Genomic DNA, 112,848 nt, shown 5'->3' with positions numbered 1-112,848 from the left:
TTCAGAACATAATAAACACGTATGTTGATTGTCATAAGAGAATCCGTCGTACAAAATTTCAGGCAAATCGGATAATAATTGCGACCTCTAGAGGTTCAAGAAGTCAAGATCCCAGATCGGTTTATATGGCAGCTATATCTGGTTATGAACCGATTTGAACCTAATTTGACAAAATTGTTGAAAGTAAGAATAAAATACTTCATGCAAAATTTCAGCCAAATCGGATAGGAATGGCGCCCTCTAGAATCTCAAGAAGTAAAGTCCCCATATCTGTTTATATGACAGCTATATCAGGTAATGAACCGATTTAAACCATACTTGACACAGTTGTTGGATATCATAACAAAACACTACTTGCTAAAATTCATTCAAATCGGATAAGAATTGCGTCCTCTAGAGGCTAAAGAAGTCAAGACCCAAGATCTGTTTATATGGCAGCTATGTCAAAATATGGACCGATATGGCCCATTTACAATACCAACCGACCTACACTAATAAGAAGTATTCGTGCAAAATTTCAAGCGACTAGCTTTACTCCTTCGGAAGTTAGCGTGTTTTCGACAGACAGACGGACGGACGGACGAACAGACCGACGGACATATTTCGATTAGTTACAAACAGAATGACGAAATTAGTATACCCCCCATCCTATGGTGGAGGGTATAAAAATCAATTTGTGATTGTTTGTAGGTTTGTAGATTTGTGTGTGTTATGTTTGTGTGTTCCTTATAGACTCAGAAACGGCTCATCCGATTTTTCTGAAATTTTCACAAATGGTGCACAATGACCCTGTGGTGAAAATAGGGTACTACATTTTTTGATATCTAAAGGGGGGCGGACCCTCCCCCTTACCCTAATTTTCAGAAACGCCAGATCTCGGAAATGGGTGGTGCGATTTAAGCGAAATTTTGTATGCTCTCATATAGTACCCTCAAAATAAAAATTTGGTATCCAAATTTTGGATGGGGTACCTAGGGGGGCCGCCCCGTCCTAAAACCTACCAAACATATATTTAGACCAATCACGACAATATGGGACTCAAATGAAAGGTATTTAAGACAAGAAAACGTATCTGATATTCAATTGTCGGAACAAGTGTTAGGGGGACCACCCCAAGCCCCAAAACACCCCTAAATTGGACATATTTTCCGACCATGGCAATATGGGACTCAAATGAAAGTTGTTTGCGAGTAGAATACGAATCTAATATCCAAATGTGGGACCACGTTTCTGGGGGTCCACCCCTTTCCCAAAACACCCCCCAAACAGGATTTATTTACTGACCATGGGAATATGGGGTTTTAATAAAAGGTATTTGAATGTAGAATATGAATCTGATATCCAAATATGGAACCAAGTGTTTGGGGGGCCGCCTCTCACCAAAAACATCCCCCAAAGAGGAAAAATTTACGACCATAGTAATATGGGACTCAAATAAAAGGTCTTTGGGAGTAAAGCACGAATTTGATATCAGTATTCGGGAAAAATGTCTATAGGGCCACCCCACCCCCACAACACCACCCAAATAGTAAGTATTTTCGGACTGTTGCAATATGAGGCTCAAATAAGAGGGTTTTTAAAGTGGAACACGAATCCGATATATATTTTCAAGGCCAACCCACTGAGTGGCCGCCCATCCCAAAAAACACCCCCCAAGCCGGTCATGTTTGCCGACCATGGAAATATGGGGCTCAAAAGGTATGTGGGAGTGGACCACGTATCTGATATCAACTTTTGTGGCCAACTATCTAGCGGAAGTCCCACCACCATAACAACCCTCAAATAGGACGTATTTGCTCACCAAGACAATTTGGGTCTTAAAAAGAGTGGAACTAAATATTCATAGTTTTTAGGGCCAATACCCCAAACCGGACATATTTGCTGACTTTTGCAAGAAGAAGTTAAAGTGAGATTAGAAAACGAATTTGATAACCAATTTTGAGGGCAATGGCAATATGGGGTTCAAATAAATGATATATAGATATATGAGAATAGAGCACGTTGCTGATATATTTTCCGGGCTTAGTGTTTGGGGGACCACCCCAATCCCCAAAACACCCCTAAATCGGGCATATTTACCGACCATGTCAATGTGGAGCTTAAATGAAAAGAATTGGGGGGTAGAGCAGGAATTAATACCCACTTTCGGGACCAATTTTCTGGGGGGTCTACCCCTTCCCCCCACCCCTTTCCAAAGGGTAAAGTAATAGAAGGCGCAGCGGAGCGGGCCCGCGTCAGCTAGTTCGTTATAAGTTTATGCCAATCTGACGCACAACAAAAAATGTTATGTCAAATTAGATTTTTTTATTTGTAAATGAATTACAAATGAAAATCTTTTCTGTCTATCTGCCCTAATATATTAAAAATTTCCTTCTTTTTAAGTTGCATCTATACTCATTATATTTCTTGCTAATATCTTAGCAACACAACTATTTAAGTTTAAAAATTAAAAAAAAACGTAATCCACCCTAACAAATTTAAAAAAATCCTCAAAATGTAAGATGATAAGATTATGGATAGCTTTTAAAATGTAAGATGATAAGATTATGGATAGCTTTTATTTAATTACATATAAACGAAATTTCGTTGGAAAATAAAAACAATTATGAACCCTAAGATCTACCCCAATAAATATGCAGCATAATTTCGCCCAAACCTTTTACTCCAATTCACAGCGTTTTCATAAACCAGTTAATTGCCTAAATACTTGCTTAACATATATGAATTCAATTGTAAATTTTTCCAGGAAGATCTACCAATAATCACTTCCAAACACATTGTTTAAGCTTCAAAAAGGTTTTCAAAACAAATTAACTATTATAGGAAACTTGAAATAAAATAAAATAATTAAAAGTAATGACCAACCCTAATACTGGGTGATATCCTCCCCAATTTACATTAAAAACTCCCGCTTTTACAACGTTTATTACACTTTTCAAAAATTACAAACAGTATCCACCCTAATACCCAATATTCCCATGGATTTTCCCCTATTCATTGCGCTTTTATTTAACCACAATGAATTCAGCTGGACATAAGTCACTTGTTAAATCCTTTCGGTCTCTCTGTCACATATAAAAATCGTTGCCTTTTGTGTCGCCAGCATTAAAGGAAAAAGGATAAAAAGTTTTTTTTTTAACTCTAATTTTTTTTTTGCACCATATAATGCAGTATATTCAATTTCCTAAAATTCTACAGGGAGAAAAACCAGAGCAACATTAACTACGGAAATGGTAAAGGATACAGTCAATTGAATCATGAGATGCTTATAGTTGGTTGCTAGTACGTGAAGAATTTTTAAAAGGATTTATATTGGCACATTTTTCATATGCGACATAACGAATAAAGGAAATTTTGGGAATAAAATTTTATAAGGCTTAAGAAAATTTAAAATGAATTAGAATTAAAAGTTTACAAAAAAAAATAAAGTAAAATTTAAATGCAGACATGCTGAATTGAAGAATTTTAAAATAAAACTATATTCAGCCAGGCTGAATTGAAGATTTTCTAAAGAAAACCTTATTCAGCCAGGCTGAATTGAAGATTTTCTAAAGAAAACCTTATTCAGCCAGGCTGAATTGAAGATTTTCTAAAGAAAACCTTATTCAGCCAGGCTGAATTGAAGATTTTCTAAAGAAAACCTTATTCAGCAAGGCTGAATTGAAGATTTTCTAAAGAAAACCTTATTCAGCCAGGCTGAATTGAAGATTTTCTAAAGAAAACCTTATTCAGCCAGGCTGAATTGAAGATTTTCTAAAGAAAACCTTATTCAGCCAGGCTGAATTGAAGATTTTCTAAAGAAAACCTTATTCAGCCAGGCTGAATTGAAGATTTTCTAAAGAAAACCTTATTCAGCCAGGCTGAATTGAAGATTTTCTAAAGAAAACCTTATTCAGCCAGGCTGAATTGAAGATTTTCTAAAGAAAACCTTATTCAGCCAGGCTGAATTGAAGATTTTCTAAAGAAAACCTTATTCAGCAAGGCTGAATTGAAGATTTTCTAAAGAAAACCTTATTCAGCCAGGCTGAATTGAAGATTTTCTAAAGAAAACCTTATTCAGCCAGGCTGAATTGAAGATTTTCTAAAGAAAACCTTATTCGGTCAGGCTGAATTGAAGATTTTCTAAAGAAAACCTTATTCAGCCAGGCTTAATTGAAGATTTTCTAAAGAAAACCTTATTCAGCCAGGCTGAATTGAAGATTTTCTAAAGAAAACCTTATTCAGCCAGGCTGAATTGAAGATTTTCTAAAGAAAACCTTATTCAGCCAGGCTGAATTGAAGATTTTCTAAAGAAAACCTTATTCAGCCAGGCTGAATTGAAGATTTTCTAAAGAAAACCTTATTCAGCCAGGCTGAATTGAAGATTTTCTAAAGAAAACCTTATTCAGCCAGGCTGAATTGAAGATTTTCTAAAGAAAACCTTATTCAGCCAGGCTGAATTGAAGATTTTCTAAAGAAAACCTTATTCAGCCAGGCTGAATTGAAGATTTTCTAAAGAAAACCTTATTCAGCCAGGCTGAATTGAAGATTTTCTAAAGAAAACATTATTCAGCCAGGCAGAATTAAAGATTTTCTAAAGAAAACTCATTCAGCTAGGCTGAATTGAAGATTTCCAAAAAAAAATACAACGTGGCTTGATTTCAAATTGTATTTATTAAGCAACAATGCTCTTCTTTGATTCTTTTTAATTTTATGACTTTAGGCTAATAAAGGTAATTAACTGAAATTTTTTGTCAGATCCGAAGTCATTTATTTGTGTGCATTTAAAAGTTCATTTTATGAACTCCCAGCACTTCATTAGTATTGCCAAATGCTAGACAAAAATTCAGAGTAATGAAAAAGTATAAAATCCTTTTATAAAATGTGCAAAGTTCTCTTTTTTCATTTTCGATTTAACAATGGAATGGAATGGCAGATGGGAAATTGTCATCTGAAATTGAGCAACCCCTTTCTAGCAACAATGTAAAATTGTATCTCTAATTCCCTGTAAAAGTTGGTTCGTTACTAAAACCAATGAAGCCAATGGAAAATAAACGATTTTCAACACATTGTTTAAGCCATAAAGTCCATACTAAAAAATGTATGCAAATGTGGAAAACTGTAACTACAGGGTGGCTGATGAAAGCCGCTACCAAAAAAAAATGTAATAACTTTTTTTCTATTTAATAATAATAATTTAATAATTAATTTAATTAATTAATTAATTAATTTAATTAATAATAATTTAATAATTAATTTAATAATTTAATTTAACATGAATAAAAGAAAAATGTATTCCATACACCGAAAAAAAAATGTAGCAATATTCATCATTGTAGCAATATTCATCAGCCACCCTGTATGTGTTGTTAAAACCAAACAAGAGCAAGAACTTTTCATAAAATAACAATTAAAGCTCAGGATGCCCGTATGGGTTACAATGGCGTTTTTTCCTATTTCCAACGACAAAAAGATGAGATTCTATAAACTTACATAGAAATGGGAAAAACTTGTAAACAAAGGGATTTTCGAATTTAAAATAAAAGTTTTATTTGCACAATGACAGGACTTAATCCACAATCATATTTTATATTTGGATTTAGTTTTCATTTGCACGAAATCCTTGAGAGAGTTTTGAGTTGAACTGAATGTAAATGAGATTGCACAAAAATGTATCAAAAAACGATTTGATAAGAATGTTTAGATTAAAATTCAATTTCTATTTAGATTAATTAAGAAAATTGTTGAAATGAAGATGCGGACGCTAACCAGCTACGTGCCACTATGGGCATACACCTTAGCCAGTAATCGGAATTCGCAGATCCGTAAATTAACCTCCGAAGAAATCTTTGCCAGAAATTCTATACTGTAATAGTTTCCCATTCTGTAATCGTTCTCCATTCTATGCCCCTAAGTTGGTTTAAGTCTACTATCGTATCCAAGTGCCGGAGTCTGATAGTCGCAACATAAGACATGTTCCAACGCTGCGTCATCTTCCTCACAAAACCCATTCTGTTGCTTGCCATAGGTTAGGTTAGGTTGAAAAGAGTATGCAGATATTAATCCGCCCCATGCCACTATGGACATACACCTAAGCCAGTAATCGGCTTATTGTGCACTCTAAAAACTATAAAGTAATCTCTAAAAAGAAAATTTTAAGCTAGGAATTCCGTGCTACTTACAAAATCCTTAATTGCTTTCATTACCACTCCCCTAAGTTGGTTCATGTCTGATGTTGTGTCTCCGGGCAATGACAAAGGAAATGGTCCAACGTCTTATCACCTTCCCCGCATGCCCTACACATGCTATCGCTTGTCGCATCGATTTTACGAAAGTGAGCTCGTAGTCCTATATGTCCCGTCTTGATACCAATAGCTATACTGACAACCTTCTTGCTTCTTTTTAGTAATAACCTCGTCTTCTCATGATCTGGATCCCCCCATAGGATTTTCGCCGTCCTACCGACCGTTTCGCTGTTCCACAAATGTTTCATGCGCATTCGTCGCCCACTCCCTTAACTCGGCCTGCGTCGACCCGCGTCCTGCGTCCTGTATACCCCCAGGACCACTCTGTTCTCTAGCTTTGATCCATCCGTGTAAAATGATCTTCCAGATGGCAATACTAAGATTCCGTTAATCCAAGACTGTGCCGATGGCAGCAGTGCACTCGACTTCAAGGTTTATCTCAGGTATCCGATCAGAAACCTTTTCCCTTCCTTCCAAGTTTCCTATCGTCGCCTCGATCATACCGCGATGGTATGAGCTGCTTCCATTCTCAATTCATCTCCCATTGCTTTAAGTCTCCTAGCCGCAGTGGCTGCCTCACACTTAATTCGTATGTCAATGGGTCGGATATCTAGAATAGTCTCCAGTGCCCTAGTGGGCGTGATCCTCATCGCTTCGCCTATGCCAAGACAACATGCTCTCTGAACCTGTTGTATGGTCCTTATATTGCACTTTTTTTCCATAGCAGTCCACCAAACTACTGAGGCGTAAGTAAGTATTGGTTTAATCACGCTCCTGTAGAGCCAATGGACTGTCCTAGGATTCAGGCCCCATTTCGAGCCAACTGCCCGTCTATATAGTGCCCAACATCTGTGAGCCTTCTCAGTGCGCTCCTGAATGTAACACTTCCAATTCATTTTCCTGTCCAAGATCACACCTACGTATTTGACCTTGTCAGATATCGAAATCGTCTTATTGAGGAAACGTGGTGCGTTGAATTGGCCCACCTTCATCTTCCCCGTGAAAAGGCATATTTCAGTCTTCTCTGGGTTAACATTGAGACCTGTGGGTCTAGTCCAGTCATATGCCATATGCAAGACCCTTTCGGCCCTTATGTGACCTAGTCAGATATCGAAATCGTCTTATTGAGGAAACGTGGTGCGTTAAATTGGCCCACCTTCGTCTTCCTCTTCAGTCTTCTCTGGGTTAACATTGAGATCTCTGGCCCAGTCATATGCCATATGCAAGACCCTTTCGGCCCTTCTGCATAGCTCGTTCGGATCCTTAGCCCTTAGAAGTATTATAACATCGTTTGCATAGCAGACGGGTTCAAATCCCTCCTCAGTCAGCATCCGTATTAGGTCATTTATGGTGGTCACCCATAGGAGTGGCGATAAAATGCCCCCCTGTGGCGTGACCTATGCCACTTTCTCCCTTATATTTTTGCCATGCGACACACAATTTATCCACCTGTTCCTTAGCATATGGTTTATCCAGTCTCTAAGGACCGAGTTCACCCGGTATTGTTCTACGGATTGAATCAGCGTGTCGGTCCGCACATTGTTAAAGCCCCCTCGATGTCAATGCATACCGCCAGTATGTACGTTTTGGCATCGAAGGTTTCTTCTATTTTATGCACAACCTTGTGCAGGGCAGTTTCCATCGACCTTCGCTTGACATAAGCATGCTGTTTGTATTTGAGCCGTTCGCTGGATGTCATACTCTTTATCATGTTGTCCGCAATACGTTCCATGGCTTTGAGTAGAAAGGATGTAAGGCTTATGGGTCTGTAGGCCTTCGGTGTCGCATAACTTGCCTTGCCAGGCTTGGGTATAAACACCAGCCTTGCCTCCTGCCAGGCTTTCGAAGTATTTGAAAGTCCTATGCACGCTGTGAAAATTTTGGCCAGACGAGGCGCTAGATAGTCTGCCTCTTTCGGTAGTGATTCCGCAAATGTTCCAGCGTTGTTTGCCATAGCTGTTCATAATAAGTGCACCTGCAGTCCTATGTGACCCGTTACTACACCGAAGGCCATATATACCTCCATTCTACTTCCTCTCAGCAATAGCCTCATATTATCTATCCGGATCCTTCTTTAAACTGTCTTTGTTTTACCGACCGTTTATGAATCACTTTTTCTCCATCACCGTCCACCTTACTAGCGAAGCGTAGGTAAGTATTGGCTTAATCCCACTTCTGTAGATAAAGTGGACTATTTGCGGAGTCCGACCCCATTCAGATCCTATGACCCGCATATACAATAGCCAAAATCTGTGAGCCTAATCGGTATGCTTATGGGACCGGCACTTCCAGTTCCGTTTTCTATTCATGAGGACACGAGACTCTCCGAGTCGGCCTACGTAAAGGCGCGTAAACAAGTATTTTGTTGTCTTCAGACCCCTAGGTTTACACCAATCGTATGCTATCTCCAAGACCCTTTTGACATTTCTGCATAGATAAACGGTTACCTGCCTCCGAGGTTCAAATACCTGCTCATTCAGGATCAGTATTTGAACATTTATGGTGGTCATGAATAGAAGCGGCGGTAAAATGCAAACCATGGCGTGCAAATCACTTGACAATTCCAGCGTGGTCTAGTCCGAGTGAAGAGTACCAACTCCGTCTTCTTTGGGTTGGTACTCAACACATTTCTCGAAGCCCATCTCGATAGCCTTGTAGGACAGTGACATTTCCATTATATCGCTCATCATCAACTGAAATCTGCCTCGAATCTATAGGACGACGACCGCAAATCCGATTAGTTTCACGCCGTTGAGATCCATTAGGAGTTAGTTTTTATCACCAAGTTCCAGAGGATCGGCGAAAACACCACTCCTAAAGGCGTTCCCCTTGTCACCCGCCTCCTGACAAAACCTTTTCCCAAGTCCGCATCAATAATCCTGCCGCGAGGCATACTATCCGTCCGCCGGAATCCGTCCTCGGGTGAATCTCCGAGCAGTCCAGGATGACTATGGACCCCATGTCCGCGTTATGAAACGTACTCCCAATATCGAGAAAGGCCGCCATCGTGTGCTACTTGTTCCGGACAAATATCTCGTGCCACTTCATGTAGGGTCGTCTCCGCCAAACTCCGCTTGTGGTATTGTGCCTCACTGAAATTCTCCGATGTCAGTCCCTACCTTACTTTCAGGACAACCAGTGGTTTAATTAAAACCAATGACAGCCTCATTGGCATGTGATCTATAGCAGATCTGTATTTTATTTTTTCCATCTTCGGGATAAATACCACCCTGACCTCCTTCCATGCCCTTGGAATGTAGGACAAAGCCAGGCTCACCCTGATCCGTTTCAGTCATGGCAGTGTGACCCCAAGGGTCTCCTGCACCAGCGTCCGGATGATCCCATTTGGTCCGGCCGATTTAAACGGCTGGAATGTGCAAATCTCCCACGATATCTTCTCCTCGTCAACGATGTCTTCGATAAAAACATCCAAAGATTCAGTCTCTTTGGGTACTACGATGTGCTGATCGTCTTCCTGGCGGTCTGGAAATTGTGTCTCCATCAGTAGCTTTGCCGACTCCTTTGTTTCGTTGTGTGTTCCTCTTCCCTCCTTCTCCTTGGAGTGCTCCGATCCTTGGGGAGCACTTTGCTCAATCTAGATGCTTCACTAGTGTCCTCTAATTCTCCGCAGAATTTCCCTCAAGATCTCATTTTCCTCTTATTCTTGAACCTGCCGCTATTCATCCCAGCCATCTGCCGTGTTCTTCCTCTCCACCTTGTTAAAAAGCCTTCTGCTTTCCTTTCTTAGTATCTGTAGTTCCAGTGTCCACCATGATTGGTTCGTCTTGCGCGGCAGTATTCGTTCCGGACATACCTTCCGAAAGGCCTCATGTAGGCTCTCCGTAACAAGATTTACAGCGGACTCCAGTCCCCTTGCAGCCAATATAGGTCCTCCAGGGAACCCAAGCCTCCGCATATGTTCTCTGAAAATATCCCAGTTTGTCTTCCTCGGCATCCTTCCTCCTAATCCTTCCTCCTCTCTCGTGCTAAACCTAAAAACCTATCCTGTAGTGATCCGAAGACGAGCACTTGGGGGAGACTTTCTAGTCGAAGACTTCAACCGAGTCACTTTTCGTTACAAGCGTTATGTATATAACCTGTTCCCTGATCCGGTTGTAGAACGTTGCAGTGTTTTCCCTGTTGCAGTTCGTTAATAAAATTTAATGAAAAAGTAGCTCACCTCTTTCGTGAGCATGTTGGCAACGGCTCCATGTACAAGGTCGTGCCCCTTGGCCTCCCAGCATCCGACCAAGGTCCGGACCATATCTGACGGGAGGTTGTCATCTTCATACGGTGTGTAAACGGATGCATTGACCAGCAATGGTTTACCTGACCTCTACAGGGCTACTCGAATCCGTTAAATCTTCATTGCTGTAATGAGAAATCAGGGTTAGATTCAGTACCCTACTTGCTACTATACAGCTTCTTCTCTTACCTTTTGTCGGGGGACAGATGAGTTTAAGATTGCGGACGTAAGTTCTCGAATTTTGTTACCTCGTAACCATGGGTTATGAACCAGGGCCATATCAATACCATCTCCTTCCATAATTCTGAGCAGTACTTCAGTAGCTGCCTCTGAGTGGTGCAGATTAATCTGCACTAGCCGCAGGCAGCTCATGTTCCTTAACTCCTTGGGCCTTGTCGTCGTCAACGGTCGGCAGTACCAATCTTAGGTGGTTTAAGCCAAATTTAATCCTCCTAGAGAGAACTTCAAGAGTGACATGGATTCTAGACCGATTTTGACGTAGAGGTCCTTGCAAATTGCAAATTTTGCCATTGAACATTCCACTAAGGAACAGGGGCAAACTTCTTACATATCAAGGAGTGCAGTCCGATTCAAGTTTTAAGCTTAATGATAAGGGGCTCCTTTTTATAGCCGAGTCCGAACGGCGAGCCGCAGTGCGACACCTCTTTGGAGAGAAGTTTTATATGGCATAGTACCACACAAATGTCGCCAGCATTAGGAGGGGAAAACCACCGCTGGATTTTTTTTTATGGTCTCACCAGGATTCGAACCAAGGCATTCAGCGTCATTGGCGGACATTCTAACCTATGCGCTACGGTGGCCTCCACCGGTCCTTACAATTTCTATTCTCATTCACCAATCCTCCGATATAAGATATTTATTCTGCACCTTCGGCAGGGGGAAAATGGATTCTTCCCTGCTACACGTCCACGCTAGCAATGTGGACGCAGTTGCGCGGAATTTTTTCGACCAGGAAAAGCTCTGAATCTAAGTATACATTTCCGAGCCTATAAAGTATATATATTCTTGATCACCGTAAATATCTAAGACGACCTAACCATGTCCGTCCGTCTGTCTGTTGAAATCACGCTACAGTGTTTAAAAATAGCTGAAACTTTACACAGATTCTTTTTTTGTCCCTAAGCAGGTTAAGTTCAAAGATAGGCTATATCGGACTATATCTTGACCATATAAATGCCACATTTATAATCCGATTTTGCTGAAATTTGGGACAGTGAGTGGCGTTTGGCCACTCGACATCCTCCTTTCATTTGGGTCAAATCGGTCTAGATTTGGATATAGCTGCCATATAGACCGATCTCTCTATTTAAGGTCTTGGGCCCATAAAAGGCGCATTTATTGTCCAATTTCGCCGAATTTTGAGACAGCGAATTGTGTAAGGGCTTTCAACCTTCTTCTTTAATTTGTCTCAGATCGGTAAAAATTTGGATATAGCTGCCATATAGACCGAACTCTCGATTTAAGGTCTTGGGCCCATAAAAGGCGCATTTATTGTCCGATTTCGCCGAAATTTGGGACAGCGAATTGTGATTGACCACTCGACATCGTCCATTAATTTGATCCATATCGTTTCAGATTTGAATATAGCTGCCATATAGACCGATCTCAAGATTTAAAGTCTTGACCCCATAAAAGGCACATTTATAAACCGATTTCGCTAAAATTTGACTCTCTTACTTATGTTAGGCTTTTCGACATCCGTGTCTTATATGGTTCAGATCGGTCTATATTAGGGTATGGCTACCAAAAAAACCAATATTTTGTTTTTCAAAATTGACCAATGACTTGTACTTATTAGACCACTCAATATACGAGTCAAATGTGGTCCAAATCGGACCATATTTCGATAAAGTTGCTATGGGGGCATAAATTATGAATTTTTCACAGGTTTATGACGAAATGTTGTTTACATATATAACCGAGGCAGTGGGTATCCAAAGTTCGGCCCGGCCGAACTTAACGCCCCTTTACTTGTTTAACACGTCAACGAACGATAAATTACAAAACCCATTCTTTTCTCACGCATATGACCCAAAAAAAAAACACTTGTACCAAATTTCGTGGTTCTAGCTAAAGCCGTCATTGACCCGTCAGACGTTATAGGGTCGGAAATGGATATTTCGCTGCGTAACAAATGGAATGACAAACTGAGTATACCCCATCCTTTGGTAGGTATTTAAACATTTTTTCCCAAACAAATATCAGCACCGAGATAGCTGGGTTTGTAATGAGTTTCCCCCAAAAACGTTGGCATAACAATGAACCAAAATTCTGTTAGTGAGCCTGATTTGAAGCTGCCACTGCAATTGAACCTAACATATTGTTGAATTGAGGCTATTAGACGATGCCCTAAAGCTGAACAATATACGTTTTAAACAAAAACAAGTAAAAAGGCGTTAAGTTCGGCCGGGCCGAACTTTGGATACCCACCACCTCGGGTATATATGTAAACCACCTTTCATCAAAATTCGGTGAAAATTTCATACCTTATACTCATATACCTCATACCGATCTGAACTATATACGACACGGATGTCGAAAAGCCGAACATAAGTCACTGTGTCAAATTTCAGTGAAATCGGATTATAAATGCGCCTTTTATGGGGCCATGACTTTAAATCGAGATATCGGTCTACATGGCAGCTATATCCAATCTGGACCGATTTGGGCCGAGTTGCATAAACATGTCGAAGAGCCTAACACTAAGAACTGTCCCAAATTTCGGCCAAATCGGACAATAAATGCCTCTTTTATGGGCCCTAAACCTTAAATCCAGAGATCGGTCTATATGGCAGCTATATTCAAATCTGGACCGATCTGGGCAAAATTGAAGAAGGACGTCGAAGAGTCTAACCAAACTCACTGTCTCAAATTTCAACGACATCGGACAATAAATGTGTCTTTTATGGCCCCAAAACCTAAAACCTAGATATCGGTCTATATGGCAGCTATATCCAAATCTGGACCGATCAGTACGATATTGCAGAAGTATGTCAAGGGGCTTAACTTAACTCACTGTTCCAAATTTCGGGGACATCGGGCAATAAATGAGCATTTTATGGGCCCAAAACCATAAATCAAGAAATCGATCTATATGGCAGCTATATCCAAATTTGAACGGATCTGGACCAAATTGAAGAAGTATGTCAAAGGGCCTAACACATCTCACTGTCCCAAATTTCAGCAAAATCGGATAATGAATGTGACTATTATGGGCCTTACACCATAAATCGAAGGATCGATCTATATGGCAGCTATATCTAAATCTGGACCGATCTGAGCCAAATTAATGAAGGATGTCGATGGGCCTGACATAATTCACTGCCCCGAATTTCATCAAAATCGGATAATAAATGTGGCTTTTGTGGGCCTAAGACCCTAAACCGGAGGATCGGTCTATATGGCAGCTATATCCAAATTTGAACCGATCTGGACCAAATTAAAGAAACATTTCAAAGGGCCTAAGACAACTCACTGTCCCAAATTTCAGCGAAATCGGACCATAAATGTGGCTTTTATGGGCCTTAGACCCTAAATCGGAGGATCGGTCCATATGGCAGCTATATCCAAATCTGAACCGATCTGAGCCAAATTGACAAAGGATATCGAAGGGCCCAACACAACTCACTGTCCCAAATTTCAACAAAATCGGATAATAAATGTGGCTTTTATGGGCCTAAGACCCTAAATCGGCGGATCGGTCTATATGGGGGCTATATCAAGATGTAGTCCGATATAGCCCATCTTCGAACTTAACCTGCTTATGGACAAAAAAAGAATCTGTGCAAAATTTCAGCTCAATATCTCTATTTTTAAAGACTGTAGCGTGAAGGACGGAAATGGATATTTCGATGTGTTGCAAACGGAATGACAAAATGAATATACCCCCATCCTTCGGTGGTGGGTATAAAAAAGTAAACATTTTTTTCTTATCGATTGTGTGGTTCCCTTTTAGCCCCATATATGAAAAACTGTGAAAATTACAGCTCTTTCTTCTCAATTTCGAATTTTCTCCTTTCCTTCTTTTTTCTCAAAATGTGTGTTGGTGACACACTGATTTCTTTATTTTATCTTAAATTGAATATCGCCACTTGTAGTTTGCAATTTTCAAATGCATACTTCAATTACTGCAAATTACCTTTCCCTGCTATTACCTTATCCTATTATTCCGCCACTATGGTGGAGAGGGGAAAATAAAGGTGTTATAATAATGCGCTCACTTTCGATAACAATATTAAATAGATTTTTCTTTTCTTCGTTTCCATCATTCACTTGAGTTTTTATGGCCTCTCTTTCATTCGCCAATGTCCACGACGCGAAGTGTTCTTTTTTCCTTTAGTTTTCTGTAGTTTTTCTTTTTTTGTGTTCCTAAGTTCACCTTCTCGACTATGGCTCGCATGAATCATAAAAAAGCAATTGCAATGTCCTCAATTTCCGCTTTGGAAATCCTTTATGGGGTATTTGTTTCCTTGCATCAGCCATATCAACATCATCATCATCATCGTCATCCAAAGTAGTTTACCCAGTCCTTCACTCTTCCTATGGACTTCTGTTGTTGTGTCCACGCTTTGTTTGTGTTGGTCAATGGTTTTAGTTTGATTTAAGTGCGAGTTTAATGGCCCCCCGCCGAAAGGGTTAAAGGAGCATAGGTAGTGGTTTTCTTGGAATTGTGAAAGAATGAGTGCCATAATGTGTTGTAGTCGATTGTAATCAGCAGTCAAGTTAATAATTTGATTGCCTTTGGTGAGGAGATTTTAATCGAAATTCATTGTTGACTTTGATTGAAGGAAAAGTAGTAAGATTACAATATGTGGAGGACAAATTCCCTATAAAAAAGCTTGGAATGGATGGTCTTGTAATGAAATAATGCTGGACTTCCAGCAATCATTGCAAATTGCAGAAGACACTTATTTTGCTCTGGAATAGAGTTTCATGGGGAATTTTCTTTCTCTTAAGAAAGAAGAGCAACTTTTATAACCTACACCACTACTGTGGTACAGGGTATTATAACTTAGTGCATTTGTTTGAAACACCCAAAAGGAAGAGAGATAGATCCACTGATAAGCACACCGATCGACTCAGAATCACTTTCTGATTCGATTTAGCTTTGTCCGTCTGTCCATGTTAATTTGTGTACAAACTACAGGTCGCAATTTTTATCCCATCGTCTTCGAATTTGGTACAAGCATGTTTTTCGGCCTAGAGACAAAGCCTATTGAAATTGGAAAAATATCCCTCAGATTTAGATATAGCTGCCATATATATGGTCGTCCGATTTTCCGATAATATAGTCATTTGTTAACCGGTTCTTTCAAAATTTGGCAGGAAGAATTTTCTAATGGCTCTCAATATTACTGGTGAATTTCATAGAAATCGGTTCAGTTTTATATATAGCTCTCATATATATATATCTTATATATAACAAGTAAAAAGGCGTTAAGTTCGGGTATATATGTAAACCACCTTTCATCAAAATTCGGTGAAAATTTCATACCTTATGTCCCATATCAGTTATATCAAAATATGTTCCAATTTGGACCAAATACTAATAAGTACAGTAACTATATCTAAAAATTAAACGATGTAAACCATATACGACACGGATGTAGAAAAGCCTAACATAAGTTACTGTGTAAAATTTCAGTGAAATCGGATTATAAATGCGCTTTTTATGGGGCAAAGACTTTAAATCGAGAGATCGGTCTACATGGCAGCTATATTCAAATCTGGACCGATCTGGGCAAAATTGAAGAAGGACGTCGAAGAGTCTAACTAAACTCACTGTCTCAAATTTCAGCGACATCGGACAATAAATGCGTCTTTTATGGCCCCAAAACCTAAAACCTAGATATCGGTCTATATGGCAGCTATATCTAAATCTGGATCGATCTGTGCGATATTGCAGATGTATGTCAAGGGGCTTAACTTAACTCACTGCCCCAAATTTCGGCGACATCGGACAATAAATGAGGATTTTATGGGCCCAAAACCTTAAATCAAGAAATCGGTCTATATGGCAGCTGTATCCAAATCTGAACCGATCTGGGCCAAATTGAAGAAAAAAGTCGAGAGTCCTAACGCAACTCACTGTCCCAAATTTCAGCAAAATCGGATAATAAATATGGCTTTTATGGGCCTTAGACCCTTCGCTGACTATTGCAATATGAGGCTCAAATAAGAGGGTTTTTAGAGTGGAACACGAATCCGATATATATTTTCAAGGTCAACTCACTGAGTGGCCCCAAGCCGGTCATGTTTGTCGACTATGGAAATGTGGGACTGAAATTTTAAGGTATTTGAGAGCAGACCACGTATCTGATATCAACATTAGAGGCCAACTGTCTAGGGGACGTCCCACCACAATAACAACCGCCAAATAGGACGTATTTGCTCACCAAGACAATTTGGGTCTTAAAGAGAGTGGAACTATATATTCATAGTTTTTAGGGCCAATACCTCAAACCGGACATATTTGCTGACTTTTGCAATAAGGAGTTTAAATGAGATTAGAAAACGAATTTGATATCCAATTTTGAGGCCAATGGCAATATGGGGTTCAAATAAATGATATACAGATATATGAGAATATAGCACGTCGTTGATATAGTTTCCGGGCTTAGTGTTTAAGGGACCATCCCAATCCCCAAAACACCCCTAAATCGGGCAAATTTACCGACCATGTCAATGTGGAGCTTAAATGAAAGGTATTGGAGGGTAGAGCAAGAACTGATACCCATTTTCGGGGCCAATTTTCTGGGGGTCTACCCCTTTCCCAAAATACCCCACAAACAGCAATTTTTTAATGACCATCGCAATATGGTGCTCAAGTAAAAGTATTTGGGAGTAGAATACGAATTTGATATCCAAACTTAGGACCATGTGTTTTGGGCATCACCCCTTCCCCAAAACACCCCCCATAGGGTAAACATTTTTCGACCATGCCAATATGTGACTCAAATGAAAGATATTTGAGATTAGAAAACGAATTTGATAACCTATTTTGGATCCATTTGTTTGGGGGACGCCCCATCGTGTAAACCCCCCTAAACCAATGGCAATGTGGGGTTTAAATAAATGGTATTTGAAAGAAGAGCATGATGCTGATATTTTTTCAGGGCCATGTGCCTGGGGGACCATCTCACCCCCGAAAACACCCCTTAATCAGATATCATGAGAATATCGGGCTGAAATAAAGTATTTTTAAAATGGAATACACCCTACATCCAAACTTAAATTCGTAGGCCATTAAATATCATGTGGGATTCAGATAAAGGTTCAAAGAAACTTGAAATTTTGCATGGCGGTTACTCTCGGGTATTCCATTATTTTATATCCGAAGATAGGAGAAACTTTTGCCTTATCCCAATTTTCAAAAACTCCAGATCTCCAGGATGGCTGGGCCCATTGGAGCAAAGTTTTGTTTATTTACAGTAACCCAAAAGAACGAATATGGAAAAGTCACTATGGGACGCTCCCCACCCCTAACACCCGGCAAACTTACATTGGGTATCCGTTTTTCTTCTCAAATTAGGAGATCGGTTTATATAGCAGCTATATCAGGTTATACACTGATTTGGACCATACTAAGCACAGTAGTTGGGAAAACTAAGCACAGTAGTTACCAAAACGGCATATGCAAAATTTCAGCCAAATCGGATAAGAATTGCATACTCTAGAAGCTCAAGAATTCTAATCGGGAGATAGGTTTATATGGCGGCTATATCAGGTTATGGACAGATTAGATAGATCATACTTGGCGCAGTTGTTGAAAGTCATACGAAAACGACATATGGAAAATTTCAACAAAATTGGATAACAATTGCGCCCTCTAGAGGCTTAATAAGTATAATCGGGAGATTGGTTTATATGACAGCTGTATCAGGATATAGACTGATTTAAACCATACATGACACAGTTGTTGGAAGTCATACCAAACCATTCATTCTAAATTTCAGCCAAATCGGATAAGAACTGCGCCCTCTGGAAGCGCAAGACATCAAGACCAATGATCGGTTTATAAGGCAACTATAACGAAACATGAACCGATTTGGTCCATATAGAATCCCAACCGACTTACACTAACAAGAAGTAGTTGTGCAAAATTTCAAGCTCCTAGCTTTACTCCTTCGAAAGTAAGCGTGCTTTTGACAGATTGATGGCCGGTTAGACTAGAACGACTTATAATGTCATGATGACCAAGAATATATATACATTATGGGGCTTTGACGAATATTTCGAGGTGTTATAAACGGAGTAATGAAATTAGTATACCCCCATCCTATGCAGGAGGGTATAAAAATGGCTGTAGCATGGCTACAACAGACGGACAGATGGAAAGACACACAGCCATCATTAAAACGCCTTAGAATCGTTCAGACGGAAGGACATCATGTTATACCCCTATGGCGGTGAGTACAAACAAGTAAAAGCGTGCTAAGTTCGGCCGGGCCGAATCTTATATACACTCCACCATGGATCGCATTTGTCAAGTTCTTTTCCCGGCATCTCTTCTTAGGCAAAAAAGGATATAAGAAAAGAGTTACTCTGCTAATAAAACGATATCAAGATATGGTCCGGTTCGGACCACAATTAAATTATATGTTGGAGGCCTGTGTAAAATTTCAGCCAATTCGTTTAAGAATTGCGCCCATTGGGGCTCACGAAGTAAAATAGAGAGAACGATTTATATGGGATCTGTATCGGGCTATAGACCGATTCAGACCATAATAAACACGTTTGTTGATGGTCATGAGAGGATCCATCGTACAAAATTTCAGGCATATCGGATAATAATTGCGACCTCTAGGGGTCAAGAAGTCAAGATCCCAGATCGGTTTATATGGCAGCTATATCAGGTTATGAACCGATTTGAACCTTATTTGACCCAGTTGTTGAAAGTAAAAATAAAATACGTCATGCAAAATTTCAGCCAAATCGGATAGGAATTGCGGCCTCTAGAAGCTCAAGAAATCAAATCCCCAGATCTGTTTATATGACAGCTATATCAGTTTATGAACCGATTTGAACAATACTTGGCACAGTTGTTGGATATCATAACGAAATACTTCGTGCAAAAATTCATTCAAATCGGATAAGAATTGTGCCCTCTAGAGGGTCAAGAAGTCAAGACCCAAGATCGGTTTATATGGTAGCTATATCAGGTTATGGAGCGATTTGAACCATACTTGGCACAGTTGTTGGGTATCATAACAAAACACGTCGTGCGAAATTCCATTCCAATCGGATAAGAATTGCGCACTCTAGAGGCTCAAGAAGTCAAGACCCAAGATCGGTTTATATGGTAGCTATATCAGGTTATGGACCGATTTGAACCATACTTGGCACTGTTGTTGGATATAATAAGAAAACACGTCGTGCAAAATTTCATTCCAATCGGATAAGAATTACGCACTCTAGAGGCTCAAGAAGTCAAGACCCAAGATCGGTTTATATGGCAGCTATATCAGGTTATGCACCGATTTGAACCATACTTAGCACAGTTGTTGGATATCATAACAAAACACGTTGTGCAAAATTTCATTCCGATCGGATAAGAATTGCGCACGCTAGAGGCTCAAGAAGTCAAGACCCAAGATCGGTTTATATGGCAGCTATATCAGGTTATGGACCGATTTGAACCATACTTGGTACAGTTGTTGGATATCATAGCAAAACACGTCATGCAAAATTTCGTTCCAATCGGATAAGAATTGCGCACTCTACAGGCTCAAGAAGTCAAGACCCAAGATCGGTTTATATGGCAGCTATATCAAAACATGGACCGATATGGCCCATTTACAATACCAACCGACCTACACTAATAAGAAGTATTTGTGCAAAATTTCAAGCGGCTAGCTTTACTCCTTCGGAAGTTAGCGTGCTTTCGACAGACAGACGGACGGACGGACAGACGGACGGACATGGCTAGATCGACATAAAATGTCACGACGATCAAGAATATATATACTTTATGGGGTCTCAGACGAATATTTCGAGTAGTTACAAACAGAATGACGAAATTAGTATACCCCCCATCTTATGGTGGAGGGTATAAAAACAATTTGTTTTTACACCACTGACACCTACCGACAACATTAAACTACTCTACTTACGCAAAAGCCAATAACATTGGGTGTTTGTCCAAACTATAGTTGGTTTAATTGGTTGGCTACACTACAACAAGGAATAGATAAATTATAATTAGATGAAGAATTTTTAGTTTGCACCAAAACTGGTTGGTGGCGCTTGTGAATATAGATAAATGAGAGAAAATGCCGCAAGCAGAATTCTGCTGTCAATAGCATACTGTTTGCGTCGTTTGCATTTTCTAAATATCCATTATTTCTCTTGCTGTGAAGGAAACTGTGGCTTAATGCACTTATATAGGGTTTCGGCAGTCTTTGCTTCCAATATGGGTATCCTTTTATTTATTTCCTTTTCTTTTTGTGGTAAATCAATTTTTTTAATTTTTTCGGCAGAGCTGTTTGCTTTGTAGAAAACTAAAATAATTACCGACACCTATAAGCTTGACATTTCCTGTCAAATTTTGAGAAAAAATTATATTCCTCTGTTATTTCTATCCCCTTTGAAGCAAATAGCATAGTTATCGCAGACTTCAGCCTCAGGTTGAATCGAAGTGATAAAGTTTCAGGTATAGATGGCGCCTGTCTATATGTTTAACAGGGTCGGACTATTTGAAATTCTTAAATTTAAACAAAATTATCTATGTATGAAAAGAAAATGCCGATAAAATTTTCTAAGAAAATCAATTTAAAAACATTTTCAATAAATAATTCCAACGGAATTTATACAGAAATTGACTACCAATGCTGTTATGTATGTAAATAAATGTATACTCTTCACCATAGAAAAGGGGGTAGACTATACTAGTCACTCCGTTTCTAATTCCTCGAAAATTTTGATCTACTGGGTAATGACATACAAAATGTTCCAATGTCTCATCATCTTTCCCACATGCCCTATACATGCTATCACTTGCCGCACCGATTTTCCATAAGTGAGCTCGTAGTCCTATGTGTACCGTTATGATACTCAAAGCTATATTGACCTCCTTCTTACTTTATTTTAATAATATCCTCGTCTTCCCTCAATTCGGATCTCCCCAAGAGATCTCGTCTTCCTACCGAACGTATCTTCGTTCCTAAGTATTAAATGCGGGTTCGTCTTCCACGCCCTTAATTCGGACCGCGTCGACCTGAAAGGCTTCGAATAAACAAAGTTTATTGACGGCAATCCTCTGGCCTTCGGGGCCTAATGGTTTGCTCTTTCATTCCCATTTACTCCGCTATGGCCCGGCACCCAAACAATGCGGATCGGGCCATCCTCAGAGAAGGCGTTAATTTCTTTCTTACACTCCAAGATCGTTTGTGACCTTACCGTCCTGGTTGTTATTGCCCTTATGGCCCTTTTTACTGTCCGTAAAGATGTTCACACTCGACGTAATCGCGTTAGCACCACACCACCTTTCGAATTATATGATCGCCCGGAACTCTGCCAGCAGGTCGGTCAGTCAAAAACAGATCTCAGTCCCTGAATTCGCATAAAGACCCCAGCCCCATTCTGACCTCTAGCTTTGATCCATCTGTGTAGCATGACCTTCCAGATGGCAATACCAGAGTTACGTAAATCCAAGACTGTGCCGCTTGCAGCAGAGCCTCACACCCGACCCTATGTGTCGTCTCAGGTATCCGATCGGAAATCGTAGCCTCAACTATACCGCGATAGTGTAACTTGCTCCCATACACTGTTCATTCTCCCATCGCCTTAATTTTCATAGCCGCAATGGCTGCCTCACAGTTATTCTGTCGGATATCCAGAAATGTCTCCAGAGCTCTAGTGGGAGTGAGGCCGCGCAGAGGTTAGCTTGGCCGCCAGTGATGCTGAGCCCCTGGGTTCGAATCCTGACGATAACAACAGAAAATATTTTCAGTGGTGGTCATCTCCTCCTAATGCTGGCAATATTTGTGAGGCACTATGTCATGTAAAAACTTCTCCCCAAAGAGATGCCGCAATGTGGCACGCCGTTCGGCTAAAAAAAATAGAGAGCTCTTATTATTGGCCTAAAACTTGAATCGGACAGCACTCATTGATATGTGAGAAGTTTGCTCATGTTCCTTAATGCAATGTTTATGGGCAAAATTGCATTTGCATTTTGCCCTGGTGGGTGGTGTTTCTCGTCGCTCCGCCTAAGGCAAGCCAACATGATCTCAGAACCTTCAGTACGTCGCCCATTTTCTCCATCGAAGTCCACCAAACTACTGAGGTTTAAATAAGTATTGGTCTAATCACGGCCCTATTTCGAGCCTACGGCCCATCTACATAGTCCCCAAGTGAGCCTTCTCAGTAGCCTTCTCAGTACGCTCCCGAATGTGACAATTCCAATTCAGTTTCCTGTTCTAGATCACATCTTAGTATATGACCTTGTCAGATATCGAAACCGTTCTGAAAAGATAACGTAGTGCATCAAATTGACCCAACTCCGTCATCCTCGTGAACAGGCAGATTTTAGTCTTCCCTGGATTAACATTGAGACTCCTAGGTCTAGCCCAATGGCATGCCATCTCCAAGATCTTTTCTTTTGCACAGCTAATTCGGATCCTTACCGCTTTGAAGTACTATAACATCGTTCGCGCAGCAGACGGGCTCAAATGCATCCTCAGTCAGCATCCTTAATAGGTTATTCATGGTGACGACCCATAGGAGAGGCAATAAAATACCCTCCTGTGGCATGCTCCCCCCACGATGTCAATCTGTACGTCTTGGCATCGAAGATTTCTCCTATTTTAAGCACAACCTCGTGCAGGGCAGTCTCCACCGACCTTCCTTTGACATAGGCATGCTGTTTGTATTTGGGCAGTTTGGTGGATGTCCTACCCTCCATTATGATACGCACAATACGCTACGTGGTTTTGAGTACAAAGGTCGTTAGGCTTATAGGTCTGTAGGCCTTTGATGCCGCATAACTTGCCTTGTCGGGATTGGGTATAAATACCACTCTCGCCTCCTGCCAGGCTTTCGGAGTATATGCAAGTTGTAGGCAGGCTGTGAAAATACAGACCAGATGGGGCGCCAGATAGTCGTCCTCCTTTTTAGTAACGCCAGAAATATTCCATCGGGTCCGGGTGACTTAAATGGATTGAAGCTCCTCAAGGATTCCTTCACCATTAATTCCGTAATATAAACCTTCGATCAACGTCATTATTCCGAGGTTTCGGTGTCTCCCTGAGTTCCTTCGTATCCTGCGGAAAATGGGTTTTCATCAAAAGCCTCAACATATCCTCCGCTGTTTCTGCTCTCACTCCCATGTCGTCCACTAACGTTTCAGTTTGGACATGGGTTTTTGAGAGAAATTTGTTCATCTTGGCGGCGTAATTAACGCTATCGACCTGTTCGCAGAAAAACTTCCAGGTGGAACGTTTTGCCGCTCTGATAGTCTTATTGTATTCCTTAGGCCGTGTGTAATACACATCCTAATACCATTCCGCTTTTACGACGTCCTCTGTTATAAAGTCCGCGAACATCTTTCCCAATGTTGCGATTATCCACTGCCATCCAGGATTTCTCTTGAGCTGATATCCCGTGCCAAAGAGGACTACCATCTTCGAAAGTCCCGACCAGTGCAGTTGCAATCCTGTTGACATTGCCGTCAATGTCTCGTTTGCTTGAACAATTCAAAGTATATTGCCCAAGTCTTCCTCTGAGTAGTCGAATCTTATATCCAAATGCTGAACCAATTTTCTGGGGGTCCACCCATTCCCCACAACATCTCCCAATAGGACTTATGTACTGATCATGGCAATATGGGGCTTAGATAAAAGGTATTTGAGTGTAGAAACGAATCTTATATCAAAATATGGGGCCAAGTGTTTAGGGGGCCATAGCAATATGAGGCTCAAATGAAAGGTCTTTGGGAGTAAAGAAGGAATCTGATATCAATATTCGGGAAAAAGTGTCTAAGGGGCCACCTCACCCCCATAACACCACCCATATAGGACGTATTTGCTGACCAACCAAATATGGGGCTGTAATAAGAGGTATTTCAGAGTAGAACACGAATCTGATATATATTTTCAAAGCCAAGTCACTGAGTGGCCGCCCCATTTCCCAAAAAACCCACCAAACCGGCCATGTTAGCCGACTATGGAAAAATGGAGCTCAAATGAAGAGTATTGGGAGTAGACCATGAATCCGACATTAACATTCGGGACAATTGTGTAGGGGATGTCCCACCCCAATAACAACCCCCAAATGGGACGGATTTGCTCACCATGACAATTTGGGTCTTCAGGACAGTGGAGCTCGATGTTCATACTTTTTAGGGCCCATTTGAAAACGAATTTGATGTCCAATTTTGAGGCCAATGCCAATATGAGGTTCAAATATATGAGAATAGAGCACGTTGCTGATATATTTTCATGGCTTAGTGTTTAGGGGACCACCCCACTCCCCAAAACACCTCAAAATCGGGCATATTTACCGACCATGTCAATGTGGGGCTTAAATGAAAGGAATTAAGGGGGTAGAGCAAGAATTGATACACATTTTCGGGACCAATTTTCTGGGGGGTCTACCCCTTTCCCAAAATACCACACAAACAGCAATTTTTTGCTGAGCATCGCAATATGGTGCCTAAATAAAGGTATTTGGAAGTAGAATACGAATTTGATATCCAAATGTAGGACCATGTATTTTAGGCGAAGCAGACATTTTCTTAAAATTTTCATAGATTGTGTACGTTTGTCTGGAAGGAAAAATAGGCTATGTAATTTTTAGATATCGGGTGGAGGCGGACCGGAGGGTCCCTCCCCCTTGCCACAAAAACACCACCCATATCCGAAAGTGATCCGATTTGCACAATAAGGGTATCGAATGAAAGGTATTTGAGACCAGAAAACGAATATGGTATTAAAATTTGGGTCCAAATATCCAGCTTGCCCCTCCCTTCCCAAACCCAAAACTCCTCTAAACAGATATATTCGAAGTTCATGTCAAATGAAAAGTATAAGGCAGTAGATTACAAATATGCCACAAAAAATTAGGTCCAAGTAATGGGAGGTCGCCAACCCACAAATACCCCCAAATGGACATATTAGCCGACCGTGGCTTTATGGGACTCAAATGAAAGGTTTTAGGGAGTAGATTAAAAATATGATATTAAAATTTGCGTTCAAGTCAAGGTGGCTCTTTTCCTCCTAAAAATACGTTGAATTGATTAATTGACCCATTACGGCAATATGGGACTCAAATGAAAGGTATTTGAGAGTAGAAAACGAATTTGGTATCCAATTTTGGGGGTACACCTTAAATCACCCTTAAACTGAATATTATTTCCGACTATAGCAATATGGAGCTCAAATCAACGGTTTGGGAGCCGCCCCACCTAACTCCCTATTATATAAAAGCTATTTGGGGTAAATATTTATTGATTTTCGGGAAATTTATATTCATTTTCGGGACAAAGACCCTGGCGTCCACCCCACCTTCAAACACAACTTATTTACCGATCATGACATTATGGGACTCATGCGAAATGTTTCTGAAAATAGAGCGAACCTTATATTTACTTTGGTAGCCAAGTGACCAACCCCGAAATACCTCCTAAATCCGAAATATTTTCCAATGCAGTAATATGGGGCTCAAATGAAAGATATTTGGGATGTAGAGTAAAAATTTGCACAGGAAATGAGCGGGGGCAAACTTTTCATACATCAATGGGTGCTTTTCGATTCAAGTTGATTTTCTCAACGATAAGGGACCTTTTTTATAGCGGAGTCCGTACGGTGTGCCGCAGTGCGACATTTCTTTGGGGAGAATTTTTACATGACCATGCATGGTATTGTACCTCGCAAATGTCGCCAGCATTAAGAGGGGATAACCACCGCTTTAAATTATGTCCGAAGTTCCGCCAGGATTCGAACGCAGGCGTTCAGCGTCGTAGGTGGACATAGGCTACAGTAGCACGATATCCACATTCAGGGCGAAGTGTCCCCACCCTAAATAGATATTAGACAGTTAAAGAAGGCGCGGAGGGAAGCGGGCCCTGTCCAACCAGTAATTTATAAAAATGTATACCCCACAATACTAAGTAACAGCATATTTGCATAACTGATAGTAATACTGTCATGGAATCATCACTAGGCACCGCCTGACCTTTCGCTTACCTTACGTGTTAAAACTAGATAATGTTTAGGTTTTTGTTGTTTTTTTGTTTTTTCTTTATTTTTTTTTATTATTTTAATTTTACATGTTCTTTTATTAGAAATTACATTTATATGATTTTATTAAAAAAATAAAAGAAAAATTATCATATTTTTTTTATAATACAAAAATAAATTAAAAAACTAATATCAATAAGGGAGATTCTCTCCTTTTTGTTTGAAAATCAAAAAAGGGATAAAATATGAATTCATAAAAAATATTCGAAAAATACTATATCAAAGAAAGTAAAAAACAAACACCGTGGAGAAGAAAAATTTGCCTTCTCCACGATTCATTCGTTCAAAAGACAGAAAATAAATTCACTTGAGTAGTAGGTAAGGCATACAAAAAAAGTTTTAGAACGAAAAAAACAGGATACTCATAAAAATTTACAAATATTTGTAAGTGTATATAAACTTAATTTTCATATACTCAGTTTAGCAGTATTGTTTAAAATATTTAAATTTTGTTTTGTTGTATTTCATTTTAAAACTACAAAGCGACTTTGCCGTTTTTCATTTTTGATTCTTTTGTTCTCTTCAATTCAAATCTTTTCATAGGCCTCATATTAACTATTTTTTTAGCATTCGCAAGAGTTGATAAATGCTTTACATATAAAAAAGGGGAAATTATATTGAAAAACCTAGATTTCTTTTACGATTCAAAACTACTTTAGAACTTTTTGAACAAAAATCTGGGGGAGTTTTTATTTTATTGTTATATAAGACCAGGTATTTAAAATCACAAAACTGGCACGGCACATTCAAAATTCTTTTTGTTGCGGTTATCTGTTTTTCTGGTTTTTCATTAAGCAATTGCTGTTGTTGTTGTAGTTTTTTATCCTTTTTTGTTGTTGTAGTTTTTGTTGCGGTTAGTTAGTATGTGTTGCAATAGTTGTCGTTGGATTTTATTTTAATTTATTTTTTAAACTTTAACCTAACTTGATGTGTAGGGGTGGGGGCTTTGCACTTTTTACTTAGCCAAATTCAATTTGCCCATTAAACCAGCAGCCTGTTGGGCAGCCATATCGTGACCAGATTGAGCTGTGTCATGCAAAGTCTTTTCCAAATCTACTCTCTTTTGATCGACATATTGATTAGCTTCGGAAATCTTGTGGTCCACAGCCTGGTTGGCGGCCTTGATGCCTTCATCGACGGTATGTTCGGCTTGTTTCATTTTTTCATCGACCACTTGTTCGGCAGCCTTGACGGATTTGTTGATGGCATCGTTGGCAGCCTTTTTGGTTTGGTCAACGGCATTGGCAGCGGCCTAGAAAGAGGAAAACGGTTAATTATTAAAATGAAAATTAATAAAATTTAAACGTATAATTGAAACCATTCAGAATATCAAAATGATTTAGGTTACGTTGAAAAGAAGGTGCGAATATTAATTCTCTCCATGCCACTATGGATATACATACAAGCAATAATATACTAAAAAAGTAACCTCGAAAAAGCAAACCGAAGTTAGAAATTTCGTGCTTCTTTGGTTAGGTTAGGTAAGAGTGGCAGTCCTTTACAGACTCACTTAGACAATTTTAAGTCCATTGTGACACCACAGTGGTGACAGACCAAGGCTTCTGGCTGGAATTGAACCCATGACCCCTGCACTGGTAATCCAAGCACGCTACCAACTCGGTTACCGGGACATACGAAATCCTTAATTGTTTTCCATGCCACTCCCCTAAGTTGGTTCATGTCTGGTATAGTGTGCCCACCTAAGTGCTGGTATTTACTCAACACGAGAGCCGGGCAATGACATAGGAAATGCTCCAACGTCTCATCATCTTCCCCGCATGCCCTACACATGCTATCGCTTGCCGCACTATGTGTCCCGTTATAATATCGAAAGCTGTACCGACCACCTTTTTACTTCCTTTCAGTAATAGCCTCGTCTTCTCGCGATCTGGACCGCCCCATAGGAATTTCGCCGTCCTACCGACAGTTTTGCTGTTCCACAGGGTTACATGCGCATTCGTCGCCCACGCCCTTAACTCGGACTGCGTCGACCCGAAAGGCTTCTGGTTTACCAAGATTATTGATGGCAGATCTCTGGCCTTCACTACCAAACCATCTGCTTTCTCATTCCCAGTTACTAATGATGCGGATCGTGCCATCCTAAAGATAGCGGTAATTTCCTTTTTACATTCCAAGACTGTTCGTGATCTTATCGTCCTGGTTGTTATTGCCCTTATGGCCTGGTTATTGTTCGTAAAGATGTTGTGAGGCCACCGCCACCGGTGAGGCTGAACACCCGCATTCGAATCCTGGCGAGACCATAAAAAAAATTTTTTTCAGCGGTGGTTTTCCCCTCCTAACGCTGGCAATATTTGTGAGGTACTATGCCATGTAAAACTTTTCTCCAAAGAGGTGTTGCACTGCGGCACGCCGTTCGGACTCGGCTATAAAAGAAAGGCCCCTTATCATTGAGCTTAAACTTGAATCGGACTGCACTCATTGATATGTGAGAAGTTTGCCCCTGTTCCATAGTGGAATGTTCATGGGCAAAATTTGCAAAGATGTTCATATTCGACGTCCTCGCATTGACACCACACCACTTCATGCATTCCGTGATTGCCAGGATGTCCGCCTGCAAGACCGTATTATGGTCAGGCTATCAGTTATCAGTCCCTGTGTTCTCTATGTAGACCCCTAGGCTTCACTCTGTCTTCGAGCTTTGATCCATCCGTGTAACATGATCTTCCAGATGTCAATACAAGGGTTGTGTCAATCCATGACTGTACCGCTGGCTCCAGTGTATCGCACTCGACCTCAAGTGCCATCTCAGGTATCCGATCAGAAACCTCTTCCATTCCTTCCAGGATTCCTATAATCGCCTCGATTCTACCGCGTTGGTATGAGCTGCTTCAATCCTCAATCCATTCTCCCATCGCCTCAAGTTTCATAGCCGCAGTGGCTGCCTCACACTTAACTTGTATTTCTATAGGTCGCATATCTAGAATAGTTTCCAGTGCCCTAGTAGGCGTGGTCCTTATCGCTCCGCCCGTGATAAGACAACATGTTCTCTGAACCTGTTGTATTATTCCACGTTGCACTTTTTCTCCATCGCATTCCACCAAACTACTAAGGCGTAAGTAAGTATTTTTCTAATCCCGCTCCTGTAGGACTATCCTTGTATACAATCCTAATTTTGAGCCTACGGTCTCGGAGTACCCAGCATTTGTGAGCCTTCTCGGTACGCTCCCGAATATGACACTTCCAATTCCCTGGGACGGAATAGCTGGGTATACCACACAAGCTGTAATTTTGAGGTCCTATCTGTTTTATGTTTTTTGTTGTCGCGAGAAGCTTAGGTGCGAGCTACGGGGCGCGTAGAAAGGTTGCGGACAGTGAAATGCTCCATATGGAGTAGCTGCAACAGCAGTCGCGGACAATCAGCGGTATCGAGCGGAGAGTCTCAGTGAGAGGTCGGGTGGCACCGGATCTTGCACAAATTCTGAGTGCCTATGATGCTTGATATGATAAGGCGAGTTATTGTCGCCTTTAAATAACCAATGGCCACTCTGTTCCTGTGGCGATCGGTACTTTGGACGGGAACGAGCTTGCTCCCCTACAGGAGCTTGACGAGGATTGCCACCTCCACATGAAAATGTGGTTAGGTTAGGTTTAAGTTGCAGTCTGCCATCAGACTAATTTAGACATTTTGATACCACAGGAACAGAAGGAGGAAGATGCCATCAACCAGATCGCTTTAAAAAGCCCGTTGAATCACTCAGATCGCTTTAAAAAGCCCAACAACTTGCGAATGCTCACATCTGTTAAACCAGACAGATTCTCAAAGAAATGAGATCCTAAAGTGGAACCCCTTCAAACTGCTAGTGCGGGACACACACACAGAAGGTGTTCTAAAGTCTCTTCTTCTGATGTCCTCACAGCTTCTGCAAAAGTGGTTACAACAACAACAAAACTTCCAATTCAGTTTTCTGTCTAAGATCATACCTAAGCATTTGACGTTGTCAGATATCGAAATTGTTCTATTGAGGAAACGTAGTGCGTCAAATTGACCCACCTTTGTTTTCCTCATGAACAGGCAGATTTCAGTCTTCTGGTGGTGGTTATTTTGCGGCCCCACACTTGGTCGAATTTGGAAGCCATTTTTTACTCTACACTGATAGGAAAATCACGCTACTTTACCTATACCGCCTTGTATTATTTTGCTCGCGTCATTGGCAAAGATTTTAAATACTATTTGGTATCAATTCAATACCAAACAAAGGAGGCTATTAAGAATTGACGGCGTCACATTTGTATTCTTGTTATTGCGTCAGAAGTGCTGTTAAGCTTTGTACTTAAAATATTGACGCCATTATAAAAAATTTGTTTAACAAATAAATAAAATGTTTTAATACTAATTGAGTGCGTCAAAACCTGTTCAAATACTCGAAAGCGTTAAAATGGAAAAAAGTACAAATTCTAAGAACAATTCTACATCATATGGTGTATTCATATGAAAATCAATTCTGGAAAGCAATGAATATGGAATCAATTGCTGAATACAAAGAATTCAGGTTGGTCACGGTGCAACATTACTTTTTGTAAAATAATCAAAATAATATTAGATAAAAATTATTTTCAATGGTTTATTTGGGTTTGGAATAATCAATAGCGGTTTGGTACTAAAGGGTGATTTTTTTGAGGTTAGGATTTTCATGCATTAGTATTTGACAGATCACGTGGGATTTCAGACATGGTGTCAAAGAGAAAGATGCTCAGTATGCTTTGACATTTCATCATGAATAGACTTACTAACGAGCAACGCTTGCAAATCATTGAATTTTATTACCAAAATCAGTGTTCGGTTCGAAATGTGTTCATTCACCGTAACGTTGCGTCCAACAGCATCTTTGAAAAAATACGGTCCAATGATTCCACCAGCGTACAAACCACACCAAACAGTGCATTTTTCGGGATGCATGGGCAGTTCTTGAACGGCTTCTGGTTGCTCTTCACTCCAAATGCGGCAATATTGCTTATTTACGTAGCCATTCAACCAGAAATGAGCCTCATCGCTGAACAAAATTTGTCAAAATTTGAACACATTTCGAACCGAACACTGATTTTGGTAATAAAATTCAATGATTTGCAAGCGTTGCTCGTTAGTAAGTCTATTCATGATGAAATGTCAAAGCATACTGAGCATCTTTCTCTTTGACACCATGTCTGAAATCCCACGTGATCTGTCAAATACTAATGCATGAAAATCGTAACCTCAAAAAAATCACCCTTTAAAACCAATAATGGTCTGGTGCTAAAACCAATAACAAAATGGTAATAAAACCAATACCAGTTCGGTAATAAGGCTAGTTAATTTGCAAATTTTGCCCATGATGAACAGGAGCAAACTTCTCACATATCAATGAGTGCAGTCCAATTCAAGTTTAAGCTCAATGATAAGGGGCCTCCTCTTTGGAGAGAAGTTTTACATAGCATAGTACCTCACAAATGTATCCAACATTAGGAGGCTAGTTCCAAACGGTATTAATCATATTAAGTTTCATCCATACCATCCGGCATTGTTTTTGTACCATACGGTGTTGCTTTAGTATCAATATCATATGGTACTGAAATGAGCTCGTTTGCTATCAACTTTTATCTGGGTGTACATTGGAATACCGAATATAGACACTTGGTCTCCAATATTCGTACTTACAACCTGCAGTCTGTCAACATGTTTTCCGATCAGACAGCGGCTTTTCATGACGGACACAATGACTGAGACGTCTGTTCTAGCCAGCGGTTGATCTCTTTTAGTCTACATTGCGCTAAATAATTTTGGAGTGTTCACAACCCCCACTTTGTGACAATCTGTCATTCGTTACCTTCGGGCCTGTATCTAAAAATTTAGATTACATGTCGCTGGAGGCATACACACTGACTCCAGTTCCCCTAGAATGTGAAAAGAAGTTCCTAGTCTCGCAAGCTCGTCTACTCTAGAATTCCCTGGGATATCTCTGTAGCCTGGCGCCCACTCAGTACCTTTTAGTAACCTTAAGCCAAAAATTTAGTGCCCAAATTTGAGGTCAAGGGTATGGGGGACCGCCCGTTTCTTAAAACTCGCCAAAAGAATATAAAGACCATTTATGACAATACGGGACTATAATTAACGATATTTAAGGGTTGAGGTGGGATTTCCTACTCGCAGCTGCGTAAGTGCAGTAAATATTACAGCACTTATTCACATGAAAGAAGTTTCCCAGCTATCTTAAATAGAATATTAATGGGAGGAATGTAAAAAAAGACATTGACTTACTGTTTTTGAGGCTTCGGCTACATTGGCTGCGATTTGTTTGGTATTGGCCGCCACATTACTAACTTGTTGGGTGGTATTATTGATGACATTCTTGGTATTATCGACAGCAGCATTAGCCTTGCCCACACCATCGGCAACAACACTTTCAGCCTTCTTGGCTTCCTCGGCGGCTAAGTCGGCAGCTTCCTTGGCTAAAGGCAAAAAGAAAAATAGAAAAAATACGAGATTAATTAAAAAATACAACAGGGGGGTATTGGGTACGTATGAGTCAGATTAATTAGTAAAATTCCTCATTTACATGAAGATACTAATTGATATTGATTAAAGGAAATTACAAGAAATCAGTTAAAATGATTACCTCAACATATTAAAAAAAATTGTTAATATGTGCACTAAAAAAATAAACATTTCAACGTGTAGGAATTTTTTTTTTTTTTGTGTGGTTGCTTCAACAAATAAAACAATAACAAGTAAAAGCGTGCTAAGTTCGGCCGGGTCGAATCTTATATACCCTCCACCATGGATCGCATTTGTCGAGTTCTTTTCCCGGCATCTCTTCTTAGGCAAAAAAAAAGGATATAAGAAAAGATTTGCTCTGCTATTAGAGCGATATCAAGATATGGTCCGGTTTGGACCGCAATTAAATTATATGTTGGAGACCTGTGTAAAATGTCAGCCAATTCGAATAAGAATTGCGCTCTTTGTGAGCTCAAAAAGTAAAATATAGAGATCGATTTATATGGGAGCTGTATCGGGCTATGGACCGATTCAGACCATAATAAACATGTATGTTGATGGTCATGAAAGAATCCGTCGTACAAAATTTCAGGCAAATCGGATAATAATTGTGACCTCTAGAGGCTCAAGAAGTCAAGATCCCAGATCGGTTTATATGGCAGCTATATCAGGTTATGAACCGACTTGTAGTTTATTTGACATAGTTGTTGAAAGTAACAATAAAAAACGTCTTGCGATATTTCAGCCAAATCGGATGGGAATTGCGTCCTCTAGAAGCTCAAGAAGTCAAGTCCCCAGATCTGTTTATATGACAGCTATATCAGGTTATGTACCGATTTGAACCATATTTGGCACAGTTGTTGGATATCATAACAAAATACTACGTGGCAAAATTCATTCAAATCGGATAAGAATTGCACACTCTAGAGGCTCAAGAAGTCACGACCCCAGATCGGTTTATATGGCAGCTATATAAGGTAATGGACCGATTTGAACCATACTTGGCACAGTTGTTGAATATCGTAACAAAACACGTCGTGCAAAATTTCATTCAAATCCGATAAGATTTGCACACTCTAGAGGGTCAAGAAGTCACGACCCCAGATCGGTTTATATGGCAGCTATATAAGGTTATGGACCGATTTAAACCATACTTGGCACAGTTGTTGGATACCTTAACAGAACACGTCGTGTAAAATTTCATTCAAATCGGATAAGAATTGCGCACTCTAGAGGCTCAAGAAGTCAAGACCCAAGATCGGTTTATATGGCAGCTATATCAAAACATGGACCGATATGGCCCATTTACAATACCAACCGACCTACACTAATAAGAAGTATTTGTGCAAAATTTCAAGCGGCTAGCTTTACTCCTTCGGAAGTTAGCGTGCTTTCGACAGACAGACGGACGGACGGACGGACGGACAGACGGACGGACAGACGGACGGACAGACGGACGGACATGGCTAGATCGACATAAAATTTCACGACGATCAAGAATATATATACATTATGGGGTCTCAGACGAATATTTCGAGTAGTTACAATCAGAATCCACCCCATCTTATGGTGGAGGGTATAAAAATGCGCTATAATCGGCCGGCGCGATTCCTGACAACCAACCACCGTGGATTCTGCTAGAAATTTCCGACTTGCTGCTTCGACCCGAAAATACTTCAGTTTTGCTATGACTTCAAGATTTTCACCATTTTTGTAAAGAATTTTAATAACTTTAAAGCGTTATTGAAGCGTATATCGTTCCTTTTTTAATACCCTATACCATAGAATGGGGAAATACTAAAATCGTCATTCCATTTGTAACTCATCGAAATAAAGATCTGAGACCCAACAAAGTACATACATTCTTGATCGTCTTGGCACTCTACGTGTATTACGCCATGTCCGTCCTTCTGTCTTTTTATTGCTGTTGTTGTTGTAGCCACATTTTCATGTGGAGGTGACGATGCTCGTCAAGCTCGTGTAATTTAGCATGCTCGTTCCGGTCCAAAGGATCGATCGCCGCGGGAGCAGGGTGGCCATTGGTTATTTAAGGGCGCCAATAACCCGCCTTGTCACATCGAGCATCATGGGCACTCAGTATTTGTGCAAAAAGCCGGTACCGCCCGGCCTCTCACTGAGACTCTCCGCTCGATACCGCTAATTGTCCACGACTGCCGTTGCAGTTACTCCGTATGGAGCCATCCACTATCCGCAACCTGTGGACGCGCTTGCTAGCTCGCAGCTAAGCCATTCGGACCTCAATATTCCAGCCTGTCTGTTGCTCCCGATGCTCGCAGCTAAGCTATTCGTGAAAGCAATGAACACCACACAGAACGGACCTCAATGTTCCAGCCTGTATGTTGCTCCCACCTATCCCATGTACGCTAACTTTTGAAGAAGTAAAGCTAGGTACTTGAAATTTTGAACAAACACTTCCTATTATTGCAGGTCAGTTGGCATTGTCAATTGGCCAAGTTGGTCCCTGCTTTAATATCGTTCGCGATTTGACCTCTTGAGCCTCTAGAGGGCGCTGTTATTATCTGATTTTAGCTGAAACTTTGTACAACGACTTTTCCAATGATAAAATATGGTCTGAATCGGTTCATAACCTGATATGGCTCACATATTAACCGATCTGAACTGACCCTGAAAATTTGTACTATGACTTTTTCTATGACCTTCAACATACGTTCCAAGAACGGCCTGAATAGGTCGAACACCTGATATAGCTCCCATATACATCGATTTTTCGATTGCACTTCGTAAGTCCCTAGAAAACGCAATTATTATCCAAATCGGTCCGAATATTAGCCGAATCGGTCCAAAACCTGATATAGCTTCCATATAAGCCCATCTTCTGACTATACTTATTGAACTTCTAGAAGGCGTAATTCTTACCCAATTTGGCTGAAAATTTTACATCGACTTCTTCAATGTGCCAAATATGGTCTGAATCGGTCCATACCCTGATATAGCTCCCATAAAAACAAATCTCCCGATTTTTCTTCTTGAATCCCTATAGAGCTACGATGAAATTTTGCACAGTGACTTCTTGGAGGCCACCGTTGCTCAGAGGTTATCAAGTATTTGTAGGTTTATTTGTATTTTAACTACTCACCAGTATCAGCTGCCAACTTTTCAGCTTCGCTCTTGGTTTTTTGTATTGATTCACCAGCTTTCTTGGCTTGTTCTTCGGCGGCTTTTTGAACATCGGTTACCTTTTCATTGGCCAATTTCTCGACCTCATCCTTCTTCTTGGAGAAGAGATTGACAGTCTTGTCACCCAAGTTTTTAAGGGATGCTAGAAAATAGAAAAAAAAAACGAAATTTATGATAAGCAAATATTTCTTAAAGAAATGTCACCGAATATGTAACTAATACTAAAAAAAAATTTAAAAAAAAAATGTTTATCAACAATTCGTAAAAAAGCTAACTTTCTGTAAAGGAATTTCCTTTGAAATGGACTCTATGGCGTATAAGTAACTTTAATAAAAATTAATTTTCATTTTTACAACAAAAGCGAATTGATTTTAAATTTCTGTTGGGTAACTACATTCTCTCACGTCATTTAGAAAAAAATTTGTTTAACGTTTGTATGTGTGCATTTGATGGTTAATATCATAAGGTGAGGAGCAAAGTTGGTGTCCTTATTGCACATTTTTAGCATTCCAAAATACATGTTGGTTCTTCATTTTTTTCGTAATTTCATAATGGACTGTATTCCATGGCTTTTTATATTTTTTGCAAGAATAAAAATGAATTCGGTTTGAAATCATTTGATTGATTATTTTCGTTTAGGTTATTCAGTAAAAACTTTAAGCAGCCTCAGCATTATTGATGTTCACGTTATATGAACATCAGGTCGTATAAGTAATTTTAATAAAAATAAATTTTAATTTTTATTGCAAAAACTAATTAATATCGAAATTCAGATAGAGAGCTCATTTTATTCAAAATATTTGGAATTTAAGTATTTTTAACATTCATATGTGTGCAAGCGTCAAGTCCTTGCAAATGTTCGAAATATTTTTCTAGCCATTCAACAAATCTTTGCTGATATCCACTTTTTGATTTATAATAAATTGCATTTGCCCTATTTTTTAACTATTTCTGGTTATAATTAATAGAAACCTCTTGACTCATCGCTGGGGTCTGCATTTGAATATTCAAAAACTAGTTTGCATAAATAAATATTTTTATAGCACACATAGTATGGAGCACTGTTACAAATTGGAAAACAAAAAATCCATATAAAACACAAATTTTGCCAGTTCATTCAACCATGAAAATAAGCACCGTTTATTTTTTCTGCTTTCAAAGTCAAATGTATTCAAATTTCATTTTCCCACAGTCAATACACACAAAAATTACTGCACTTAAACGAGTGCACTTGCACCCAATGCCGCCAGTAAAACAACAAATGGAAACCATCTAACTATGAGTTCATCCATAGGATATTTTATGAGTCATAGGAACAAACTAGAAAAATATAATAGACGTATTTGAGGTTTTCTCGGCGTAAAACAATTTTTTGGAAATTTTCATTAATTGAAACTAAAACTCTTTAATCGTTGTAACACTTTTATTATTTTTTTTATTTTGCTTAAATATTTGATTGGATTTGAAGTCGTTTTGCTTCTTACATGAGAACATTTTGCTTTCACTTCTTCTTCTTTTTAACTTTCTTTTCTCTATATTAAAGGCTTCTTCGCCAAACACAACTGCTTTCGCTTACTGCTCGTAGGAAACTGACGAACTCAGTTGGTTTTAAGCTATTGCTGGCTACAACTTTTGTTCACCATTTCGGCGTTCTAATTAAAACACAATAAAATCTCGTACCCCAATCGCAATGGGAAACGAAATACCTTTTGAAAAAAAGGCTAATTTTCAATGCATGAAATTCTAGAAAAACAAATCTAGCACTGATGGAGAGGTTAAGCTCTGTGGCAGATTGATGACACCATGCTATAGAGAGAAACAGACAGTGGCACATATTGAAGCAGCACATTAGATAATTAGCTTTTCTTGTTTTGTACTAAACAAATATTGAGTAGGCAACTTAGACAACATTGGTAAACTCTTATTATGAACGCAATTTAATTTGAAGTTTAAAAAACTTCCTTTAGTTTTGGCAGCATTTTATTTTTGTCACTGACCATACCAAATTTTGTTTTCCTTTTTATTTGGCAGCAGAGAACAAGAAACATTAAAATGACATTTGTTATTAATTATGATTGCTGCAATTTATTTTGCTATTGAGCCAAACCAGTATAACGACTTTTTCTCTTGCGACACTAGTATGTCACTGATTAAAAATAAATTAACAAAAACTGTTTTTATTTGAGCTTAATTTCTCAGATGATTTCATTCATCCATTCATTAAAAACAATCAAGGGATTCTTTACGATTTGCAAAAAATACAATATGAAATTTATGGGATTGCATGACAATAATAAATGATTAACTTTAAACCATTTCCTAAGAAAATTCAAAGTGTGCAAAATAAAATTTTAAAACTAAAGGGTGATTTTTTTGAGGTTAGGATTTTCATGCATTAGTTTTTGACAGATCACGTGGGATTTCAGACATGGTGTCAAAGAGAAAGATGCTCAGTATGCTTTGACATTTCATCATGAATAGACTTACTAACGAGCAACGCTTGCAAATCATTGAATTTTATTACCAAAATCAGTGTTCGGTTCGAAATGTGTTCATTCACCGTAACGTTGCGTCCAACAGCATCTTTGAAAAAATACGGTCCAATGATTCCACCAGCGTACAAACCACACCAAACAGTGCATTTTTCGGGATGCATGGGCAGTTCTTGAACGGCTTCTGGTTGCTCTTCACTCCAAATGCGGCAATTTTGCTTATTTACGTAGCCATTCAACCAGAAATGAGCCTCATCGCTGAACAAAATTTGTCAAAATTTGAACACATTTCGAACCGAACACTGATTTTGGTAATAAAATTCAATGATTTGCAAGCGTTGCTCGTTAGTAAGTCTATTCATGATGAAATGTCAAAGCATACTGAGCATCTTTCTCTTTGACACCATGTCTGAAATCCCACGTGATCTGTCAAATACTAATGCATGAAAATCCTAACCTCAAAAAAATCACCCTTTAAAAAAGAGATTTTGGGAAGTTTGAAAAAAAAACGAATCAAATTGAGTGTGTAGTTAAAAAATAAAAAAATAATGAATAAATAAACAGTAACAAAATAAAAACAAGTAAAAAGGCATTAAGTTCGGCCGGGCCGAACTTTGGATACCCACCACCTCGGGTATATATGTAAACCCAATTTCGTCATTATCCGATGAAAATTGGATAACTTATGCACCCAAATTCGGCACGGACATTGAATGGTCTTATAAATGTAAGTCACTGGAATTTTGTATTTCAAATTTCAAAAAATTCGGGTAATAAATACAGTTTTTATGAGCTTTAGACCCTTAACCAGTATATCGGTCTATATGACAGCTATATCTAAATATAGTCTCATTTTACCATATTTGGATCGGATGGCGGGTGGCCTTAAACTTTTCACTGTTTTAAATTTTAGTGAAATTGGATAAAAAATAATGCTTTTATGGGCTTCAGACCCTTTGTCGGGGGATCGATCTATATGGCAGCTATATCTATGTTAGGAGGCCTTAAACTACTCACTGTTTCAAATTTCAGCGAAATCGGTTAAAAAAAAGCTTTGATGGGCTTGGGAGATCGGTCTCTTTGGCAGCTATATTTAAATTTTGTCCAATCTGAACCATAATTGGGTCCTATGTTAGGAGGCCTTAAACAACTCACTGTTTCAAATTTCAGCGAAATCGGTTAAAAAATAAAGCTGTTATGGGCTTCAGACCCTTTATCGGGAGATCGGTCTATAGGGCAGCTATATCTAAATATAGGCCGATCTGAACTATATTTGGGTCAGATGTTATTAGGCCTAAAACTACTCACCGTTTAAAATTTCATCAAAATCGGATAAAAAATAAAGCTTTTATGGGCTTCAGACCCTTTATCAGCAGATCGGTCTTTATGGCAGCTGTATCTAAATATAGTCCGATATGAACCGTACTTAGGTCAGATGTCGGGAGGCCTAAAACTACTCACTGTTTCAAATTTCAATGAAGTCGGAAAAAAATAAAGCTTTTATGGACTTCGGACCCTTTATCGGCAGATCAAATAAAGTCCGAACTGAACCAAAATTGGGTCAGATTTCGGGAGCCCTTAAACTACTCACTGTTTCAAATTTCAGCAAAATCAGATAAAAAATTAAGTTTCTATGGGCATTAGCCCCTTAATCGGAAAATCGGTCTATATAGCAGCTATATCCAAACATGGTCCGATTTAGCCCGTTCAAGAACTTAACCAGCGTGCATCTAAAAGGCGTATTTGTGCCAAATTTCAGCTCAATATCTCAATTTTTGAAGCCTGTAGAGTGATTACAACAGACGGACGGACAGACGGATAGACTGACAGACAGACAGACACAGGGACATCGTTAAATTGTCTTCGCATTTTACGACGATCCGAAACATATATACTTTGTAGGGTCGGAAATTGATATTTCGATGTGTTGCAAACGGAATGACTAAATGAATATACCCCCTATCCTACGGTGGTGGGTATAGCAAGTAAGTTCGGCCGGCCGAATCTTATACACCCTCCACCATGGATCGCAATTGACGAGTTCATTGTGCGGTATCTCTTTTTAGGCAAACAAAAAATATTGAATAAGAACTGTTATGCTATTGGAGCAATATCAAGTTATAGTCCGATTCGGATGCTTTTACTTGTTTTACATTAACTATTTAGCAATATATCAAACTGCAAAACTGAAATGTAGAAGCTACAAGCATAGCATTCTTTCTTAAAAAAGGTTTAATATATTTTTCCTGTGGTCAAGATATTGGTAAAAGCAAAATGTCAATCTCAACGATTTTATACGAAAATCGCAAATTTAGTGATATATTCTTTATCTATACAATTAAAATTAAAATTAAAATTAAAATAAAGTTCTCCGGGTAGTATGATTTATAAGAATTTAGTACCCAATAGTAACAAGGGTAGTATGGGTAATACGACTAAAATAAAAGAAAATACCCTTTTTTGAGTAAAATGAAATGACGCTAACATTTTAAAAACGTTATTAATAAAAATTTATCATCAAGAGTGCATAAATCTTTATTATGTGTGCATCGTGATTCACATGATATGCACTGATAAACCCACAAACGTCTGAACCTCGATTCTCTTGTCCGATCTGAATAAAATTTCATATTTATATACCCACCACCAAAGGATAGTGGGTGTATTATTTTGGGCATTACGTTTACAACACATTGAAATATCCATCTTTAACTCTATAAAGTGTATATATTCATGACTGTCGTCAAATTCTATGACGATCTAGCTATGTCCGTTCATCTGTCTGTTGAAATCACGCTACAATCTTTAAAAATAGAGATATTGAGCTGAAACATCGCAGAGATTTATTTTTAGTACTTATACAGTTCGAAGATGGGCTATATCGGCCTATATCAATACATAGCCTGATATAGACAATATCTTGATATAACCCCATATATTCCGATCTATCGATTTAAGGCCTTGAGCCCATAAAAGCCGCAGTTATTGTCCGATTTTATTGAAATTGAAAATGAGTTGTTTAAGGTTTCTTTACGTTCGGACCGATTTTCTGCTATCTGCTATATCTAACGATTTAAGGTCTTAGGCCGATAAAAGACGTATTTATTGCCTAAATTGGCTCAAATTTGGCACAGTGCATTGTGTTAATCCCTTCGATATCCGCGTCGAGTATGGTTTCGATTGGTCTATATTTGGATATAGCTGAAATATACTGATCTGCCGATTTAGGTTCTTGAGCCCATAAAAGCCGCAGTTTATACATGGGATATATCAAGATAAAATCCAATATAGGCTAACATCTAATTTAACCTGCCTATGGATAAGAAAAGTATATATGCTAAGTTTCAGCTAATTATCTTTATTTGTAAAAACTCATGCGTGTTTCAATAGATAGACGAACGTACGCTGCTAGATCGTCTTAACGTAGTCACTTTGAACGCCTTGGTAAAATCTCGGCGTGAACATAGGAAATAACTTTCAGCGGTAATTATCTCCCTACTAATGCTGACTACATTTGTGAGGTATTCAGCCATCTAAACCCATTCGAAGCTGTCTATTAACTTGAATGGGCAGCACCCACTGATATGGGAGAGTTCGTGGGTACATTTGCAAGTGAAGGCAAAACTTCACCCGTGAGGTATACTTACAACTAGTGATACATCTCTGTAGATAAAAAGATGCTATTGTCCAGCAAGCCATCCTTAAGAATCTTTATCGCAAATCTGTCCTACTAACCTCTACAAAATTAAATATGACATCAATAGGGAAAAGGTCTTTGCTTTCGCGGTTTTGAGTTTTTAGGAATGGAAATGCCCCAGAACTTGTCAGTCCGTTGGGCCCAACCTGAAATTCAACTTGTATTACAATATCGGGCCCTTGAAGTGCTTTTCTCACTAGGTCACACCCATTTGTAGGTCTACTTATACATGGGCCTAATTGCACCAAGGATACAACTGTACCCCATCGAGATTTTTCCTAAACCTTTCTCGATTCGCACTTGTATTTTATCAACTCAGCTTCATAAATATCATAGTCCTCAGCTGCCCTTATGGCTTTTATGTTATTTAATAATCTTCTACAACTCTTGCATGGACGAACGAGTTCCGGGCTTCACCATGGTGGTCGCTGTTTTGTCCTTTTTTGGAAAGACTGTCGATTCTTAGAAACTTCCTCTACCTTTATAGGTCTACTATGAATAGCCCATTTGGAGTATGAGTAATATTAATTTTTAATAACGTAAAATGAGTTAATAAACTAATTGATACAAAACATTTGCTCAAAGGTGAGATAAAAATTAAAATGTCATCTTTTAAAGTACATATGACATTATTTTGTGTGCAAATTTATTTTCATATTATTATAGAACAAATAGATAAGATAACACACCATCTAGATAAAATTTGCTTTTTTTGTTTACCATTTACATTGTTTCACTTTTGCTAATGATAATAAAGAGGATTTTTAATAATTACAAGAAATATTTGCGAACTGTTAAATTAACGCCAAGGATAAAAATTTATTCAAAAAAATGTTAAAGTGTTTTTCTTGTCCGAAACTATATTATTTCAAATCAATCACAGAGATGTTTCCCAATCACCCATACCATTAAGGTACAGCCGAAAGACTTCTCTCATATCAATGAGTGCTGCATATTTCTGCTCTATCATAGGCATTACTACTTTATCAGCCAGTACACCATGTGGTATGGTTTACACAAATTAAATATCAAATAAACCATGGGGTGTATGAGTAATTTAAATATTTGTTAACAAAAGAAAATATGCAAAAATGCGCATTTGGAGTATGAGTAATATTAATTTTTAATAACGTAAAATGAGTTAATAAACTAATTGATACAAAACATTTGCTCAAAGGTGAGATAAAAATTAAAATGTCATCTTTTAAAGTACATATGACATTATTTTGTGTGCAAATTTATTTTCATATTATTATAGAACAAATAGATAAGATAACACACCATCTAGATAAAATTTGCTTTTTTTGTTTACCATTTACATTGTTTCACTTTTGCTAATGATAATAAAGAGGATTTTTAATAATTACAAGAAATATTTGCGAACTGTTAAATTAACGCCAAGGATAAAAATTTATTCAAAAAAATGTTAAAGTGTTTTTCTTGTCCGAAACTATATTATTTCAAATCAATCACAGAGATGTTTCCCAATCACCCATACCATTAAGGTACAGCCGAAAGACTTCTCTCATATCAATGAGTGCTGCATATTTCTGCTCTATCATAGGCATTACTACTTTATCAGCCAGTACACCATGTGGTATGGTTTACACAAATTAAATATCAAATAAACCATGGGGTGTATGAGTAATTTAAATATTTGTTAACAAAAGAAAATATGCAAAAATGCGAGGCGGAGTCGGAGTATTAAGCCGCAGTCGGAGAGTGGTTCGGAGTCGGGACAAGCGTGCTTAACTCCGAACCAAAGTCCGATTCCAGCTCAATGGTCCGACTTCGACTCCAGCCTCAAAAACTTGACTCCGCAGCCCTGTTTTATATGGGAGCTTTATAAAATTATTTACCGATTGAGATCATACTAAGCATGCATTTTGGAAGTCGAAACAAAACTCTACGGCAAAATTGCAGCCTAATCGGATAATAATTGCGCGTCTTAGAGGCTCAAGAAGTTAAATCGGTTCATATGGCAGCAGTACCAGGTTATGGACCTATTTGAACCATATTTGGCAAGCCTCTTGGAAGTCATAACAAAATATCAGCCAAATAGGGTGGTAATTGCGGCTTCTAAAGGCTCAAGAAGTCAAATCTCAAGATTGGCTTATATAGACGCTATATCAGGTTGTAAACCGATTTGAACCATACTATGTCGAACAGTTGTAGGAATTGAAAACAAATAGAATTACGCCCTCTAGAGGCTCAAGTAGTCAAGATCCCAGATCGGTTTATATGGCAGCTATATAAGGTTATGAACCGATTTAACCTATACTTGGCACAGTTGTTGGAAGTCGTAACAATGCACGTCATACACCTCAAGAAGTCAAGTTTCGAGACCGGTTTATATGGCAGCTATATCAAATCATCGACCGATAACCAATTTACGTACATTCCCAACAGACAAACATTAATAGGAAGTATTTGTGCACAACTTTGAAGCGAAAGTTAGTGTGCTTTCTATAGACAAACAGATGGACAACATGGCAAAATCAACTAAGAATGTCAAGAAGATCCGAATATCTTTACTTTGTTGGGTCTCAGATTAATATTTGGAAGTGTTACAAACGGAATGACGAAACTAGTACACCCTCAACCTATGGTGGAGGGCATAACATTAATAACTTGTTCTTACTTAATAATTTTTTTCCAATTCAATGGCTTTTGGAGTGGAATTGAAATAGAAACATATCATACTGCTTTTTATTTAAGTTAAATTTAAGATATTATCATATAATATGTTATCGAATTGATAATATATACAGAAGGGCCACGCTTAAACCAAATTTAGTTCCCCTGTCTAATCATGCTTAAATGAGTTAGAGAATTGATATAAACTATTTATAGGGCACGGTTAATTGTCCTTGACCTAGACATTTCCATAATTTTACATTTGTTTATGTGTGCATATTGCGCTCAAACTAATAACTATTTTATTATTAAAAATTTTGTGTTTTTCTCATAAGTATAACGTCATGGATTAAAAATACCAAAGCAAATTATATTTAATTGCTTTAAATTTGTAACCTCTTACAACGAATGATATTTTTAGCATCACTTGTACATTTTTTAAACATTTTTATAAAGTAACAGATATGCCATTAAGATGAACGTACATTTTTGTGTAAGACCTTTTTTGTGGGAGAATCAACTAATTGAATACATCTGAGCACTATTAATTTTAAACTTTCAAGGTTGTTTTAGGGGTTATGCATCATGTTGTTAAACATTTTAATGGTAATTTTTCTAAATTAGAAAATAATTCGCCTGTCAGCAAAAAAAGTTCTGATTTAACCACGAGAAATGGAAAGAAAAACGCAAAACTATTTTAACAAATTTCGTTGTATTGAGGTATAAAGGTGTACACATATGGGAGTGACAAAAATTAATTATTATGAGAGAAACATGGAGGGAAAACGGACATTTTACAAAAAATAGAAAATAGGTAAAATTGTAAGGTAATCAGTTATAAAATGGCTATTTTTTTAAACAAAAAAAATATTTTTTTGCTCTTTTCCTTAGTTTAGCATCTTAATAAACTTTTTATTTGAATTGATATAAATAATTTTAAAGTTAATGAATATATTTTAATACATAGAATCTTCTTTAAAAAAATAGTTTATTTTTTAGATTTTTCTAAATAAGTCATTTTTATTAAGTACTGTATAATTATTTTTTATATCTTATTTTTCTTCAAATAATTTATTACAAAAAGGTTTTGGGAAGATATTTGATTTTTTCGGTTTTCAATTTTTTTTAGACTTGACAGTGGGTACTTTTCCCTCTGATGTTTCATAAATTTCTTTAAGGCCAACTTCTGCCATAAACAGCAAACTGGTAGTTTTCAATACGATTTCCATCAATCAAAATAGCAACAAGCCTTTTTTTCTTCTTTTTGTTATACTTTTTTCGCAAAAATTACTAACTACAACAACAGCGATAATGATAATAATAATAAACTTAAACGAGCCAAGAATTCTAAACCAAAAGAAGGAAAACCGGCTTTAAGTAAAACAAAAGTAAAAACAAGACAAATGAGCCAACCAACTTCTATGAAACCGAAGAAAACAAAGTGTTGAGGCATTCAACTCTGGCTTTAAGTCATTTCAAATAATGATCATCATTATCGTCATCATCATTCTGAAGACGTTGGCGGTCTGTTGTTGTCTGTAGGTAGTTGGAGTTGATGTTTTTTTCATCAGCTCTTTCTTCTGACTCCTCACAAAACAATGATCAACAACAATAAGAGGCGTGAAAGGTGTTACAAACTGAGAAAAATAAATCCAACTCACATATACCAACTTATGCCCACCGAGAAATTTGAGATGACAACCAGACTTCAAAGAATAAGAACAACAACAGAGGAACATAAAACTTGAATTCGAAAAACAAGTTTTTTTATAGCAAAAACACCAAAAACATAAACATGAGCAAACGTTGCCAACGAAATGGCTTCTTATCTGAGAATGTTTTTTCTATGGCGAAATAGGAACATTTTTGCAGAAATTGAAATGACTTGAGCTAGGAAAGGCAGGAATCTCGAAAAAAAAAGTTGTAATCATGATTTATGGTTAGAATATTCATGACTACTATGTTGCATGAGAGGTTTGCGAAAAGAACAGAAAGCGAGATTCTTTTTTCAAGAGCAATATGATGAATAAACAGATACCAAATTTTTTTCTGTTTAAGTCAAAATATGACTAAGTTCAAATATTGTTTAAAATATATGAAAGAAAAGTTAATTAACATCTGTTTTCAAAATGTTTGAGTCACCAGAATCTGGGGAAATACTTCCGACATTGCTACAGAAGGAAGCGAATCTCCAGGTGCCCCAACACCTAGCCGATATATTCATACCCTACACCACTACTGTGGTATAGGGTATTATAACTTAGTGCATTTGTTTGAGAGATAGACCTATTGATAAGTATAGCGATCGACTGAAAATCACTTTCTGATTCGATTTAGCCATGCCCGTCTATCTGTCTATTCATGTAAATTTGTGTACAAACCACAGGGCGCAATTTTCACCCAATCGTCCTTAAATTTGGTACAGGTATGTTTTTCGGCCTAGAGACGAAGCCTATAGAAATTGGAAAAAATCGGTTCAGATTTGGATATAGCTCCCACAGATATGTTCGTCCGATTTGCTGTAATAATACAATAAAATGGTCATTTGTTAACCGATTGTCCTGAAATTTGGTAGGAAAGATTTTCCCTTGACTCTTTGCATTACTGGTGAATTTCATAGCAATCGGTTCAGATTTAGATATAGCTGCCATATATGTATATCGCCCGATTTTCACTCCTAGAGCCACTGCAAACGCATTTATTGACCAATCTTCCCAAAGTTTAGTACAACGCTTTCCTCGACGACTACCACAATATATGAGAAGTTTGCTCGAAATCGGTTCAGATTGAGATATAGCTCCAATATATATGTTCGTCCAATTTTGAGAAATATTGCAATAAAGGGCTCATTTGTTTACCGATTCTCTCGAAATTTGACAGGAAGGATTTTTTCTTAACTCCCTACATTACTGGTGAGTTTCATGGAAATCGGTTCAGATTTAGATATAGCTTGAATACATATATCGCCCGATTTTCACTCCTAGAGCCGCTGCAAGTGTATTTATTGACCAATCTTGCCAAATTTTGCAAAACGCTTTCCTCGATGACTACCACAATATCTGAGTTTTCTCGAAATCATTTCAGATTTAGATATAGCTCCCAATATATATGTTCGTCAGATTTTGGGTAATTTTGCAATAATGTTGTCATTTGTTTACCGTAGTTATTACAAATTGAATATATTTGCTTCTAATTTTATATGGATTGTTCAATAGCCCATCTGAAAACATCCGCCGATGTCCATCAAAATTGGATATAGCTCCCACATTGTGCTTATAGGGTTGGTGTAGAGTATTATACAGTCGACACCTCCTGACTTTTGCCCTTCCTTACTGGTTTTATGGTGTCTAAGACTGGCATATACTTCAGAGACCTGGCAGAAGGCAGGGGTAGTGTTTTTCCCAACCAAGATCACGCAAGTTAAGCAGCACCAAAGGCATGTAGGTCTATAAGTATTATGTCCTTTCTAGAAAAACTCATGAAAAAATATTATAAAGAGCAGGATACCCGGCGAATTATTCAGATACTCATACACTACAAAGGGCGGCCGAAGGAGTCCTCCTTGAGCGACGTTCTGCATATGGTAGAAGATTCCGATGAAGCCTCACTCTGAATAGATATGTCTTCACGAAATTTGAAAAGTTTATAGCTGAGGTGTTAACGACATTAGATGCAAAGGCGGCCTATTGATGGACCTTCAAGATTTATAACCCAGGTCCTAAATTTTTTTTTTATACCTACCAGCATTGGATAGGGTAAACTAATCTAGTCATTCCGTTTCTAACACCTCCAAATAATGATCTGCGACCCCATAAAGCTTTAAATTCTTGAGGGTCTCGACATTCTGTGTCGATGTAGCCACGTCCGACTGTTCTTCGATCCGACCGTCTGTCGAAATCACAATAGCCGCTGAACGCAAAAAGTTATATATTCTTGAACGTCTCGACATTCTGTGTCGATGTAGCCATGTCCGTCTGTTCTTTCATATTTCTGTCTATCGAAATCACGATACCTGTGGAACGCGCAAAACTAGCCACTTGAAATTTGCACAGATACTTCTTAATGATGAAGCTCTTTGCAAATGGGCCATAGTGGTTCAGATTTGGATAAAGCTCCCCATATAAAAAGTGCTCCTTCAACTTGACTTCTTCAGACCATAAAAGCCGCAATTATTAACCGATTGAGTTAAAATTTTGCAAGTAGTGATTTGACATATTGAGCCTCTGTAAGCCGCAATTCATGTCTGATTTGGCTAAAGTTTCGCGTGTGGTGGTCTGTTATGATTTGCTACAACCGTGACAAGTACAATACAATAGCTCCCATATAAACCGATCTTCCAGATTCACGTCTTGATCCCGTGGAAGCCGAAATTTTTGTCCGATTTGGCTAAAATTTTGCAGTTAGTCTTCTGTCGCGACTTCCACTAATTGTACGGCCAAGTACGGCCCAAATCGGTCTTTATCCTGATATAGCTCCTAGAAGCTTTTATTTTTGCATGATTTGGCAGAAATCTTGAAATTAAGTTATGTCCTTCACCTAAATTTATTTAGTGTAAATTTATAGTGGGTTCCCAAGATTCTGAACTTTACAAGTTTTTACTTACTTGCATTTCTAGATTATCCACCCATAGTCATGCAGAATTGATAGAAGTTTCGATTCGGAGTCAGAGTGCAAGAAACTGATACCAGCTGAACGTCGACATTGAGAACCAAGAAATCGAGTTCTGCTTGGGCTGCCTGACCAAGGCGAAAGCGTTGAGAGGGTAACGCCACTAGAACACCCAGATCGCGAATGGTTTTGAATGGACATAGACAACACACCACTGGTGGACATTTCAGGTGCCTGATTAAGGCCCCGTCTACAGCGCCATCGTGTTCACTGAGCCTCCCGTCTGCCGGCTCACAGTTCTTGGCTAGGTTTTCTTTGGTATTTTAACTTAGAGATTTTTATTGAATCTAAATACCACAACAAACCAACAACTGGTGCCTGCTGTGCAACATCTCTCTTTGTGTAAATTCCTTCATCTAGTGACTTTCCAGCTATTTCTAACTGAGCTAGTGTTTTTCTAGCATCAACGAGCTTGGTTAAAAACCGGTTTTTTCCTTTTATTATGATGTTGTAGTTATTTTCGACGAGTATCTGGTTCCGAAACATAGGTGCTTGCGAAATTTGACAACTTTGGCGATTACATTGGCTTAAGTCATGTTGTCTGAAAGAATGAAGCCCCAGCGAAGAAGTCTATTGAAAACAGATCTGATGATAAACGCAGAAGGTGAAGATCATAACTCTGATGCAAAGACCTAATGAAGAAACAAATATATTGCAACTATACTTTAATAGGCCGTTTTACATGACATTTGTTCCTCTAGGCGAACAAAAAATATAGATTTCCAAGCGCCTCGATATTCTGCGCTCCTTCTACAATCTTTGACAACCAGTTTCGAAGTGCCTTTGTCAATTTAGTTATTCCTGAATTTTGGTCAACCCCTTTTGCATATTCTATTATGATCGCCTTAAAAAGATTTCTTCGCTGGAGCTTCTTTATTCATTCTGACAAGATGACCTAACCAAAGCAGCCGTTGTTGAACTATGCTTTCCGTCATACAGCTTGTGCGTGGTTCATGCTACTCCTATATTTTCCATTAACGCAGACTAATCCATATATTTAACTATGGATCTTTCTCTTAAACACTCCAAGTACTGCCTCATCTCTATTCGCAAATACTCATAATTTTTTTCTTCCTTACTTTCCAATTTTAATACGTAAAATTCTTTATTTATTTTTTTCTTTGTTGTCTTTAGTTATGTTTTTTTTTATTCAATTATTTTATTTTTACCAATAAAAAAACAAAAACTACTTTCTACAATACTACGCACTTTTTATCTACGTCTTTTGGCCGCAATCCAAGAATTCTGCTAAATTTTTAATTTCCATTGACAAATCTATTAGCACATGGACATACGTAGACAAGAATATTAATAAACTATTGCGATACTCTTTGGCTTTTATCCAAATGATGAAAACAAAGCAATGCTTTATTTATGATCACTACTGTAAAAGAATATTTATTCAAATTCTCCTTGCAGTACAACAGAGCTGGTTTCTACTACGTCGTAGTCGATTGCAATTGTTTTGGGGTTGGTTGTGGTATTTCTCCTACAACTCCTGGCATCGCAGAACAATTTGGAAAAAAATTGTCAGATGTGTATCTTGTGTACAATTCGTACACTGTTCGATGGCGATAGGTCTGGCGGTCGGTTGGTCGTTTGCTCTGTCGGCCTTTTGCTATACAACTTTTACGTTTTTACGCTTTACGTTTTTTGTAGTGTTCTTGGTAGTAGTTTAGTGTTCAACTTATTGACTGGCTGACTGACTGACTGGCTGGCTAGCTGACTTGGTCGTGTGGTGATGTCATGTTCGTTTATTCAAGGGCAACCTTTTTTTTTTGTTGGGCATATTCATTCTAGACATAACCGTGTACATGCCATCATGCTGGGGAGGGTATGGGATGCTTTAGCACACATAGACTACATACCTACAATTATCTGAAGCGTATCGCATTGAATAGAATTTTAAAAGATTATGGGATTGGGTGTTGATGTGTTGTGGTTTTTATTTTTTGTAGATCAAAATACCAATTTTGTTAAGTGATGCCTATGATAGTTCTAATCTTTTAGGAAAACATGTGAAAAAATCTCCATAAGAACAAAAAACATAATTTGCTAAGGCAAAAACAAAACAAAAATATATTTTCCGTAGATATAACATTTTGTTAAAATATTTTCTAGCAATGAAATTTTTCACAAAATTTTGAAGATTTTTTTCTATCAAGACGAGCTCAATAATCGGGGATTTTTTGCAAATGGAAAAGGAAAGCCAGAGATCGCAACACACACCAACCACTATGGGTCGCGTTTCGTCTTTCGTTAGAAGACTTTTCCTTTATATTTCTTTATATTCTTATATATTTTTACATACTCTATATTTGAAGCCTTCACACCTAAAAGTATACAATGAGATTTCCACCGAAAATCGAAACCTGTAACACTATGGTTGGTATTGTGGTATCTTCCGACTTTACTTTTCCATTGCTAAAAAAAAATTATCGATCATTAATCTCGTCCCGAAACTCTTTAAACGAACGGATATGGAAAACTCTCCTAGCTCATCTTTTTAGTAAAACATTCCCTCATTGGAAAATAATTGACATTCTCATGTGTGCGTCGTTCTTTCTGAAGTTCTATGAGGCGTATGAGTAATATAAATACTTTCTTATTATTTTAAAGTAATAAGCTAACTGATATTTCAAAAGTTTAAACGCAGTGTTTGTTTCGATATATTTTTCTTTCTAAATAAGTTCGTTGTGCTTCTGTGTGCAACGTCATTGAGTTACAAACTAAGAACAATTGAAAAATTAGCATGGAGCAACTGAAACTTGTATTGAAACGCGGACTGAATTGATCTTGCAACTTTATAAAATGCAGTATTTAACTTTACAGCAAACTTTTATAAATTGTTTATTTCTGTCATGTGTGCAGCTTGGTTCAAAACTCAATTTAGGAAAGATTTTTTTTGTTGAAACGAATTCATATTGTAATTTGATAAGTGTAGTTATTTTTATTGAATGTTGACGTATGATATACTATAAACTGTTTCATGTGTGCAGCTTAGTTAAGCAGTAAATAGAGAAATACGAGATATATGCTAGTTTTTTTTTTCCATGTGGAATAAATAAAAATACGAAATGCTTAACAAATTGATCTCTTTTCTTAAGTTAGTTAATCTATAAATATAGAAATACGAGACATCTGCTAGATATTTTGTGCATGTGGAATAACTTAAAATACGAAATGTTTAACGAATTGATATTTTTTTTTTCTTTTCAAACTGTGCAATACCATCAAATACTTAAAAACTTGCAAGAAAACAAACTTGGCCAAATGTTTTTATTTTTTTGATATAAATCATATTTTTTACGATTTACAATTTGTTATAGATATAATGATTTTGCAGAATTTTAAATTGTTATAAAATATCATACTCGGCAGTGTTTGTAATACTTTATATTAACTGATATGAATAACTCTTTCAACTCATCTTATTGGTAAAAAATTCCCTCGCTGGAACATCATAGTTATTTTCACTGTGCGTCTTTCATTGTTCAATTATATAAAGCGTATGAGCAATATATATAATTTATAATTAAATTTAAATGAATAAGCGAATTGATATCACAAAGTTTTATGCGCAATGTTTCTCTGTATTTCTTTTTCTTTTAAAATAGGTTTCTTGTTCCTCTGCGTGCAATGCCGTTCAGTTGCAAGCTAAGAAAAGTTGAAAATCTTGCATGGAACTACCGAAATTTGTATTAAAACGTGAAATTAATTGATCTTGCCATTTTATAAAAAGCAGTATTAACTTTAGAACGAACTTTCATAAATTGTTTACCTCGATCATGTGTGCAGCATTGTTTTTGGATATGAAAATATGAAAAGCTTTACGAGTTAATCTTTTTTTTTTTTGTAATTATTAAAATCTACAACTAAAAGATTGTTTATAAAGAATTCTTTAACAAATATTCTTTAATATTATTTACGTATTTTAACATTTAAAATTTTTTTTATATAATATAATTACGCTTTTACAGATTTTTTAATTTATTACAATGTTCTACATTGGATGGTGCCAGCAACTCATCAAATGAATTAATTATGGAAAACTACCCTACCTCATCTCATCTCATCTTAAAAAAAATTTCCTCATTGGAAAATAATTGACAATTTCATGTGTGCTCCTTTCTTTCTAACGGTTTATGGGGCGTATGAGTAACACAAATACTTTATAAATTACTTTAAAGGAAAAAGCGAATTGATATTACAAAAATTGAAACGTAGTGTTTCTTTCGATTTATTTTTCTTTCAAAATAAGTTTGCTGTTCTTCTTTGTGCAAAATCGTCCAGTTATAAACCAAGAACTGTTGGAAATCTTGCATGCAACTACTGAATTTTGTTTTGAAACGCAAAATAAATTGATTTTCAAATTTTATAAAATGCGGTTTTTTAACATTTAAGCAAACTTTCAAAAAATAGTAAACTCTGACATGTGTGCAGGATCTTTAAGAACTAAATTACGAAGTGTTTACTTAGTGGCAAGCTGGAGGTAATTGGGTTTTGTTGAATATTTGATATTGGTTTCATATGTTAAACGAATTGATATTGCAGTTTTATAAAGTTATGAGTTATTTCTGTTGAATGTTGACGTTTATAAAATGTACAACTTATCCATGTGTGCCGCCTCGTGTCATAGAAATACAGAAACAAGAGATAACTTATAGGCATTTGGTCTTTATGGAATAATTTACAATATTAAATCCTTAATGAATTTATCATTTTTATTCATAACTAGCTGAAGCGGGCCCACCCCGCTGCGCCTTCTTTCACTTTATATGGAACAAATTATCCATTGAATATCTATTTTCGACAATTCAAGAGTTTTTAGTGAAATACCATACTACGAAAATAATATATGTGTATCGCTTGACTAACAGAATAACAATATAAGTGTCTTTATCTGAATCCCATATGATCTTCATTGGTCTACGAGTTCGTTCGGAGGGTTTAACGTCATTTAATTTTGGACGTTAGATATACCCCATTCTTCAAAGGCTTTTTTTCAGCCCGATATTGTCATGATGTCCGATTTAGGGGGTGGTCCCGCATTTGGATATCAGATTCGTATTCTACACTCAAATACCTTTTATTTGGGCCCTATATTGCCATGTGGCCATATATTTCCATGGTGGGTGTTTTGTGGAGGGGGTGGACCTCCAGAAACATGGTTCCACATTTGGATATCAGATTCATATTCTATTGCATTTGCATTCAAAAATTCGCTTAAATCGCATCATCCATCTCCGAGATCTGGCGTTTCTGAAAATTAGGGTAAGGGGGAAGGCCCGCCTCCCTTCAGATATCAAAAAATGTAGTTCAGTATTTTTACCACGGGACTATTATGCACCATATGTGAGAAATTTCACGAAAATCGGTTCAGCCGTTTTTGAGCCTATACGGAACATGCATACAAACAAACAAACACGAATTGATTTTTATATATAAGAGAAGAGAAGATAAGGAGTAATATCAAAATCTAAATTTTTATTAGAAATAATAAGTTTTAATAGTTTACAGATTTGTTAATTAATTATTACATTTTTTTATAACAAAAACATTTTTACAGAATTTGCAAATTGCTACAAAATCCTAAGCTGGATGGCGCCCGTAACTCTTTAAATGAATTGATATGACAAACTTTTCCAGCTCATCTTATTTGTGCAAAGTTCCCTCAATGGAAAATGACTAATATTTTCATGTGTGCAGCTTTCTTTTTCATGGCCTGTGGGACGTATGAGTAATATTAATACGTTATTATTACTTTTAAAAGCACAAACGAATTGATGTAACAAAAGTTAAAACGCAGTATTTCTCTCGACTTCTTTTTCCTCCATAAAAAATCCTAAGAGCTTCTGTGTGCACCGTTGTTAAATTGTTATTAAAGAATTGTAGCAAATTTGACATGGAACATTAAAAATTTATTTTGAAATTCTAAACGAATTGATTTTGCAAAATTATAAAATGCAGTCTTTTAACTTAAGAGCAAACTTTTATAAATGGTTCACCTCTTGTGAGTGTGCAGAATAGTTCAAAACCAAATTGAAAAAGTTGTTTGATTGTTAGGGGAATAAGTTAAGCTTTGTCGTATATTTGTTTTTGTTTTGACAGGTTTAGTAAACTGATCTTGCATTTTTATAAAGTGGGAGTACTACTTTTGAGTGTTGAGATTCATTATCTATACAATCTGTTCATGTGTGCAGACAGGTTAATATATAAATCAAGATAAGGGAGGTGTCAAACAGGAATTTATTTTTAAGAAAAAAATTCAACTTTATAATGCTAAACTAATTGATAAATTCTATTTATTTGTTTTTATTTTGGATGAGCTTATCTGAAATATATATTATATCTATGTGTGCAGCTTAGTATTAAACTAACTACAGAAATTCTAACAAAGTATTTATCCCTTTAGTTTTTAAAACATTTTCTCAAGCCTAAATATATATGTAATTTATTTCCAAAAGTTACCGTCGCGTTTTATAAATAATTTTCTTTTCCTTGACTGATGTATTACTGCAATGCCCTTGATTTTACCTAACCACAGCTTTCCTCATAAATTCATTGGATTTACCATTGTGTCGGCGAATATTGCATGAGGGTCAATGCCGTAACCTTGAACTCCAACTTCGTGTAGGAATTTTTGGTATACTCAGTGTAGAGTTAGTCGATAACAACTACTCACAATTACTACTTCCACAGCACAAAAGCCCATTGGCAACAAGGAAAAGGAGTGGTTTTCACAACAGACATTACACAAATATTTCCAGGTATGCATTTTCTCCAAGCTACGAATTGTATTACAAATTTTCTTCTTGATGGAAAATTCTCATGATGACATCATGTTGTTTGTATAAAACAAAGAATTATATTAAAGAGAAAAAACACGTGAAGGATTGATAAAGACCTTAAAGATTTAAATAAAAGTCCCCTTTTTGGCATAATTCGATCAGAGATAGCTGAAATAAAATTAAGACGGAAACTTAATTTTGAAGCTTTAAATACATACGATTGCAAAGCACAACAACTGATTTGGGTTTGTGGTGGAGAGTTATTTTCAATTGTATGATTACCGAATGACCATGAGACACGCAATGTTGCGTTTTTAAGCTCCCCCCACTGCATTTCCCTAAATAAAGCCCTTGTCTGGGAATTGCTATAAACAAATTATAGATAGGCTATTTTTCACACTCACAAAGGTCATCCCATCAAAAACAGAATTTTTAATGGTTTTCTATGGCCAACATTTTTGTCACTCGAGTTACACATCCCCATAACACAATTGTTAAATAGCTCAAAAGATAATCGAAAATTACTGTGTGACCTTTTGCACCAAAACCCTAAATTCTTGGCAGGCAATTAAATTCTGACATGCCAGAAATTACTTTGACTTTTTTTGAGGTCATGTTGGTAACAATGATTCATAGGAAATAAAAAACATTTTTGGAAGAAAGAGAATGGCTTTAGAACTGACCAATTAAATGTGAAGTTTTAGTATAAGATTAAAATGGCATGACCTTGAAACCATAGGTGGCAAATTTAATTGGCGTTTTTTTGTGAGGAAATAAAAAATGAATTGGCGAAGGGTCAACAAAATTTTTTTTCCAATTCTAGAAAAGAAGAAATTCGGAATGACCAGCGATAACGATGGTATTCATTTAACCGACACTTTCGTTTCTTAAGAGTCTAGGAGGCTTTTAAGTTAAAAAACAGGCTTTGGACAGACGACAAAGGCCACCGATACAATCAGAAAATATAACCAATGAAAGGTAAGATAAAACGAAAGAGGTAAGTGCCTCTTTTTTCTAACTTATTACACCGATCTAGCCATAGCTGGATCAGTCAAAGATTTTCCATCGTAGAATGTCCTTGAGGTAGGCAAAAATTACAAATTTTCCCACAAAAATTCTTTTAAGGAATAGGGGCAAACTTTTAGCATATCAGTGAGAGCCTTCCGATTCCAGTTCAATGATAAGGGACTTACTTTTAATAGCCAAATCCAAACGGCGTAACAAAATGTGATACCTCGGGGTAAAAGTTCTTCATCGCTCCCACACCATTTCTTCATATAGCACCGTATATCACAAATGTTGGCAGCGTTGGGAGTAGACAACCACCGTAGACATTTTTCAGATGTTCTCGCCAGGATTCGAACCCAGGCGTGCAGCGACATAGGTGACCATATGACCTCTGCGCCACGGTGGACAGCGACGGCCGGCCATTCTGCCCGAAACTTCGAGGCGTTGAATAGTGGTTCTAAGATTCTGGCAAAGGAAAGACCATTACACAATAAATCCGAGGAAGCAGAGTGCTCCAAGCGGGATAGAACAAAGGAGACCAAAAATTTACTGTGTGCTTAAAGGTGGCCGTTGTAGATGAGTCGAAACGAGGCTGAGCGATGAACAACGAAAACAAGTAAAAAGGCGTTAAGTTCGTCCGAACTGAACTTTGGATACTATATATGTAAACCACCATTCGTCATAATCCGGTGAAAAATGCATAATTTATGCCCCCATAGCAGCTATATCGAAACATGGTCCGATGTGGACTAAATTCGGCACGAAAAGCCTAACATAAGTCACTGTGTCAAATTTCAGCGAAATCGAATTATAAATGCGCCTTTTATGCGCCCACGACCTTAAATCGAGAGATCGGTCTATATGGCAGCTATATCCAAATCTGGACCGATCTGAACCAAACTATAGAAGGATATCGAAGACCTTCACACAACTCACTATCCCGAATTTTGGCGAAATCAGACAATAAATGCACCTTTTATGGGCCAAAAACCATAAAACGAGAGATCGGTCTTTATAGCAGTTATTTCCTAATCGGCACCGATCTGGGCCAAATTGAAGAAGAATATCGAGGGGCCTAGCATATCTCACTTTTCCAAATTTTGGCAAAATCGGTCAATAAATGCGCCTTTTATGGGCCCATGACCTTAGTTTGAGAGATCGGTCTATATGCCAGCTACACCCAAATCTGAACCGAACGGGGCCAAATTGAAGAAAAATGTCGAGGGACCTAACACAACTCATTGTTCCAAATTTCAGCAAAATCGAATAATAAATGTGGCTTTTATGGGAATAAGACCTCAATATATCTATTTTTAAGGACTTTAGCGTGATTTCAACAGACAGATGGGCAGACGGTATCAAGTATGGACGTTCTAAATGGTGCAAAACTAAGGCTTATTAAGGGAGATGAACTCCCTCGGCAATCCAGAATAAGGGTTTTTATTACGGATTCAATTCAACCCAGGGACCGGCTGCAAGAAATCACAAGAGCGCAGAATAATAGAAAATTCCTCTCATCAGATTGGCTAGTGTAACGAATCGATGCTCCTTCAAAAGCCAGCAGGAGCGTGATTTAAGCAGCCAGTGAAGACACTATCAGTACAATGAAATCTAATGGCTACCGCATAAGCAGAGAATTTATATTTCCTTTTTTGATATGTAAGATAGAGGCAAGATCACTGTAAATATCGGATGATTGATGTGATTCAGATTAATCTTCACAGCTGTCTATCGGCCACTAAAAATCTTATCCTCCATTTGAATAGGAACGAAACAGACATGTCGTTTATTTAAGAACCATGGATCAATGGAATTAAAATCATGGGAAAGGGAGATTTCTTTGGAAATCACAAGAAAGCCTAGGCAGATAATAAGACATAAATCTTGTCTTCATCCTCCTCCAACCTAACTTAACCTAGTCAGTATGCCAGCAATATCCGATGGTATCCGATTTGAAACTTGTTCCAACCTAGACAGGTTGGTCTATGCACTCTTCCATCACTTTAACTCTCAAAGCAGTGGCTGAATCAAACTCAATATTCGTATGTTTGTTTACTGGTTGGACATCTAGAATTGCCTTCAGCGCCCTAGTAGACGTGCCCACCTAATAACCTGTTCAATTGACCCTATATTATACCTTCTCTCCCAAAATCTCTCTAAAAATCGAGGCGTTAGTGGTCCAATCGCGCTCCTGTAAAGTCAGTGAAATATCTACGGAGTTAGGCCACCAACATAGTGCTTAACATCTGTAAGCCTTTTCAGGGCGCACCTGAATGTGACACTTCCAGTTTAAATTCCTATACAAGATCACATCCAAGTATTTTACCTTCTCGGATCTCAAAATTGTTCTGTTGAAAAAACATAACTCCTCGAATCGGCTAACCTTTCGTTTTCCCTTAAATAGACAGACAGTCTTTAGTAAATGAACGCATAACAGCGCAGCAGTAAAACCGGTTTAATAAAAACAAGGCAGTAGAAGCCGAAGGTTTACCAACTGAACCAGAGAACGCACAAACGGAAAAGTTTCATGTATCACTTCGTAGGGTAATCTGGTGTCAACGCTCGAAACGCCCTGTGAAATTAACAACGCAGTGTGAATTGGGGCAAGCGACGAATGTTGGGGACAACTACTTTGAAAAAGTCAAAAATTTTATATCTCGGCACCATAAAGTAATTGAACGAACCCACGAGCTTGGAAATCTTTTCTGAATTCGGCGAATGGAATAAACGGTATGTGACAGCCAACTAAGTTTTCGTTTTGAAAGTCTGTTGATGGTTACAACAAACGAATGGACAGACGCATTACCAGAATATCCAGAATACATATTGCTAAAAAGGATATTGATATATTAACTACGTTGTTATTTTTGTAGCAATGTGTTGAAGGATTCTATCGGATTAATCCGGTACGTACAACCAGCTGCCATGGGATTGTTCCAAAAAGAAATAGGGAATACTTCTCTCATATTAATGAGTGCTATCCAATTCCAGTTTAAGCTCGATGATAAGGGATCTCCTTTAATACCTGAGTCCGAACGGCGTGTAGCATAGCGACAACATTTTGCAGAGAAGTTGTAAAAAATTAGAACACGTCACAAATGAAGCCAGCATTAGTAAAAGGATAACCACCGGTGAAAAATTGTGTGACGTTCACACCGGAATAGGAAATGGATATAGTATGCAACTACTTTGTAGGGTAAGAGATGGATATTTCAATGTGTTGCAAATGGAATGAAAAACGGAATATACCCCCATCCCGTGGTACTGAGCTTAATACCTTGATTTAAGGTGTTTTTTCAATGCACCCATGGAGCGTATGAGTATTTTGAATTTAAATTATCTATTTTAAAGCAATAAGCGAATTGATACTTTAACGATTTGAATATTTTCTAAAGCCTTGTTTCTTTGCCTCCCAAAATTTATTTGTTTGACTAATATGTGCACTTTAATTATACTATTGGAAGATTTTTTCAAAACATATTTCAATGCGCTCAGTGGGGCGTATGAGTATTTTAAATACATTGTTATCTGTTTTTAAGCAATAAGCTAATTGATACTATAACAGTTGAAATACTTTTTTAATCGTTGATTATTTGCCTTCCAGAATTAATTCGTTTGACTAATGTATGGTATTTTAACTATGAAGTATTGGAAGATTTTTTCAAAACATATTTTAATGCGTCCATGGAGCGTATGAGTATTTCTAATAGATTTTTATTTAGTTTTTAAGCCATAAGCGAATTGATAAAGGAACAGTTGTCAAATTTTCTTAAGCTACGTTTCTTTGCCTTTGTTTGACTGATGTGTGCACTTAACTATGTAATAATGGAAGCATTTATCATAACATCTTTCAATGCGTCCATGGAGCGTATAAATATTTGGAATACATTATTACCTATTTTTTAGCAATTATTGACACTGAAACAGTTAAAATATTTCCTTAGGCTTTGTCTTGCCTTTAAGAATTAATTTGTTTGACTGATGTGTGCTCTTTAACTATGCAGTATCGAAAGATTTTTTCGAAACATATTTCAATGCGTCCATGGGCGTATGAGTATTTTGAATGCATTATTATCTATTTTTAAGCAATAAGAGAATTGACACTATAACAATTCAAATGTGCGTTAAAGCTTTGTTTCTTTGCCTCCCAGAATTAATTTGTTTGACTCGTGTGTGGTACTTTAACTATGCAGTATTGGAAGATTTTTTTCAAAACATCAATGCGTCCATGGAGCGTATGAGCATTTAAAATATATTTTTGTCTATTTTTAAGCAATAAGCGAATTGATATAGGAACAGTTGTAACATTTTCTTAAGCTATGTTTCTTTGCCTTTGTTTGACTGATGTGTGCACTTAACTATGTAATAATGAAAGCATTTATCATAACATCTTTCAATGCGTCCATGGAGCGTATGAATATTTGGAATACATTATTACCTATTTTTTAGCAATTATTGACACTGAAACAGTTAAAATATTTCCTTAGGCTTTGTTTCTTTGCTTTTAAGAATTAATTTGTTTGACTGATGTGTGCACCATAAATATGCAGTATTGGAAGATTTTTTTAAAACATCTTTCAATGTGTCCATGCGGCGTATGAGTATTTTGAATGCATTATTTTCCATTTTTAAGCAATAAGCGAATTGATACTATAACATTTCAAATATGTTTATACGCTTTGTTTCTTTGCCTTCCAAAATTATTTTGTTTGACTGATGTGTGCAGTTTTGGAAGAAAACGTAAATAATAGGATAGCCACAAGACTTTTAAATATAAATAGCAACAGCTTTAATAACAAATGAATAATTCATAGACCATAACAAATCCCTCACAAAAAATTAAATTTATTTTGATTTGTATTTTCCTTCTTTCATTTGTTGTGGTTTGTCTGGCACATCAAAGTTTCATCAAAATTAATTAGATTTAATTAAACTTGAACCTTAAGATGCACTTTCTTTGCATTTTTATCACCATGCATACCAGAGCTAAGCTAAAAGTCAAATTAAACATGCTGTTCGATGTCTTCAATGAGCTTCAATGTATTAGTAATTGAATTAAAAGCATTTGACAAATACCCAAAGAGCATGCAATTGTATTTGCCCCACCTTAAGATGATGACAGCATGTTGTGAAAATTGCATTATACAGTTCTATTAAATTTATACGAATTAAATAAATGTAGACAAATGATATGGCAATGCAAACTCTTGAGATTGGCTTGACATGATGAGGAACAGTTTTAAAAATGAATTGAATAATTTTTTTTGGAATTTTGAAAATTTTTTTATTCATTGCTTTTATTTGGACCTGTAAAAACAATTCCTAGGTTATTGCAAACAAATTCCAAAAAAAAGCAGAAAAATTATAATTCTCGTTTACATTGGCATTCAAGCATAGAAAACTGCGCACATAATGCAACCAGAGCAGAGCATTTAAAAGGTAGAGAATAATTATTAGCGCTTCGTTGGAATTCCAAAATGGATAAAAAAGGGTCCATGCCATATTTATTATATTAACAAACAAACACAGCCCACAATGGCATTCCAAAAATTCAATTTGCTGCTGTTGGTACTATGTGATGCGTTGGTGTTCTGGTCAGTGTAAATATGTTAAACAAATGCGTTTTGTTTGAAAACAAAATGTACAACAAATCTATACTGCCACAATGTTTACTTTAAAATAGCTTGGCATTTTGGTTTCAGAAAACAAATCATAAACAAAATTTATTTTGAAAAAAAAAAACAATATAACAATATTTTGACTACATTGCCCCTGAAGTAATATGTAAACAATGAAAAAGAGGCTCTAAGCAGCCAAAGATTTTTGGAAATCATAAATCTGCAACATATGGCTGAATAATTGATTGTTGTCTTCTAAATTATGAAATTCTTCCGCAATCTCTTATGAAATTCCCCCTTAAATGTTTTCCTTTTTTGTTTCATCCTAGAAAAATATCATATAATTTCAGATGGCTTTGATACATTTGGCCTTTTTTCTATAGCAAGTGTTTCGTTTCATTTGCCTTCCAGATTTTAGCAGTGGGGGTGAATCTTAATAATGCTTACGTTGGGTTAGCCAAACTGCGCACTGCATATTATCCCGTTTTGTAGTGCCTGTTTTCTGTGAGAATATGTGCTTTTGGCATATTTAAGATAAATTTATATTCATAGCTTTGCTCGAATCTATAGTAAAGTAAGTGCCTTGTATCTCAAAATTGAAATCCATTATTATTAGCTAATTGTATATATAATTACGCATTTTTATTGAAATGCACGGAAGTTGAGTCAGGGAGAGAGAATGATACAAATATTCGAGAGTTGTGTCATTGAAAGAATATAAATAATGAGATATATTGACTGAAAAAGCAATCAAACACGTTTTGCCGTATTATTACGATATCTTTACACTTAGTCATTTCACTAAGTAAAGTCATTTATTGTTAAAAAGCAATAAAATAAGTTATTTACATTACACGATTTTGCTTCTGTTAATATTTTCAATTGATTTATGATGTTTTTTATTCTTTATACCAATATAGGTGAATCCATACCAATATTGATTTTCTTTATCTAGTCTGTGTGTTAAACTTCAAATCAATCTACTTTTAAGAAAATATTATGCTTTGCTGTGTGTGCAACAACTTATTGTTGTTCTATAGTGCGTATGAGTATTAGTATTGTATTTATTCAACATTTCTTTTAGAAGCAAAATACGAATTGATATTGACAAAATTTGAAAACAACATTATCAGTTAACCGGTATTACATCTGAGTGTATATGTCGGGTTAATGTGTGCATGACAATAAAAATTTTACGTAAAAAAACTATTTTTTAGAAGCCTAAACGAATCGATTTTGGTTATCTACATAGTTTGTTAAACTGGTTGCGAACAAGCCAAAGCTTTCAGAGATTGCAATACAGCCTCAGTAAAAAGTTTAAAAAACATTTGTTTTAAAAAAATTCTTTCGGCCTTTAAATTTAATATTTATCCGATATACGAAAATACTACTTGCTCTAAATTGGCAATTGGCACAATTTTACAGCGATCAAGAATATATATATTCTTTGTAGGGTCGAAAATAGATATTTCGATATGTTACAAACAGAATGACAAATTGAACATACACCCTATGCTATGGTGGTGGAAAAACGAAACAAATTCGTTTCTGTATTCGTAACCCACTACCACACATATGGTATTTGATTTTGTATTGTTCCTGTCAACATTTCTTACACAGCAAGTATTTAAGACAACTTTGTATTGTTTTTAAACCGTTTTATATGCCTTGCCAGTTGCCTATTAAAATGTCCATCCACCATATGACGGCAATTCAAATGTATCTTCTGTACGTGTATGTATATGAAATGCATAAAATAAATATTTTAGAATCTGTCATAAAATATTAAACACAAGCAAAATGAAAATTTACTAAAGAATTTTGTAAATATTTACAAATGGTCTCACAAGTAAACAAACAGTTGCTTTGTGAACAATGGCTAGGAGATACATATGTAGAAACAACTCAAAGGAATTTAAACAAAGGCGAATAACTATAAAAGACGCAACTTAAAACACACAAAGGATGGCTAGTACTCATCGCATGGTCTTAATAAATATGTGAAAACGAGTATCTGTAAGATTTTCTTTAGGAACTATGGAAAATCATTACATTTTGCTTTGCACAAAAGCAGGAACTAGTTTATATTAAGCTTTCCATGTCTATAAATGAGGGCATCATGGTATGTCATGTCTTCTCTTCAAGATTTCCTCCTCATCCTACTGACTTCCATCATCAAAAAAGGCTTATCTTGATATGCAAGCCGACAAACATGGACAAGACATACCTATGAAGAAGAAAATACTTTGAGGTTCACTGATGGGGCTGCCAGTGATATGAATCAGTGTCTGCAGCTTCAGCTTTTAATCAACATTTCCTTGCAGTATCTCTCTTTCTGGCTCTGTCTTACACTCCAAGTGGCTCTTAGACAAAATCTTAATTCACTTTTATTATTCAATTTAGCCTTTGTTTTGCGTATAGCAATTTTTATGCCATGCTCACTACCCCCTATTTCTTATTTAACCTCTCAAGCAAATGTTTGTGTTTTCTTGTAAAATTTCTTAACAGACGACTTGTCTGTATATCATTGTTATTTATTTTGTACTATGTAATTTTTTTGCACAATTTCTGGGACAAAAGTGCATTAAACTTTGGCGTTGTATAGTGGTTTGTTGTAATTTGTATAACACTTCGAAAAAATCACAGCAAGAATACCCATCCGACTATACAAAAGCAAACAATTTCGTTGCAGTTTCGTCTTTTTTTTTTTTTCTTTTGAATTTTTTCACATCTGGTTTGTAATTATTTTACGAGATCAAAATTTTTTTTTTTTGGTTCCTTTGGCCGTTGCACTACACAATACTCTGCAATCAGTGTTCAAGTGGGTAGATCGAGTCTATAGTCAGACAGGCTGACTACCCACACATCTGCTGCTTGGGAATCCACGCAGTCGCCTGTCTGTTTTACAAGCTGAAATCAAGCCATACAATCCTTGTTGGGTCGATCTGTAACAAGTTTTATCGCCATGTGAATTAATTGACAAAAAGAGTGCCAGTTGAAAAGGGGGAAATGGGATTAAGTGGAATTTTATTCAAATTTTTTGGAATCATTGCCCACGAGCGCAAGAATTTTGCCTTACAACAAATCTTGAAGATATTGTTGTAGATATAACAAAATAAAAAAAAAAAAATCTACGGATATTTTAATTATGCCCTACACCACGACTGTGGTATAGGATATTACTACTTACTGGCATTCGTTTGAAATAGCCAAAAGAAAGAAAGATATACCCCTTAGAAATTATACTGATGGACCCAGAATCGCATTCTGATTTTATTTAGCTATGCCCGCTTGTCCGTCTGTCTGTACGTCCGTCTGTTTGTTCATGTTGATTTGAGTACAGGTCGCAATTTTCATCTTCAAATTTAATGCAGGCATCTTTTTTGGTCTACACACGAAGCCAATAATCGGTTCAGATTTAGCCATTGCTCCAATAAATGTGTCCTCCGATTTTCACTTTTGGAGCTTTTTCAGCGTATTTCTTAAAAATTTTAGGAATATTTTGTGGCTGTGTGATTTTGATGGAAAACTAGCTGAACCCGGCCCGCTGTGGCCTCTATTACAACATATGGAACAAATATTTCCATTGAATGTTTATTAAATTCGACATTTTTAGAACTTTTAGCGGAACACCATGCTGCGAAACTGATAAAACTATCAATTTTCATTATTATGCCAGAAATTTATATAGCAGCCCTCGTATATGTATATCGTGTGTATGTAACAATATGTAACTTCTAAAAGACTTTAATTAGGACGACATTGTAGTTATGAAGTTAGATGTACCTAATTCTTAAAATCCTCTATTTGAGTCCGATATTTCTATGGGGAATTTGGGAGTAGAACGTCCCCGCAAACATTTTGACATAAATTTCGTTCGATCTGAAATTCATTTTCTACATCTAAAAACGTTTCATTTGAGTTACATATTGACATGGTCTGTAAATTCGTTCGGTTTGGATTTCGTGATGGACTGGCCATATCCTTTGCCACGAAAGTGAATTCGTACTTTACTCCCCAATAACTTTCATTTGAGCTTCATATGGCTATGGTCAGTATATATGTTTGGCTTAGGGAGGTTTATGGGATTAGGCGTCCCCTTACAGATTCGTGCTCTTCATTTGAGCCCCTTATTGCTACCCAGACACTTAGCCCTGAACAAATATCTACTCTCAAATGCCCTTATTTGAGTCCCATATTGGTTTAGGCGGAATTAATGGGATGAGGCGTCTCCCAAACAATGGGTCACTAAGCTGGATATAAAAAATTCGTATCCACTAAGGAACAGGGGCAAACTTCTCACATATCAATGAGTGCAGTCCGATTCAAGTTTAAGCTCAATGATAAGGGGCCTCCTTTTTATAGCCGAGTCCGAACGGCGTGCCGCAGTGCGACATCTCTTTGGAGGGAAGTTTTACATGGCATAGTACATCACAAATGTTGCCAACATTAGGAGGGGAAAACCACCGCTGAAAATTTTTTCTGATGGTCTCGCCAGGATTCGAACCCAGGCATTCAGCGTCATAGGTGGACATGCTAACCTCTGCACTACGGTGGCCTCCTATTCGTATCCTACTCTCAAATATATTTCACAAATTTGTCCACTTTGGGGGGTGTAAAAAAGGAGTGGGCGGCCCACCAAACACTTAGACCAGAAAAATTAACAGCATTGTGTTTTACTCTCAAATACCTTTTATTTATTGCTAAAGTAATCAGTAAATATGTCTGATTTGTGAAAGTTTAGGGGTTGAGCACTGAAAACACATTTATCAACATCGGGCTCCGAAATATCTTTTTCTTGAGCCCCATATTGCCCAGGTCAGCAAATGCGCCCTATTTGTGGGCGACCCCCTAGACACTTGGTCCCCAAAGTTGATATTAAATAGGTTCGTACTCTGCTCCCTAAGATGGTTGATTTGAGCCCCATATAGCCTTAATCGGTAAATATGTCCTTTTTGGCAGATGTATTTGGGGTTGAGCGGCTTCCCTAAACATTTGGTACCACATTGGGATATTAATTTCGTTTTCTTCTCTCAAATACCTTTCATTTGATACCTTTCATATTGTCATGATTGGGCTATGCATCCATTTGGCGGACTTTGGGTATACGGCGGCCCGCTTGGCGACCCCACCCCATATTTGAATAACAAGTTTTTGTTTTAGGTTACTATAAGAGAGCAAACAAAATTTTACTGAAATCTCTCACCCATCTCGGGTATTCTGAAAATTAGGGTAAGGGGGAGGGTCCGCTCCCCTCCTCCAGATATCAAAAACTTAAGTGCACTATTTTCATCACGGCAACATTCTGCACATCCTGTGAAAGTTTCACATCGATTCAGCAAACACAAATTGATTTTTATACCCATCACCAAAGGAAGTATTGTTGTGTGACTCTATAAAGTATATTAATTCTTCACCTTCTTGAAATTCTAAGTTAATCTAGCTATGTCCCTTTATCCCGGACAGACGGACGGATCTGTCGAAATCACGATAGCAGTCCAACGAATAAATATATCCCCTTGAAATTTTGTACAGTGAGTTGTGTTAGGTCCTTCGTCAGCCCTCTTCAATTTTTCCCGGATAGGTTAGATTTGGATATAACTGCCATATAGACCGATCTCTCGATTTAGGGTTTTTGGCCCATAAAACGCACATTTATTTTGCGATTTCGCTGAAATTTGGGACAGTGAGTTGTGTTAGGTCCTTCGTCAGCCCTCTTCAATTTGGCCCAGATATGTTCAGATTTGGATATAGCTGTCATATAAACCGATTTCTCAATTTAAAGTCTTGGCCCCATAAAAGGCACATTTATAATCTGATTTCGCTGAAATTGGACACAGTGACTTATGTTAGGCTTTTCGACATCCGTGTCGTTTATGATTCAAATAGGTCTATATTTGGATATGGCTACCAAAAAGGCCAAAAATTTTGTTCTCAAAATTGAACAATTTTTGTCAAAATCTCACGCACTTTTGAAAAAAAATTTTGTGTTGAAAACATAAACAACAATGTCGGCTTATTTGAAAAATTTCAATACTAAAAACCATAAACCTTAAGATCATATTTGCGTTTAAACACCTTTTGCTTGTGCATTTTCAAATTTATCGGCACCCTCGAAAAAACACTTTCGCTTTTATTTGCATTTTTTTCTTATTTTTTGTATATGCCTCGAAGATATTGGCTAGACTAGGGGAAAACTTGAATGGTCAAATGTTTATTTTTAAATATGTTGATGTGATTTATATATCTTTGTTTTTGTTGTTTAATTTTCTCGCCTTTCTTTTCAAGCGACACGATTTTTCATTTGCACCATGCCGCTCGCCATCGGCCACTCACCAAAAAACAAATTTTGTGTGTGTTATGGGCATTATGGGCTTGGTGATGGTGGTTTATTTAAAGTTCATTGCATGTTTGTCTCACTTAGTGATCTTTTGTTAAATATTTAAGGAGGGAAAATGTTAGCAGACTTTCTTTAAGCTTCGCAATTGGGAAAAAGGCGGAAATAGTAATTGATGCCATGAATTCATTTAGAGATTGAAAGTAATTAGCGTGGGTAATTGGGAATGCAGTTAACTGTGAAACTGCAATGAAACAGGCAAAGTTAGTGGCGCCCAATTTTAGTCATATCTTTGGATGTATTTACAATTTGCGTGGTTTTTATAAAGAAAATATTAATTATCAGGAAACAAATATTAGATTAACAAATTAACTAATTTCTTGAAAAACAAAATATCAAATATAAATTTAGAACGAAAAAGTTGTTGGGGCATAGTTGAACTTTTGTTGTTCATTCGTTGGAGTTTGTTTAGCTTGAGGTCATATGTGAAAAAAATTTAAAAAAAAAAAATATGTCATTGTTTTTATACCCTCCACCATAGGATGGGGATATACTAATTTCGTCATACTGTTTGTTACACCTCGATATATGCGCTGAGACCACATAAAGTATATATATTCTTAATCGTTAAGTCGATCTAGCCATGTCCGTCCGTCTGTCGAAAGCACGCTAACTTTCGAAGGAGTAAAGCTAGCCGCTTGAAATTTTGCACAAATACTTTTTATTAACGTAGGTCGGTTGGGATTGTAAATGGGCCAAATCGGTCCATGTTCTGATACAGCTGCCATATAAACCGATCTTGGGTTCTTGAGCCTCTAGATGGCGCAATTTTCGTCCGATTTGACTGAAATTTTGCATGTAGTGTTTGAAATAAATAGCCCTGAGGATAAGCATCTGCGATGTTTCGAGATATTGGAATATCAAAGGGTGAAGATGAAGATGAAAGTGTTGCGCTTTGTTTGTTAGTTTGTTTTAACCACCACCGTAGGATGGGCGTATATTCATTCTGTCATTCCGATTGCAACACATCGAAATATCCATTTCCGACCCTAAAATACATATATTTTTGATCAGCGCAAAAATCTAAGACGATCTAGCCATGTCCGTCCGTCTCTCTATTGAAATCACGCTGCAGTCTTTAAAAATAGAGATATTGAGCTGAAACTTTGCGCAGACTCTTTTTTTTTTTGTCCATAAGCAGATTAAGTTCGAAGATGGACAATATCGGACTATATCTTCATATAGCCCCCATATAGACCGATCCGCTGATTTAGGGACTTAGGCGCATAAAAGCCGCATTTATTATCCGATTTTGATGAAATTTGGGAGAGTGAGTTGTGTTAGGCCAGTCGACATCCTTCTTTACTTTAACCTAGATCGGTCCAGATTTGGATATAGCTGTCATATAGACCGATCTTTCGATTTAAGATCTTGGGTCCACAAAAGGCGCATTTATTTTCCGATTTTGCCATAATTTGGAACAGTGAGTTGTGTTAGGCCAGTCGACATTTTCCTTCAAATTGGCATAGATCGGTCCAGATTTGGATATAGCTGCCATATAGACCGATCTCTCGATTTAAGGTTTAGGGCCCATAAAAGGCGCATTTATTGTCCGATGTCGGCGAAATTTGGGACAGTGAGTTAAGTTAGGCCCCTCGACATATATCTGCAATTTGATCTAGATCGATTAAGATTTGCATATAGCTGCCATATAGACCGATCTCTCGGTATAAGGTTTTTGGCCCACAAAAGGCGCATTGATTGAGCCTTTCTTCTTTCGACATTCTTCTTCAATTTGGCTTAGATCAGTTTAAACTTGGATATAGCTGCCATATAGACCGATCTCTCGATTTAAGGTTTTGAGGCCATAAGAGGCGCATTAATTGTCCGATTTCGGCGAAATTTGGCACAGTGAGTTGTGTTAGGAGGCCACCGTAGCCCAGAGGTTAGCATATCCGCCTATGACGCTGAACGCTTGGGTTCGAATCCTGGCGAGACCAGCAGAAAAAATTTTCAATGGTGGTTTTCCATCCTAATGCAGGCAACTTTTGTGAGGTACTGTGCCATGTAAAACTTCTCTCGAAAGAGGTGTCGCACTGCGGCACGCCGTTCGAACTCGGCTATAAAAGGGAGGCCCCTTATCATTGAGTTTAGAACTTGAATCGGACTGCACTCATTAATATGTGAGAAGTTTGCCCCTGTTCCTTAGTGGAATGTTCATGGACAAAATTTGCATTTGCAATTTTGAGTTGTGTTAGGCTCTTCGACATTTTTCTGCAATTAGGCCCAAAACGGTCCAGATTTGGATATAGCTGCCATATACACCGATATTTCGATTTAAGGTCTTGGCCTCATAAAAGGCGCATTTATAATCCGATTTCACTTAAATTTGACACAGTGACTTATGTTAGGCTTTTCGACATCCGTGTCGTATATGATTCAGATCGGTTTATTTTTAGATATAGCTACTAAAAGGATCAATATTTTCTTATACACAATTGAACAATGACTTCTACTTATTAGTATTTGGTCCAAATCGGAAAATATTTCGATTTAGCTGCTATGGGACATAAGGTATGCATTTTCCACCGGATTTTGACGAAAGGTGGTTTGCATATATACCCTAGGTGGTGGGTATCCAAAGTTCGGTCCAGCCGAACTTAACTCTTTTTTCTTGTTTAATCTCAAATACCTTTCATTTAAATCCCTTATTGCAAAAGTCAGCAAATATGTCCGATTTGGGGTATGGACCTTAAAATCTATCAATAACGAGGTCCACTGTCTTGAGGACCCAAATTGTCTTGGTGAGCAAATTCGTCCTATTTGGGAGTTGGTGAGACATCCCCTAGGCAGTTGGTCCCGAATGTTGATATAAGATTTGTGGTCTACTCCCAAATACCTTTCTTTTGAGCTCCATTTTTCCATAGTCGGCAAACATGTCCGGCGTGGGGGGTGTTTTGGGAGATGGGGCTGCCACTCAGTGACTTGGCTTTGAACATACATAACAGATTCGTGTTCTACTCTAAAATACCTCTTATTTATGGTCAGCAAAAACTCCCTATTTGGGTGGTGTTATGGCGGTGGGGTGGCCCCATAGACTCCTTTTTCCGAAAATTGATATCAGATTCGTGTTTTACTCCCATTCGTGAGCCCCATATTGCAATGGTCAGCAAAAAATCCCTATTTGGGTGGTGTTATGGCGGTGGGGTGGCCCCATAGACACCTTTTTCCGAAGATTGATATCAGATTCGTGCTTTACTCCCATTCGTGAGCCCCATATTGCAATGGTCAGCAAAAACTCCCTATTTGGGTGGTGTTATGGCGGTGGCGTGGCCCCATAGACACCTTTTCCCAAAGATTGATATCAGATTCGTGCTTTACTCCCAAAGACCTTTCATTTAAGACCCATATTGCTATGGTCGTAAATTTGTTCTCTTTGGGGGATGAATTAGGAGAGGGGCGGTGCTCCTAATACTTGGTCCCACATTTGGATCTCAGATTCGTATTCTCTACTCAAATACCTATTATTTAAGCCCCATATTGCCATGGTCAGTAAATAAGTCCATTTTTGGGGGTGGTTTTGGGGAAGGGGTGGGCCCCCAAACACTTGGTCGGACAATTGGATATCAGATAGGTTTTCTTATCTTTAATACCTTTCTTTTAAGTCCCATATTGTTGTGATTGGTCTATATATACATATATATTTGGTAGGTTTGGGGGGTTGGGGGGTTGGGCGGCCAAGGTACCCCATCCGATTTCATTTCTTGAGCCCATAAAGCCGCAAATTTTGTCCGATTTGGCTGAAATTGAGCATGCAGTGGCTTTTGTTATGACTTTCAACATCTGTGCCAAGTACGGTCCAAATCGGTCTATAACCTGATATAGCTCCCATATAAACCGATCTCAAGATTAGACTTCTTGAGCCCCTGGAAGTCGCAATTTTTATCCGATTGAGCTGAAATTTTGCATGTAGTGTTCTGTTATGACTTCCAACAACTGTGCCAAATACGGTCCAAATCAGTCTATAACCTGATATAGCTCCCATGTAAACCGTTCTCTCGATCATCCTTGTTCGGTTCCTAGAAGCTTTAATTTTTGACAGAAGATTGGTATGTAGAATAATGTTTTGGCCTTCAACTAAATTTATTTTGTATAAGTTTTTAGCAGAATCCATGGTGTTGTGTTAACAAGATTCGACCAGGCCGAACTTAGCACGCTTTTACCTGTTATATATAAGATTTTGTCAAAATATTTCTATTGCTTCAAATCATTTTAAAATTTTTTATAAAAAAAATGAGAATACTAAGAATTAAAACAAAATAAAGATCAACTATTTTACAAATGAGGCTATTCATATAAAATTTTTGTTAAAAAGAAAAATGGGACTTTTTTTTAATTTTTGTTAGCAATATTGTCTATAACAAAAGTGTTCCCAAACTATTTGGAAATTTTTCCAAAGGAATAGAATTAAAAAAAAGATCAAATATTACACAAATGATGGAATTCACATAAAATTTTTGTAAAAAAATTCTAAAAATTCAAGATTTATTTTTTTAAAAATGTTTACATACAAAACTTTAATATAATATTCTATGGCATTCTATAAGCATTCCAAAATAAATAATTGTATACGGGAAAAGTTTAAAATTTAATCTTAATGATATCTTAAAATATATAAGTTTTCGTTAAGAATTAACAAATCTACAAGGCAATCCATTCAAAATTTCTAAAATAAAAAGTGCTCTATTTTTTCCAGAAAAATCTAATATTTTTAAATTCCAACTAGTAGCACGTGCTTTAGATATGCAGAAACTTGAAACTTAGATAGACAGTGACAGATACTTACATTTAGAATTGCCTGTTTACGTTACGTTACGGTATTTAGTCAAGGAAGGAGAAATTAAAGAATTAAGCAAAGAGTTGGTTAGTAGCAGTTTTAGTATAGACAGTTAGAGATAGAAAAAAGATAGATTGTTCTTAATATTAGAAATAGACAATTTTGAAGTCCAATAGAATTTTAATAAATTTTGAAACTTTTTTTTTCCATTGACTTTCATTAAAAATTCGTATCCAACTTTACGAATAAATTACAATGAAAACGGAAATTGTTTTACATTTGCATATAAATTGTATGGTGATGTGGAGCCACTCACACCCAAGCACACAGGTGACAGAGGTATGATGACAAGTGTGAATAGAATTTATGCATGACATATAAACTGAAAATGAGAAACTGACGTCATATATTTTTATGACAGACAACAAAACAAAAAAAACAGAAAACTTAAACCAACAAATGTTGAGTAGGTTTTTTTATGGTGGTATTTCTAGTTGTCTTTGTGAAGTGACAAATATAAGACGTTGAAGTTTTGTTTGTTTTCTCATATGATGATTCTAAATGGAAATGATATCTAAAATAAACCAGTGAGGAAAGGCAAAAGTCGAGCGGTGCCGACTATATAATGCCCTACACCACCTAGTGCATGTAGTACTTTTTATATGTAGAACTTATCTCTAAATCTAGTCAGACTTTAATTTGAATACCAATAGAAATAGCAATTTAGAACCTTGTAAGATTTTCCTACAATAGGACAAAAGATTTGGATTTCCACATCTTTAAAAGGCCATATCGGATAAAAGTTTATATGGGAGTTGTATCGGAACCTGTGCCAATTTTAATGACAAATACTGGGACATGAAATCGAACATCTCACGCCCTATATTGTAGAGATGTGACCAAAATTGTGACTTCTACGACCTTAAACAGCCATATCGGATGAAAGATATATATGGGAGCTATAGCTAAATCTAGACCGATTTTCGGACGGACGGACAGACGGGCATGGCTAAATCAAATCAGAAAGTGATTCTGAGTCGATCGGTATACTTATTAATGGGTCTAGCTCTTCTCCTACTTAGCGTTGCAAACAAATGCACAAATCTATAATACCCTGTACCACAGTGGTGGTGTATAAAAAAATCGGCCTTATTCACAAAACTTTATAAAGCCTTAAAAATAGGTTCATTTGACAGTTCTTTAAAGAAAGTCCGTCAAATAAAACTTTTTTAAATCTATATTAAGTTTTCTGAATAACAGTGTAGGTATATAAGGTAAGGAGCTTAGAAAACTTTCAATCAAACTCTTTCAGAATGCTTTCAAACAAAAGCCAAAAATCTTGAACTGAAGTTTTACTTAACTCTGTGATGTCAAAGAGAAATCTTGTAAAAATGTATATGGTAAGACTTGTGACACGGTTCTATGGTTAATCATCTTGATAACAATCATCTTCTTGGAGGGAAATCACATTTCTTTATATCTGAACCATTTAAATACAATACAATAGTATAACACTATTGTATTTAAATGGTTCAGATATAAAGAAATGTGATTTCCCTCCAAGAAGATATATAAAAATTCCCGGTTACATGGGAAATACATCTTATATTAAGACCATGCTATTCTATGACTCATATTGATCCATTTTAAGACTTATCAATGATAAACAGTATGTCTGTTTCAAAAAATGTCTCAGTCATTGTGTCCGCCATGACAGGTGACTGTCTAATCGGAAAACATGCTGACAGAAGCTGTGAGGACATCGAAAATGAAGAGATTATAGAACACCTTCTATGTGTGTGTCCCGCACTAGCAGCTAAAAGGAGTTCCACTTTAGGTTCTCATTTCTTTGAGAACCTGTCAGATTTAGCGGATGTTAACATTCTCAAGTTATTGGGCTTTTCAAAGCGATCTGGTTGGTTCAACGGTAGGAACTAGAAAACATCTTCCTTCTTCCGTTTCTGTGGTATCACATTGGACGAAAACGTCTAAGTGAGTCTGATGGCAGACTGTCACTTAAACCTAACCTAACCTAACTACACCTTTCAACCGATCTGCACAAAATTTGGCACGGACTGTTTTGTTACTAATCTTAACATATATGCAAGATTTCATCAAAATCGATTCTGCTTTTGATATAGTTCCAATATATATGTATAGCCCGATTTCCACTTAAATGGCCGTAGTAACTACAATTTTCAACCGATCTGGACAAAATTTTGGCGTGGATTGTTTTGTTACTGATTTTAACATATCTGCAATATCTAAGCTATATCTAAGCTCCTATATATATGTATCGCGCGATTTGCACTGTAGTAGCTACAATACGATCTGCACAAAATTTGACATGGATTGTTTTGTTACTGATCTCAACATATCTGCAAGATTTCATCAATATCGGTTTAGATTTGAATATAGTTCCCATATATTTTTATTGCCGGATTTCCACTTATGTGGCCGTAGTTTCAAACGATCTGTTCGAAAAAAGTCGTTTCAGATTAAGATATAGCTCTCATATACTTATATCTATTGCCCTACTTTATAACTCTATTGTAGGTGTAGGGTATTATAAAGTCGGCTCCGTCCGACTTTTGCCTTTCCTTACTGGTTTTAGAAAGAATTGTAAAGAATTAAGGGTCGGAAGCCCATGAAAGCTGCATTTATTACATGATTTCGCTGAAATTTGAAACAGAGAGTTATTATACCCTCCACCATAGGATGGGGTTAAACTAATTTCGTCATTCTGTTTGTAATTGCTCGAAATAGAGACCCCATAAGGTATAAATATTCTTGATCGTCATGACATTTTAGGCTAGATCGACTACCCATGTCCGTCCGTCCGTGCTAACTTTCGAAGAAATAAAGTTAGAAGCTTGAAATTTTGAACAAATACTTCTTATTTGTGTAGATCGGTTGGGATTATAAATGGGACATATCGGTGCATGTTTTGATATAGCTGCCATATAAACCAATCTTGGATCTTGACTTCTTGAGCCACTAGAGGGAGCAATTTTTATCCAAATTGGCTGAAATTTTGCATGAAGTGTTTTGTTATGATTTCCAACAACTGTGCTAAGTATGGTTGAAATCGATTCTTAACCTGATAATAGCTGTCATATAAACCCATCTGCTGTCTTGACTTCTTGAGCCTGTAGAGGACGTAATTCCTATCCGATTCGGCTGAAATTTTGCATGACGTGTTTCATTATGACTTTCAAAAACTGTGCTAAGTATAGTTCAAATCGGTCTATAACCTGAAATAGTTGCCATATAAACCGATCATGGGTCTCGACTTCTTAAGCCACTAGAGCCGATTTGGCTGAAATTCAGCATGACGTGTTTTGTTATGACTTTCAACAACTGTACCAAAAATGGCCTAAATCGGTTAATAACTTGATATAGTTGCCATATACACCGATCTGGGGTCTTGACTTCTTTAGCCTCTAGAAGGCGCAATTCCTATCCGATTTGGCCAAAATTCAGCATGACGTGTTTTGTTATGACTTCCAACAACTGTACCAAGAATGGCCTAAAGTGGTTAATAACTTCATATATTGGGTTGCCCGAAAAGTAATTGCGGATTTTTTAAAAGAAAGTGAATGCATTTTTAATAAAGCTTAGAATGAACTTTAATCAAATATACTTTTTTTACACTTTTTTTCTAAAGCAAGCTAAAAGTAACAGCTGATAACTGACAGAAGAAAGAATGCAATTACAGAGTCACAAGCTGTGAAAAAATTTGTCAACGCCGACTATATGAAAAATCGGCAATTACTTTTTGGGCAACCCAATAGTTGCCATATAAACCGATCTGGGGTCTTAACTTCTTGAGCCACTAGAGGGAGCAATTTTTATCCAAATTGGCTGAAATTTTGCATGAAGTGTTTTGTTATGATTTCCAACAACTGTGCTTAGTATGGTTGGAATCGGTTCACAACCTGTTATAGTTGCCATATAAACCGATCTGGGGTCTTAACTTCTTGAGCCACTGGAGGGCGCAATCCGATTTGACTGAAATTTTGCATAACGTGTTTTGTTATGACTTCCAACAACTGTGCCAAATATGGTTTAAATCGGTTCATAACCTGATATAGCTGCCATATAAACCGATCAGGGGTCTGGATATCTTGAGCCTATAGAGGGCGCAATTATTGTCCGATTTGGGTGAAATTTTGTACAACGCTTCTGCCATGAACTTCAACACACGTGTCAAATATGGCTTGAATCGGTTTATACCCTGATACAGCTCCCATATATACCGATCTCTCTATTTTACTTATTAAACCCCTAAAGGGCGCAATTCCTATTCGAATTGGCTAACATTATATACAATGATTACTATGGTCTCCAACATTCAATTCAATTATGGTCCGAATTGAACCATGACTTGATATAGCTCCAATACCATAGCAAATTCTTTCCTTTTATCTTTTGTTTGCCCAAAAACAGATACCGGAAAAAGAACTCGACAATTGCGATCCATGGTGGAGGGTGTATAAGATTCGGCCCGGCCGAACCTAGCAAGCCTCTACTTGTTTTTTTTTTTTCAATCAAACAACACGCAAGAGATATCCCCAATATACGCAGTGTATTGCGTTGGAGAGGATAGTACGAAGGAGGGAGCAGTGTTTATTGACATGTGCTTTGAATTTCTGCAGGTCGTAAGTAGCGGGAAAGACATCTGCTGGAAGTCGATTCCACATACGAACCTTACGAAAAAAGAAATCTCTCAGTAGTTCATGGTCCGATCACCTACCAAAGGATTACAAACCGGTACGCTCTTCTAGAAAATCTTGTATTTCTGGCGCCCCGGTAGCCGAGTTGGTAGCGTTCCTGGATTACCAGTGCAGGGGTCGTAGGTCCGATTCCCGCCAGAAGCCTTGGTCTGTCGCTACTGTGGTATCACAATGGACTAAAAATTGTCTAAGTAAGTCTGTAAAGGACTGCCACTCATACCTAACCTAACCAAACAACCTCAAGTCAGGAGTCAGAAAACTGATTTCCGAAGAACACACACTGTGGAAGAATCGATAGAACACACAACCCACATTTTGACGATGTTCAGGGGAAACAATAGAGTTGGATACCCCGACATTTAACTTTCTTCCTCAAAAATAGTTTTCTCTGAAGTTGTTCTTAAAATTATTTTATTTGTACCTTTCCATTTTTTCAATACTAAGTTCCAAGTAAATATTATGCCTAAATTTTAATTCATGCAACAATTACTAAAAATTTTTCTTCTCTAGGAAAATTTCTGTTGAAAAAAGTCCAAAATTTTAATTTTATTAAAATTTGAAATTTCTACTTAAAATTCCATTAAATCGTTACTGTAATAATTTCTTTCCTTACTTCACCTGTCATTGAGAGTTATTTTACACAAAAAAAAATCTAAGCACGTTTCATTCTTTGAACAGTTCTGAGTTCTTTGTGGTCAAATGGCTAAAATGGCAAAAGTATACAGTAAATTATTGAGTTGTTTTTTTTAGTTCGAAACCGAAAAGGCTACAATTCTTTCTTTGTTTAGCTAAATTTAGTCAATGAGCACTTTACGTGACGGCATTTCTAATAAACATAGATGCGAGAAGGTTGCTTGTTTGGTTGGTTGATAGGGGAATTTGGAGGAAGTGGATGGCTGAAGATATACATACATATATTAGCCGCAACATGTGTCTGTATGTTTTTCTGTTTTTCCCTAATATTTTCTTTTCATTTCTTATTTTGCAAACAAATTCCCCAAAAAATATGTATCATCATTGATATTAACGCGCGGTATGAGCTATAAGCAATCTTTCGAAATTAGTTTAATGAAATTTCGAGGGTTAGAGGAGAGGGGAACATGTTTTCACTGATTGTGGATAATAACTAAAGAAAAGCCATTTCTTGTTGTTCACATTGTATTGGAAAAGAATTTGAAATTATTTCCTTATAGTTTTTTGGTAGGGCAGGATAGGAAGGGGAAGCCAAGCAACTGTAATGGAATTCAATTTTAATTTTCTTTGTTACTATCCGATTTTAACTCTTTGTTTAGATAATCTGCTCACTCAGCGTGAAATTTTAAATGAAAATACTTCCTATATTATGTGTTTATAGGTGTTTGTTCTATTTAGATTAAAATAAATAAAGAATTTTATGTCCAAATTCAGAATTCAAAGTTAAAATAATCCCTGATACGTTTATACAATGTATCATGCAAAAAAAAAAAATTTAATATACAAACTACACTGGTGGTAGGAATTGGAGTCGCGAACTATTAGCAGCATCGAGCGGAGAGTCTAAGTGAGAAGCCGGCGGCACCTTTAAATAACAAATGGACATTATGTTTCAGCGGCGATCGGTCCTATGGACCGGAACGCGAGCATGTTCACACATAAGAACCTGATAAAGATCACTATCTCCACATGAAAATGTGGCTACAACAACAAATAGGACCCAAATACTTTGTGTGGTAATAAAAATATAAATATTTTGGAAAAAGTTAGTTTAGATTTAAGTGTCAGTCTGCCATCAGACTCACTTAGACGTTTTCGTCCATTGTGATACCACAGGAACAGAAGAAGGAAGATGCCTTCTAGTTCCTATCGTTGAACCATCCACATCGTTTTAAAAAGCTGAATAACTTGTTCACATCTGCTAAATCAGACAGGTTCTCGAAGAAATGAGAACCTAAAGTGGAACTCCTTCTAACTTCTAGTACGGGACACATACACAGAATGTGTTCTATAGTCTCTTCTTCCCACAGCTTCGGCAAAAGTCGTTGCTGGCAACCTTTAGTCTGTCAGCATGTTTTCCGATTAGACAGTGACCTGACGGACACAATGACTGAAACGTCTGTTCTAGCCAATGACAGCAAAGCAGTAGACCTCTTCAAGTTTAGATTAGGCCACATAGTTTTGGAATGCTCACAACCCCCTCTTTGTGACCATCTATCATTCGTTCTCCTCCGAGGCTGGTCCTGAAAACTTAGCTTACATGTCGCTAGAGGCATACCCACAGATGCCAGTGTCCCTGGAGTGTGTAAGGTAGTTCCTAGTCTCGCAAGCTCGTCTGCTTTAGAATTCCCAGGGATATCTCTGTGGCCCGGCACCCAGAACAGGTGAATTTTTAACTATTCAGCCATTTCTTTGAGAGATCTGCGACAGTCGAGGGCTGTTTTTGTGTTCAGAAATATATTCTTCAGGGATTTAATGGCTGACTGAGAAGATATTTATGCCAATCGTCGTTATGACATTATATCTTAGCCATTCTACCACTTCCTTAATTGGAAGGATTTCTGCTTGATACACACTGCAGTAGTCAGGTAACCTTTTCGATATGACCAGTTCTAGATCCTTACAGTACACCCCAAAGCCGATCGTTTAGTTTGGAACCTTCCGTATAGAAGTCTATGTTACTTCTGGTACCAGGGATATCGTAGTTCCAATCGGTTCTATCAGGAATAGTGGTACAGTAATTTTTATCAAAAAACGGCTCTGGTAGGGTGTAATCCACACTGCCTGGAACATCGCACATTGTATCAAGGATAACACAGTGTCCCTAGCCGCCACATGACCAATGAGAAAGTTCCCTTAACCTCACGGCAGTGGTCGCTGCAATTTGGGTAGCCACAATATCCAGAGGCATAAGATGTAGTATTAAATTCAGTGCATCAGATGGTGTCGTCCTTAGTGCGGCTGTGATGCACAAGCAAGTCATTCTTTGGATCCGGCTATGAATTGAGCAGTAGATGGATTTTCGCAGCGCCGTCCACCAGACCACAACACCATATAGCATTATAGGTCTGACAACTGCAATATACACCCAATGCATGACACGCGGAAAAAGTTAGGTGTTTTTCATTTTCATACATACCACCGAAGGATGGGGGTTTATTCATTTTGTCATTCCGTTTGCAACACATCGAAATATCCGTTTCAACCCTATAAAGTATATATATTCGTGATCGTCTTAAAAACCTAAGACGACCTAGTCTTATCCGTCTATCTGTCTGTTGAAATCACGCTACAGTCTTTAAAAAAAGAGATATTGAGCTGAAACTTTGCAGGCCCATTAAAGCAACATTTATTATCCGATCTCGCTGAAGTTTCGGACAGTGAGTTGTGTTAGGTCTTTCGATATCCATGTTCAATACAGCCCACATCGGTTCTGATTTGGATATAGCTGCTATATAGACCGATTTTCCAATCGTAGCCCTTGAAAGGGTCATTTACTACCCAATTTCAGTGAAATTTAGCACAGTGATATATGTTAGTCTTTTCGGCATACGTGCTCTATAAGGTTCCGATAGATCTATATTCTGATATAACTGCCGTATACATACATATACCGATTTAAGTACTTGGGCTCATTTTTAGTCGATTTTGCTGAAATTTGGTACAATGAGTTGTTTAATCCTCCACGTTTGTAACGAATATAGTCTAAATCGGTCTATGCCGAACTCCCGGTTAAAAGTCTGGGGCCATAAAAAGCAAATTTATTACACGATTTCGCAGAAATCACGAGTGAACCACGCGTGAACCCTTTTTTATCTGCACTATATTTAATTTATTTTTTTTTTAAACGAAAGAATTTAAAAAATTTAAACCGATAAAACAAACAAAAATGAAACCAGCAATTGTAGCCATAATGGTTTCAAGGGTTGCCGCTATAATTTTTGATTTTTCGCGTGAGTCATGACTTTTTCGGGCTTGAGTATGGTTTTTGTCTCGTGAGTGTGCGTGAACGTGAGTCGATATAAAAATGTCGTCCGTGAGTAATTTTTTTGTCTCGTGAGCGTGAGTGAAAAATCACTCACGTGCACATCTCTACCTTACACATTCTGAATAGGGTGTAGATCGAACTAAATTGTTTGGTTATAGCTACCATATAAATCAATCTCCCGTTTTAGACCACTTAGACAGCAAATTGGATTAGACCCCTCGACGTCCCTGGCGATTGTGGTCCAGATCGGACAATAATGCAATATAGCTGCTAAGGTTTTATAGTCAGTGTATTTTTCAGCGGACTTGACGTAAAAGGGTTAATATGTATACCCCAGGTGGTGGGTATCTAAAGTTCGGCCCGGCCGTTTTTACTTGTTTCATTAAACATTTTTCCTACCATCGCCCTCCACCATAGGATGGGGTGTACTCTCTTCGCCATTTCGTTTGTAACTTATAGAAATATTGATCGGAGAACCTTAAAAGCATATACATCCGTTAATGACATTCAAAGTCGATATAACTATGTCCGCCGTTATCCGTAAGTCCGTCCGTTTATCGAAAGCATGTTACTTTCGAGAGAGTAAAGTTAAGGGATTGAAATTTTGCACAAATTCACGATGTCCCGATTTTACCCTTTAAGTCTCTAGAGCAGTGCTGGGCATACGCACACACTTTTGCACCCTAATGTGCATGTGCATAAGAACATAAGCCCATGGGCTAGCAAACACTGTGCACATGTGCTCTAAAGTGCGCTGAAACTTTGCCTATTTTATTTTTTTTTTTTTTTTTGTACCTATACCAAGTATGTACTAGCTTAGTTCATAACATGATAAAGCTCCACTAAAATTCGATTCTTTATTTGATTCCTGAGCTCCTACAGGAAGGAATACGAATATCTAAAATTAGCTAGACCGGGCCCGCTCCGCTGCGCCTTTTTTTCACGGTCTAAAAAATTTTTTTTTTTCATATGTCGTCAAGAAGTCAAGATCCAAGATCGGTATATATGGCTGGTATATCTGATTATAGACCGATTTAAACCATATTTAGCACAGCTGTTGGAAGCCATAGCAAAACTCGAATGACGAGAATAAATTGCTATTCATTTCACCCAATGATGAGAATAGCGCCCTCTAGTGGCTCCAGAAGTCAAGATCGGTTTATATTGCAGCTATATCAAGTTATGAATCGATTCAAACCATACTTGGCACAGTTGTTGGAAGTGATACCAAATATGGACGCTACTCATATAAGAAAAAATTCTATCAGTGGTATTCACAAAACTTAATGCAGAACTGTTTTAATTCTCGTACATTAATTTTTGTGAATATGGGCATATATCTTTATGTATCCGTAGAAGAAACTATAAGTTGAAATTTTTGGATTTTCTTATACCGTTGTCTACTGTACAATTTAATCGAATTTTAAGTACATAAAAACCAAAATGTTTGTAGGTAGGTACTTAATACAAAAATAAAAACTCCAAACAAATTTTTTTTAATAATTAGTTGTAAATTTTTGGTACCTATAAAAAAATTATGATCAACAATATTTTCTTACAATTAAGTATCTAATATCACTCTGTTCAATTTTGATATACAAAAACTTGTTTATTTGTTGCTAAATTATATTTTCGAATTATAGATAGGTAATAATTCAAAATTTAAGTTCATTGCCTTTAGTTTATGTCAAAATGCCTATAAACGAAAACATTTCAATAAATCTGTCGTTAACAACATCACTCTAATCCACACATGTGTAACTATGTATATATGCGTAAGCATTCCGAAAAACCATTAAATGTCGTATCTCATAATCGCTTTAATACCAATTAAAAAAATATGAATTCCTTATGCATGATTAAGCCGACAAAACAGTAAAAACGGGTGTGTACTCTCCACAATAGATATTCGATATAACAAACGCCCTAAACCACTCATACCTCAACCAATTCCACCACCCCCCACCATACAACAACAACACTTACTAATAGAAAAACGAAAATCAACAATTATGACATGTACAACCAAACAAACAGCAGCAGCAAAAACAACACTCGTAAACCATAGAGGCTTGAGTATGGCGCAAGAGAGATTTATTACCGGGTAGTAAGTCAGTGAGTGAGTGAGTGCTTGAATAGTATATGTGTGGGAGAACGGGGAAAATTAAAAGGGTGAGAGCAACATAAGACATTTAATTGCTGACTCTTATTTCTTAATGGCTGGCAAAGAAAACAATGAAGAGTTTTTGGGGGGGTATAAAAAACTACCAATCGAACATAACAACAATAACCACAACACAATAACAGCAGTGGCGGCGGCACATTAGTAGCAGAAGCAACAAACAACAACAACCATGTTATAAATTTAAAACGCAATTAATTGAGGACGTTGTAGAAGATGAAGAAGAAATCATATTGAAAAAAGACTAAGAAGAAAATATACTACTGATCTCATATATGTAAGTGTTGCATGACAGGGTGTGAGTATGGAACAAAAACACTATCATCAACAACAACAACGATATACACATCATCCACCGGCGTGGCTGATGCTTCCATATGGTATCCAAAACCACACTCACTCATCGAAAATGCGGGCCCAGTCATGCCAAACGTTCGAACAAACGAATGAACCAGAGACCCAACTAACAGCATTAACCAAATGATGCTGATGCTGCGTCGCGACGCAGGGGTTGGCATTTGACGTTGACGTTTGCTGATGCGTTGGTTATCTCACAAACCATCAAACATAATGCACACATTTGTTTGCTGTCGTTATTGCCGCATCGTTGTTGTTTTTTTTTGTTGTCGTTCAATGTCCCACACTCCACTAGCCGCAGAGATGCAAAGTTATGCTGGCCTCTTGTCTACTTAAAGTAGTTGTGTTTTTGGGGAGGTGTGGTGGTGGGGTGGCATTATCGAAAAACAACAACAAAAACATTGCATGGCATGTGATGGAAAACTAAAAATAAAGAAAAAACAACAAAGTGAGCCAGCCTCTCACAGAGAAGAAAGAATAAATCAAAGAAATCTTTGGAAAGTTTTTTGAATTAAAAGTGAATATCTACAGATCTATACGTAGGTACTACATACATATATGTATGAATGTTCAAAATTGAAGTATTGTATGTGTGCATGGCTGTCAAAGATTATTTTTTGTCGAAAATAAATGAAAATAAAAACAAGCACTTCCATTTATCAAAATTCAATAGAGAGATGGAGGAAAGTTCGATGACGTTATTTCTTTTGTCTCCCACCAACACACACAATGGGATGAAAATTAAGAAAGACCCAGAACAACAACAACAAAAACCATTTGATGAAATACAAAAGCTATTTAGAAAACTAAATATGAATAAAAATTAATTAAATCCAAAAGGAGAAGAAAGAAATGGATTTCAAAGGCAAGGTGTGACCAAAAGCGGAAATATTTCCCTTCCATAAGAAAGTGAAAGAGTGCACTTTAATCTTTTTTAGGAAAAAAAAAATACCTATCGTTTTATTCGTGTTGACAATGATTGCCTTCTCATTTATATGGTTTTTAAATTTCCATAGAATTTAGAAAATTATAGAAAACCTTTGGGAATTTAATGCAACTATAGAAAATGTTTATTTTTGAATCACATCGACCATGAATGACAAAGAGAGAGCCATTTATTTTCGACCAAATTATAAAATTTTATTTCCTCTGTATATTTATTTGCCTTTTAAGCTGCGATGACGAATAACCAGAAGTGGTTCCTATTTTCCGTTTTTTATTGTTTCCAGTGTTGTTTTTTTTTTTTTTTCAATGGGTACTTTACAAATTGATGACCTAATGCTTCATGGTGTTACTGAGTGTTGATGGCGCCATGGCGATTTCTCTCCCTCTTCATGAATTGCTGTTGTTGGTTTTTTTTCTCAATTGTGTCCCAGTAAGAAAGACATCCTTGAAAGTTCAAGTCAAGAGAAAAAGGCAATAAAAATAAATTTATCCTTTATATATTTTACCGTGTCACATTCTTGCTGTTGCTTCAATATGTGTAACTTGGTGAGAAGAACGTGTATATGTTGCTTAGGAGCGAGCAGAAAGGGCCAGAGAGAAGCGAAAGCTAAGATAAACAACAAAATTGTGAAGGATACTGCGGATATTAGGTAATATGGCTGTTTATATGGTGCAAGATGTGTTTGCAGTTGATACAAAATTCCAAATGATGACTAACCAGCAAACAAGGTTGAGAAAAAGGATGACGACAAACAGAAAAATTAAGTTCTGATAATTTTAACACAAAGGACTAAAGGCTAAATTGAATATAACGGCATGTTAAAAACAAGTTATTGCGTGATAAGTTCGGCTGAATCACAATTACCTTACATAATGGATCGAATTTTTCAAGTTCTTGAGAAGCCACATTTCCTCAACAGAACGATTTCGATGTCCGACCATGTCAAATACTTAGAGATGATCTTGGACAGGAAACTGAAAATGGAAGCGTCACATTCGAGAGCGAACTAAGAAGGCTCAAAGATGTTGGGCACTACGTAAACAGGAAACGGTCCTGAGGACAGTCCTCCGGTTCTACAGGAGCGTGATTAGATCAATACTTACTTACACCTCAGTTATTTGGTGGATTGAAAGTGAAACATAAGGATAACAGGTTCAGAGAATATGTTGTCTTGGCATAGGCGGAGCGAGAGGAACACTCCCACTGGGGCACTAGATATCCGACCCATTGACATACTGATTAAGTATGAGGCAGCCTATGGGGGTATGCGATTTAAAGCGATGGGAAAATGGACAGAAGATAGGAGCAGGTCACACAATCGCGGTATAATCGAGTCGACGATAGGAAACCTGGAAGTAATGGAAGAGGTTTCGAATCAATAACCTGAAACAACACCTGAGACAATGAGCCTGGGGAGATCTGTTTCGGACTGCCTGACCGTAATACGGTCCTGCCAGCGGAAATCCGAGCGATCCCATGTTAACACGTTGAGTGTGAACATCTTTAAGGATAGCAAGTCGGCCAGTCGGGCGAGCACGGTAAGTAAGGACTCAGAATGTCTAGGAGAGTAGGAAGGAGATTAACGTCTTCTGTGAGAACGGCACGATTGACATGGTTTGAGTTTCGGGACAAAGCGGAATAAGGGAAAATGAAAGGGCAGACGATTTGACCGTGAAGGCCAGAGAGCTGGCATCAATATACATTGTGAAAGCGAAGCCTTGCGCGAAGAGGAACAATAAAACATTCCAAAGAATGATGGAATCCTGAGGGGGATCCGGACCGTGAGAAGACAATGCATTTACTGAGACGAAGTATGAAGCAGGTTAGTTGTCTTACGGATTCATTAGAGGACACATGTATGACCACTACCACTCTAGCACTAGATGTCCGACACATAGACATACAGATTAAGTGTGAGGCAGCCACTTCGACTATGAGACTTAAGGCGATGGAAGAAAGCAGCTCACACCATTGCGATATAATCAAGACGACGATAGGAAACCTGGAAGGAATGGGAGAGGTTTCGAATCGGACACCTGAGAGAATGGGCCAGGGGATCTACATTGAGAATTCAAGGAATAAGTAGGAATGAAAGGGCAGACGAACGTGAACGTGAAAGCCAGAGGGCTGGCATAAATAGCATTTTTGAAAGCGAAGCCTTGCATGAAGACGCAGTCCTAGCTAAGGGCGAGGAACAAGTTTAGCACTTTGGAACAATGAAACATTCCAAAGAATGATGAAATCATAAGGGGGGATCCGGATCGTGAAAAAACGATGCATTTAATCAGAAGAAGTAGGAAGGAGGTTAGTAGGGCATTCGGTAGCATTACAAGACACATAGGACTAAGGGCGCACTTATGCAGAAAAGTTGCTGCAAGCGAGGTAGATGATAAGACGTTTTCTATGTCAATTTCCGATTTTCTGATTTCACGGTTAACAGACTTCGGCACATAAACGCTGCTACGATATCAGACTTGAACTGACGTAAGGGGCATAGAACGGACAACGTTTAGTGATCGGACTATAGTTCGACATTCCTTGACGTTCCTAAATAAACTTATCTATAAACTTCCTATTTAAACCGTATTCCTCTGCGATATAAGTTAAATTTGAGACAGAAAGAAAGTTCTACTGTAACCCCAGGAAATACTTGACCACCATGGTTCATATTACAATTGAATATAGCTGCCATATATACCATCTCTCGATTTAAAGTCTTGGCGTTATGGAACTATTATTTTTCTTCCACTTTCGCAGAAATTTAGAACAGATGACTGTATAAGACCCCTGACATGCGTGACGAATATGTTTTAGTTCATAAGAACCCCTTGGAGTGGGATATAACTCCCACATAAAATGACCCTTCGATTTGAACTTGTGGGCCCCTAAAAAAAAATATTTGTTCGTTTTGTGGCATCCATCGATATTATCACTTTAGTACAATAGAAAAAATAATCGATAAGTCGAGTACTTCAATATTAAGCAATTTTTAAACCCACCACCATAGGATAGGGGTATACTAATCTAGTCATTCCGTTTGCAACACCTCGAAATAATCGTCTAAGACCCCATAAAGTATTTGTTCTTGATCGTCTCGACGTTCCGAGTCGATCTACCCATGTCCGTCCGTCCGTCTGTGAAACCAAGATTGCGAACACGTAAAGCTAGCCGCTTGAAAATTTGCACAGACACTTAATATTGTTGTAGATCGTTAAGGATTGAAACCGTATCGGTTCAGTTTTGGGTATAGATCCCATATAAACCGATCTCCCGATTTGACTTCTTGAGCCCCTGGAAGCCGCAATTTTTGTCCGATTTGGCTGAAATTTTGCACATGATGTTCTGTTATGACTTCCAACAAACGATTCAAATCGGTCCCATATAAACCTATCTTTTGATTTAAGATTTTGAGCCATTGGAAGCCACAAATCTTATCCGATTTTACTTAAATTTTCAACGTAGTGTTTTGTTATGACGTTCAATTCCTGGGGTAAGTTTGGTTCAAAACTATTTAGAACCTGATAGAGATCTCGTATAAACCGATCTCCGATTAATCTGCTACGGTGCCTAGAAGTTTCAATATTTGCCTGATTACATACAAATATGGTATGTAAAGTACCCATATGCCCTTCCATAGAATGATGGTGAGTTCTGAAGAATCGGCCTAGCCAAACTTAACACATGTTTATTTGTTATTATATGGGATCGGCACCTTCCTTGCATATTGCGTGTTTACTTATTCAAAACCATACATATTTAAGCATGTAATATGATATGTATTTTCTTTAAAATTTTTTATATTTAAAATGAAGAAAATAATATTGTAATTTTTTTTGAAGAATTTGTACAAAATTTGATACTTTGTAGAAAAAAATGTTTCAAAAAAAAATAATTATTATAAAAAACAAAAAAATAAATTAACTTCCACCACAAATAATGTATTGTATTGGATTTTAAAATATTGCGCAATTTTGTGTTTAAACGTATTTTTGTTTTTATTTTTATATTTTCTTCCCATGATGTTTCTTGTTCCCATGCATACATATATACTCAAATATTTCTATACTTCTCTTTTTGATTTTTTTGTTTTTATAAAAAAAAAACAAGTCGACACCGCCTTATGTCGTAATATCCAAAACCAAACCATTTTGTTTTAATAAATAAAAGTCAACAGATGTTAATGAAGGAATTCGCAATGATTTCATCACTCTTGGTTTCATCAAAATGATTCTAGAATGCTGTGGTTATAAATTAAAAAATTTTATATGCCCAATTCCATATTTTATAAAAATATATACTTATAAACATACATACATATCTACATATAAGCACTATAATCCCTATGTATAGGTACCTATGTAGGTATTTATTTTTTGATTATTTTGTTTACCTGTGAATGAGCTGAACATGTTGTTGTTTTGTTTAGATTTTTGTTGTTGATTTAAATTAATAATCAAAAAATTTTTCGTTGAGAGATGCTTTTGTTTTGAAACTGAAATTATATTTGAAAAGAATTTTTTTTTTTAATTTTTTTATTAACTTTTAATAAAGTTTCTCTTTCGAATTTTCTTTTGTCAAATTGTTTCACTTTTTTTTAAATATTTTAATACTTTTTTTTGTTTTGCTTTTTTTTAATTTTTTAACCTTTTTTGAAAAATGATTTTCAAACACAACCGCCTGCGACGTTAACACATATAACATTGAATTGCCAGCAAAAGAGTTGGCCGTTGTCGAGTTGTGGTCAGGGATGATAATTTTGATACTATGGTACTTTTTGTGATACTTTTTAAGCAACGAAAGTACCATGGTACACCCGCGTGTCATTTGGTGCTTTTTCGAGAATAACCATTTTTCATTATATACAGTTGCGGTGAAAATAATAGCAGCGCAAGAAAAGAAAAAGTCATTATTGATTTAATTGTTTAACGAAGATTTTCTTCTAATACGACTGCCGTATTTACCGTTACGGCATGTCAATGCAAAACGGAATATGCAATAATATTGATACAATTATTCAACGTGCTGGAGTTGTTATACATATGTATTTTAAAAAAGTCGCCACTTTAAGACAGTCAAAAAATTAGCAGTGAACCAAAGATTTTGGAAAAACTCTCTAAAAATCAAAATTTTCAATCGAAATTGAAGTAGAGACAATATTTTTTCGTCCGTTAGCATGGAAATTGTTCACAGAGAATTACACGACAATAATTTGTATGCATGAAGTCCAGGAAATTAACACTTTTGAAAAAAAAATTATAGTACAAAAAGATTACAGAAATTAAAATCTCACTTCAATAAGTCTATGCCATATACACCTGCAAGAGAGCCATTGGCAAAAGTTGGGGATTTAGACCGCGTATCATGCCTTGGGTATATACTGAGTTGTCAGACCTATAATGTTATATGGTGTTATGGTTTGGTGGAAGGCGCTTCAAAAAACCACCTACTGCTCAATACTTAACCTGATCCAAAGAATGGCTTGTTTGTGCATCACAAGCGCACGGAGAACGACACCATTTGATGCACTGAATTTAATACTACATCTTATGTCTCTGGACATTGTGGCTAGGCAAATTAGAGCGACCACTGCCGTGAGGTTAAGGGAGCTTTCTCATTGGTCATGTGGCGGCTACGGACACTGTGTTATCCTTGGTACAATATCCGATTTTCCAGACAGTGTGGATTACACCCTACCTGAGCCGCTTTTTGATAAAAATTACTGTACCACTATTCCTGATAGAACCGATTGGAACTACGATATCCCTGGCAACAGAAGTTACATAGACTTCTATACGGATGGTTTCAAACTAAACGACCAGATGGGCTTTGGGGTGTACTCTAAAGATCTTGAACTGGTCATATCGAAAATATTACCCGACCACTGCAGTGTGTATCAAGCAGAAATCCGTGCAATTAAGGAAATGGTAGAATGGCTAAGATATAAAGTCATTACGACGATTGACATAAATGTATTCTCAGGCAGCCATTAAATCCCTGGATAATGTATTTCTGAACACAAAAACCGCCCTCGACTGTCGCAGATCTGTCAACGAGATGGCTGAACAGTTCAAAATTCACCTGTTCTATGTGCCGGGCCACAGAGATATCCCAGGGAATTGTAAAGCGGATGAGCTTGCGAGACTGGGAACTACCCTACACATTCCAGGGATACCGAAATCTGTTGGTATGCCACTAGCGACTAGGTGCCGGGCCGCAGAGATATCCCAGGGAATTGTAAAGCGGATGAGCTAGCGAGACTAGGAACTACCCTACACATTCCAGGGATACCGAAATCTGTTGGTATGCGACTAGGTGCCGGGACGCAGAGATATCCAGGGAATTGTAAAGCGGATGAGCTAGCGAGACTAGGAACTACCCTACACATTCCAGGGATACTGAAATCTGTTGGTATGCCACTAGCGACATGTAATCCAAGTTTTCAGGACCAGGCCCGAAGAACAACGAATGATAGATGGTCACAAAGAGAGGGCTGGGAACATTCGAAAACTATGTTGCCTAATCTAGACATGAAGAGGTCTACTGTTTTGCCTTCATTGGCCAGAACAGTCGTCTCAGTCATTATGTCCGTCATGACAGGTCACTGTCTAATCGGAAAACATGCTGACAGACTGAAGGTTTCCAGCAACGACTTTTGCAGAAGCTGTGAGGACACCGAAGAAGAAGAGACTATAGAACACCTTCTGTGTGTGCGTCCCGCACTAGCAATTTAGGTTCTCATTTCTTTGAGAACCTGTCTGATATAGCGGACGTGAACATTCACGAGTTATTGAGCTTTTTTAAAAGCAATCTGGATGATTCAACGGTAGGAACTAGAACGCATCTTTTTTCTTCTGTACCTGTGGTATCACAATGGACGAAAACGTCTAAGTGAGTCTGATAGCTGTGATATTTCTTGAAACTATTTTGGCATCATTTGATGGTTTTTATGTAAAAACCCATTTTTGGAGATTAGCCTTCTACATTTGACTACAGGTGGGATTTTATATCGAAATTTTCTCTTCATTGCTAAATTGTGGTCGTAAAAAATTAAGAAAATGATTTTCAATGGTAGTAAAAAGATGTGGCTTAAAAAAAATGTTTACCTTTGTTCAAAAATCTAAAAAAAACCGCCGTTTACACTGCAGCCCAAATCCACTTGATTTGAGAATTTTTTATTACCGTATTGCGTAAAAAATTGTACCTTTCGGTTAAAAAATGCCAAAGCAGCATTTTAGTGTTTTTTGACTGTTGGCATCACTGATTTGGCATTAAGAATTTGGATGGAATGGAGGAATGGCCGTCTGCGACGAAAGTGGAAGGAGTCAAAACAAGTAAAAGCGTGTTATGTTCGGTCGGGCCGAATCTTGGGAACCCATCACCATGGATTTTGCTAAATATTTATACAAAATAATTGTGGCTTGTAAGAGGTCAAGAAGTCGAATCAGGGGATCGGTTTATATGGGAGCTATATCAGGGCAAAAATTGTGGTTTCCAGGGGCTAAAGAAGTCAAATGAGAGCTTTATCAGGTTATAGACCGATTTGAACCGGACTTGGAACAGTTGTTGGAAGTCATAACAGAACACTACATGCAAAATTTCAGTCAAAATTGCGGTTTTCAGGGACTCAAGAAGTCAAATCTGGAGATCGGTTTATATGGGAGCTTTATCCAAACCTGTCCGTTATGGCCCATTTGCATTCTCCAAAGACTTATATCAATATTAAGAGTGGACGGACGGACATGACAAGATCGACTCATAACGTCGAGACGATCAGGAATATGTATACCTTATGGGGTCTTAGACGAATATTTCGTGGCGTTACAAACGAAATGACAAGGTTGGTATACTCCCATCCTATGGTGATGGGTATAAAACCAGAAAGAGAAAAAATTTAATTTTTTCTCCGTCCCATTCCCACATTCTACGCAACATGTTATTTGAGTCCGCACAAATTGGAAAATGTAGTGCAATGTGCGCACCATACTCTCAGGCATTCTCTATTCCCCGTTTTCAATTTTTTTACCTTTTTTGAAAAAATAAATTTTCTCCCCGCACAGCCGTTTGTGACGTTAACACATAGAGCATTGAATTGCCAGCATTGAATGGCCGTTGTCAAGTTGTGGTCTACCAGCGAGCCAGAACACAACACATGCATCCAGCAAAGACTTCGTTAAACACAACGACGAAAACGAAAGAATGCAAACACAAAAACAATAAGTAAATGGTAACTTAACGAAGTAACACAAAGCACGAAGCATGAGTCAAATATTCAGTCATACAGCATGCAACAAATGCGAGCAAAGAGAACAATAAAATGGCTCTCACACTCTGGTCGTCACACTTGTTGCCCGCCAGTGTTGGCAATTAGATGAAATGGGCGAAAGGTACTTTGTTTCAAGAGGGTAAAAGAAGAAATGTTGGCATTAGAGCCAAATTCGGGATGAACAGTGACAAAAGTTAGACACAACATGTTTGCAATTCAAACGATATTTCGTTTTTCCTTTTATTCCAACTTTCGGTTGCAAATAATCAAAGTAAAATACAAAAAAAATGTTCGAACGGATGCCCGAATCAAGATAGAAAACCCCGAAAATGTTGCAATGTTGCAAATAGTTAGATCGCAAATTACAAAATCTGTTGCTGATGCAAGCCCAACGCGTTTAAAAATTATTAGAGAAAGCATTCTCACGCCTCCAAAAAACCCCATTAAAGAGTATAGTGTGGAAGAAACCTTGACCTTGTTTATGGACCTAGAATATTCTAAAGACATATTTTACATATTAAGGACATCGTTAATCCAACATGAGGTTGACATTTTACCCACATATAGGCTTATTACGCAAACCAAATTGGATTCACGACCACTGCATATGGAATTTACGAAAGTCTCTGCGGAAACCAGCCTGCAGGATCTTATGGACAATATTTCAAAACGGCTGCGGAAGAGTCTTCCTGAAAATGAGGTGGCGACTCTTTCCAAAAAACTTACATTGATCAGTAAATGGGGTTGCGATGGATCATCAGGACAAAGCATTTATAAGCAAAGTATATCTTCCGATGAAACAATATCGGACGCAAATATTTTTATGGTATCTGACCACGTCCTTTATCAGTACATTATTACCGATCAATAATGCTCCAATTTGCAAAGAAATGTGGAAATCTCATTAGTGCAACGGTGAAGGATATTGAATAACAAATAAGCAAGATTAAGCCCACAGTGTTAAACATTGGAGAAGGGAAATATATTGAATGCAACTACGAGTTCCATCTGAGCATGGTTGATGGATAAGTCGTAAACGAACTGACAGGAACAACCTCAACATTTGCATGCCCAATTTGTAAAAAGAGCAGAAGAACTTCGGTTATTTGAACTACAAACAAGGAGAACAACGAATTTTGAATGTCACCTTTGCGAGGATACGGTGTATGGAGGAAGAAAACTTCGATGGAAATACATCAATTAAGGATAAGGAAAATATCAGAAAGAAGCAAATACTGCATGATTTTTTTAAACAACTTGGACTAAAAGTAGACTTTCCCATGTACGGATACGGAACCTCTAACGATGGAAACACTTCTACGAGATTTTTTTGAAAATGATGAGGCAGTAACTAGAATCACTGGAATTTACAATCAAATCGAAAAAAGATTGGGAACCATTTTAAATGTCTTAAACTGCAAGGAAAGCATCAATTCTATGCAGAATATGGAGAATATGCATCAAAAACTGCAACACTTTTAGCGGAAAAGTACCCACAGAAGAAATCCATAAAATATTGGCACACTGATGTAATTGATTATCAGTCGTTGCTAATTGGAGAGCTTTCTGAAGAAGCAGAGGAGGCTCTTAACAAATTCTATAAAAAATAAAGATTACAAATTACGTTTAAAGCCTCACGTGGGAGGCAAAATTAGGACCAATGCATCATTTTGGCAGCATCTTCCAATCCACTTATTTCTTCAAAGCGGCATGTGAAGTCACGAAAAAATTTTGAGTTTAGAAATGAGTCTTTTAGACAGATTCATATACGAATTCCGATGAAAATTTAACAGAGAGTTAAAAAAAAAACCCAAGTAGAACATCATATATTATTGCAAATATGAGTACGAACTTTCATTCTCTATCAATTACTTTGTTAAACTCAAAAAGAATTTCAAAAATATTTCTATTCTATCAGATTTTTTGTATCGGGCATTATCAAAAATCTGTAATTTTCCAATGTTGTGTTGTTGTTGTCACCATTAAACATGAAAAAATACCGCTTCCCCAAATCGCAGTCTATCTAATCTTCATTCCATTTAGACTTCGCTAAATTTGGTGCAAGGGTTACTACAAAATATATATATTAAAGCTACATCAAAATATGGACTGGAATGAGTATATTACTGACTTTACTGTAATTGGCCATTACAGAAAATGTATTCCTCTAGCCGAATGTAGAATAGATGCCCAACCGCATCGATCTTCTTCGCTTCTTCTCAAATTTTTGAAACAAAGTTTCGAGATGTCGCTCTCCACTTGGTCAGCCCATCGGAGTTTTGGTCTTTCTCTTTTGCTTTTTCTTTTATGGTCGCCTTCAAAAGGCATCTTTGCTAAAGCTTCTTCCCCGATTCTGATAACATGACCTAGCCAATGCAATCGTTTTATTTTGGTCGTCATACAGCTCGTGGTTCATTCGACGCCTAGTACAATATATTATAACGAATTTTTGCAAACTTCATTAAAATCGGACATTAAATACGGCTATTAAGAGCTGAGTATTTCATTAGTTATATATGGAACAAGAGTATACCAAAGAGCAATGAATCGTAAAATTGAAAACAGTTCTTACCTAGCAGGAACATTAGCAAAGCCAAACTTGTCTCTGTGCAGCTTTCTTTTCGACTATTCTACTTCAAAATCGATTATTCGACTTTTTAATCATTGACAGTCGATTTCGACTTTTCGACTTTTTTTACGCAATCGATTAGTCGAAAGTCGATTTTGGGATCCCAAACTCAGCGTGATGTAAACTTCAGCGATCACTTGAATCCGGCGGGCCAGTCTCGACAATTTATGGAAAACAAGTCTTAACAATCACAGTCTTCCACCCTGTCCTTTTTCAGTTCTAGATGGTGTGTACATCCAGTAGATTGTGCTTGGCCAAACTCCAAACATTCTGGCGATTACCCTTTTTCAGAAGTAGAATACACAAACTGCCATTATTTCCTCTTTGAGTACAACTCCGAATTGAGAACTCTGAGTTGAGAGAGTTGATTAATTTTCCCTTTCCTTCGTGACCTGTCCATAGCCTGAACGTCTCCCTCCTATTGACCAAACTAAGTATACTAAATTTCCCATGAACATTCCATTAAGGAATAGGGAATACTTCTCTCATTGATATGAGTGCAGTCCGATTAAAGTTTAAGCTCTATGATTCAGCAGGAGATACAAGTTGCCTACAGTTGAACCTGTATCCGTGGGGGAGATAATGTTCCATTTATAGAAACCGCAAAATACCTGGGTGTTTTGCTAGACAGGAAATTGAACTTCAAATCCAACATTTTGGAAAGGGCAAGAAAGGCCACTCTTGCCTTATACACCAGCTAGAGAGCCATTGGCAAAAGTTGGGGATTTAGACCGCGTGTCATGCATTGGGTATATACTACAGTTGTCAGACCTATTATGCTATATGGTGTTGTGGTCTGTTGGACGGCGCTTTAAAAATCCATCTACTTCTCAATACTTAACCGGGTCCAAAGAATGGCTTGTTTGTGCGGATGACACCATTTTATGCACTGAATTTAATGCTACATCTTATTCCTCTGGACATTGTGGCTACCCAAATTGCAGCGGCCACTGCCATGAGGTTAAGGGAGCTTTCTCATTGGTCATGTGGCGGCCACGGACACTGTGTTATACTTGATACAATATCCGATGTTCCAGGCAGTGTGGATTACACTCTATACCTGAGCCGCATTTTGATAAAAATTACTGTGCCACTATTCCTGATAGAACCGATTGGAGCTACGATGGTAACAGAAGTTACATAGACTTCTATACGGATGGTTCCAAACTAAACGACCAGGTGGGCTTTGGGGTTTACCCTTAAGATCTAGAACTGGTCATATCGAAGAGGTTACCCGACCACTGCAGTGTGTATCAAGCAGAGATCCTTGCAATTAAGGAAGTGGTGGAATGGCTGAGAATGATAGATAGTCATAAAGAGAGGACTGTGAGCATTCCAAAACTATGTGGCCTCATCTAGACTTTAAGAGGTCTACTGCTTTGCTGTCATTGGCTAGAACAGATGTCTCAATCATTGTGTCCGTCATGATAGGTCACTGTCTAATCGGAAAACATGCTGACAGACTGAAGGTTGCCAGCAACGACTTTTGCAGAAGCTGTAGGGACATCGAGGGAGAAGAGAATATAAAACACCTTCTGTGTGTGCGTCCAGCACTAGCAGTTTTCATTTCTTTGAGTTTCGAAGTTACTGGGCTTTTTAAAGCGATCTGGATGGTTTAACGGTGGGAAATAGAAGGCATCTTCCTTCTTCTGTTCCTGTGGTATCACAATGGAAGAAAACGTCTAAGTGAGTCTGATGGCAGACTGCCACTTAAACCTAACCTAACCTAAGCTCTATGATAAGGGCGCTACTTTTTTAAACCGAGTCCGAAGGGCATGCCGCATAGTGACTCCACTTGATAGAGAAGTTTTAACATGGAAAGTGCCTTACAAATGTAGCCAGCATTAGTAAGGGAATAACCACCGCTGAAAATTTTGTTGATGTTCACGCCTGTATTTGAACCCAGGAGTTCGGCGTCATAGGCGACATGCTACCTTCTGCGCCACTGTGGCCTCCAGCCTCCTATTGACCATACCTTCTTCGTAATTCGACAAGAAATGTAGCTGTATTTCGTCCATTCGGAGAAACGCCTTTACCGCTTGTGGTTAAACTAGGCAATTATTTCTACTTTAACAAATGTCGCCTTTATATCTCAATGTACTGTTAATTCTTTTCTTGGCTTGTATGTCAAGTTAAAGCCATTTAGTCAGGGATGACAAACAATATAATTTGATTTATACTAAAAAAAAGAACAATTGTGCAAATCAATTTCATATCTACCCAACCAAAAGGTCAGCCCCAAAGTATGCTTTAAATTTATTAACCGCTTAAATAATTTGTTTTATACAGTGAAATAAAAGCTTTGTTTATAGTATATGGCCACATAACATTGCCACTCTTTGTTTGCTATAATTTTTATTCCAACATTCAGTCGGAAACCCAATCAGGGGGAATTTTGTGACTTAGGTTCTTCTTCGGTAGGATTTGCCAGGTTTGGTTTAAAACTCAAAATATGCATATATTTTCTTGGCCTTAAACTTTTGAGATGAGTCCGCTGGACGTTCCGCTTAAAATATATAAATTGGATTAATCATAAGGAAAATCTTTTGTGTTCGGAAACTGGTTTTGCGTATCTTAACTCAAAGCCTTTTATTAAATTTTCAAAATTTGCAATTTTTCAAATATCCTCATCTTCTCTTGTTTTAAATGACTCAGACATTTAAAATGATGACGCCAATTGAATGATTGCTAATTCGAACTCACCAACAAAAATATACAGATTAGATAAGATTGACGTGGCGCTTTTATGATAGATTTTAAACTTTACGTGTTCATGATATCGATTTCCACAAAAAAAAGCTTTTCGTACTTTTAAACTAAATGCTAGTTGAGAGGCCAAAATAACAGAAAATTTTATTGGTACTCATATAAACTTTTAAATGAACTTTGAAAATTATACGTTTCTTTTTGTTGTATTCATAGTAGTAGAAGTATTATAAAAGAGAGATTTATGAAAACCTTTCAAGTGTTTTGTTGCCTTTGATGTTTTCTATATTTGAAAAAATACATTTATGGCGATAGGCCTTCTACTTTGGACTAAAAAATCATGAAAATCGTTTCTTTTGTTTGCTAAATGGTCTTTATAGGAAGAAATTAAAAAAAATTTTTGGATAAAAATGCCAATTTGCCCATGAACATTCCATTAAGGATCAGGGGCAACCTTTACACCTATCAATGAGTGCTTTCCTATTCAAGTTTTAGCTCAATGATAAGGGACCTTCCCTTTTTATAACCGAATCCCGCGGCGTACTCAGTGTAACTTCTCTTTGGGAATAAGTTTTTACTTGGCATTGTATCCCACAAATGTAGCAAGCATAAGGATGGCAAAACCATCGATGAAAAATGTTTTCTGATGGCAGGATTCAAACCCAGGCGTTTAGCTTAGTGATGGTAGTTGTCTATAAGGCAGAAGAACAGACCTGCATACCTAGGAACAATTGGAGTAGAATAGTCGATGGACTGGCATCTGTATTCTCCGATGTCCTTGCGGAATTGCCTGGCCCTCCTTCAGTTTGTAACGACGCAGGCTGGCATAGGAGCCGATATAAACAAATTGCTTTCGGGGATCAACGCTCAATTGAAATATATCGTTGCTCCTTAAAAAATGTTGGCGAGATTTAGCCAGACACTGGATTATGTCAAGGATAATGATATTCCTTCTCCACGAATGGCATACGCTTGGACACCAAGTATTCCATCAGATCCTGAATTCATACTTGGGAGATTAAGGGAATGTAATCCCAATCCTTCAACCTCCGATTGGATGATTGGTAAAATAGATGAGGCTGATGGGGACCGGATATATGCAGGATTTTGTACTAAGCTCCGATTGACCTCATCAAGTCTGAAGGAGTTGTGTCTTACGGACTCAACAAGTTGAAGCTGAAGGTCTATTGAAGCGGTGGGGTTGGGAAATCAGGAGATGCCTCAGCAGTTGTTGCTGAACACTTGTCTGAGGAACTATCAAGCACATCTTTTAAGTCTGGAGGATTGCATGAGACGGGAAGTCCCTCCTGTCACGATCGGAACAGGGGAGAAAGGTGTCGAAACGGGACCCGACAAGCCCCGTGTGAGTGAATCCTTGGGACATTGACATCGCATGTACCTTCGAGACATCGAGAAAAGAGCTTGAAAAACCAACAAGTAAGAGCGTGCTAAGTTCGGGCGGGCCGAATTTTATATACCCTCCACCATGGATAGCATTTGTTGAGTTCTTTGCGCGGTATCCCATTTTAGACAAACAAAGAATAATGAATAAAAACTTTTATGCTATTGGAGCTATATCAAGCTACAGTCCGAATCGGACTATAAATGAATTGATAGCTGTTAAAGTCATTGTGTAATATTTCAGTCCATTCGGATAAAAATTGAGCCTTGTAGGGGCTGAAGAAGCAAAATCGGGAGACCGGTTTATATGGAAGCTGTATCAAGCTATAGATCGATTCAGACCATATTGGACACGTATGTTAAAGGTCATGGGAGAAGTCGTTGTACAAAATTTCTGCCAAATTTGATGAAAATTGAGCCCTAAAAAGGCTCAAGAAGTCAAGATCCCAGATAGGTTTATATGGCAGCTATATTAGGTTATTTACCGATTTGAGCCATACTAAGCACAGTTGTAAGAAATCATAACAAATGCAAAATTTCAGCCAAATCGGATTGGAATTGTACAAAATTTCTGCCAAATTTGATGAGAATTGAGCCCTAAAACGGCTCAAGAAGTCAAGATCCCAGATTGGTTTATATGGCAGCTATATTAGGTTATTTACCGATACCATACTACGCACAGTTGTTGGAAATTATGACAAAACATCTCATGCAAAATTTCAGCCAAATGGGATAGGAATTGTGCCCTCTAGCGGCTTAAGAAGTCAAGATCCAAGATCGGTTTATATGACAGCTATACCAGGCTATGAACCGATTTGAGCCATACTTGTCACAGTTGTTGGAAGTGATATCAAAGCCCGACGTGCAAAATTACAGCCAAATCGGATAAGAATTGCGTCTTCTAAAAGTTGAACAAGTCAAGACCCCAGATCGGTTTATATGGCAGCTATATCAGGTTACCAGCCGATTTAAACCATACTTAGCACAGTTGTTGAAAGTGATACCAAAACACCACGTGCAAAATCAAATCGGACGAGAATTGCGCTCTCTAAAGGCTTAAGAAGTCGAAACCTGAGATCGTTTTATATCGCAGCTGTATCAAAACGCGGATCGATTTGTCCCATTTAAAATCCCAACTGACCTACACTAATAAAAAGTATTTATGCAAAATATTAAGCGCCTAGCTTTACTCCTTCGAAAGTTAGCGTGCTTTCGACAGACAGACGGACGGACGGGCATGGCTATCGACTTAAAATGTCATCACGATCAAGAATAAATATACTTTATGGGGTCTTGGGCGCATATTTCGAGGTGTTACAAACAGAATGACGAAATTAGTATACCCCCATCCTATGGTATATGGAGGGGTATACAAAAATATCTCTCTTAATGTAGAGAAATGGGTGAAAATATTCCTCGAGTCGGACAAAAATCCTTACCAAGATAGTTCCGAAATTGTTCAGACGTGTCGGACATCTGACATTTGGTTTGCTGAGGTGCGTTTGTAGCTTTCCTCAGGTTGAAGAGTTTTCTGCAACCCTTCCTTAGATCGACCAGTTCTGCAGTCCACAATCGCGGTTGCTGTTTACCCCTTGGCGTGGCTCTAGGACATGCTGACCCAAGCGTGTCATTCATGGTCTTCGTGATCCGCTTGACCATTATGTCTATGTCCTCCGCAGTTTTCACTTCCCTTTCTGGTCTAGATGGGATATTCGTGCAGAATGTGTGCCGAAATTAATCCCAATCCGCCTCTCTTCGGTTTAGCAAAGGGTCCACATCTTCAGCATTTTCTGCAAGGCTGATACTAATATAACGATGATCAGAGAAGCTGTGGTCATCCAGCACTTCCCAGTCGCACATTCTTCCAATACAAAGGTAATATCTAGCACCTCCTGCCTGTTCCTGGTAATAAAGGTCGGTTTATCCCCTTTATTACAAATCGCCAGATTGCAACTTATAATATATTCGATAAGCAGCTCATCTCTTTCGTTGGTATCCGAATTTCCCCATATCTGGTGATGTCCATTAGCATCAAGTCCTATAATCAGGCTCTTTTCCCTGCAGAAGCGGCTTCATCAAACAACTTAAGGCTTGAAGGATCTCTGAATTGTTTGCCATATACATATAGGGAAGCCAGCCAGTAATGAGACTTACAAATTTCTAGGCTAGATTCTACAGATTCTTCAGTGCTTAGTGATTGAAGAAGAAAAACATTTAGACTACTCGTTGCAAGAATACACGCTCTGTGTCTCCCATTCCCCGTACCCTGGAGTAGTTTAAGCCCCGGAATTTTTAGTCCACAAACCATTCCTCCACACATCCATAGTTCATGGATAAGAACTACTTCAAATCCTCCTACCATCAGAAGGACCTTTAGTGCCGCCGAAGCGGCCTTACAATGGTGGAGATTTATCTGTAGTCAGGATTCAGAACTTCCATTACTGTTGTGTTAGCCTCCTCTTCTGATTCCACCAGGAGTTTATCCTCACAATATTCGTTAGATCTTGTCATGATGAACTTCCGTACGCATCCAGGGGCAGGTAAGAAAGCTGTGGAACCACTCTTCCTCAGTACATTGGACACTTGTGTTGTGGACGACTCCTCCTAAGATGATTCGCTAGCTGCTGCTGTCGAAGTACTTTTTGAGTTCCGTGCTTCCCCGCTGGCGCACACCTTGAGCCCAGTCCAACTGGATGACCCACTCACACAGGGCCCGTCGGGTCCCGTTTCGATGCCATCCCCTCCTGTCTCGATTGTGGCAAGGGGATTTTTCAGTCTCCTGCAATCAATTACAAAATAGAGATGTAGTCGATAGGTCCTCAGACAAGTGTTCAGCAACGACTGCTGAGTCGTCTTCTCATTGCCGACAATTCCCTAAACACCACCACTTCTATAGAAGTTGCATCGGTAGGATACAACTTCTTCAGACTTGTTGAGGTCTGCGAGACAGCCGGAGTTTAGCACGAATACTGCATGACTTCGGTTACCACCAGCCTTATCTAATCTACCAATCTTGCAGTCGGTTGTTGAAAGATTGCGATTACATTCCCTTAGTCTTCCAAGTATGGGTGCAGGATCTGTGGGAATCTTAGGTTTCCAAGCATGCGCCATTGGTCGAGAAGGAATATCTTCCGTCTTGACTAAATCTACTGCTGCACCTGTCCAGATCTCAATTATCTTTTTTCAGCGCACAACGATACATTCCAATTGAGCGTTAATCCCTGAAGGCAATTAGTCTGTATCGGCCAAGATACCAGCCATCGGAATACACTGATGACAGTCCATTGACTATCCCACTCCAATTATTCCTAGCTATTATGCAGCCCTCATCTTCTCCCTTGTCGACGACTAACATCACCAAGCTGCCTCTAGCGACGTTAGCAAAGGTTCTTGGACCCATCTTTCTATTGTTCTTTTAGGCTTGGGATACCCTCTAGTTGACCGCAGCCTTAGGGCTGACTGCGGTGCCGTTTCCAAAACCAGACGGTTTCGAGCCCTATAATGGGAGTTTTAGCCATTGGCCTAGGTTAATTATAGGCATTCGAATATAAAAAGATTCGAAATTTGCAAATGTTTCCCATGAACATTCCACTAGGGAACAGAGGGAAAACTTCTTACATATCAAAGAGTGCAGTCCGATTCAAGTTTAAGCTCAATGATAAGGGACCTAATTTTTATAGCCGAGTCCGAACGGCGTGCCGCAGTGCGACACCTCTTAAGAGAGAAAATTTACATAGCGCAATACCGAACATTTTAAGCCTGATCCCGGGCTCTAGATCGCCCCACTGGAAACAAGCGCAGATCATCAACCGCCTAAACGATAACACTATTCTTGAGTGACTTAAATTTTTTTTTCAGAAAATAACTCCCCAAACAAGAAGAAGAAAGTGCGGGTTGTGAACACTTCAAAATTATGTGGTCCAATCTAGACATGAAAAGGTATACCGCTTTGCTGTCGCTGGCTGGAACAGACGTCTCAGTCATTGTGTCTGTCATGACAGGTGACTGTCTAATCAGATAAATGCTGACAGACTGGAGATTGCAAGCAACGACTTCTGCAGACTCTCTGATGACGTGGAGGAAGAAGAGACTAAAGAACATCTGTTGTGGGCGTGACCAGCTTTCACAGTCAGAAAGAATTCCACTTTAGGTTCCCATTAATTTTAGAACCTTAGCAAATGTGGACATTCGAATGTTGTTGAGCTTTTTAAAGCGATCTGGATGGTTCAACGGTAGGTACTAGAAGACGTATTCCTCCTCTCGTTCCTGGGGTATAACAATGGGCGATAACGTCTAAGTGAATCTGATGCCAGACTGCCACATAAACCAAATGTGGTTCGTTGGGAATTATAAACTGGCCATACCGGCTCAGATTTGGATATAGGTTAGGTTAGGTTGAAAAGAGGGTGTAGATATTAGTCCGCCCCATGCCACTATGGACACACACTTAAGGCAGTAATCGGCTTGTTGGATTGGATATAACTTCCATATAAAGTGGGCCTTCGACTTGATTTCTTGAGCCCCTAAAAACCGCAATTGTTATCCGATTAGGCTGAAATTTTGAACGTTGTGTTCCATTAGCACTACGTGTAACACTCGTTCAAAGCCGACTGGTCCATATCAACTATAACTTGATGTAGCTTCCATACAAACATATCTCCCGATTAGGCGTCTTGAGCCCCTGGAAACATGTGGCTGAAACTTTGAATATAGTGAAAGTATCATGTTAAGTATTGTCCAAATCAGTTTTTTTATTTGATATATAGCTTTCACATAAACCGATCTCCTTATTGGCCTTCTACGGCTGGCAATTGCCTTAATTGTTGACTTATTTGGTAGAAATTTTGTACGTAGAATACAATCCATCCGTCATTCTGTCGAAATCACAATAGAAATCACACGCGCAAAGCTAGCCGCTTGAAATTTTGCACAGATGCTTAATATTGATGTAGATCATAGGAAATTGCAAATGGGCCATATGGGTTTATACTTGGATATAGGTCCCATATAATCCGACCGCCCGATTTGACTTCTTAAGCCTCTGAAAGCCGCAATTTTTGTCCGATTTGGCTGAAATTGTGCATGTAATGATCTGTTATGACTTTCAACAACTGTGTTAAGTACGGTCCAAATCCGTCAAGAACCTGGTATAGCTGCCTTATAAACCGATCGCCCGATTTGACTTCCTGAGTCTTTACAAGCCGCAATTTTTGTTCGATTTGGCTGAAATTTTGAATGTAGTGTTTTGTTATGACTTCAACAACTGCGCTAAGTACGGTCCAAATCGGTCTATAACCTGATATAGCTCCCATATAAACCGATCTCCCGATTTAATTTCGTGGGCCCCTGGAAGGCGCAATTTTTGTCCGATTTAGCTGAATTTTTCCATGTAGTATTTCGTTATGACTTCCAACAACTGTGCCAAATACGGCCAAAATCAGTCTTTAACCTGATATAGCTCCCATGTAAACCGGTCTCTCGATCATCCTTGTTCGGTTCCAATTTATTTTGTATAAATTTATTTTGTATAAATTTTTTGCAGAATCCATGGTGGTGGGTTCCACAAATTCGGGCCGGCCGAACATAGCACGCTTTTACTTGTTTATACCCTACACCACTACTGTGGTACAGGGTAACGTAGTGAATTTGTTTGTAACATCCACCGATAGACTCAGAATTCTTTTCTGATTTAGCTATGTCATTAAGATATGTCCGTCCGTCTGTATGTCTGTGTGTCTGTCCATGTTAATTTGTGTATTAAGTACAGGTCGCAATTTTCATCCGATCGTCTTAAAATTTGGTACAGCCATCTTTTTTGTCCTAGAGACGAAGCCTATTGAAATTGGAAAAAATCGGTTCAGATTTGGATATAGCTCCAATACATATGTTCGTTTGATTTTGGTTTATATTGCAATAACATTGTCATTAGTTAACCGATTCTCTCGAAACTTGGTAGGAATGATGTCATCTTGACTTTCGATATTACAGGTGAATTTAATAGAAATCGGTTCAGATTTAGATATAGCTCCCATATATATTTATTGCCCGATTTGCTCTTCTAGAGCCTTTGCAACCGCATTTATTGACCAAACTTCCCAAAATTTTACATAACGCTTTCTTCAGCGACTACAACCAAACGTTGGGATTTTGATCGAAATCTGTTCAGATTTGGATATAGCTCCCATATATACGTTCGTCCAATTTGGATTAATATTGCAATAATTTGGTCATTTGTTAACCGATTCTCCCGAAATTTAACAAAAACGTTTCCCTTACAACTCCTGGCATTGTCGTTGAATTTCAGAGAAATCGGTTTAGATTTAAATATATATATATATATATATATATATATATATATATATATATATATATATATATATATGTTTCACCCCATTTTCACTTTAAGAGTCTTTGTCAGCATATTTCTCGACAGAAAAACATTTTATGACTTTCTCTTTGTGTGCCGACTTGGTTTGAAATTGATTCAGATTATGTTAAGGCTCCCACATATATTTTTGTCCAACTTTGACTTATACTGCAATAGTATGGTCGTATGTTAGCCGATCCTAGTAAAATTTGGCACGAAGGTTTCCTTATGGCTTCTCAGCAGATCACTGGAGAACTTCATAGAAATCTGTTCAGATATAGCTTCCATATATTGGGTTGCCCAAAAAGTAATTGCGGATTTTTTAAAAGAAAGTAAATGCATTTTTAATACAACTTAGAATGAACTTTAATCAAATATACTTTTTTACACTTTATTTCTAAAGCAAGCTAAAAGTAACAGCTGATAACTGACAGAAGAAAGAATGCAATTATAGAGTCACAAGCTGTGAAAAAATTTGTCAACGCCGACTATATGAAAAATCCGCAATTACTTTTTGGGCAACCCATTTGTACTTAAAAGATCTTTGCAAAAGCATTTGTCAAAATTTTGAACAACTATTACCCCTGTGACTCCTAGAATGCGTACGGATTTGGGTCAAGTTTTAATTTCGACGACTACGTCTGCACTCCCAATGTGGTGTAGGATATCAAAAGGCCGACTTTAGCCTGTACTTACATGTTTTTGTTCATTCGAAGCAATTTCTCATCAGATTTCTCCCACATTTTGAAGTCACCTGACCATATATCACCATAGTTTGTTGGATGTTTTTTTTTTGTTAGAACATTGAATAAAAGTTTAAAACCCTAAATAACGCCACTCCCCTTCTAGCACTTAAAAATGCCAACCTCACAACTTGCTATCACAGTATCAACGACAACGATAATCAATCAAAAATGTTTTAACACTTTTGACCTCGTGCGAAACAACAAACGTTTTGTAGAAAAAAAAAACCATAACCTTAGGTTTGATTTCTTGATAGAGAAAAGCCGAAAAAATACTAACAAAAAAAATTAACACCAACAAATTCAGACATCAAATTGCACAAAAAGTACATAAAACAGATTAGCTCACAACTGTAATAAAGAGCCTAAGCAAAAAAAAAAACTATATTCTTCAGATAATAAGCCATGACCAAGACCATAGATCGACTGGCAGATTGACTGACTGACTGATCGAGCGTAACTCAGCCGAAGGAAAGAAGCCGATACCAGTCTTTTTTTTTTACCACAAAACCTTCAAAACCCCAATCATCACTGCCAATGTCAGAGGCAAATTAAACGCATTGATTTCAACCATACCATGGAGTGAAACAAAAAACACTTATTTTTGTGGGAATAAAAGGTTTGAGTTAGAAATTCGGAATTTAATAAGAAAAGATTTTTTCTTTTTGAAAGTTTGAAATTAATTGTAAAAAAACTTAAAATTGAAAAATTATTTATTAAAAATTAATTCTAAAAACCCGCGTCTAAAAAACACATTTTTTCTTTAGTAATTGTTGGTTGCTATGCCCTCGATCAAAACCAACCACGAAAGAAAAAAAAACAAGTAAAAAGGCATTAAGTTCGGCCGGGCCGAACTTTGGATACCCACCACCTCGGCTATACATGAAAACCACCTTTCGTCATAATCCGGTGAAAACTGCAAACTTTATGCCCCATATCAGCTATATCGAAATATGATCCGATTTGAACTAAATACTAATAAGTACAAGTCATTGTTCAAATGTGTTTAACAAAATATTGGTCTTTTTAGTAGCTATATCTAAGCCGATCTGAACCATATATGACACGGATGTTGAAAAGCCTAACATAAGTCACTGTGTCAAATTTCAGTGAAATCGGATTATAAATGCGCCTTTTATAGGGCCAAGACTTTAAATCGAGATATCGGTCTATATGACAGCTATATCCCAATCTGGACCGATTTGGGCCAAGTTTCAGAAAAATGTCGAAGAGCCTATCACAACCCACTATCCCAAATTTTGGCGACATCGGACAATAAATGCGCCTTTTATGGGCTCAAAACTATAAATCGAGAGATCGGTCTATATGGCAGCCATATCTAAATCTGGACCGATCTGGGCCTAGTAGAAGAAGGATGTCGAAGGGCCTAACACAACTCACTGTCCCAAATTTCGGCGAAATCGGACGCTAAATGCACCTTTTATGGGATCAAAACCATAAATAGAGAGATCGGTCTCTATGGCAGCTATATTCAAGTCTTGGTCGATCTCGGCCAAATTGCAGAAATATGTCGAGGGGCTTAACACAACTCACTGTCCCAAATTTCGGCGACTTCGGACAATCAATGCACCTTTTATGGGCCCAAAACCTTAAATCGAGAGATCGGTCTATATGGCAGCTATATTCTAATCTGGACCGATCTGGGCTAAATTGAAGAATTATATCGACTGGCCTAACACAACTCACTGTCCTAAGTTTCGGCGACATCGGAAAATAAATGCGCCTTTTATGGGCCCCAAACCTTAAATCGAGAGATCGGTCTATATGGCAGCTATATCCAAATCTGGACCAATCTGTGCCATATTCCAGAAGTATTGGGTTGCCCAAAAAGTAATTGCGGATTTTTCATATAGTCGGCGTTGACAAATTTACTTTTTGGGGAACCCAATATTTTAAGGGGCTTAACCTAACTTACTGTCCCAAATTTCGGCGACATTGGATAATAAATGCGCCTTTTATGGGTCCAAGACCTTAAATCGAGCGATCGGTCTATATGGCAGCTATATTATATATTGAAATTGGGTAATAAGTACGCTGTTCATGTGATTAAGCCCTAATACGGATGATCGATCTATATGACAGCTATATCTAAATATTGTCCTATCGGGAGCATATTTGGTTTGGATGTCGGGGGAGTCTAAAAGCAGCTCACTTTTTAAAATTTCAGCAAAATCCGATAATAGGCCCTACAGCTGAACCTTAGTCTCTATGGCCGGTCTGGACCATTTTCGTTACAGATGTTGGGAGGTTTGTACAACTCACTGTTCCAAATTCCAGCCTCTAGTAATAAATGCGCCTGTTATAAGCCTAAGACCCTACATCGACAGAGCGGTCTATATGATAGTCCATATGATATCTATCCGATCTAGACCATCTTTGTTTCGATTATTGACGGGCCTAATAAAACTCATTGTTCTGAGTTTCAGCGAAATCGGGTAATAAATGCGCCTGTTATAGGCTTAACACCCTAAATCGGCATATGGTCTATATGACAGCTGTATCTAAATAACGTCCGATATACACAATATTCGGGTCGGATATCGAGGCCCCTAGTGCAAATCACTGTTTCAAATTTCAGCAAAATCGGAGAATAAATGCGCTTTTTATGGTCTTTAGACCCTAAGGCTGAAGATCGGTCTCTATGGCAGCTATATCTAAATATAGCCCGATCTGGACCATATTCTGGACAAATGTTGGGAGTATAGATACAACCCACTGTTCCAAATTCCATCGAAGTCGGGTAATAAATCGGTCTATATGGTAGCTACATCCAAATATAGTGCGATGTGGCCCGTTCAAGAACTTAACCAGCGTATAGAAGATATACGAGTTTGTGCAAAATTTCAACTCAATATCTCAATTTTTAAAGACTTTAACGGGCACACGGACATCGTTAAATCGTCTTAGAATTTTACAACGATCCGAAGAATATATACCATGTAGGGTTGAAAATGGATATTTCGATGTGTTACATATGGAATGTCTTAATGAATAAAGCCCCTATCCTGTGGTGGTGGGTATAAAAATTTCTTTGAAGAATAATCGTTGTTGGCAAAAAACAAGTAAACGCGTGCTAAGTTCGGCCATACCGAATCTTATCGCATTTGTCGAGTTCTTTTCCCGATATCTCTTTTCAGGCAAATTAAGGATAAAAGAAAAGAATTGATTTGTTATTGAAAGTATATCAAGTTATGGTCCGATTCGGAATGAATGAGGTGAATGTTGGAGAATACAGCAGAAGTCACTGTGTCAAATTTCAGCCAATTCGAATAAAAATCGCGCCCTTTAGGGGTTCAAGAAGTAAAATAGGGAGATCGTTTTATATGGGAGGTGTATCAGGATATAGACCGATTCAGACCACAATTGGCACGTATGTCGAAGGCCATGAGAGAAGTCCTTGTACAAAATTTCAGTCAAATCGGATTATAATTGCGGCCTCTAGAGGCTCAAGAGGTCCAGATCCCAGATAGGTTAATATGGCAGCTATAGCAGGTTATGGACCAATTATAACCATATTTGGCACAGTTGTTGAAAGTTTAAACAAAACTATTCTTGCAAAATATCAGCCAAACCGAATGAGAATTGCACCACCTAGAGGCTCAAGAAGTCAAGATCCCAGCTCGATTTATATGGCAGCTACATCAGGTTATGTATCGATTCACGCCATACTTAGCACAGTTATTGGAAGTCATAACAAAGCAAAATCATTCAAAATTTCAGCCAAATCGGATGAAAATTGCGCTCTCCATCGGTTCAAGAAGTCAAGATCCAAGACCGAGTTATAAATTGGACAGCTATATCAAATTCTTGACCAATTCCGACCATACTTGGCACTTGGTTGTTGGAAGTCATAATGGAACAGTATCTGGAAAATTTCAGCCAAATCGGACTAAAATTGCGGAATCCAGGGGTTTATGAAGTCAAATCGGGAGATCGGTTTATATGGGAGCTATATCAGGCTATAGACCGATTCAAACCATAATTGGCACGTATGTTAAAGTTCATGAGAGAAAACATTGTACAAAATTTCAGTCAAATCAAGAAGTCGAGATCCCAGATCGGTTTATATGGCAGCT

At 37.7% G+C, this 112,848-nt stretch overlaps 1 protein-coding gene across 4 annotated transcripts; it reads right to left on the bottom strand.

Annotated features, from left to right (window-relative positions):
* Nucleotides 1-26,807: 26,807 nt before the first annotated feature.
* LOC106091979 (tol-Pal system protein TolA) lies at nucleotides 26,808-91,382 on the bottom strand. Of its 4 annotated transcripts, none has more exons than XM_059368966.1 (6): nucleotides 91,253-91,382; nucleotides 91,033-91,134; nucleotides 74,470-74,481; nucleotides 36,335-36,517; nucleotides 32,980-33,170; nucleotides 26,808-27,978 (listed from the first exon to the last, which is right to left on the bottom strand). In XM_059368966.1, the coding sequence occupies exons 1-6, from the start codon at nucleotides 91,341-91,343 to the stop codon at nucleotides 27,682-27,684; spliced, it is 876 nt and encodes a 291-aa protein (XP_059224949.1). In that variant the 5' UTR covers nucleotides 91,344-91,382; the 3' UTR covers nucleotides 26,808-27,681. The 4 variants fall into 4 exon arrangements, with proteins under 4 accessions (XP_059224949.1, XP_013114158.2, XP_059224950.1 ...); XM_013258704.2 differs by having other exon boundaries at nucleotides 91,287-91,375; XM_059368967.1 differs by lacking the exon at nucleotides 74,470-74,481.
* Between the last annotated feature and the right edge of the window lie 21,466 nt (nucleotides 91,383-112,848).

Source organism: Stomoxys calcitrans, chromosome 5 (assembly GCF_963082655.1).
Source record: "Stomoxys calcitrans chromosome 5, idStoCalc2.1, whole genome shotgun sequence".
Taxonomy (NCBI): domain Eukaryota; kingdom Metazoa; phylum Arthropoda; class Insecta; order Diptera; family Muscidae; genus Stomoxys; species Stomoxys calcitrans.
The sequence above is the reverse complement of the archived record's forward strand: the minus strand, read 5'-3'. Positions and strand labels throughout refer to the sequence as shown.

Excerpts from the sequence above, each read along its gene's own strand:
- LOC106091979 (XM_059368966.1), bottom strand. The coding sequence starts at position 91,343 with ATGTTATATGTGTTAACGTCGCAGGCGGTTGTGTTTGAAAATCATTTT. Across the intron at positions 91,135-91,252 it reads AAAAAGCAAAACAAAAAAAA|TTTCAAAACAAAAGCATCTC; the intron begins GTATTAAAATAT and ends ATATAATTTCAG. Across the intron at positions 33,171-36,334 it reads AAAGTTGGCAGCTGATACTG|CCAAGGAAGCTGCCGACTTA; the intron begins GTGAGTAGTTAA and ends TTTTGCCTTTAG.